The sequence below is a fragment of the Temnothorax nylanderi genome, unplaced genomic scaffold (assembly GCF_030848795.1).
Source record: "Temnothorax nylanderi isolate EJ_2023f unplaced genomic scaffold, tnyl_v1.0 TNYL_tig0002_pilon, whole genome shotgun sequence".
NCBI lineage: Eukaryota > Metazoa > Arthropoda > Insecta > Hymenoptera > Formicidae > Temnothorax > Temnothorax nylanderi.
The window spans coordinates 1,162,263-1,284,158 of NW_027249064.1; the positions used below are offsets into that span (position 1 = coordinate 1,162,263).

At 37.6% G+C, this 121,896-nt stretch overlaps 1 protein-coding gene across 1 annotated transcript; it reads left to right on the forward strand.

The window, feature by feature from the left end:
• Nucleotides 1-24,257: 24,257 nt before the first annotated feature.
• On the forward strand, nucleotides 24,258-121,030 carry LOC139767927 (uncharacterized). The gene is made up of 7 exons (XM_071697678.1): nucleotides 24,258-24,379; nucleotides 48,048-48,138; nucleotides 78,709-79,029; nucleotides 100,930-100,938; nucleotides 114,666-114,778; nucleotides 119,686-119,921; nucleotides 120,383-121,030. The coding sequence occupies exons 2-7, from the start codon at nucleotides 48,054-48,056 to the stop codon at nucleotides 120,498-120,500; spliced, it is 882 nt and encodes a 293-aa protein (XP_071553779.1). The 5' UTR covers nucleotides 24,258-24,379; nucleotides 48,048-48,053; the 3' UTR covers nucleotides 120,501-121,030.
• Nucleotides 121,031-121,896: the final 866 nt, after the last annotated feature.

The following is a 121,896-nucleotide window of genomic DNA, read 5'->3' on the forward strand; positions in this document are numbered from 1 at the left end:
TTTCAACATAATTCGCTAATGTGTTATTTAATAAAATTTAGACGGACTACTTAAGCAATTGGGCCTATTACATTTTCTCTATCGCATAATAATAATGTAATTTATAATGAATTTGTGTTGTCGAAATTTCTTTCGTGAAACTATCACATATGAAACTCTTTTCTCCAAATAATTATGTCTGTAGATATAAACCTTAGAAAGTGTTATATAATATTCACTCTATTTATATATATCCGCACACACATATATATGTATGTGTAAAACATTGGACTATTTAAATGGTTAAGCCTAGTATTTTTTAAATTTCGTAATAATAACGAAATTTCTAATAAATTTTGTTGTTGAAATTTTGTGAAACTTTTTCGTAACACATACTTATAGAATTCCTTTCTCCAAGTAATTATATCAATAAATATAAATCTTGGGAAGAATGATATAATATGTATATTGACTATTTCATATATACACTAAAAAGCTCTTGATAATCCTTTTGTCATTGGAAAAAATGTGACGTTAGCTTAAACCTAAGATTACATAACTAGGACAGTATATGCATATGAATTATTAAAAGTAAATAAACTCTTTTGTGTAACGTAACTAAATAATAAAAATCCTCAAAATTTCCAGCAAAATTTTCAAATCATACATACATTAAAAGATTTATGGATTTGAAAATTCCGCACTAAGATTTAATGAGGAAAAATGCTGGAAAATGTTTCGCATATATGAGATGTAAAAATCAATATTAAAAATTGTAAGCCAATTGGATTGTTTTTAGATTGTTCAAAGATTAGGCGTAGTGTCGTTTCTATCTTGATGTATCCACAGCAATATCACTGTAATTTGTCACACGCCGGCTACTGTATGACGGATCGCTGACCATAACCGGAACTACAAATTACAAAGGTACTGCAACAATTAACCCAACGAGGCGCCAACGGCTAGAATAGTTTAACTCCATGGGCCTGTTAGTAAGGCACTAGCATGCTGACTATTTGATTTAAGATCAACAGTACATCTGATATCATATCAACATAGTACATCAGAGATTTCAATATATCTAGCAACAATATTTCACAGTAAAAACATTACGATATTAATTGTTCATACACACTGATATCCACAATATAGTAAAGCTACAATGTGCAATAAAAAGAAAGGAGGCCATCGTATACATGTAACATCTGCGATATCACTTTGTAATTTAATTGGTAGGTGCTTGGATGTAAGAAGAAGACAGATAATTAATCGAATAGGAAACGATCGAATGTGCAAATTTTTTTTGCCCGCCGGTAATTTTGTGGTAGATTTCTAATTTCCAGTTTGGTGAGTTGGTTCACGATACATTACGTTAAAGAACAGATATAATGAAAGGTTTACAACTTCTAATCAACTGGCATTTCTAGGAAAAGGATGAGAATGAAAGAAACGTCATAATCAGCTTGATTTATAAAATTACTTTAGAAGATATCATTTAAGAGATTCTCATCAAACATATAGTAAATTTTACATTAATATATAAATGAAAACATATTTGTGAAAATAATTATAAAATATTTTATATGTGTCTTAAATTGTTGTCGATATAATAGTGCATAAAATTAATATCAGAAAAGGTTTTAGCAACATTATTTGGAAAGATATAATAGCAACGTTTGCAGAAATAAACTAAGAGGTCGTTTCAGGTCAGTGAAATCGACAGCGAGCGTATCATAGTTTTCGTATCGTGATGGCACCGATATTTTATGATGGTTGAAGGCAACGTCGGCTGCCGCGCTACAAAGCCTTAGTGAAGGTACAAAATTCTAGATCGTGATGAACCAGGAATGCGGTATCTCGAAGAAATCCGCTCTCTTTGCATCACGGTATTGCGCGAGTGAAAATATTGATAAAGGTCGTTCGTGATTATACGTTTTGTTAACCCGCGCCGACTCGATGATGAATGACTTATCGGCATAAGATGGAATTATGGAAGACGAGCTTGCGTTCCGCTTCGTATTCGCGGCAATCACGCAATGCTACCGTAACTAAAGATTTAAAGTCATAACTTTCCCGCTCTCTCTGAAGGCAAATGCATTATTTACATATAGCTAATCTTACACTTTATCACGCTTTTAATAAAAACCCTATAACCGATAATCAACTAACTGGGAAAAAACAGAAATATCCAACAATTAAACTAATCATGCTACTATCTGGTTAGAAATATTGATAACTTGAAACGCTCATGACATCTTTAATTAAAAAATATCGCTTTTATTATTTTTTTATTTAAAATAGGAGATATTATTTTTATATAATAGTTTCTTATAATGGAGGCTTCATATTGTGTCATAATAACTTCAAAGTTTCTTTTTTAACATCAAAGTTTCTGTTCGAATACCTTTATATCCTATAAGAAGAATATTTGACCCATTGGCAGCCAGATATATCTTGATTTAAAAAATAAACCAATTACTCAATCTGCCTGCACCGACGTCAACCATCAATTATTTTATCTAACCATCGTCAACAATATAGTACATTTTTCTCATGGGGAGAGAGACAACTTCTTCTATCGCTACCGTGACATATACGTGGCCATTCGAGCCAAGCCCCCGCGAAATCATTCACGGAGACCTCTCACTCTCCCCACGTGCTCGCCAGAGTACGAACCTCCGCGGCGGGGAGACAGGACAAATCATGAAAAGCACGAGTGCGAGCGAGTGAGAGCGAGCGCGGCCACCGTGCATGCGAGAGGAACAGAACGAGAAGAGACCGTTCTCTTCTCTTTCTTCTTTCTCTCTCTCTCTCTCTCTCTCTCTCTCTCTCTCTCTCTGGTTTCAACTTGTGAGAGACTTGGCGAATGTCCTGGTAACGAGAGAAGTCGCCAGTGTCTCGGTAGACCTCCATCTGGTACAGCGGGCTAAACTTCTTCGGGAATCGTCCGTCCGTCCGTCGGTCCGTTCGAGTTGTTCACGTGCCACCTGGCAAATCGCGCTGCCAGGTTTTCCGTCTCATTGTTTCCCTTTTCTTCTGCCCTCACCTTAGAACGGACGTACAACGCGCTCGATACTCGTGGGAACGGGAGCGTGCGAGTCGGAATAAAATAGTATCGAGTACGTAGACATTCTCTCGCGGCACGTTCGAGATCGGTCTTGGCGCGTGCCGATTTCAGCAAGATCGCAAACGGGAATTTCCGAGTTTTTAGTGCGACCAACTCATATCGGCTCCTCCATTCGCGCCCGCGGGCACTCGCACGCCGGCTTTGATACCTGCTCCGCGGGTCTGATCGATATCACATGGATTGAAATTGATGACAACTGCCTTAGATTGCTTTCGGTAACAGTGTTGGAAATGATATCTTACTAATGCATTCATCATTATATCTATAAAACTGGAAACATAAATGGGTATACAAGAAAAATTGTCTGAAAACTTGAATAAAATTCTTAAAGAATTTATTTGTCTCAAGATTCACGTCTATATGTTTCACGTAATGAGATTTTTTATATACGTAAAATTAATTATTTAAATGAATAAATTAAGATCTCGATAACTTTTCAATAATAATAAAAAAATAAAGAAAATAATGAAATTGAAATATTACTTTCTAATTTATTTTTGGACTTGTGAGTTAATTTAAGAATATTTATTATATAAATTCGAAATTTAGGACATCTTTATGATTTGCATTTCAACAGTAATTCCAATTATTTATTGTGCACTTTTATTATGACATGAATGTCTGTGAAATTCAGTGTAGTATTATTCTCAATGAGTGTGTATAATATAGTAAACATGGAAAAGAAATTATTGCTCCAGTAAGAATTCACTCTCTAATAAATACTCTCTCCGCGGTGAATATTGCGGTCAAGCGAAAAGTAAGTGTGAATGTGAATGCAAAGTACACAAAACGCCGATGCATCGCGTGATCGTGCAATTTAATTCGATGACCGACTGTATTAGGCTTGCCCGTGTTATGCTACCGCATCGTTGATCTAATCGGGAGGAAATAATTTGTTTGGCTGCATCCCGGTTCTACATAGGGTCTGATTGGCTGTAGATGATCGATCGCTGTATATTGAAACGTGTTACCGTACGTATGTGAAGCGGGAATTAGGGACTACCTATATGTTATCATTGTCGCTGAGCGATAGGGCGTGATCGTTACAAAGAAACTTTTTTGTGAACAGATTCGATAAAACATCGATTTACCGAAATAAAAGCGTCAAACGGAGCAAGCTACGAGAAATTAAATCAAATCTCTTGTAAAATAAACAAGCACGCAAAAATCTCGATGTTGATGCAATAAATTTCTTTGCTATTCTGATACTATATAATTAGAATAATCTGTTATTGGCTCAAAATTTTAATAGTTGTATGTAGATCATTATTGTTTTACAATACCAACATTTCTCAATGTATGTTTACATTTCATGTATTGTAATATTGAGTAAACGTATGTATAATATGCATTTCGCAGAATTGCTGCTTAGTGCATTTCTTGATATCTTGGCCAAATCTTTGCATGGCAGATATTGTTTTAGAAAGTTTGTTTTATTGTGCCTTTTGTTTTCTTAAAATAAAGAGGAAGGATATGGGCATATGTCATTATTAATAGGTATTATTCGTCTATATCATCAGCATTGCAATATAATTTTTTCTAAGAATCGTGACTTACACAATTTCTAATACAGTAAAAGCGATATTGTTTTTTAATACTATTTTTGGAGATAAATAACGGATTCAAAAATCTTCAAACTAAATTCAGTTTCTAGAGTGTATAGAATATTTTAGTATAATATATTTAGTTATATTTTTAATAAATTTTGATACTTAAAAATAAGGCAACACACATATATAAAACGAAGGATTAAAGAAGTTTATTCAGGCTGTTTAAGTTACATACATTTGTAGCATTTGTAGTATTGTAGTATTTGTTAGAGTTTTTAGATTGAGTTTTATAGATGTATTTATAAATGTATTTATGCTTTCTTGATTCCAAATTTTTTTAAGTTAGACGACACAAATAAAAAATAAGCTTCATAAGCTTTCGCTATTTTCCTCTATATCAAACATATAGATTTTGTTCTTATTCTTATTATTATTATAATTATATTATATCTTCTACTTTTCTCAAATGTGTTTATTGCACTATTGTTCATAAAAATCCGTACATGCACATATGCTCGTGAGTGTATATGATGTGTAAATGTATGCGAGTGTCCGCAGTATATTGAGCTCGGGTCCGTGGGTTTGCTAAGCCCAAATGACTGTGCGGATCAATCATCCCTGCGGGATTAGATTCTGAAAAAAGATTCTGACTTCTCAGTGCCATCTGAATTAATATCTCGAGCTATATGCTAAGATGTGCAAAAATTGTTCCAATTCGAATATTTATATATTTTACAGAATAGCAAGAAAGATTCTAAAAAATCATCAAGATTAAACACGATAAAAAGACATTTCTAATTACTAATTATTATATTATTTTACTGATATATTTTAAATTTTGTATGCATAAAAAATATAGAAATTTTTTAGTCAAGAAAAATTCAAAATTACTATGCGCAGTTTTAAACAAATTAATATAATCGTATGATTATGAATTTGGAGCATAAAATTAAAATGCAGTTTGATATAAAGTTTGTTTTGTGAATAAGGTCAATGAATCGAAACAGGAGAGGTTTTTGACCGATAAACCGACGGTTTCGTAACAACCCGCGTACTTGAAGCTGTTGCTATTCTAGGCATTCCGTTTCTAATTTGCGTTCCACTACCAGTTCTAACGTTCACCTTTAAGAACGTCGTTCGCGTAAAATGTCCATCAAGTGATAGTACCGTGGCGAAAGTTTCACGATAGGTGCGATATCTACTATTTAACTAACATTTAATAACTAGTATTTATCTGTCATTTGCATTTCAAATTTGCGTTTTCAAAGACGCGAATAAATTATGATAATACATTTTTTTGATATCATAAAGCTATAATTTTATAGTTATTAATAGCATAATTGTTAATATATTCTATAGGAATAAAGAGTCAACATTGTAAGTTTCAACGTTTTAAATATGTTTACGACTTTTTAATTTTCTAATATTTTGTCTCATCTCCACCGTTTTAATAGAGGTAACTATCAAATCTAATTAGCTGTATATGCGAGATTTGGAAATTCGACCATCTACTTTGCACTTCAGCATGAAACATGAATCAAACATTTCTGTTAGCATATTACAGTTGCTTGATATAACATATCTATATATATAAAAATGAATGTATGTATGTATGTATGTATGTATGTATGTATGTCCTTTATACACTCTTGAACTATTCGACCGAATTTTTACCAAAAGTATATGAAATAGGGGTAGAATTTCCCGGGGAGTGTTATAGAGTGTATAGTTTTTCGTTACCGATTTCCTGGAAACCGGTTTTTTTAATTTTTCTAATTTTTTGAGAAATAATTGACCGAATGTCAAAGAATTATAGATCAAATTTCTACCAAAAGTATATGAAATAGGGGTAGAATTTTCCGGGGAGTGCCACTATGTGTATAGTTTTTTGTTACCGATTTTCTGGAAACCGGTTTTTCCAATTCTTCTAATTTTTCGGGAAATAATTGACCGAATCTCAAAGAATTATAGATTAAACAGGGGTAGAATTTTCCGGGGAGTGCTATAAAGTGTATAATTTTTCGTTACCGATCTTTTGGAAGCCGGTACCAAAATTTTTTTCAATTTTTCGGGAATTAATTGACCGAATCTTAAAGAATTGTATATGAAGTAGGAGTAGAATTTCCCGGGAAGTGCTATAAAGTGTACTATTTTGTTATTGATCTTTTGGAAAACCGGTTTTTATAATTTTTCCAATTTTTTGGGAAATAATTGATTGAATTTCAAAGAATTATACATGAAGTAGGGGTAGAGGGAGAGAGAGAGGGAGAGAGAGAGAGGGAGAGAGAGAGAGGGGAGAGAAAGAGGAGGGAGAGAGAGAGGGAGAGAGAGAGAGAGGGAGAGAGAGAGAGAGAGAGGAGAGAGAGAGAGAGAGAGGAGAGAGAGAGGGAGAGGAGAGAGAGGAGAGAGAGAGAGGGAGAGAGGGAGAGAGGGAGAGAGAGGAAGAGAGAGAGAGGAGAGAGAGAGAGGGAGAGAGGGAGAGAGAGAGGGAGGGAGAGAGAGGAGAGAGAGAGAGAGAGAGAGAGAGAGAGAGAGAGGAGAGAGAGAGAGAGAGAGAGAGAGAGAGAGAGAGAGAGAGAGAGAGAGAGAGAGAGAGAGAGAGAGAGAGAGAGAGAGAGAGAGAGAGAGAGAGAGAGAGAGAGAGAGAGACTATTTGTGTGTCTTATTACATATGTTCTCCGGGTAATCAGCTAGTAATTAATAACTGGAAGCATGTCTTTTATATAAAAAAGCGAGATCAATAACTTATATAAAATGTTACGTGATATGTATACATATATGTATCGCTCCTTTGCACTAACTTATATAAAGTTTAATCTTGGATAAATATTTAATAGGATATAATAGGAAAGAGGTAGATGAGAAAAGGAATAATACAATATTACACTTTTATAATACAATATTTGTAATAAATATTTTTCAATATTATGATTACAATATTGTTTACTTTAATTATTTTTTATTTTATTATATTTTTTCATTTTTCTTATTGCATGTATGAAACAATATAAATATTTTATTCTTTCTATTTGTTGATCCCGAGATATGAATATCATGAGTAAACTTAAATAAGAGCATTAAATTAAAAAGATTTTAATTTTTAAATCTTTATTTGTATTCTACTTTACTTTCTTTATTTTTTATATTTGTTAAAAAAATTATGTTATGTACATATATATAGGGGATACCGGGGCTAGACCGTTAGTTTTTTTTCGGTGCCGATTTTTAACAACAAAATAAATAATTGTAGTTAAATGTGGTATACCACTGTAAAGAGTGAACCTTTAGCTACAAAATTTATACAGGAAATTTTTATCTACGTCGCTTTGTTTAACCGGTATAGAGCAAAAACGACAACGGTGCAAAAATTGAAATCTCAAAAATGCCGGGGTTTAACCGTTACACTGCATTTTCAATACATATACGTACATCTAATCCTGAAAAATGATAGGATACATCTTAATAATTGTTTTTTAAGAAAAAAATATAAAAATTTATTTAAAATTTTTATGCGAAACGTTATTAAAAAATAGTTACGAGGGTTCCTCTTTCCGCAGAAGTCACTCGCCCGACTTGTTTCACTCCTCGACGTCCGATGACTCTATTCAGTGTCTGAATGGTTGTAATTCCCGTCTCATCCATATTCCATATGCAGTGAGCCTGGAAATGCCCGGAAATGCTTTGGAAATGCACCCGGACTGCTTACTAACGGATTAACCCCAAACACAAGTTTCAGGTTTGATCGCCCACGAAATATTAGACATCAACGATAATGAAAAAACTACACTGGTTTCGTGTTCAGCATGCATTACTCTTTATAATCACGTACCTCGAGATTTGGAGAGCAAATATTATAGCAGATATTACAAAATTTCCACGCGCAGAAAATGTAACTTTCACCTTCCGAAAACACGTTTGCCCTCGTAAAAATCATAACACGGCAGGTAACCTGCCGAAACTCCGTTGGTCACATGGGTACCATAAGCAGCGTTTACAATGTTAATAGCGAGTTCGCACAAAATACAGGTTCCGAGATATTTGATTTGGCGGATTTACCCCGTTAGCGGTCTAGCCCCGGTCTCCCCTATAATTAAAAATTATATTATTTGATTCTAAATATTAACCAAATAACATTATTAATTAATATAATTATTAATAAATAATATTTGATCCTCATGGTATTCACAATTTTCCGAAAAATTCTGTCTTTATACACAGTGTATGCATACGAGTACATTCTCGTATACATCCTAAATTAATCAATAAATATAATAATAAAAAGACATCCAAGATTAAACTTATCCTAATCTGTTTTAACTGATTCATTTTAAGGCAACAGATGTATGGAATGCTATAAACTTATGTTATCATCAAATTGCATACGTTTATCTAGATATGTGGTATACATTTAAGGTATACCACATATACATTTATGTGGAATACATTTTTCGTGGTATATATTTCATAGGTTGCCACACATCCCCGTTACCTCAAAAAATATGTTAATTCATTACTCACCGACCCCGATGCGCAACAGCGGAATTACATCTGCCACGTAGCTACGTTGTATCTGTAATATACAAACATAAAATTCATATTAAAATGGTGTTCAAAAAACCTAATGTTTTAAAACATAATTCCTATGTGGATCAAACTTTTTATTATTCAATTAGATATTAATTTAAATAAGGAAACATTTTACGAAAAGGATCTTTACAAGGATAAATTTCTACAATATTAAATTACTTCTTTTCTTCTAATTATTATTTCTAAATCACGGGGAAATAAAACAACTCGAGAATAAACAGGAAAAATTTACTTTTACACGAAATAAAAAATAATATTTACCGCAAAGTTGTTCCGCTGGCGCCCGATGCCTCTCCCAGGCCTCCTCCTCCTCTCAGGCTGCTCGGGATGTCAGCTTCGCAGGATTCCCTCGCTGCCCCGATGTCACCTTCTACGTCGTTATTTTCTGAAATATTCAAATGAACGATTCGATTAAGTAAAGACAGAAGAGATAGAACATTTTTGGACATAAGTAACATAGTACGTAAAAATCAATTACACTCACCACTTTCTTTCCTGCTGTTCCGGCCGCAAAATCCACCTCCACCTCCGGGTCAGATAGGAGTCTCGAGCCACATTGAGACTTGTGGCAATGCAGTGTGACTTCATCCATTAAGCAAGAAAAATCAAGAAGCCATTTCGGCTATATTGCATTAATTTTACGACGTTGTTGCAATATAGTCGAAATGTTTCTTGACCTTTCTCACTTAATGGGAATGTAATTACTGAAAATAATTAAAAATTATTCCCTACCTACGTTTTAACTATGTCCCTACCTACGCTTATTTCTCCACACTTCCCTACGCTAAAACTCACCGACACCGATGCGCAGCAGCGGAGCTGTATCTGCAACGTCGCTACGATGATTCTGTAACAATCAAACATATAACCCAGATTAGAGCAGGGAAGAAAAGAGACAGTCTGTATTTCGAAAAATAATTACCGAAGGTAAAACACGGAATTCTATATTTCTTTTAATTAAATAAATTTAATAAAAAAACACGTTTAATTTCTTGAAAGTATAATCTATTTACTGAACACAAGAATTCAAAATAGAATTTAAAAAATTAAACTCTTTTTTAATTTCTACTCTCTGACTATCTTTACTATTCGATTGAAAAACCGATTGGTTAAACTTTCCGCGAAAGACACAATATGTATAAACCAATTATATTTACCGCATGTTGTTCCGCCGGCGCCTGATGCCTCTTCCAGGCCTCCACCTCCTCTCAGGCTGCTCGGGATGTCACTCGTGTTCCCTCGATGCAAAGATGATGCTCCTTCCCGCGCGGATATTTTCTGTAACATAAAAATAATCGAATCGATTAAATACGTGTCACGCGCATCGAACATCTTATTCGTTATTCAGATTAATATTATATTTTAAATTACTTCTTCGAAAAAGGTTTCTACGTTAGAATCAACTTGAATCAAATTTTTCAAAATATCTTTTTTTACTAATTTAAATTCCGAAACACGGTTTAATGTAGGAACTGAATAAGCACAAAGAGGGATTCTATAATATCTTTAAAAAAAATGAAAAGTAACACTTACCAGAAGTGTTGGTACGCCGATGCCCGATGCCTATCCTAGGCCTCCTCCTCCTCTCAGGCTGCTCGGGATGTCACTCGTGTTCCCTCGATGCAAAGATGATGCTCCTTCCCGCGCGGATATTTTCTGTAACATAAAAATAATCGAATCGATTAAATACGTGTCACGCGCATCGAACATCTTATTCGTTATTCAGATTAATATTATATTTTAAATTACTTCTTCGAAAAAGGTTTCTACGTTAGAATCAACTTGAATCAAATTTTTCAAAATATCTTTTTTTACTAATTTAAATTCCGAAACACGGTTTAATGTAGGAACTGAATAAGCACAAAGAGGGATTCTATAATATCTTTAAAAAAAATGAAAAGTAACACTTACCAGAAGTGTTGGTACGCCGATGCCCGATGCCTATCCTAGGCCTCCTCCTCCTCTCAGGCTGCTCGGGATGTCAGCTTCGCAGGATTCCCTCGCTGCCCCGATGTCATCTTCTGCGTCGTTATTTTCTGAAACATTCAAATGAAGGATTCGACGAACCGCATAAGCGAAGCGTCATTGTCTCCCGGCGCGGAGAGACGCGCGACGGACCGTATGAGCGAGCGAAGCGTACGATATAGTCTCGCGGCGCGGAGAGACCCGCGACGACGCGTATAAGGGAGGGGAGCCGACGATATAGTCTCGCGGCGCGGAGAGACCCGCGACGACGCGTATAAGGGAGGGGAGCCGACGATATAGTCTCGCGGCGCGGAGAGACCCGCGACGACGCGTATAAGGGAGGGGAGCCGACGATATAGTCTCGCGGCGCGGAGAGACCCGCGACGACGCGTATAAGGGAGGGGAGCCGACGATATAGTCTCGCGGCGCGGAGAGACCCGCGACGACGCGTATAAGGGAGGGGAGCCGACGATATAGTCTCGCGGCGCGGAGAGACCCGCGACGACGCGTATAAGGGAGGGGAGCCGACGATATAGTCTCGCGGCGCGGAGAGACCCGCGACGACGCGTATAAGGGAGGGGAGCCGACGATATAGTCTCGCGGCGCGGAGAGACCCGCGACGACGCGTATAAGGGAGGGGAGCCGACGATATAGTCTCGCGGCGCGGAGAGACCCGCGACGACGCGTATAAGGGAGGGGAGCCGACGATATAGTCTCGCGGCGCGGAGAGACCCGCGACGACGCGTATAAGGGAGGGGAGCCGACGATATAGTCTCGCGGCGCGGAGAGACCCGCGACGACGCGTATAAGGGAGGGGAGCCGACGATATAGTCTCGCGGCGCGGAGAGACCCGCGACGACGCGTATAAGGGAGGGGAGCCGACGATATAGTCTCGCGGCGCGGAGAGACCCGCGACGACGCGTATAAGGGAGGGGAGCCGACGATATAGTCTCGCGGCGCGGAGAGACCCGCGACGACGCGTATAAGGGAGGGGAGCCGACGATATAGTCTCGCGGCGCGGAGAGACCCGCGACGACGCGTATAAGGGAGGGGAGCCGACGATATAGTCTCGCGGCGCGGAGAGACCCGCGACGACGCGTATAAGGGAGGGGAGCCGACGATATAGTCTCGCGGCGCGGAGAGACCCGCGACGACGCGTATAAGGGAGGGGAGCCGACGATATAGTCTCGCGGCGCGGAGAGACCCGCGACGACGCGTATAAGGGAGGGGAGCCGACGATATAGTCTCGCGGCGCGGAGAGACCCGCGACGACGCGTATAAGGGAGGGGAGCCGACGATATAGTCTCGCGGCGCGGAGAGACCCGCGACGACGCGTATAAGGGAGGGGAGCCGACGATATAGTCTCGCGGCGCGGAGAGACCCGCGACGACGCGTATAAGGGAGGGGAGCCGACGATATAGTCTCGCGGCGCGGAGAGACCCGCGACGACGCGTATAAGGGAGGGGAGCCGACGATATAGTCTCGCGGCGCGGAGAGACCCGCGACGACGCGTATAAGGGAGGGGAGCCGACGATATAGTCTCGCGGCGCGGAGAGACCCGCGACGACGCGTATAAGGGAGGGGAGCCGACGATATAGTCTCGCGGCGCGGAGAGACCCGCGACGACGCGTATAAGGGAGGGGAGCCGACGATATAGTCTCGCGGCGCGGAGAGACCCGCGACGACGCGTATAAGGGAGGGGAGCCGACGATATAGTCTCGCGGCGCGGAGAGACCCGCGACGACGCGTATAAGGGAGGGGAGCCGACGATATAGTCTCGCGGCGCGGAGAGACCCGCGACGACGCGTATAAGGGAGGGGAGCCGACGATATAGTCTCGCGGCGCGGAGAGACCCGCGACGACGCGTATAAGGGAGGGGAGCCGACGATATAGTCTCGCGGCGCGGAGAGACCCGCGACGACGCGTATAAGGGAGGGGAGCCGACGACATAGTCTCGCGGCGCGGAGAGACCCGCGACGACGCGTATAAGGGAGGGGAGCCGACGATATAGTCTCGCGGCGCGGAGAGACCCGCGACGACGCGTATAAGGGAGGGGAGCCGACGACATAGTCTCGCGGCGCGGAGAGACCCGCGACGACGCGTATAAGGGAGGGGAGCCGACGACATAGTCTCGCGGCGCGGAGAGACCCGCGACGACGCGTATAAGGGAGGGGAGCCGACGACATAGTCTCGCGGCGCGGAGAGACCCGCGACGACGCGTATAAGGGAGGGGAGCCGACGACATAGTCTCGCGGCGCGGAGAGACCCGCGACGACGCGTATAAGGGAGGGGAAGCCGACGACATAGTCTCGCGGCGCGGAGAGACCCGCGACGACGCGTATAAGGGAGGGGAGCCGACGACATAGTCTCGCGGCGCGGAGAGACCCGCGACGACGCGTATAAGGGAGGGGAGCCGACGACATAGTCTCGCGGCGCGGAGAGACCCGCGACGACGCGTATAAGGGAGGGGAGCCGACGACATAGTCTCGCGGCGCGGAGAGACCCGCGACGACGCGTATAAGGGAGGGGAGCCGACGACATAGTCTCGCGGCGCGGAGAGACCCGCGACGACGCGTATAAGGGAGGGGAGCCGACGACATAGTCTCGCGGCGCGGAGAGACCCGCGACGACGCGTATAAGGGAGGGGAGCCGACGACATAGTCTCGCGGCGCGGAGAGACCCGCGACGACGCGTATAAGGGAGGGGAGCCGACGACATAGTCTCGCGGCGCGGAGAGACCCGCGACGACGCGTATAAGGGAGGGGAGCCGACGACATAGTCTCGCGGCGCGGAGAGACCCGCGACGACGCGTATAAGGGAGGGGAGCCGACGACATAGTCTCGCGGCGCGGAGAGACCCGCGACGACGCGTATAAGGGAGGGGAGCCGACGACATAGTCTCGCGGCGCGGAGAGACCCGCGACGACGCGTATAAGGGAGGGGAGCCGACGACATAGTCTCGCGGCGCGGAGAGACCCGCGACGACGCGTATAAGGGAGGGGAGCCGACGACATAGTCTCGCGGCGCGGAGAGACCCGCGACGACGCGTATAAGGGAGGGAAGCCGACGACATAGTCTCGCGGCGCGGAGAGACCCGCGACGACGCGTATAAGGGAGGGAAGCCGACGACATAGTCTCGCGGCGCGGAGAGACCCGCGACGACGCGTATAAGGGAGGGAAGCCGACGACATAGTCTCGCGGCGCGGAGAGACCCGCGACGACGCGTATAAGGGAGGGAAGCCGACGACATAGTCTCGCGGCGCGGAGAGACCCGCGACGACGCGTATAAGGGAGGGGAAGCCGACGACATAGTCTCGCGGCGCGGAGAGACCCGCGACGACGCGTATAAGGGAGGGAAGCCGACGACATAGTCTCGCGGCGCGGAGAGACCCGCGACGACGCGTATAAGGGAGGGAAGCCGACGACATAGTCTCGCGGCGCGGAGAGACCCGCGACGACGCGTATAAGGGAGGGAAGCCGACGACATAGTCTCGCGGCGCGGAGAGACCCGCGACGACGCGTATAAGGGAGGGAAGCCGACGACATAGTCTCGCGGCGCGGAGAGACCCGCGACGACGCGTATAAGGGAGGGAAGCCGACGACATAGTCTCGCGGCGCGGAGAGACCCGCGACGACGCGTATAAGGGAGGGAAGCCGACGACATAGTCTCGCGGCGCGGAGAGACCCGCGACGACGCGTATAAGGGAGGGAAGCCGACGACATAGTCTCGCGGCGCGGAGAGACCCGCGACGACGCGTATAAGGGAGGGAAGCCGACGACATAGTCTCGCGGCGCGGAGAGACCCGCGACGACGCGTATAAGGGAGGGAAGCCGACGACATAGTCTCGCGGCGCGGAGAGACCCGCGACGACGCGTATAAGGGAGGGAAGCCGACGACATAGTCTCGCGGCGCGGAGAGACCCGCGACGACGCGTATAAGGGAGGGAAGCCGACGACATAGTCTCGCGGCGCGGAGAGACCCGCGACGACGCGTATAAGGGAGGGAAGCCGACGACATAGTCTCGCGGCGCGGAGAGACCCGCGACGACGCGTATAAGGGAGGGAAGCCGACGACATAGTCTCGCGGCGGCGGAGAGACCCGCGACGACGCGTATAAGGGAGGGAAGCCGACGACATAGTCTCGCGGCGCGGAGAGACCCGCGACGACGCGTATAAGGGAGGGAAGCCGACGACATAGTCTCGCGGCGCGGAGAGACCCGCGACGACGCGTATAAGGGAGGGAAGCCGACGACATAGTCTCGCGGCGCGGAGAGACCCGCGACGACGCGTATAAGGGAGGGAAGCCGACGACATAGTCTCGCGGCGCGGAGAGACCCGCGACGACGCGTATAAGGGAGGGAAGCCGACGACATAGTCTCGCGGCGCGGAGAGACCCGCGACGACGCGTATAAGGGAGGGAAGCCGACGACATAGTCTCGCGGCGCGGAGAGACCCGCGACGACGCGTATAAGGGAGGGAAGCCGACGACATAGTCTCGCGGCGCGGAGAGACCCGCGACGACGCGTATAAGGGAGGGAAGCCGACGACATAGTCTCGCGGCGCGGAGAGACCCGCGACGACGCGTATAAGGGAGGGAAGCCGACGACATAGTCTCGCGGCGCGGAGAGACCCGCGACGACGCGTATAAGGGAGGGAAGCCGACGACATAGTCTCGCGGCGCGGAGAGACCCGCGACGACGCGTATAAGGGAGGGAAGCCGACGACATAGTCTCGCGGCGCGGAGAGACCCGCGACGACGCGTATAAGGGAGGGAAGCCGACGACATAGTCTCGCGGCGCGGAGAGACCCGCGACGACGCGTATAAGGGAGGGAAGCCGACGACATAGTCTCGCGGCGCGGAGAGACCCGCGACGACGCGTATAAGGGAGGGAAGCCGACGACATAGTCTCGCGGCGCGGAGAGACCCGCGACGACGCGTATAAGGGAGGGAAGCCGACGACATAGTCTCGCGGCGCGGAGAGACCCGCGACGACGCGTATAAGGGAGGGAAGCCGACGACATAGTCTCGCGGCGCGGAGAGACCCGCGACGACGCGTATAAGGGAGGGAAGCCGACGACATAGTCTCGCGGCGCGGAGAGACCCGCGACGACGCGTATAAGGGAGGGAAGCCGACGACATAGTCTCGCGGCGCGGAGAGACCCGCGACGACGCGTATAAGGGAGGGAAGCCGACGACATAGTCTCGCGGCGCGGAGAGACCCGCGACGACGCGTATAAGGGAGGGAAGCCGACGACATAGTCTCGCGGCGCGGAGAGACCCGCGACGACGCGTATAAGGGAGGGAAGCCGACGACATAGTCTCGCGGCGCGGAGAGACCCGCGACGACGCGTATAAGGGAGGGAAGCCGACGACATAGTCTCGCGGCGCGGAGAGACCCGCGACGACGCGTATAAGGGAGGGAAGCCGACGACATAGTCTCGCGGCGCGGAGAGACCCGCGACGACGCGTATAAGGGAGGGAAGCCGACGACATAGTCTCGCGGCGCGGAGAGACCCGCGACGACGCGTATAAGGGAGGGAAGCCGACGACATAGTCTCGCGGCGCGGAGAGACCCGCGACGACGCGTATAAGGGAGGGAAGCCGACGACATAGTCTCGCGGCGCGGAGAGACCCGCGACGACGCGTATAAGGGAGGGAAGCCGACGACATAGTCTCGCGGCGCGGAGAGACCCGCGACGACGCGTATAAGGGAGGGAAGCCGACGACATAGTCTCGCGGCGCGGAGAGACCCGCGACGACGCGTATAAGGGAGGGAAGCCGACGACATAGTCTCGCGGCGCGGAGAGACCCGCGACGACGCGTATAAGGGAGGGAAGCCGACGACATAGTCTCGCGGCGCGGAGAGACCCGCGACGACGCGTATAAGGGAGGGAAGCCGACGACATAGTCTCGCGGCGCGGAGAGACCCGCGACGACGCGTATAAGGGAGGGAAGCCGACGACATAGTCTCGCGGCGCGGAGAGACCCGCGACGACGCGTATAAGGGAGGGAAGCCGACGACATAGTCTCGCGGCGCGGAGAGACCCGCGACGACGCGTATAAGGGAGGGAAGCCGACGACATAGTCTCGCGGCGCGGAGAGACCCGCGACGACGCGTATAAGGGAGGGAAGCCGACGACATAGTCTCGCGGCGCGGAGAGACCCGCGACGACGCGTATAAGGGAGGGAAGCCGACGACATAGTCTCGCGGCGCGGAGAGACCCGCGACGACGCGTATAAGGGAGGGAAGCCGACGACATAGTCTCGCGGCGCGGAGAGACCCGCGACGACGCGTATAAGGGAGGGAAGCCGACGACATAGTCTCGCGGCGCGGAGAGACCCGCGACGACGCGTATAAGGGAGGGAAGCCGACGACATAGTCTCGCGGCGCGGAGAGACCCGCGACGACGCGTATAAGGGAGGGAAGCCGACGACATAGTCTCGCGGCGCGGAGAGACCCGCGACGACGCGTATAAGGGAGGGAAGCCGACGACATAGTCTCGCGGCGCGGAGAGACCCGCGACGACGCGTATAAGGGAGGGAAGCCGACGACATAGTCTCGCGGCGCGGAGAGACCCGCGACGACGCGTATAAGGGAGGGAAGCCGACGACATAGTCTCGCGGCGCGGAGAGACCCGCGACGACGCGTATAAGGGAGGGAAGCCGACGACATAGTCTCGCGGCGCGGAGAGACCCGCGACGACGCGTATAAGGGAGGGAAGCCGACGACATAGTCTCGCGGCGCGGAGAGACCCGCGACGACGCGTATAAGGGAGGGAAGCCGACGACATAGTCTCGCGGCGCGGAGAGACCCGCGACGACGCGTATAAGGGAGGGAAGCCGACGACATAGTCTCGCGGCGCGGAGAGACCCGCGACGACGCGTATAAGGGAGGGAAGCCGACGACATAGTCTCGCGGCGCGGAGAGACCCGCGACGACGCGTATAAGGGAGGGAAGCCGACGACATAGTCTCGCGGCGCGGAGAGACCCGCGACGACGCGTATAAGGGAGGGAAGCCGACGACATAGTCTCGCGGCGCGGAGAGACCCGCGACGACGCGTATAAGGGAGGGAAGCCGACGACATAGTCTCGCGGCGCGGAGAGACCCGCGACGACGCGTATAAGGGAGGGAAGCCGACGACATAGTCTCGCGGCGCGGAGAGACCCGCGACGACGCGTATAAGGGAGGGAAGCCGACGACATAGTCTCGCGGCGCGGAGAGACCCGCGACGACGCGTATAAGGGAGGGAAGCCGACGACATAGTCTCGCGGCGCGGAGAGACCCGCGACGACGCGTATAAGGGAGGGAAGCCGACGACATAGTCTCGCGGCGCGGAGAGACCCGCGACGACGCGTATAAGGGAGGGAAGCCGACGACATAGTCTCGCGGCGCGGAGAGACCCGCGACGACGCGTATAAGGGAGGGAAGCCGACGACATAGTCTCGCGGCGCGGAGAGACCCGCGACGACGCGTATAAGGGAGGGAAGCCGACGACATAGTCTCGCGGCGCGGAGAGACCCGCGACGACGCGTATAAGGGAGGGAAGCCGACGACATAGTCTCGCGGCGCGGAGAGACCCGCGACGACGCGTATAAGGGAGGGAAGCCGACGACATAGTCTCGCGGCGCGGAGAGACCCGCGACGACGCGTATAAGGGAGGGAAGCCGACGACATAGTCTCGCGGCGCGGAGAGACCCGCGACGACGCGTATAAGGGAGGGAAGCCGACGACATAGTCTCGCGGCGCGGAGAGACCCGCGACGACGCGTATAAGGGAGGGAAGCCGACGACATAGTCTCGCGGCGCGGAGAGACCCGCGACGACGCGTATAAGGGAGGGAAGCCGACGACATAGTCTCGCGGCGCGGAGAGACCCGCGACGACGCGTATAAGGGAGGGAAGCCGACGACATAGTCTCGCGGCGCGGAGAGACCCGCGACGACGCGTATAAGGGAGGGGAGCCGACGACATAGTCTCGCGGCGCGGAGAGACCCGCGACGACGCGTATAAGGGAGGGGAAGCCGACGACATAGTCTCGCGGCGCGGAGAGACCGCGACGACGCCTATAAGGCGGGAAGCCGACGACATAGTCTCGCGGCGCGGAGAGACCCGCGACGACGCGTATAAGGGAGGGAAGCCGACGACATAGTCTCGCGGCGCGGAGAGACCCGCGACGACGCGTATAAGGGAGGGAAGCCGACGACATAGTCTCGCGGCGCGGAGAGACCCGCGACGACGCGTATAAGGGAGGGAAGCCGACGACATAGTCTCGCGGCGCGGAGAGACCCGCGACGACGCGTATAAGGGAGGGAAGCCGACGACATAGTCTCGCGGCGCGGAGAGACCCGCGACGACGCGTATAAGGGAGGGGAGCCGACGACATAGTCTCGCGGCGCGGAGAGACCCGCGACGACGCGTATAAGGGAGGGAAGCCGACGACATAGTCTCGCGGCGCGGAGAGACCCGCGACCGACGCGTATAAGGGAGGGGAAGCCGACGACATAGTCTCGCGGCGCGGAGAGACCCGCGACGACGCGTATAAGGGAGGGAAGCCGACGACATAGTCTCGCGGCGCGGAGAGACCCGCGACGACGCGTATAAGGGAGGGAAGCCGACGACATAGTCTCGCCGGCGCGGAGAGACCCGCGACGACGCGTATAAGGGAGGGAAGCCGACGACAATAGTCTCGCGGCGCGGAGAGACCCGCGACGACGCGTATAAGGGAGGGAAGCCGACGACATAGTCTCGCGGCGCGGAGAGACCCGCGACGACGCGTATAAGGGAGGGAAGCCGACGACATAGTCTCGCGGCGCGGAGAGACCCGCGACGACGCGTATAAGGGAGGGAAGCCGACGACATAGTCTCCGCGGCGCGGAGAGACCCGCGACGACGCGTATAAGGGAGGGAAGCCGACGACATAGTCTCGCGGCGCGGAGAGACCCGCGACGACGCGTATAAGGGAGGGAAGCCGACGACATAGTCTCGCGGCGCGGAGAGACCCGCGACGACGCGTATAAGGGAGGGAAGCCGACGACATAGTCTCGCGGCGCGGAGAGACCCGCGACGACGCGTATAAGGGAGGGAAGCCGACGACATAGTCTCGCGGCGCGGAGAGACCCGCGACGACGCGTATAAGGGAGGGAAGCCGACGACATAGTCTCGCGGCGCGGAGAGACCCGCGACGACGCGTATAAGGGAGGGAAGCCGACGACATAGTCTCGCGGCGCGGAGAGACCCGCGACGACGCGTATAAGGGAGGGAAGCCGACGACATAGTCTCGCGGCGCGGAGAGACCCGCGACGACGCGTATAAGGGAGGGAAGCCGACGACATAGTCTCGCGGCGCGGAGAGACCCGCGACGACGCGTATAAGGGAGGGAAGCCGACGACATAGTCTCGCGGCGCGGAGAGACCCGCGACGACGCGTATAAGGGAGGGAAGCCGACGACATAGTCTCGCGGCGCGGAGAGACCCGCGACGACGCGTATAAGGGAGGGAAGCCGACGACATAGTCTCGCGGCGCGGAGAGACCCGCGACGACGCGTATAAGGGAGGGAAGCCGACGACATAGTCTCGCGGCGCGGAGAGACCCGCGACGACGCGTATAAGGGAGGGAAGCCGGACGACACAGTCTCGCGGCGCGGAGAGACCCGCGACGACGCGTATAAGGGAGGGAAGCCGACGACATAGTCTCGCGGCGCGGAGAGACCCGCGACGACGCGTATAAGGGAGGGAAGCCGACGACATAGTCTCGCGGCGCGGAGAGACCCGCGACGACGCGTATAAGGGAGGGAAGCCGACGACATAGTCTCGCGGCGCGGAGAGACCCGCGACGACGCGTATAAGGAGGGAAGCCGACGACATAGTCTCGCGGCGCGGAGAGACCCGCGACGACGCGTATAAGGGAGGGAAGCCGACGACATAGTCTCGCGGCGCGGAGAGACCCGCGACGACGCGTATAAGGGAGGGAAGCCGACGACATAGTCTCGCGGCGCGGAGAGACCCGCGACGACGCGTATAAGGGAGGGAAGCCGACGACATAGTCTCGCGGCGCGGAGAGACCCGCGACGACGCGTATAAGGGAGGGAAGCCGACGACATAGTCTCGCGGCGCGGAGAGACCCGCGACGACGCGTATAAGGGAGGGAAGCCGACGACATAGTCTCGCGGCGCGGAGAGACCCGCGACGACGCGTATAAGGGAGGGAAGCCGACGACATAGTCTCGCGGCGCGGAGAGACCCGCGACGACGCGTATAAGGGAGGGAAGCCGACGACATAGTCTCGCGGCGCGGAGAGACCCGCGACGACGCGTATAAGGGAGGGAAGCCGACGACATAGTCTCGCGGCGCGGAGAGACCCGCGACGACGCGTATAAGGGAGGGAAGCCGACGACATAGTCTCGCGGCGCGGAGAGACCCGCGACGACGCGTATAAGGGAGGGAAGCCGACGACATAGTCTCGCGGCGCGGAGAGACCCGCGACGACGCGTATAAGGGAGGGAAGCCGACGACATAGTCTCGCGGCGCGGAGAGACCCGCGACGACGCGTATAAGGGAGGGAAGCCGACGACATAGTCTCGCGGCGCGGAGAGACCCGCGACGACGCGTATAAGGGAGGGAAGCCGACGACATAGTCTCGCGGCGCGGAGAGACCCGCGACGACGCGTATAAGGGAGGGAAGCCGACGACATAGTCTCGCGGCGCGGAGAGACCCGCGACGACGCGTATAAGGGAGGGAAGCCGACGACATAGTCTCGCGGCGCGGAGAGACCCGCGACGACGCGTATAAGGGAGGGAAGCCGACGACATAGTCTCGCGGCGCGGAGAGACCCGCGACGACGCGTATAAGGGAGGGAAGCCGACGACATAGTCTCGCGGCGCGGAGAGACCCGCGACGACGCGTATAAGGGAGGGAAGCCGACGACATAGTCTCGCGGCGCGGAGAGACCCGCGGCGACGCGTATAAGCGAGCGGAGCGTACGATAGTCTCGCGGCGCGGAGAGACCCGCGACGGACCGTATAAGGGAGCGAAGCGTACGATAGTCTCGCGGCGCGGAGAGACCCGCGACGGACCGTATAAGCGAAACGTAATGTCTCGCGGCGGCAGACAACGCGACGGGAGCGCCGGACCCCATTGTACCCTTCACTCCCAGCGAACTGGGAGGAGGGTACGGTGTGCTCGTAGACCCTGTACCTCCCCACCGGGCCCTCCCTTCGGTAAAGCCGAAGGTACTGCCCCAGTGGATCGTTGATACAGGGAGCCCTCTCACCACGGCAAGGTGGCACACCACGAGAGGGACATTTTTTACACGCTTAACTTTATCCGTTGTCCTACCTACCCGTATTACAATTTAGTATTTGTTAATCCATACCTCAAAGTGATCACTTGAGATTTGGGAAACGTAGAATTGAGAGTTTTAACGTGCGCGATTGGAATTTAATTGGGGATGGGGATTTTCCAATCTCGCACATATGCGAGAAAATATAAAGAAAATAGTCCTACTTTGGGCAAATAAACAGATCAAATTATTTTGTATGTTAACTACTTTACAAACCTTCAATTCTGGTCATTAATATAGACCTTACCTTATGAGATGTTTCCGTCGTTTCTTCTGACCAAGATTGAACTCACCTATTGAGTTGTTACTGGCCAAATCCATTTTGGTTGTATTTTTATCCATTTTTGTTGTATTTTGTTTTTTTACATTATAGTTGTCTCTAAATGATTTCGATTAATCGTACCTGCCGATAGAATTTACACCACTATTAACCCTCTAAAGCTCTATCTTTCAAAACCTTATAAGTCTTAAAGAATTACGATCCCGTTATTACCATGTTCAAGAAAGGATAACTGACTCAATAATTTGGCCAGATTAAGGCCCCTCTGCCGAGTGATACGCTGGTTAGCAATCAACGCAGAAAAGAATTATCTTTATGGTAACGGGCGACCTGAGTCTTGCTTCTTACCACTCTCCTTGAGATCAATCTGCGAAGGAAAGTTAAACGATTCGTCAAATATCGGCGGCCCCGCTGCAGGAGGAAACGAATCCCTTATCTTCCGGGCTGCTTCCGATAGTAGTGATTTCGGCAGCGAGTCAATAACATTTACCGTTTCTTAACAATACAATTATACAATCAGTCAGGAAGAAAAGAGCAATTGAGCCGCAGCAGGATGTAAGTGTTGAAAACTATATTATAAATAATTGGCAAACGTTTCGGCCCTTCATGGGACCATCTTCAGTGTCGGTACATATTCTTAAAAACTAACGCGACAGAACTTAACGTAACTAATCCGCAACAGTGTTGATTGCAAAGAGGACCACTGCAAAGATAGTGATATATATGTGAAAAAAATTACAAAAGGTATTATAGAGAGAGTATCAAAGACGTACATTAGGAATATGTTTCCTTATATTGCGGAGTCATTTCGATGCTGATGTGTTACAATAGAGTTAAACCGACAAATTACTCAGCGACGAGAAATCGGGCTCGTATATATATACAAAAAGAAGGAGCGGGAGGGAAAAACGGAAAGGAAGGGGAAGTACGAAATTACCTGCTTGATATAACATATGTAACGATAATTTTAGCAAAACGGTAAACCTAGCTAGTGTACGAGTTAAATTTGTTTTTTATAATCGACGAAAATCAAACGAGGAAATATTTCTTTCCGGTCTTAAGATAATTTATTTAGAAATAGAACTATAAAATTAGAAAGCAAAGTAATTACTTCAAAACAACTTACTCTCGTTGGCATTTTTCAAATTCGCATCAAGAATCTATCAGTGCTCCTGTAACTTGCATTAAATGTCATAAACCTTCCTCTTTTCAAGGCAGTTGTAATTTCACTTCCACGTGCGTAATCCACTTTCACGAAACCGGTATTTTGGTGCGCGACGCTTGATCTACCGAGATCGCGGCGAGCCGCCGGGAAGGTCGAAATTATAAAACGAATCGGCCAATTAAAGTCGGCCGCGAATATCTAAAGCCGATTGTTTTATGGGATTATATTCTCTTTGTTCGGGCTCTCAAGGCTCATAGTGCGCTAGTGGACGTGCTGCAGGTGCGAAGCAGTCTCATGTGTTACGGTGCGCCGAGCTAGGGACGAAGAAGGCGGAAAAAAGGAAGTGGAGGGACCCTCGGTGGAATTTCTTTAGCCAACTTTGCGAAACGGTGAGTCAAGTAGCGAGATAAAGTTTAATGGATCTTCTCGGGGTCGAACTTTTGATGTACGGACGAACGAGAGAACGCATTCAAGCAGTACGTGAGCTTCATCGTAACTTTGAACAGTGCTCGCGTTAAAACGCTTCCGAGCCTGATCATTTCTTTACGTCTGCCTGTCGTGCCTGCGAGGAAAACGTGCTGGTTCGCGACGTTGTTTCACTTCATCTCAAGTAAATTTAAGCGAGATAAGTGTTATTCAAACGAGATAAGTAATTCCCGATCCCGTTTGTTTGAGATATAAATTACAAGCTACAAAATATGATGTTATTGATTGAGGTAAATGGAACTACGAATTTTTTCAATCTTAATATCTCTTATAACAAGTTTTTTTCTAAATTGCGATTTTATTAATAGATTATTAAGAAACATAATAAAAAAATAAATTAATAACGTAACAAATAAATTAATGTTAATTACAAAATTTAAAAATGTGTTATTAAAAAAGTTAAAAAATTATAAAACAGTTAAATACACCATAAATTATTTTACAGATTTTAGGATTTTTGACTTTTAATCGCATATTAAATTCTTTTATTATAGAGAATTATGATACTGTATTATTATTCATAGTATTGCAACCTTGTTCAATCGAGCATCTCGGTCGCTATTCGGACAATCGAATTTGCCGGATACCGATACCACGACATATCGATCGGCCAACAAACGAATTTACCGAACATTTGCCTGCTAATTCACCTATGCATGCCACATAATCCGGTTACGTCGCTGGCACCGCAGGAATGCGCGGATACTCAGCTGTGTAGCTAATAGTACTGTATTATGTCGGTTTTCGTATAAACGTAAATGTCTTCATAAGAAAATGCATATGAATGATAAACAATAGATTAAGAAGAAACGAGCCAAAATATATTATACTTATCACTTACAATTAGTAATTAATCGTAAATGTATATTTATAATGATAAAGTTACGGTGACTCACAAAACTGGCCAAATTATATCATTGTTACGAATTTCTCTTAAAAAAAATAAACAAAGATATCTATAGCACGATCACAGATATTTGTTTATATGTTATGTTATGATATTAAAAAGTCGTTTTCGTCAATTGCCTTTTTTCAAATTAATTTATTATAGGTAATTGTTATGTAGTAGATTTGATCAATTTCGTGAGTCACTGTATTTATGGTCATATACAATAATGCAATAAAACGTTTTCAAAAACGCAATGATAATTAGCTTCTTTTTATTATAGTAAAGCTATGAATTAAAGCATTTATTGGAGTTTTATATATATTTTTTGTAGAGTTTAATATTATGTAATTATTAAGTTTAAATTGTAAGCCATTTTTTATCAAGTTTGATAAAAAGTACTCGAAAATTTAATTACTAAAGAAATAAATACTAAAAAAATGAATAAAATGAAAGAAAAGAAAGTGTATATAAGTTTAGAAACAGAGAATTTGAATACACGTACAGATATATCTATGTGCATATTGAAAACTTGATTTATTTTATTCGTCCATCCTTTGATATACGCATTCTCTATTTTCTATTGTTCTTGACCATTTGTTTAATTTATCAGAGTTTAATGCTGTCGAGTATCTATTAGCTATTTGATGTTTAGTTAATTTAAACATTTGAAATCATTTATATGTTTAATTGAGACTTTTAATCGTTTTTGTTCATAATTAAATATTGTAATGCAATGTGTTTTGTAGCATTACGATATAATAGCACACACGTGCAATTCTATTGATCTGTGGTTACAGGAAATACGGTTGTCACGCCCTGTGTGCCCCTTTGTACAACAGTATAACCCTTTGACACATAAACCCTATTCAGTATGACCTTAGTTCTAGCAACCTGTGATCTCAGTTTCAGTCCTTGGTTTACAATCGGACTAGATCAATCATTTTCAGTTAGGGTAAATGTTCGCAACCCTCAAACATTTTCCTTTAATGAAACCTAGTTTGACTGACTAATACCGCAGTTTTATAAACAATTCAATTCTCTTGCTGTAACATTTCTACATTTTTGAGTTTTCGATCGATTGAATTGTCTAATATTATTTTCAAATTTTCTGGAGATTATTATGCACTCTTCACGTTCTTGTATCTTCATAATATCTTTAAATTTTCATTTGTTTGTTTCTGATATTTTTGTTATTTGAATCATAGAACTCAGTTATTAAGAAGTATTTGTCAGGAAAATTTTCCTTCGTACTATTAATAACATTAATATACATTAATTTGTGTGCAAAAACTTTTGCAAGTCTTCTGCTCACAATTAAAATGACAACAAAAAAATTTAAAATAAAAATATAATCCACTTGTTTATTAAATCATTGCCAGACAAAACTCATATCGAGCTGCTTGCAATTAGTCGCAGAGGCATTCAGTTTTCTGGAACTTCGAATTGGTTTGTACGTGTGCCGCAATTGAATCGGCCGATTTGTCGTCGGGTCTCGCCAAACGTTTACCCGCCAATTTGCTTAGACACAACGTGCGTGAATCTCGTTAGCGTTATTGGGTACACAGTAACGCGCGAATGCGTCACGATTACAGCGAGAGGCAAATTGTCCGGTGTAACGCCCGGAAACGGACTTTACAGCGTCGTCGTCTTAATGAACGACCGTTCTTCCGCCTCGACGAACGCGATCTTCACGCAAGTGGAAATTAAACCGAGTCTTCCTTGAGCTCTGAATATATCCATCACGCATCGTCTACGACAATAATGGCAGTTTTCTATTTCAAGCACTTATAGTATAGCTGGAAATGTATATGTACGCTAATTTAATAATCGATTTTATTAATATTCTTTTATTTCTATTATTATCAAATATTTATGAAAACTCCAATTTATAAGGATATATCCAGTTTCATTATTCTTTCATATTCTGAATGCGAAGAATGTAGGTCAACAAAAATAGACGACAGTAACGTCATAATCCAAGAGTTAGCTTTAATCTTACAATTAGCTTTTTGCAAATATACAACTAAGAATAAAAGTAATATTAATAAAAACGTTATTAAAGCATGTAACGTTATTAAAGCTACAAAAAAATTTGCATTTGAGTGGAAAATATGTTTCAAATTAATTTGTAACATCATTTTAATTAATATTATCTCACTTTAATTCCAAACAAAAATTTGTATTTATATGAACAAGTCGAAATTTTTAACTATTCTATAGAATTATTTTGTACTTGATATTTATCGTTGTAATTTAGCAACACAAAAGCATTTTTTAAATCTAATTATTTTTTTAATCTGCTATTTCCTCGATGCTACAAATTTACAGATCATTCACAGCTCAACGTACACAAAATGTACCAAATTGTCGGATCGTAATTTCAACTCTAAATTGTCCAAAGGATCTGTCAGTGAAATTAAAGGGTCGGAGGGATGGGCTTTGGGATAACCTCTATATATCGATTTTAACAAAACCGTTTTATTCCGTGCCAAACGGCCGATCGCGATCGAACTGTCCGCTGTCATACTTCGTCAAGTTGAATTTCCGCGAGTTGTAAAATATCATCGAATGCCGCGGGAGTAATTCGAAATCCGTTTTATCAATTAATATCGATGGACGACCGTATCACAACGGTTTCGTAGGCATTTTGCTGAATATCGGGCCCGCAAAGCCCGCCGGTATAATTGCCGCTGTGGTATCGTTTGTCAGTAACCCGTCATTACTTTGGCTTCTTTTTTTTTTCTCTGCGTTGTTTGTGGCTAGCGTTGGTTATGCCATTTTCTCGACACTATTCTTCTCCCTTTCTTCTTCGTCCTCGCGGGAATTAAACCGCGCCCACGATTATTGTTTTCTGCAAGGTATCACTAGTAATAAAGCGATAGTTAATTGGTAACGTAAATAAGCTTCCAATATAAAAAGCGATATATCAACCCTATTTTCATAAAACATGTCTTCTCGTCGTTTCGTATGTTGTGTGGGTTCGTGTAATTGCTGGTATCACATATAAATTCAAAAGAAGTTATTATGTTTCTATTAGGCTTTTAAAAAACAAAGAGTTAACATATGCATATACAGATTTTATTTTTATGTGTATTTCATAAATGACGTTTATGCAATTTATCTGAAGGCCAACTATGAGGAAGCAATTCAAATTAGTCGTGAACAATTGAATTATGTAAACTACATTTAATTCCGTTTAGTTTGTGAAGATATCTTTATCGACTTAGTTTCCCTCGCAGCAAAGAAAGATAGCTGATCTTTACTTTTAGTTTATTGTACATATGTAATAGAGAAATTTCTTTTTGTGCTTTTTTTTTGTGAGGACGGTCCATTTCCATTTGCATCGCGATACGCATTTGCATCGACGTACGTACAAGTAATTGCCTTTGCAACGCAACGTCTTATCGTTAATAGTATCGTCGTCGGTCGGAAGTTTCGACACGCGGCACGAATTTCGCACTCGTGCGGTAAGAGAGGAGAAACGGAACTGCTAGTGGAGGAAGCGTCGTGCCTGTTTGTCGAGCGTGTAACGAGTACCGTGGTAATTGCTCCGCAATCGAGGCGGTAACCGGTGCAATATCTGCATGCATTGCGCTCCACGGACGAGGCTTAATTGCGCCTGCGTCAGGAACACGTATCTACCGATGCTTTCTAATGCTCCACGACGACCCGGGACACGCGAATGCGCCGCTCTTTTGTCGCAGCGACCGCTGCGTTGAAATTGTCACGCTTTCGATGCTAAGCTATCCGTGATCTCGCAGCGTTCTATCATCATTCGTGAGTGACGGCAAACGTTTCATAAACGAAGCAGAGATTAAATTAACGCAGATCGTTTTGAAAGATAAGACCCGTATATCAGCGTTATCTTTTCGCTGGAAATTAGGATTATTTCACGATGAAAGATGGTTCTATTCAATCTTTTGTGACTTTACTGATAAATCTCATATTATTTTAATGTTATGCATTTATGTAATAATGCATTTACTTCAAAAATAACGAAAGGGCTGTTTTTATTTTCTCTTTAATTATTATGTAGAAAATTAAGTTGAAATATTTAATTGGTACAGATAACTCGAAGACGTTAAATATACGATACACAATAAAATCGATGATCTCTTTTTTTCTGATTCAATCTAGAATCTCCGAATATACATAGTTGACGATTGTAATAAATCACTGTTAACGTGAACCGCATGCCTTTCTATGTGCACAATATTTCGTTCCGATATTATCCTATGTGGCGCCGATGCTGTGCACGCTTATGTATAGCTTCGTTACGTACTATTACGAAACAATTACGTAAGGTCAACGTGTGGCAATGAGTGCAGCCGAGCGGCAGGTTAATTCTGCCGCTATTGGAACGAGGAAAAGGCGTTTTTCCCTGCATCCTACATGTTGCTGTAACGAGAATAGCACAGATCGATGTCGCTTCCATGCGGACAATAAAAGAATGAAAAAAAATAGATACATAGAAAAACAGATACACCAACCCAATGTTATTTAGATGTTTGAATATAAATGTTTGAAGTAACTTGACAATTTTCATTACTGTCTTTTTAATAACATAATGAAATTTATATATGTTTAATATGTTAAAGTTTCTATACAAAACTATTCACAACTTATAATTGTTTTCGATATGCAGGGAAATTATTACAATGAATTGACTAATATCTTCTTATTTTTCTTCTTATTTTTGTTCTTGATTTTTTCGGAAAGTAGTATTTTTTAAATTCGTGTTTCTATCGATTCTGCAAAAGTCTGGCTACGAAGTTAGGTAAATGCTAATAATTATTAAGATATTTTAATTTAAAATATTTTAATAAAAAGTTATTAAAGAAATTTCAAATATAAAATTCTCAATTTTATAATTTTACTATATCGCCATATACATAAATCTTTTGGAGAAACGGTGGAATTCGAACCTCACCTACTTTCGCTGAATTTCTATTTTGTAGTTAAAGAAAGTGATTTCTTCATCGTTCTACAAATTTTGCATAAACCACCATGCTGTCGGGGAAGTACTCTGTTTCCTGATGAACATATTTCCACTTCGCCTATTTTTTCCGACGCTGATTGCGAATCTGACTTTAAAATTTGTTCGTTGGACGAAAACATTGAGCAAATGAAAATTTATAAAATTTTTACGTTGAGAGCGCCTGTTTTTTAAATCACCGTTCGCCGCGTGGCGAATTATCATGCGTAAAAAAAGGGCACACGAATTTTTAATTTCACGATTTCGCGTACCGCTGCACGGGAGATAAAAGGATTGGGATAAATCTAATGGATTCGGGGAGAAAAACAAATAGATTCGCATGAATGATAAATAAATTCTGCGGTAGCTTCCCTGATGAAACCCGCGGTTTTTATAACTGAGGCGCTCGTTAATTGTTTTGTTTGCATCTACTTTGCATTCGGTGGCAGCGCGATTTATTGCGTTAATAACATCAGGGGGTGATCCGATTGCGCACTCTCTGGAGATCAAAATTGATGCAGCTAATTTGCAGTGAGGACATTAACGTAATAAATTTATGTTCCGTCGTCGGTTGAACGGAATGACAGGAAATTCGCTTGAACGACGTGCGCGACGAAGAGATTATCCAAGGAATTAAATTTCTGTAGGTCACCCACATTTTATGCATAATTAATTAATCAGCTTAATCTCCAACTTGTCCAATCCATGTCCGTCCTCTGTTACATTAAACAAGCAACATTTCGCCAAAGTACTCAAATATATAGATAGCTGTATCTGGAAATTATTAATAGCAGTAAATCTTGCTAACGAAAAGTTCAACTAACAGATTCACATTTCTCATCTCTTTTAGATTTAAAATAATTAAAAAAGCGCCATATGGTATGTGTGTGTCGGTATGTGTGATGTGTACACGCATGTGTAAGTGTGTGTTGTCTATATATGTACACGTTTTATTCTAAATACTCTATTACATATATTCTCAGATCGGTAAAGACAACAGTATTGCACACTACGCAAAAATTTTATGATTTTTCATACAACACGTCATTTTTATTAGATGCAGCTAATATTAATTAGTTGATTTTGCTCGATACATTTCAAACGTGGAACGATCGATTGTAAGAAAGTGGAAAGATCGAGCTGATAACTTTTAAACCAATTGGGTTTCCAGACACAATATAAAAGAATATGGCATTAGGCGATAACCATCTCGATGCGCATATTTTCGAAAACCCGTTTGTCCCTTATTTCTAATCGGCAGACGATCGGATTTCCCAAGCGGCGCGGTCGCGTTATGGCCTTCTAGAAAGGCAAGTCCTGACTTCAGGTGAGCAAACAGGTGCATTCGACCAGGGGATCAGGTTGCGCGAGAGATCGGATAGCTAGCATTGCCAACCGGTTTCACGCTCAGGGAACTCAGGTGGACAATGGCCGTTCATGTCCGATTGCTTCCATGAGCGTTTTACAAACGGGCTAGTTGCAGAACAGATTGAAGAAAAATGCACACGATATGTGATTTGTATATGTAATCTAATACAATTCTTTCGATTAAATCGGATTTACCGTACGCTACAAGTAAAATTAAGTATTTTTATATTATATTGGTATATAAATATAATAATAATAATGAATAAATCATATAAATTTTACGTTTAATTTAATGATTGATTAAGTTTTTTATTTAAGATTAACTTATTAACTCGAATCGTTTAACAATGCTTAAATAATCAAGTTATTATTAACTGTGGAAAAGTATTGGAAATGACTATATATAATCCTTCTTGTCACCTGAAACCCTGATAGTGAGTATCTGATCGCGCACCTGAATCTTAAATTTATCTACGCATGGAGACTGTGAGTCCTCCTTACGGTCTTTACCGCTCTGGTAGAAGGAGATTCGTTTTATTTTAACGCTTCCTAAACCTATGACTTCCCTTTCTAAACGCACGAGATCTGAGCGTGATGAATCGCATTGCTCTTTCGGCTTTAACTTCCTTATTCTGTTATAAACCAATATGCCCGAGTAATACTTTCTTATCGAAACATTGAGAAGCAGATGTTAGAGTTACGAAATAAGATTTAAAGATTTCGAAAAGAAAATTATTACTCATATATTATAAATTGCGTATTTTTAAAACGAGTTAAAAGTTCTGTTATAGCTTTTATGTTCATCCAATAAATTCAAACGGAATGACGTTGTCTGACTGAGTAAATCTGTTATACTAGAGACTATCAATTAATTTCTATCGTCATCGCGTTAACCTTTTAATGGCATTTCTTAAATCGCTACAGGATTCTATGTTTATAAGCCAAGTATTTGAAAAGGCGTGAATGTTTCATAAGTTTTAAGTTCTATCGCAAACTTGCTCAACGACCTCCCCTAATCGAGAAATCCTGCTCACAGATGAGTTTTATGGGAATTCCTACAGATTTTACGACTATCCCTTTGAAAGGTGGTCAAATTAATCCTACACGAAATACCACACATTCTCAACGGAGATCTTCGAGAACTCGTCTTCGAAATATTTTTTAATTCACGACGTAATTAAGAAAACCGCATTTTTTAGCAATCTAAATTTTAAGTAAATTATTCATTGACTTAGGTCAAAATTCACGTGGCTTGTTAGGAAATTCGTTATTAAGTTAATGTCAAGTTCGCCGTTATCTATTCACGAGAATCTTAGTCTTTTGAATAACCTACTAATAATATTTCTTCCATAGTTTTAGTCTGTATAAATTAATAAATGTCAGCTCAAAAATATAATAAGATCACAAAGAAAATTATCGAAATATTGGTATTCAAGAGTATTCGGTTCACTCAAATATTTCTCTCCTCTTCCTCTCTGTCTCTTTTTCTCTTTTTCTTCACTATTAATAACAATTTGTTATCTAATATTAAAACTTTCAACTATTCATATTGATATCAAGTTATATAATATCTTAAAGAGAACGATCAACGAAGTTCAAGCAAATCGAACATTTCCCCAGGTCAGGAGAACAGCACGAGCGTTAGCGCGATAGGTCAACTATAGTTCTAAGGTGAATGCACTGAGGAATATGTCGCTGTATTGCGTCTTCGTATAACTGATAACGTGAATAGTGTGGTTGTGAGAGCATGTAGTAGGGCAACATATGCGTCAACGATTCATCGTCCGATGTCGATCAAAACGCATCTATATAGTTAATCGATCTAGAAAAAACTGGTTTTATCGAATAAATACTTTAATTCTGCTGCATTTTGCTAAATTGTATTAATTCTATAAATACTGCTGGCATTCTCATCGGGATAATTAAATCCACATAATTTCAGATTTTAAATTTCTATAATTTAAAAATATTTGAAAACCTGATACCTGATAAAAGCACGGCTAGTTAGACAAAGATAAAATTAATTCTTCGATACATGGTAAACTAGTGATTTAAAATATTCAAATACAAAACTATTAATGTCGCAATTATCGCAGTTACTTTCAATCTTGACGCAATATTACCGGATATCTAGTTTCAATCAATTCAAGGATTCGTGTTTATGCATAAAATAGATTATGCAAGTTTCAGAACTTTTAATTTTAATTTAAAACCGAGATTAAACAATCTCTAGTTCGTCACAGAATTCGGAACATGATTCTATTTATAATTTTATAAATTGTGTAATACAGAAAATATTTAAAAAATTAAGATGCAATAACGATATATTATACTCATATACATATACATATATACGTACATCAGAATTGCACATGACATATAAACAAAAATCTGTCTCGAGTTCCGTTATAGATATTGCCGGTAATATTTCTTGTGTTTGGGATACTTCGTTTTCATAAACGGTAATATCTTTATGACATTTTATATATGCCAATAATCGATCAATCTTTCACACTCTCTATGTGGAAAATAATATCGACCGATTCGCCGGAAGTAGAACGCAAGTGAATCCAGCGGCAGTCGCTGGACACGTTTTGTTGTTCACCTGTTACCGTCGCGACTGGCTTATCCCTATACCGTGCATGGACATACGTGTTGCTCTAGCTGCAAAACGCGAGGCGCGAGTAAACGAAGAGGAACGTAATGGAAGAGGAAGGTAATGGTGAGGAAGGAGGACGCAGGTGGAAAGTGGGGGATAGACGGTAAACTGTGACCTTCCACCTTCGGGCAGGTGCAACATCCTGCCGTCTCTGCTATCCTGCTCGCCCACGCTCGCGGAATTCACCTGAAAAGGAAATCTCCCTCGGTCGCGAGCCGCCGCGCGTTTCACCTGTTTGCGATGCGCGCGAGACGAATCGTTATCGCCGTCTCGTCGCTGCCGACGACGACAATGTCAGCGCAATCGCGTGGCTTGTGCGTCACGTTGCCGCGATCTTCCCTCGGCAGCTACGGCCGCTTGCCTGCTTTCCTGATACCCGTTAGCCGTCGAAATCATTCAGACTATTTTGCGTGACGTGGTGTAGTATAGGTATACAAGTAATTTTCTACTTCAGCGCTAGTCGTCAGTTAGATAGTATGCGACGTGGTTCTTAGAAAATGAATTTATATTAATTACGATTGTTAATACAATTTCTATATATATAGAAAAATTCTACCATTATACATTACACAACATAATTACTGAATTAATATTATTTAAAGTAAATACATGAATAAGAGATTCAGTATTTTGATAAATTTTTGTAATTTTAAATTATTATTGTTGTTCTACTATTGCGATGTTTGTAGCTATAATGTAAGCAGATATAAACAAAAAGCATATTATGTACAATCATAAATATTATATATCAATAAAGATTATATACGATCGCATGAAAATAAAAAAATTGCTACGTATATTTCTTTTTATTAAATAATAATAATTTTATTAAATAATAAAATCGCGCGAATATCTAATATTGCCAGTGTATATATAATGGTCGACAATATTTCATTAAAATACTAATATTGTCTTATTTTATTTATGTAATTATGATAAATTCTTCTAATTTAATGTTTGCAACTTTTATAACTTATTAACGTAATGTAATATATTTATAGTAATTTAGAGATATTTAATTTTTTTAGAAAGAGAATCACTTTTATAATAATTTTTTTTATGTTATTCATTTATAAAACATTTCATGAGAAAACTATATGAAGCATATGTTTTTAATGTATTAATGTAACGATAATAAATCATAATTAAATAAATTTAATTAAGTTTCATTAAATTTCATTAAATTTCATTAAATTAAAATGTATTTATATAAAAATCTATTATAATATAAGAATATATATAACTTAATAAATCGAGGTTTTTGAATATTAAAATATTGATATTTCTTATTAATGTAAATCAATCAAGCCGCACAATTCTATGATCACGAATTATTAAAATTCCGCGATAACTTTTATCACGATACCTTCATACATCGACTAGCTGTCTGTGTTTAAACATAAATTTCCTGCGATATTTCGATCGAAGACAAACAACGATTCGTTCAGCAAATATATCTCAAGGCGGTCGCTAACTTTGTGCACTGCAAAATCAATTGACGCTTATTACGAAGCTTACTCAAACGCAAGATACCTGACTGTTCCCATCGGTGTTTGCGAATCTTAATTAAAACTTCCTCCGTGCCAGGAATTCCCTCAAAAGGGAAGGTAGAAATCGAACAGAAGAGAGAAATAAGAAAAGGAGAGAAACAATCTTTTTTTATATTTTTGAATAATAATGATAAGAGAGACACACGGAAACAGCTGGGGTAGATTGCAGGTATCTTAGAAGGTGGGAGGTGTGGGCGTTGAGCCAGGTAAAATGCTGCACCTCTAAGTCCCAGGCAAGCAGGCGATCGAGGAATCGGCTCGAAGGCAGGCGCAGGTTGTGCATCGTGCCGATGCCAACCTGAGTCGATGCCTTGGATCGCCGTAAAGGAACTCGAGACCGGCGTTTCCGGTGTCCCTCATTAGTCACTGTCCCGAGTAATTAGACGTTGTATCGCGTAATAACTTTCGTTCTCGTCGAGAGAACTGTACGAAATGTTGCAAACGTCTTGGTTGTTGTTGCGCGAAACTCGAGATATTGGATCTTCTGTATCTTCGTTTCGTGAACAATTATGCATGTAAGAATACTGCTTGCTCGAGGGAAACAAATCGTACTTTTGTCACTTAAAAGAAGAACGAAGAAATTCAACTGACAAAACCTATTTTTATTACAAACAGTTTATACTTTTTGTTAATAATTAAAGAAGACAAAACATTATTATCATGTTTTAGTATTAAATTAATTATCTAACTAGTTATGACACGGTTATAGTAAGGTTGCTTGAAATTAAACTATTTTACGCAATGACAGTTGTGTTTTGCGATGAAGTAATGTACTTCATCACCATTGCTTATGATTTTATAAACAGAAAAATTTTATGAAATGTTATGCGAGAATACGAAATTATTTGGAGAACACTTTAATCAGTCATACTTTTTATCAGAGTACTTTTTATCTTGAAATAAGAATGTATACGAAATATTCTTTTGCACAGTCTTAGAGCTTTTACAGATCCCTAATGTATTATCGCTATTTGTTATTTAGAATTCGTTATATCCTTGAAAGCCTGCGTCGACGCCTGCGAGTCGATCGTCGCTTTCGCGTCGGTCACGCGCATGGATGCAGGTGCAAGATGCAGCGCGTTATCCACGACCGACGTGCGCAGAGTCGCTGGTTATTGGTATCGATGTACCAGGAAACCAGGAAACGTTCGCAGGTATATTCGCGTGCCTCTCACTTGCCCGATGCGTTCTGCTTTCGCATTGTCGCGAGGACGATTGCTCGAGAAAGCCGTCTGTTATACATGAAAAAAGCCCTGCCCATTGCGATCGAACATGGCGCACTTCGCAATAATGCAATAAACGTGACAAATACGATAAAGAAATACTAAGGATATTCTTGAAGTATTGAGTAGAAATTCTTATATCTGACAGATAGTTAATTACATTGCCGTCATCATTTTAATTATGTATTTATTGGTGCGTTATGATAATATTATCCATATTAAAATCTATTATTATCATTGTGATTGTATCCAAATGACGCTATTTGACTTTCGAATGGATAAATAATGTGTAAATTGCAGGTAGCAAATATCAGTAATAATTGTGAAATCCACTACAAGTTAGTACAAAATTTTAATTATTCATCGAATCAATTATCAAGAAGAGCTATACTGGTTTTTATCAAATACATATAAAGTAACGTATTAAGTGATTAATATTCTTGATATTTTATTTAAAATTGGCTAATTGACGTTGTTTTATCAGTCTATAATGCGAAATATTTGTTTCCAAGGCTTTCAAGATTAAAAATAAATGAACAAAACAAGAAGAAGAAGTAAACGACATTGAACAAGTTTCTTTCTGAGTGTACCTACATTTTTAATAATGGAATAAGTATTTATAGTCATCTTTAAAAGCAAATTTTTTTATTTCTATGTGTCAAAAAATTTATATACTATACATGGATCTCTTGCATTATATTAAATAGTTATTACATAGACGATTAATTAACAGATTAACACATGTTTAGTGATGCAGATTTTTGTTATATTTAAAACATTTTAAACCTGCAAATTTTTCATGATTGTTTTATATAATATGATCGATTTCTACGAAATATTTGTGATGTTTATAATTTAAATAAAAATCTATTTCAAGCCTGGATCACAATTTTCTTATTAATATTACAATTGCGAAGATGAATAATGAAAGTGATGTAGAAAGGTGATTTCCGAGACTACGTCTGCTTGTATTTGCATCGCGTTTCAAAGTTACGACAGTCGGGTCTTTTTTGTACATCTCAGTGAAACTAAAGCAATGCTTTGTTCAGCAATCCAGCAAAACTTGACGATACAATAAAATAAGACCATGTTGAGTAACTTCGAAACTTTAGTGCGCTAAGCGAATACCTCTAAGAACGCTCGAATAGAACTTTATGGATTGAAAAATGAGAAGATAAAAAAGAAAGTTGCATGATGTAATTGTTCGGTTAATTGTGAATCGTTCATTGCTTGTCTGAAGTTCTTGGTATAATGTCATGTGTATGTATACATATGCATACATTCACAGATGGAATAAAAATGCATGTTTTTTAAACTATGCATGTTACATATATCTTAAATAAATTTTGGTCTTTGAGATGTCACATTTTGTTAAAAAAGTAATATTCTTTATTTGTACTAAATTTCCTCTCTTATTTTGTAATGTTTTACTAGTAATACTAATACAAAATTACACTCTCTAATACAACAATATTGTAGTTTTCTTTTAATTAAAATCGTTAATTAAAATTTTAAATTAGATGATTTGTTTTCCACAGAGATATATGTGATGTATTGTACGCGTAATTACAGTGTGGAAATTCCCTTGAATCTCCAAATTCATCAATAATCAAAGACCTTAATTTATTAAGGTATCATTCGAATATTCGCAAATTTTTAGGAAAGAATCTATTTACAATTATATCATGCACCCGCGCATATGTTTTTAACCTAAAGCTTTCTATATTCTTTTTATAATTATATGTATAAATATTTTCAAGAACATTGTAACAATGAGAATCAAACCCGACATCTTAATCAAGGCTTATTGCATGCAACTGGTAAGATATTAGATTATGTTTTCGTCTTTAAAGAAAGGAGGAAGTAAACACGTTAAATTATAAATCGTTATTTATATAGAAAAAAATATATGAAAGTTATCAGCTCTAGAAGGCCGCGATAGATAACGGATTAATTAAAGAAGTTTGAAAGATGACGTAAGCAATCTCGAGCAATTGCACTGTGACTCGCTCATAGGCACTATAAAGCTGTCCCTGGAGAAATCCAGGCTCAGGTGAGCTCCCGGGACAGGTGTATCGATCAGGTGGTTAATTAAACGCCGTACATCTCTAACCCATGCGGTCCCTCCAACCCCAGGTCCTGCGGTCCTGCTACTCCTGAAAACGCGCGGCTGCTCGCAGTTCTCAGAGCAAACTGAAACCCGTCACCGAGCGAAGTAGAGAATCGGTATTTCCGCCAATCAACAGGTGGTTTTTCATCGTACGTCCGCGGGTAGCAGGAGAGCGAGGGGGGGAGGAGGGACTGTAACGAAGTATCCTTCCGATTGTGAGCTCCTGAAAATTAAACCCGAACCTTCCACTCGATGCGACGCCGATCGATTATCGCAAGATCGGGCGCGGCACTCCTCGGCAGTTAATTTTACATCATGAGAGTATTCGATCGCCTACGGATTGCGAGCGATAATTGGAATGCGAGGTTCGTGCGTGATGCTGCGAAGTTATCTGTCTGACAATGAGAAAAAGGCGCCGTGAGAAAAAGGCCATGTTACGGGGATCTTTTTTATTAAACTCACCGGTAACAATTGTCCGAGTGTTAGAGACAACGCGATTTTCTTGTTATCAGAGTTAAGAAATAATTGCGATTTATGACGGATAATACTGTCACGATGGCGATTTTAAGTTGTTAAAATCTTATTAATCATTACATTGATTTTTTAAAATATACAAATTCCTGCCATGATCAATACACTAAAAAATAAGTTATTTTAATATATTTTTGTATGTTATACAAAAAATAAATTTAAAACCAATTTTAAAAGTACAGACAAAATAGACACGACAAATATAAAATTCTAAAAATAATAAATAAATTCTATAAAATAATAAATAAAATCTAAAAAAAATAAATTATATATACTTTTTTTTTAAATAAAGATGCAATTTGTAAATTAATCGTGGTTGCCCCTGACGAACTATATTATAAATATTTTTCCACATCATATAAATGCACGCTTTGAATTAATTTTATATCGAGCAAGAAGACTTTTCGCTTTACACGCGAAGTAAAGATTCATTCGTGGCGAGGTCGGTTAATTGTTTCTCGGTTTACTTTCTATGAGAACTGCGTGCCTGGCGTACAGTTAATTGTCTCCATGTGCACGTGTCGTGCGGGAGCACACGACACCCTCTTCTCTCCTCATTCCTGTTGCAGACTTGCGGTAAACTCATTAATTCACTTTCGAAGTAGTCGTCATTTATTTACGATTATAGCGTCTCTCCGCAACGTTTCCCCCATGCTTGCTTTAAACTGGTGGCAACCGAGCAACTCTTAAGTTACGTTAAATGTTATGTTGATCCTAAGTATTTTTTTTCTAAGCAATTTATTTCGCTAACAGTTTTATTTTCTATCGATCTATACATCCGTGTTTCTTGCAGTTAGTTTACTCGTTCTTTAATGAATTTTTCATGAGTATTAAGCTCCCTTAGTCGTATTATTATTAGACAACAATTGCATGTAAATTGCCATTTAACTTTGTTAATATGTCGGGAAATAGTTTCTAACAAGTAGGGCAGACTAAAGACAGACTAAATAGTTAAACTGTATTCAGCGCACTATCAGACGCTCGAGGGAAGGTGTGTTTTAATTGGATTAAAGTTGGATTTTCGCTCGCCATTCTGGCATAAACGATACCTTTGGGGCATTGTACGCTGAATCTACTTTTAGGCGCAAGATACTCTTAAACCGCCACGATAACCCGTGAGCAAAAGGGAAAAGAGAGAGAGAGAGAGAGGGGGGAGGGCTAAAGGCGTACACTTTGAAGTAGATCAAAGGAAAATGCGAACTCTTGGAAACGGCTCCCATGGGACCAAAGAGCAGCGCCTGTAAATGCATTTTCCGCTTTCTCGGTTATTCCGGATTATTACACGCGTCTCGGTGAACTCGTGCGAGAGAAACGAGCGCGTCGACACGCGTCGGAACGCTGCCGTGATGCGCGAAAAATTACTTGCAGCTCGCGCGTCTATACATCAAATTTATTATTCTATTATTAAGCTGTGCTAAATGTATCCTTCGCGGTAATGTCAAATCTAACGTTAAAATTTTCAACTGGTAACATTGTCAATAAATCAAGACGATTGTTGCGACTATAAAATTCTGTAAAATTCGTAACTGTTTCTTAGATTGTATTGAAGAATTTACGTTGTTATATAATAATATCTTCTCTGGTATATCTTGTTTGTTATGTATCTTCAAAATCTCATCCCCCTCCCAAACTCGTATCGACATGTATCTAGAATCAGTGCAGCGCGAGCGGTAGAGTGATGTAATGGAAAAAGGGCGGGTCCTGAGATGGGGTGCGGAACAAAATAACGTACAAAAAAAGGAGTAAGATAACGGCGAATCCTTCGATGTGTCTGACTAGGTGCACCATTTTATCACTCGTGCACTCCTCTGTGCACCGTGCGATCCACTATAATACGTTCTCCACTTCCACCGGAAATAAACTGGCGGTACGTAAGGGCGCGTCTCGAGATAGTCCATCGCGACCGCGACAAAAGGAAACAGAGGACGAAATACTTGTCGTATTTCTTTATTGCTTGCTTCGATCCTATCCGCCTTCGAAATAGATACTAAAAATATCTCTCATGTATTTCTTAATCTATATTCTACAATGCAATAAATAAATAACAGAAAATTAAAAATAGCACTCTAGCTTTTTAATAATTCATATAATGTAATATTATTACATAAAATTGTTGTATTTTTTAAATAAAAAATGTTGTTTTGCGTTTATGCAATTTTCTTTTACTAATATCATAAATCTTATCTATAGCAGCATATAACTTATATGTGACCGCCACCATTAAAGCGTCATCACTGATTAGAAAAAATATTATTTTAGTTTGCTTTAAATATATCGGCTCTCATTTTAAAATTTCTATATTTATTCTGCTTTTTTAAAACCAGAAAATGACATAGCTAGCATGTAACTATTATGCAAACACTGTTGCGCATAGCATTACTGACGACGTAGCTAACATCTCAACGATCACGTTCTTTATTATTCAAACCGCCATTTATTTTCCCTTTGACTTCATTTTTTTTTCAACCCCCTTCGACTACCTCGCTTCGCCAACCTTAAGTACACGTCGACGTGCGCGTGGCCAGGAGAATTTCGAAAGGCATTTGGTACAAATAAGGAATTGTCTGAAAAGACATGGTCTGAAGGACGAGCATATACGCGAGGGAGGCATAGAATCGATGCAGGGAGGAGGACTTGTTCGAGGGTGGTTATGGCACTCTTCTACTCGACGCCTCGCATTTTCTATTTCCTCCTGCCGCTCCCTTCTTTCCTACCGAGGAGAATCTTTCCCCTCCGCGCGAGTAAATAGGGAGAGGAGACGCGGCCGCAGATATCCGCGCGTATCGTCGCTAAAGCTTTTCCCCGGGAACATCGTGAAGAGAACGGCTCCGGTTTACTTCCCGATATCGGCCGGGCGTAAGACGGCTTTGTCGCTCGTGGATCGATTTTGCCGTCATTTGTGCCACGACGGATTATTCGCTTCCGTTCCCCTCCCATTTCTTAGAATTATTTCTGTTAGCTATCCGGCGAGGTCGGAATCGAAGGTTCGTTACGATTTGATCCCTAACCGGAATCCCAATGTCTGACCCGAGCCAATTTTTCACAATGACTCTCGGTCAGTGGTAAGAAAGCTGTGGATTGAGGTAACATTTGCGGTAAAATTGAAAATGAAACTCGCAACTTCGTTCAAATTCACTTTAAGATAGAGAAGTGACATAATTTTAAAATGTATTTATAATCTCTGACATTATTGAATTTTCAATATTTTATACCAATTATCATGAATAAAGATTTCATGTTGATACATATCAAAATCAGAATTTATTAAAATTAAACGAAGAATTTATTAAAATTTCAATATATTCGCTCGATCTAAATCGTATCATTGTAATTGCATTAATTAATATATGTGAGAAGCTGGTAAACGAGACTACATCACTACATAATAGAATCTATGTAAACTCGCTAGGATGTCCGTAACTGATACGCTTCCGTGCCGAGAGAGCTAATCTTAATGTTTCATCGCGTATCGATCCCTTGTGAATCTCTGTATGTTTGCCTTCATCTACCTTTCTCTATACGATTTTCCGTTAGAAATTGAAGGGTAGCGTTGCCATCGTACATAAACAGTTTCGCGTTCACCGTCGTCCTGTAAGCTTTCGAGCTCGCGCGACGATTACGGTGCAAAAATGTAGCGCGTTATTTTCACCTTTTTCTCTCTGGTTCCGACAATCGTTTATATTTATACCCTGTGCTTAATGTTGCTTCCGGCGCGCAATAACGACAAAGCAGACGGGCGATAGCAAAGCTTAAGAATGACGTTATGGCAACGGTGAGATAATAACGAGAACTGCGGTTCCTATAGAGTGTGGCGTAGCAAGTGCACGGATGTACGGAGGGGATGCTACCGCGAGAGAGAAGAAGCAAGAAACTTTTTATGAGAGAAGAAAACTGAACTTCCATCTTTCTCTGGTTTTATCCTTCCGTCCGTTCGCACCTTCCTTAATTCTCGCCTCTCCATGAGGATAAGGCGAAACGGAGGTTGCCGAGACCGTCATTAATAACTTTTAGTATCGTTCGCAGCTCTGGGAAAGTCATTCCCGGATATTTGTTCTACTACAATATCACTGGGTTAGATAGTGCTATTTATTATGGTTATTGCTGCCATACCATTGTTAATAATCCTCTAATCCCATGAGTGACGTGAAAATTGTTTACTTTAGAGTTTATTTTGCGGAACGCTGCATTTTGCTACATTGCGTAATTTTCAAGGTTGAATTTCAGAAAGTGTTAAAATAAAAATAAACGTGTGAATAATTGTATTAAAGTAATAAAAGTAAATTAAACCTGTTCGTTGTTATACTACTTGTGTGATAAGATATAAGATTGCCTTTATAATTATATAAAAAAATTGTAATTCCCATAATTTAATTTTATTTTTTTTGTGAAACATTGCCCAGTTTTAAAGTATACCAGGTATGTTTTGTCGTGCTTTGTTTCTTATCTCTCTGTTTATTGCGCGGTTGCTGTTTCATATACATTGCCATTTATTTAGCGTTATCCAAATTATCAAAAGTTGCTACTATAAGATTCTTGTTTCTATTGTGGCTTTACTTTAAGAATAATTAACACTAAGACATTAAATAAATTAACTATTATAGACTTTTTAATAATTTCATACATAAACCGATATTCACAATTGAATTAAAAGTTCAAATCAAGTTAATAATCGATTTATATTTTACGGTTATTATAAAGATTTTGTGACGAGTCGAAAGTATTAATACACTAATAATTTTAATCTTTATAATAAAAATTCTTCTATATTTTATATTTTGCATTATAATTATATTTTTTTAATGTTTTATAAATATCGTGTATTCACGCACTTATAAACAATGTAGTTTTTAACAGCCAAAGAATGAATATAAATATACGTATGTTTGTGTGTGTATATCGTCATTTCTCACTCTTCAAGAAAGTGCATTTCTCTGCAATAAATGAAGACTTAGTTTAATCTTTGGAGAGCTACTTAGCGAAAGGAAGTTTGTTCGATCGAAAGGCTTTCTTGTGGAAGGACCGGTTGGCCTACCACCTCAGTGACGAAGAGCCCTAATTATTACTCAGCCGGACACAGTAGGGTCGCTCGCGGAAATTCGTCTCGCAAATCTTTCTACTTTCTACTTTCGTCGAGTCTATTGGCAATGCTTCCCTTCCTTTTTCTTTTGTCGTCTGTTTTCATTCGAGATTTACGAGATTCGCAAGGCCTGAACTTTTATTCTCTTTCTGAAGATTATTGTTGTTTACAATCAAGTTTATTATTTCTTAATTAATACTTAAAATTTAAAACTATATTGGTTAGTTCAATTTTTAATGCTATAAATAAAAAACTGAATTGAAAATAATGCTGTTTAATTGTCTGTAAAGAGTTATTATTTAATGTCTTTCTTCTAGCAAAATACTTTTTTATTCTTAAACGAGATAACTGCTGTAACTACCTTAAATTTTTACATATATGCCTTATGGTATGCGTATATTATGTTTTCGCATTATTATGAATATATGTACAAAGTAGATCCGTGTGTTTCCAGCACTGATAACTGAACTTACCGAAATTATACTGCTTTCAAGCTTAGTAAGTACCAAGAACGTACTTACTAAGACACTTAGACGAAACATTAATTACAACAGGTAAAGTTACTTACTGCTTTTAACTTGAATATACTGCTTAAGTGGCCGTGCAGTTTCCAATTTGTGATGGTGTCGATTGAAATCTGTATATTAAATAAACAAAATAAAGAATCGCACTACCGTATACAGCGTTGAATGTGAATGATTCAAATGCGAATACACTTGAATAATCAGAATATTGTCATTTCGTTCTTAAGAAGCTATCTAAAATGATTCGCACGTACGTATTTTATTGATAGACGGTGAGAGAAAAATAATTCTGGGATCAGCGAATCCAGAGATTCAGAAACTCAATGATCCGACGACCCGAGAATACGTTTTATTTACCTCCGTAGAACGGGTTCTAAATTTCGCGTCCCGGCGACGGCACTAAAGTCGCCCTTTCCCACTGCGATGAAAAGGGATGGGGAATATTTTCGAGCCGGCTAACCATGAAACGAGATACGTGGAGAAGTTGAGGCAGGTATATAGTGATCGATGAAGGTTCGAAGGATCCTCGAAGGCGGGGGTTGCCACTTCGCGCCCGAGTATCATTTCGTCGTCGGGCGCGTGTGAACGTGTGTGTGCGTACGCGAGGTCACGTGTATTCGTGTACTCTTGGTCGAGATGATCCTGGGGTTGAGAGGAGGACCTGCACTTCGAGTACTAGACGATGTTTTCCTTTCGAGGGAGAATAGGAACTTTTACGCTGCTCGTCTGGGGGATTTCCCCGGAAAGGGCAGCTTCTTCGATAGATAAGCCTTCAGAAGGGATATATATCCACCGCCTCGAGGAAGGAGATGTCTATCCTTCGGACACACTCTGGCTCGCTCCTTCACGAAATGTATGTGAGTGGATGAAACGCGAGAACGGCTGCAACGTTTTCCAAAAACGCCGCTAACAATAACGTGCCTTTAATCTTCTTGTAATCTTAAGAATGCCGATTTGAGCTTATTCGGCATACGAGTTGCAAATATAATTAAATTTGAATAAAAAATAAATTCTTTGGTTAATCAAATTTAACTTAATTTAGAAATAAATTGTTTATCTAATTTGTTTATACGTTAGAGGGTATAAAAATACATATATAATTCTTCGATTTTTAAATATATGTATGAAAAAGTAATATAAAATTATACATGCTTTTTTCAGAAATTTGATAAAATATTCTGACAAATAGTTTGCTTAATAAAAATTGCGATTCAAAATGCGAAAACAGATTTTTAATAAATCTACCGTGAGCGTTAATGTCAGTCGATATTTTTTTATATCTTCGGATCTTTGCCTCAGCAATTTGCTGGGCGATTTCAGTCTAGAAACGATTGACGTTCTCGAGTTGACGTTCCAGTATATTACGTCGCGAAACGAGACGAGAACGATCGGCGCGTATTCTTTCGGAAGCAGCGATAAAATGCGCACGCAGAAGCACGCTGGTGTCATCATGACAACGAAATCCCGTTAATTTCACGGCTAAACCAATCGTGTCGTCATCTCACGCGGAGAAAACTTTTCCGCGCTCGGCTGCCGAATAATATTCGTGGAAACTGATATAGAGATCCGAATACGTGCCGCGCAGAAACGTTTGTCGAATGAAATATATATCTTCTGCACAGTCAAAATCCTCAAAGAAATATTTTATAACATCTCCGTGCATGTGCCCGCCGGAAACCCGGAAATATTCAGCCCCGTGTTCCATCGTCGCGAATCCTATACTCCGTATACTCTTTCTCCCAGTTTTCGATTATCCGCGCGATTGCCACAAAGGATTGTCTCCGTCTCGATGGTTGAGGAGCATTATCCCCTCAGCGATTACGGAGCTAGGTCGATGATCCGGCGTAGTTATAGAAACGTACAAATACAACCATCGATCTTTTTGCTCAAACTATAAAGCCGCGAGTGAATACATTTGTTCTAGCAGTGGCAAAATAAAAATTGAAGTTGCGCTATGAATTTCTCAAAGATTGACAATCTATTAAAAAAGTTGTGAAAGATATACAATTATCAAAGACTCGTTGTATTCAAAGTAGCAGAACAGTTGGGCGATATTATTGATGTCAAAGGCATCTCGTGTATTTCGAAGAGTTAAATCGTAAAACAGACAACATAAATTTAAAACTTTTATAAATTAAAACGCTTATCCTTTTGTGGGCGGCAACTTCGCCACAACAAGTACAATAATGGATCGGAAGAAACGCAACGGGAAACGATAAGTTTTCGTAAGGAAACGACGACGCTCCTTCCGAGCAAGCAAAAGCGACCAGAATTTATTGTGATAAACTTGCTTTATACATATCTGTATGTATAGTATATGTATATATAGATCCTGTTCTAACTATTTTATGCTACCTTAACCGAAATTTAAAGTAGACGTTTCCAAGATCTTAACAGAACTGAATTATCAAAATTTTGTAAACTTTTAAAAACTCTGTAATTGGGTAAGCTATTGCATGCATATTAAATCGAATAAATCAAGAAATGTTGATTTCATACGTAATTAAATTTCCTTATAATACTTATTTTATGTTTTACCTACTAAGAGTAAAAGATCATGCAAAAGCTGCAGTAACATTGCAATCGTAAAGAAACTGTAATGTGCTGTACGCCGCGCCATTGAATTCTTAATTAAACCTATTTAGGATATCGCTTCTTATTTCAGGTCGAAATGGGAACGTGCTGGTTCGCAGTGTGGGTGCTCTTCGTATGTTTCATCGGCGATGCGCGACCGCAATACAGAGATAAAAATATAAGTAAGTATTCACATCGAAATCTTTGTAATCTAGTTATCCGAGCGTTGCAATATCGTAAACGCTATTCTTAAAATATTTTAGAAAATTTTTAAATTTTTATTAAAGCTTATACTGTTTGTACATATAATGTTTGATATACGGAAGTTTTTTTACGTATTTAACATTCTCACAAAAAAATCTATCGAAATACTTGTAGAAAAAATATTCAACAATCCAGCTAATTGTCAAATCGTATCTTTTAAACGAATATATTGATCATGTGCTATAGACTGGCAATTCGTCTTACTTCAACCTCAATGAACTGTTTTAATCGTGAAAGCAAATCCTGATCCACGATTGTCTGGCTGCACAATGATAGATTATCTTTCACGCTCCGAGAAATGACGTCACTGTAGGGACTAAGTGCTCGATAAATTACCTTTACTCAGGCTCTAACATGTCCATCCGTTTTACGTAACTATCATCGGGATAGCCGTGCTCAAACGTTTCACTCGTCGTCGCGATAAATTAAACGGTTAATCGCGGAGAAGAGCGATGAGCATGCGAGCAATTATGCGGCTTGGTAAACGCATACCATCCGAAAATAACACGTCGCGTTTAAACTGGCATTGGACAAATCGGCGGATATTAAATTCGTGAAATCCACGCGTATCGCGTATGCATCGTAATTACTTTTTAGCCTCGATTCAACAACTTGTCAACGAGCAGTTAAGTGTCGCTTCATGATTCAGTCGCGTTCCGCAGTTACTGCCGCCGGAGTTAAAATAACGTACATGTTGAAAGGCTAATAACTCGCGAGACAATTTTGCTTTACTGTTTCAAACTAATCAAGTACCGGCTGTAATTCAATGTTATAAAAATAATCCGTTTTTCAATATTTTTGATATTCTATACTACGAAATAAAATGCGATATATAATAGAAAGTTTTAAACCTAGAAGGCTATTTGTTAATGTTTTAATCTTAACTATGTAAGAAAAAATGTCCAGATAATTACAATTGTTACATCATATGCCTATTATTCTTACAGTGATCATTTTCTTTTAAAAAATAAATACTAATAACATTTGATAAAACTGAAATAAGTAATAATTATAATTAATCACTGACGAAGAAATAATCAACTATGGCCTTATTGTAACGAAAATCACAAAATAAAAAATATCATTAAAGTAATAGTATTTTCGTTATACATATATTCTCGTTAATATAATTCCTTTTATTGTCGTGATTCTCGAGCTAAATTTTAGCCGGATCGTTAAAATATATAAAAATTCTGCAGTGCAGAGGGCCATCATGGATATACGTATATTTTGCAATACGTTTCTCTATTTTTTTCTAAAGCACTGCATTTATAAAAATTGTATGACATCACTAGCCGTATAGCAAAGTTATTTTTATCAATTTTGCATTAAAAGTAAGTATAGTGTGTAATCAGTGGAGCGTAATTAGTCTGTTCCTAATAAGGATTCGTTTCTTCATAATTAATTATGTTATAGTTCCTTCTTTTTAATTCTACAGAATAAGGTATCATCATTCACCCAATAATCGTTTGTTTAATTACCTTTAATCTTGTCATTAATCTTATTTCCTTGCGCAAGATAATCTGAGGATAATTGACAAAGTGCATCTTTGCTGAAAATCTCGATTGCGTTTCACGATATCTAATCTCATTTCCCGTCTAAAGAAATTTATACTGTTCACTGCAACGGAGCAACGGCGGAAAAATTAAATCTACATCTTCACTTCGCCTGCTCTTCGAAAATCTTCAATTTGTCCGGGAGCGATTTCACGGAATTGCGAAAGATGCAGAGTCTTAACATTTTCTCTTTTCGGTGCACCCAGTTTTCCACGGGATTAAATCCTTGGAACCGACGCGAAGTTAATTAGACCTACGTGTTCCCCCTCACCGATAAGGTTACAACATTCTCTGCCTTCCCTCTCTCTCTCTCTCTCTCTCTCTCTCTCTCTCTCTCTCTCTCTCTCTCTCTCTCTCTCTCTCTCTCTCTCTCTCTCTCTCTCTCTCTCTCTCTCTCTCTCTCTCTCTCTCTCTCTCTCTCTCTCTCTTTCTTTTTTTTCTCTTTGCCCCTTTTGCGGTTTATATTTGTGACCAAGACGCGATGAAAGGTAAGTCTCTAAGATTACGTTATAATTTTTTACAAATTTTTGCAATGTTTGTGACGACTATTTATGAAACATTTATAAAAGTGTTAAAAATAATAAAATGTAAAAGGTATTTTAAAAATATTTCAAGAAAAACAGAAAAAAATAAAAAAGTAATTAGGTACTTTATAGAAAAAATAATAACAATTAATATATAATTAGATAAGTAATGAAGGAAATTAAATAAATATCAAGGAATGACGTAAAAAAGTACGCTACAAGCCACGATTAAAATTTAAACTTTAATATTTTATTTTGATAAATTTCTTATATATGTCGTTTCCCACAGCTTAATCTTACTGATTATCTTACGAAAGTATTAATTTTAATTTTATATCGCGCAGCGAATAAAAAATATGTGTACGCTAAATATAATCATCAAGAACACAGGATGAGAAAATCGCTTGTGTTCGAATTGAGAAACGCAATCGATTCTCATATGTCCGCCTTCCACCTACGAGCTGCAAAGTTCATTTCCGAGATGGGCTATTATAGAGGCCAGAATACCATGTCTTGCGGATAGTTTCTACAGTTTCCACATAAAATTTTTGCAGCTCGAGCGACCGCAAAACAGATACGGCGCATACACAGACTTCTATCCGCTCGATAAACTCAAAGGCAACGAAATCGAGAAGGCTTGGAATTCGAGTGAACACCAACGAATGATGTTCCGCGAGATTGGGAGAGCAGATTGAGAACTGAGGAGACAGCTGCGATATAAGGAATTTCGCATCGTCACTAATCCCACAGGATCTGAAGAGGACGGTTAAAAGATCGAATTAAACGAGAATATTGCGCGCAAGAGATTTTGGAATGAATATCTTCGTGGTGAAAAATCCCCGGGAGATCCTTCGCGGGCATTATTTTATTCATTCACCGAATTATGGAAATCTCTTATAAGATACCTAACTTGCTTCTACATTAATGATTAAAAGTGAAACGTAGCCTTATCAAGCTTAGAACGCATAATTTATTTTATACTCGTAGATTAATTTCTATCAAAAAACTTTTTAATATTTATAATTAAAATAATCTTTTTTCTCTAACATATAATATACAAAGAAATTACTTTATTACACCTAATTATATAAACATTAATAGTATTATTTTGGAATAATCTTAAATTGCAAAGAATATTTCTCTATATTTGTCATATTAATAAATTTTAATTTAGTTTGCTAAGAAGTTGCATTGAATCAAATTATAATCGAATTATGTAACATTATATTGTAACATATTAAATTGTGCAAAATATCGTAAAAAATCGTAAAAAATGTGAGTGATGCTGAATACGAGCAGTGATTGGAGATCGAGACTGTTGCAGCTAAAAGCTTTCTTCGCGAAGAGAGCTTCGGAGCTTGTTAGATTCGTCTAGAAGCACATAATAGACAATCAGTGTAGGGCAGATGTAATTAAAGCGGAATCGAAATCAGGGTTTTCCCTTAGCGGAACGAGAGTAGGACGTTGTCGTTGGAAAATTGGTACCTAATTGATATTCCGTCAGGAAATTGAAAATCCTACTTTAATTGAACCAGTGACACTTAATGAAAAGCGGAATTTTCATTCTAATAGCACGCGACGGTGATATCATCGGACTATAGCTTCCGGCCTGTTAATAAGCTCGTTAACAATGTAGAAGTGATAAACTCTCATAATCGTAATGAGTATAATTCGCGACATGGCATCGCTGCGTGATTTATGTGCGCGCTCGAGTAAACGAATCCATTGTCAACATCTGCACGACCCAACTTCGTTTACAGCGTTTCAATAGGTAATTAAACCGACGTATTTAACGTGAGCAACATCGGACAATACTCGCGTCTGTCCTCTTTCCAAATTCGTTTAGCAAACGAATCGCGAGCGCAATGATTGCTGGTGCATTGCGCGTACTGATCACGATTTCATCGGACCGTTCCCGCTTGTCGTTTAAGCGTTTTGTTTAAACGAAGATCGTATCATCTGGAAAATCGCCATCGTTATTGGTCACCTTGCACGTGCAATAACAATAAAATAAAATAAAATAAAATAAAATCATTGCGTGTGATTTTATTCGATTTATATTTGCGGAAATCCAATGAAAAGTTTTCAGAGTACGCAATGACGTTAAAAATAATTAAATTAATAAATATATTTAGAATGCTTGATTCCTTAACAAAAACTAATATCAAATTTCTTTTTTTGTATAATATGTACATATATATGAGAGATTTTTTTATTATTTGTTATACGGAAAGCCGCAGATTATTATTGCATTTGTGAAGATTATTTGCAAAAATCGCTATATTGTCACCCCGTTAACAGCGCTGAAAGTATTAATCCGCGTATTAAAGCACGTAATCGTGATACGAAATGAGCCGGGCTTAGCACATAGCACTCGGCTTTAGATAAGATTTCAGAGTGAATCGGATTTGTGCTCGGGCGTTTATGGCACGCCGACATCGCAATCCACGATCGACCGTTCGAATCTATTTCGAGGTATGATTTACGTTACCATGTACCGCGTACACGCGCGCTGTCCGTCCTCCCTTTAACGCCGCACGCCACGTTGCTCTCCCTTCACCCTTGTTCCCATTTGAACGAAAAAAGGACCATTGTCCGTTCGATGCAGCGCCTGCTGTATTGTATGCGAATATCGCGTAGCCGCGATACCTCGGTGATTTTGCACTCCGCGCTTTCGTCCACTGAACTTCGTCCGCTGTATTCGTTTCGCATTGTCTGTCGGTCGGTTAGATTGTCACTATACTCGCATTTTCAAAGATCCCTGACTTTATAATTTAATGGAAATAAGTTGCAACTGTTAGTTGTTAAAATTGCAATTAAAATAGGAGAGAGAGAGAGAGACCCTCTTAAATTACGTAAATGTACAAAGTGATATAATAATTCTTTTAATCGATAATCTAGCTAGAGGACAATTTTAAGATAAATTATTGGAGATACTCGTTTTACTTTTAACACAAAATCGCGGTAAATATAAAATTTTAACATAAAATATGGCATATAAAATAGTTTAAATAACATAAATATATCAGAATAAAGCAACAAATATGCATAATTAATAATACATTTCCACTGCTGAAATTAATAACAAAGTTTTGTAGTATTTTTCTTACGTAATTTGGTAATATGGTAGTAATGTACGGGCGAACGAATGAAAGGCGAACCGAGCCAAGAGAAAACTCATTACTCTCATAATACGATATTGAAATTGCACGCTATTCAGATAACTAACAATTTCCAGCGGCGACTTGGAAATCGCAATCGAGCGACACGCAAACCTTCGCATCGAAGAAGGTGCATGGTAGTGATAGGTTTATTTGAGCGCGCTCGGTGATTTAAATGAAACTTTTGCATACGTATGCTTTTTCCGTATACCGCCAATTTGCAATGCGGGCAATAAAAGCGGAAGGAGGTCACCGAAGTCGGTCTACGTGGAAAAGTTTAACCTACGAAATATCCGGGAGCCAAATGAGCCAATCGGAAACCGGAACTTCGGATAATTGCGTCGGTAGAATTGAGGAAAAGTTTGCTGATTTTCCCGAAACGATCGGACGGACGTGCTCGCTTTCGCGATCTCCAACACGATCTATGGTGATTTGTATTATTCGTAACGCAAATGTAGCAATAGTTTGATACAGGATCAGTATAGAAAGCTACTTTAGTTTTTGTGGTGTGGTGTGGTGTGGTGTGGTATCCCCCCCCCCCTCTAACAGTTGATTTTATCCCAAAAAACTTTTGTCATTAATACAACACAAATATCAGGATGTAAAATTAAAATGTAAAAATAGTATAAAGTATAAAGTAATAGTAAAGTACGGAAATTTATATCAATTTGTAATGATTTATCTCTGGTAGTAGGGATACTGTTAAACGCTACTTGATTTAGAGTTATATAAAAGCTAAATTCTTGTGGTTTCTCTCTGCTTTCCAAAAATCTGAATAAAAGTATTTTTATGAAACAGTATTTATAATTCAACTACATTATTTGAGTTAGCAAAACATAACAACGCTGGTACGTATTAAACAATAGCGTATATTTTTGCATAGCAATCCGTGTCAACACATCGTGTGCATTAACGAAAAATTATTGCCACCCAAGCTACATCCACTATAATAGAACGTGGTTCGCAACGTGATACGATATGTAAAAAGGAAAAGCAGATAAATATAAAAACAGCAGCAGGATTTATGATCGGCACGCTGATTTATATTTACATCAAGCCGGATATAACGCGATTTTTCGAACCGGTCTCTATTCTTTTTCAGATTATTAACGAGTATTCTATTCTCCATTCCGTTTTCTCCTACCTAATATTTGTATATTGTCTATTGCATGTCAAACATTGATGAGAGCGTTCAATTTAATCGTGAATTGAAAAATAGGCTATTCTATAGAGGCCCTCCACCACCCCCGCCAATTCCAATCGGCGGTCCTCTTTTTTATGTGTTTTTTTTTATTTACAGTTCTAATTTTTTAATTTTATTATTTTATTATTATCCATATCTACATATATTCGCATCAAAATACAATTTAATATTATACCACAATTAAAAATTGTATATATGTATGTTGTTTACAATACAATATAATAAAAAATTATGTTGTTCAAAATACATAATAAAAAAACCATTATTAGTAACAATAAAAAATTTTAATAACGAGGAAAGTGTCTGAAATACATATGATAACACGAATTTTACTAGATATATAGCTGTTGCTACATATAATATTAATAAATGATGATAATTAAGCCGAATTCATTTTTAATTATCAACTTGCGACAGAATTTATTAAGTTTTATTTAACACGAGCAAACGCGACCAAAAAAGTCGTTAATAATTTTATCTATTATGTTTTTCAATCGTTCAAGTATAAACAAATTCAAAATTTTCTTACGTGTAAAAAAATATGCAAAGCTTTAAGCTAAGCCAATGATCAAATTAGAAGATAAACCGCGATAGAAAATGAGTACTGACCAAAGCAAGGAATGAACAAATCGATTGGCGATACTCGCAATACTACTTCCCGAAAAAGAGGATAAAATCTAAAGCGACAGTGTAACGCGAATTACTTATAATCACTGATGTTGTTCTTTAAAAAAATTAATATGCAGATTCTACATTTTGCGAAAGCGCGTACTTGATTTCAATAATATACGAACTAAACGATCTATTAATAAACGCATAGAAATGGCTGCTTTTAAGGCTTTATAAACCTTAAAAATTGGCGAAAAATGACCACGTTTTTCTCGCGTTCAGGGATGGATAACTGGTCCAACGATTTGACCACATCAAAAGCCCTCCGCCGAGTAATACGCTAGTAATCCGCACACAAAGAAGAACAATCTTCGTGGTGAAAAGCGAACTTAACGCACTCTGATTCTCCATCGAGTTCCGCAAGATCCATACGCGAAGAAAAGTTAAGTGGTTCATCAAACTCCAGCGGTTTCGCTACAAGAGGGAACGAATCCCGAATCTTCTAGACCGCTCCCGATAGTAAGAATTTTGACAGCGTGTCAATGAAAATGACCATTTTTATCACAAATTTGCAACAAAATAAAAATTCACATGTAAAAAAATATGTTCTCCCATTGTTAAAAAGCATCTCCTTTTATTAAAAATGCATGGATAGAATGATTCTTATGAAATTGCGGTTACAAAGGAATATATTTAATAATAATAAAATACATGCTTTATTGTAGCTTATACAGGTACAAGTGTTTCTACCAACTGTTCAAGATGAGTCGAACCCGATAACAGCGAGATTTCAAAGAATTTTATACTGTAAAGGCTATCAATTTAAAATTTAACAATTTCCTATTTTTCTGTAGAGTTTCAAAGATTTTAATTGTTGATGTCTCACTGATATAGGGGTACCCATTCGACTCATCTCGAATTTTTTGTAACCGTACATTTTTAATTAAATTGATGTATTCACGGTAAGATTCTTAAACCAAAAGAGTAGAAATCTTTTTCGTAAAATTATCTAAGTCAATACAAATCAAAATTTGTTAAATATGATCGCGTCGTATACGCATGCATTTTATCATAAACGAATATAAACTGTTACTACTAATTATAATAACGTAGAATGGCGGGATGTCCAGTACCTGAAAATAGTTTCTTAAAACAGATTAAAAGTTAGAGAATTAAATATATATATACATTCGTAACCATATTTTTGTTAAAGTAATCACCAAAAATCACCAAATTACTCGTACAAAATTTGAATTTATTTAAACTTATACAAATAATCACATTATATCCATGTTTGTTCTAATACTAAGTCTTATTATCATTAAGACAGCATTAATATTAATATTATTACTAAATAATGGGAGAACATTTAGTAAAAAAAAAGAAAGGAAAAAATCTTCTCAAAAATACTATTGAATTAATTTCACGATCCAATTTTAAAACATATAGCGGTCGTCATTCACACATTGCTAAAATCATTGCTTCCGAGAACTGCCAAAAAAATCCGGGATTAATTCCGACCCTATAACAAGAACCCTTAACTTTCAATAGAGTACCGAACTAGACTTTGCGAATGGATCTCACGGAAATCAAGGAGAAATAACTCTCCGCAACGATCATTTCGACTTCCCACCGGTACGAACCACGCATTTCGCTGGCGCCCACCTGACGCGAGGGACAGCAATGAAGCCCCATCGCTGAGACAGCGATCGCACCCAAGAACAAAAAAAAAACGTTTGCAATTGGCATTAATAAATATTTAAATATTCCTTAATTACACTTAGAAATATTCGTTAAGGAATATTTAACTCGTCGTGAAAATGACAATAACAAAAAACGTAATATAATTAAATCTTCAGATTTTTATTGATAAAACCGACGATAAACATAAATCTCGAATTTTGCAATAATCCTATTAATATACCAAAAATTAATTATTAAAATGTACTCGCGATAGTATTAAAAATGTGAACGTTAAATTTTGCGAACAAGAAGTTAATACCTGACCATTGGCTCAGCCAAAGTTTGAGTATTTACTATTTTATTTAATAAATATTTATTATTTAATGAACCAAGTAAAGCTATGAAAAATTGACGATAATTCTAAACACCAAATTTTAAATTGTAAATTATTAATGACTTTTAGGTACTCAAAATAAAATCTCAATTTTAAAACTAACAATAAGAATTTCAAAATTAAATATTTATCAAAGTTAATTTAATGAACTTCTTATTATCATACGTGTTTCGTAATTTACATCATTAACGCGATAATTCGGCTTACTAAGACCTGATAAATGGATCTCGAATAGATATTCAAAAAATATATATATTAAAATATAGATAATTCGGTAATCATTGTACAAAAGTAAATATGACGGCATTTATCTGGACATAGTATTACATAAACTTTACAATTTTACAATTTACAGTACCTATACAATTTTACAAGAAAAAATAATTCTGCAGAGACTAAAAATTTAAAATTAATTAATTTTAAAATTAAATAACTTAAAATTAGTCTTCGTAAAATTATATTTAAAATTAATTTTAAATTTTATTCAATTTTTAGCCCCCCTTTTTAGTCATCAAATATAGAATTATGCTGTCCATGTATTCTTAATTACATTAATATGTAACTAAGAATACATGGACAGCATACATAATTGTAATTTATTAAGTATTTCAATTATTTAAGTATTCAATTTTATCATTATTTAAGTATTCATTTCATATTTTAAGTATTTCAATTTATTAAGTATTTATATGTAAATTATTAAGTAGTTCAATAATATTCAATTTAAAAAAAATAAAGTTTAACTTCGCGATCGCGGAGTTTTATTTTTTATTAAGTGTCATTTAATTTGCGGGATTTTAATTTTTTAAATATTAAGTTATTATGTTTAGTCCCTACCTACCCGTATTTCTATTCGTATATTTTCCTACCTACCCGTATTTTTATTCATTTGTGCCTACCTATTTTCGCGGATTCCTACCTACCCGTATTTTTACTTACTAATACATAAATAAGAAGTAAAATCGCGGATACCATGGGTACTTAATCGTACCTAGGGCTGGTTGTTCCAACTTGTTCGTAAACTATAACTAATAGTTAAATCATATATATATCTTTGTCTTTCTTTCAAATTAGACAAAGATAGACATATTATTTAACTATTAGTTAGTTTACCAACAAGTTGGAACAACCGGCCCTTAATTGTGTTGGTTAAAGTAAAATCACCTAATCGCGATTTACATTTACATTATGGTCAATACAGATCTTACCTTACATATATGATGTGTAATGTTCATAGTTTTTTGTGGTCAGATTGGACCTACCTATTTACGTCGCTTCCATGCAGCCAAATCCATGCTGGCTGTACATTCAGCCAGAGAATGAGAAGGAGATATACTCCTTCGATACCGGCTGATTATATTATACGGTTACGAATTATCGATTACGATCGTTAACAAAAGCGCGTTAATTATGTAAGAAAAAGATAAATAATCACGTTCATTAATAAAATATTAATTGAATTTAAATTTAACTTAATTTTGCATTTAATTTATCAACAATACGCGTAAATAACTTTTTCGATCAAGAAATATATCGAAATAATACAAAGCAAGAAAGAGTTATATCAAAGAATGTAAAGAATATGTTAACCGCGTTTTAATCAAATCGTCGCGATTATATCTCGATCGCGAATATCTGAATTTGAATATCATAATGCAGAAACACGGAAGAACCAAAATTTAAAAATCAATCGATCAATAAATCAACGAAGAGGCAAACAATTTTTAGAGCATAATTTGAGTCGCGAACCGAACCGCGAACTGAACCGCGAAATAAATCGCGAACATTATTTGATCTCACCTCAAATATGAAGTGAGACATTCAGAATGAATGACGTAAGATCCAAAAGAAACGATAATTTTATAAGCAATATATTCACGCAATATAAGTATCGTAATCAATATAAAGAATTTGTCATATTCTCGCGTATGTTACATTTGTATTTCTGAATTTTCACATATATCATTTATATTTATATAAATATCTTGTTATTTTATTGCAAAATGTTTTTAAAATTATGGTTAATACAACATATGAAATATGTATTATCTTAATATAATAGATATAAAAACTATCAACTTTCAGATATTTCTACACAAAAAATTATTCTACTTCGCGATAAAATATTTACTGGATCTCACGTCATTTTATTTTGTTTTATTTATTGATACAAAGCCAAGAGCTAGTAGATGGATAGACTATAAAATATTAGGATAAAATCGGAATGTTGTATATATATGTTACGCGAAAGCAGTTTCCCGTAAATACAATAAATCAATAAATGATGGAACTCTAGGATTTATTATTCAGCCTAGTCTGATTTAGTCTATCCACTTTAGGGCAACGAATATGTGACAAGTCGCATTTATCTGCATTATTAGATAATAATGCATAAATATACAACTATTCACAGATTCATCACCCCATTATAAAAAAAAAAGTCACTCACCGACCGATGCGCAACGAGCGGAGTTATTCTGCCACGTAGCTGCGATGATTCTGTAATACAAAAATAAAAAATTCACATTAAATAGACGCTCAAAATAATCAATGTTTCAAAAAATAATTTTTACACGCGTCTAATTCGTCTTTTAATTAAATTTACTGTAATATAATTATCTATTTCCCGGGAAAAACCTTTATAAGAATAAATTTTTATAAAATTTCGCTTTCTCTAATTATTTCTAACTTATCGAAATCAAACAGCTCGAATAAAAATGGGAAAAAACTATTAATTTTAAGATAAAAGAAATAACACTCACCCCAAGGTTGCTCCGCTGGGGCCCGATGCCTTTGCCAGGCCTCCTCCTCCTCTCAGAACGTCTGGGTTGTCAAGCCTTCCCCTCCTTCTTTTTCCATTGCACAGGACACTCGCGGAATCGTTGTTCAATATTTCGCGATCGCGAACGAATAAACACTCCCGAGATGAAACGATCTGCGTACTACTGTAACACAAAAACGAAAGATTCAAATTAAAGAGATGCCCAAAATAATCAACGTTTCAAAAAATACTTTTTACGCACGTCTAATGTGTTTTTCACACAATTAGATATTTAATATAATTACCTATCTTCCGAAAAAGATTTTTACAAGAATTATCTTTACAAGAATCTCTTATAAAATTTTAGATTTTACGCTTTTTTCTAATTATTTCTAACTTATCGAGATGAAACGGCTCGAGTAAATGAGAAAGAACTATTAATTTTAAGATAAGAAATAATAGTCACCACAGGGTTGCTCCGTCAAAGTCCGATGCCTTTGCTAGGCCTCCTCCTCCTTTCAGAACTGGGTTAGGTTGTCAGGCCTCCTCCTCCTCCTCCCAGTCCTCCTTCCGTTGCACAGAAGCCGCTCACGGAACCGCTGTCCAATATTTCGCGATCGAGAACGAGGTAACTGTAATCATACGATCGCGACACTTTGTTAGACACTCCCCAGATGAAACGATGTGCGTTCTACGGCACACTTCTATTATTTAAATCCGACGATTCACCGCTGCTTCTCCCGCTGAGCGCGGCTAACTTCATACCGACGCCGCGCAGCTACGACGCGAGGCGAGTCAACGCCGTCAACGGCCGAATTGAAACGAGCAAACCGTTCGAAGATTTAGGGCCAAAGCACATAACATGGCGTAGCGATATACGACGGTCGTAGTCCTCGACCTGACAAATCAGGATACGCCAAAGCTTGTGCATTACTTACGTCCACGACTACGACTGTCATACGTGCTTTGGCCCATACGCTCGAACGCGCAATTTCCGCGAGAATTTCACAATTACCAATGCAATTAAACGGTCGACACCCCACACATCATCGCGCTTCATTATTCTAAATCACGCGATTCGCATATTCCGTCACATTAAATATCTCACGATGATCCGACGATTATCGCGTACCTACGCCGCGGCCGTTCTCAAAATGCGAAAGTGACGGCCAGATTATTCAATATATCAATGAATGATCGGGACGGAAATACGAGAAAACGGAATATTCGGCGTATATTAACTCTGTATTCATCTTTCTCGACTCGACTTTCTGTAAAACGCGTGAGGCGCGTGCCTGCTGCGCAACGACCAGCGGCTTCGGCCACATTCGTGAGTCGCGTCGCGAACGGCGAGAATTAGAGTCGATTGTGCAAACGGGATAATCCCGATGGTTAATAAAGAACGCTGCATCTCTTTGATATACCTGCGATATCATCGTGATCGCCTATCGCGATGTAACAGCGCTACGCACACGGAGCCCCTCGCTCGGCTGTCCGTCCGACTCGAGCATCGAAACGTGAATGATAGCGCGACCGTCGCGGGCCGCGGGGCGCGGCGGGCGGCGGCGCGGCGCGGCGTACGAAAAAACAAAGTCGAGCGCCCGCGCGCCAACGGTCTTGCCGCCGGCCGCCCGCGCCGGCAATACTTGCCTGATAGCGTTTAATATACCTAGCGGTACAGAATTAACATGGTGTACGCCGAATATATCCTATATTCCGTTTCTTGTATTTCGATGAATGGGCTGTTAATTAATTATCGCATATCTTCCGCGTTGTTTCGCGGATCCATATTAGCATATTGCACGAGACGATAATCCCTCTCTCAATAATAATATTTCGATCTGAGGAAGAGACGATTAAAATAATTTAAATGAAGAATAGTAACGCGAGCTTTCGCGGCGGTCGGCTTCTTTGCTCGCTTGTTTCTTTATAATATTTAATGATGTTTAATATATCTACCTACGGAATTAATGTACGCCGATTATTCCGATCGAATATTCGTTTCTTGTATTTCGATGCATGGGCTATTGTCGCATATTCTCCGCATTGTTTCATGGACCCGTATTAGCGCATTGCCTGAGACGATAATTCTTCTCTCAATAATATTTCGATCTGAGTAAGAAATGATTTTAAAATAATAAAGTAATTCAAAATGAAGAAGAGTATCGCGACCTTTCGCGCGGTCGGCTCTTTGCTCGCTTATTTCTTTATTTCGAGCGTGAATTATGGAACTTTTCGGAATGGATTCAGATCGGAATCGTTTAGTTATACCCAATTCTATTCTTACGCAGTAAATACGTTCCGTGTAAGAAGAAATCGTGTTATTTGGGAAAAAGCGTTATTTCGAAAACTGTGACTGAGTTTGGAGAGAATAAGAAAAAAACAATAAAAATAATTTTTAAGAAAGAATGCGACGGGAGTAAGAAAGCAGCGTCATTGTTTACGTGCACTGTACTATGTGTAATAGGTACCTATATATCGCGCGGAAACGAAACCAAAGTTTTATAATGTTCTCACATTTTCTATTGTACACTGCAAATAAAATGTTGGAAATGATATTTATTATTATTACTAGAGCGGTACGTATTTTACTTTCTTTCTTATATTGCCGTATATGCAATTAATAGACTTTAACAAATTATTTATTAACGTTATTATGTTGCGAAATGCTATACAAAAATACATTTCACAAAACAATTGTAGAAATTTATAAAATATTTGAAATCAAATATTAAAATAAAACAATTTTAGAAGAGTAATGGAATGATTTTGATGTGTGTGGATGTTTCGCAATGTAGCGTGATAACGTTTAAATTGCAATTTGACGATACCGACAGTCCTTTGAAGTGTTCCGCGATAGTAATAGCTGTCCCGTGTGATAACATATTTCGCGCATAATATGACGCTACATTACGTGAAGTGACATGGATTACAGAAACTTACATAGTCTTGGGAGGCGCTTCGTATTTTAGGTAGTTTGGAACCACGGAAGTTGCCCGTGAGGATCATCTCACCACGAACCTTTCAAACAAAATTATGCAACAACCTTCTACAACGCGACTGTCGATACTTTCGTCACGTTCTTTATTGTAGTATTGTTCAGTTTTAACATCACGTCACGTTAATTAATTAAACAATTTGCGTAAGTAATTGTTACAACTGTAACCCTCTATTTGTTATTCCGTTTTGTAAATACTTTATATAATAAATTAAAATATTAATTCCTGGCTAATAATTCTTTTTACATTTCTTTCAATTTAATTAATATGTGTTTTTACATCATAAAAATGAATGTAATAAATTTACTATTAGCAAAATAAATAAATTTAATTTGACGCTGTATTCTAAGTAACAGATTGCTATTTGATTTAATATTTTTGTGAATATATTATATAAAATTAAATATTAATGTAAATGTTACTTAATTTTTCCTTCTATTAATTTTGTTCAACTTGATTTATTAATTGACGCTGCAAGCTATGAAATAATTACAGATATTTATGAAGTTACCGATGATGGAGCTTTCGGCGACGCGAGCTTTATCTCATGAAACTTTTAACAGATCTCCGCCCCACAACTTTCTATGCAATTTCAGAGCCATTAGAACAACGTCTCACATCTCGCGAGTGCACACGCATCATGTGTACTCCAGCCGCAGTTCAAACATTTACATTGCGAACACTATCGTAATTCGCTGCGAGGTTTGCAGACTTTAAGAATGGCGACCGACGGCTGCAGGCAGCCATGCGGTATCGCGTTACCTCCTCGAAGATTGAAAATGGAATTTTTATTAGAAACTAAACATTTGATGTGTCCGGAACGCACCAACGTCTCGCATGAATAAATCACTTACCGGATCCGTGATCGCTATTTAATGTCTCATGGGGATTTTATGGACGCGAATATTTCCGAAATCATCAAACACGTCATCGAATGGGATGCATGTTTTATTTGATCTCGTACATTTGTATGTGATATTGCACCCCATCAAAAGATTTATTTAACAATACTAAAAATATCTCGGATTACAAGCTTACTGGTTAAAAACGTTACTTGTTAATAAAACATATTTTATTTTAAACTACAGGCAATGATTATAAAAATCTTGTTTTGTTTTCGTTCTTAGTACTTCTATTAAAATCGAAAATTTTGAAGTAATAGTTTAAGTTTAGATGACTTAGAAAAAAAATAATCTTTAACGCATAGACTAAAAAATCTTATATAAATATATTATTTAGCAATGTGTGAATAAAAGCATCAAATTATATAAATTAATTATTGGCTCTTAAATCGCTTAATATTTGTTTAGTTTCTGAAAGTTAAATTATTGATATTTTCTCTTATTAGTAATAATTAGAATTGTAAAATAGTGCGTATACTATCTTCGTTCCAATTGCATGATACACTCGATAAAACTTATTTTCCTAATTACCGGTGCGAAAAACAGCAGTTTTCGCTGAATTAATAGAGTTTCGAAGGAGCACAGTTCGCGTATCATCGCGCGTGTAACTCGGTTTTTGAAATTGAGCACTTTATGATGTACGGAATGAACTTTTCACGACTCGTCGAGCTCATTAAACTCGAGCGAAGCTCGGCATAAATACGAAGAAAGCATCGCTACGTCATTCCACGACATTTCAAAATCCTGAAACGGCTGGTCGTTAAACGAAAACGGCTGCCGTTGCGCACGCATTCTTACACACACGCACACATGCACGTATTTATAAATGCGGGAGCAGTTCTGCCGAAGCTGATACCCGGACTAAAAATTGTTTTTCTTTACCTCGCGCTTTACGAGTGAAGATAGCATCCAAGTGCACATAAAGGTATCTCTGGCGCGCTGTTGATATCTTCGTATTCATAATCATTGGCAGGTGCAACGCGGTATACTAATACGGTCTCTCTCTCAGTTTTTTATTTCTGAAAATCGTGAATTTTTATTCCTCATAAAAATACTGCTACGACTACGATTCTCTTGTTCCTTTTGCTTTTACTTTCATTTTTTTTTGCAAAAAAACATTTACAATAATATTAACCAAAAAATTCTTAAAAAGTTTTATTTAATTTGCCGTAAAAAAAATAATTTTTTAAAAACAATCAAAAAATGGATATTGAGATAATATATACTTTTGCCTAAGACAAAAATAACATTGTCTAGTTAAATATATCAACTGATAAAACTTTAGTTTGTTTAGTTGTATAAATATGTATATATATTGTATAATAATAATTGATAAAATAATGTTACAATAATTCAGAAAAATTTGTTTTTGTTGCAAAAAATTAACATCTATCTAACTATTATCAGTAACTTTCCATAATTATTAAAAATAAGTCCAACACGAAAAAAATAAATATAAAAAAGTATCGTTTCCTCGCTAATAATTGAAAGTGTATCGCTCTTTCAAAACTAGGAAAAACGAAAAAAAAGCTGTATGTGGTTGAAGAATATAATTCAGCAGAAAGCTAATTCTTTGTAGAAAACAAATTATTTTATATCTTTCCTTATCCATTGTATTTTTCCCTTGCATTTTACGTATTATTTTATACGAAAAGTTTACGTAGCTTTTCATCACATCACAACCATTGAAAGTTTCTACAATATCTGTTTATAATATCGTTACAATTTTTACTATATCCGCTTTGTTTATTGAAATGTATATGTGTATCACAAATAAGTACAAATTATTTATACAATTATATGCAATGTAAAATATGTTTATTTATATAATTACACGATTTCAGGATAAAAATGTGCTTTTCTAATCAAATCAGCAGATTAATAATTTATACCACGCATATATATACCTCGCAAGGTTCAATTTCTTCATTTCGATTCTCTAGCTATATGTATCTATAGAAATACTTTCCGTTTCGTTGCCGACGGTTTTCTTTCTATTCCCCATTCCATGTCTTTCCAATTCGAGATCTCTTCACGGAAAAGCTCTTCGACCGTTTCCAATTACAGTGGGAAAAGCTGCCAATTAGGAAACATGTTCGAATGGTTGCGTTTATCGAGAACCGCATTTTGCAACAATATTAGATGTTCAACAAATATTCAGCAAGAGAATCAATTTAATAGAATACTAATATATAATTTTTATCTCTACTTGGCAAAATTTTCCACTTTATAGTCACTTGGCAAAATTTTGTAAAGAAATAAAAATCGTATAGGTATACGATAAAATTTCAAAAGAGAATGAAGGAATTGAAAGAACAATAACAGTAAAGTTAATATCTTCTATTTAAAAGAATACGAAATTAAAACTTTAGGAATTAACATAAAGTTTGGCCCCTTTTGAAGCACCTATTTTTATAAAAAGGCTTTAGAGAATAAATTATTTTAAAACTTTGTAAAATAGATATCTATTTGCTTAATGTTTACTTCTCGAACATATAAGATAAATTGATAGACCATTGCTTATTGCAAAATTTTTTTATTAATTAATACGATTTAGATCTTTTAATACGATTGTACTTTGCATTTATTTTCTGCTCGAGTATTAAGTTTTTAAAAGATGAAGAAATGAGAGGTAATTTAGGAACGGGAAATCTGCCAGAAAAAGTCAATTTTATGAGCGCGGTTAGATGAAGCAAGGGGGAACATGCACACTTGCGCGAAAGCTCATTCTTATTTCCGGTAAGGTTCGCCACGGTTTATTTGCAAAATGAAAATGGAGCCGGGAGTAATTTGCGTTTGAATAACCGCCTTTACTATACCTTATTCATTTTCTCTATTCATGTCTGACATTTCGCTCCACCTTTTTACCAACTACTATATTTTTTCCACAAAGCCAATCGGTTGACAAAGTAATCCGGACTCGTATAAATTTCCTTGGGGCTCTTTCTCATTCTTTCGTTAGTTTCTTATTTAATAGAAACGTTTTATATCTTCTAAAGATAAATCATTAAAGTAGAATTGGGTATATGTATATATAAATAGATGTATTATTAAGTGGAATAATACTAATAAAAGAACTAATAAGTAAAAGAGTATCTTTCACAACTCTATAATCGTACAACAATTTTAATAACAAAATCAAATATGCGTTATTTGAACTTTTTACAATTTATCGACCGAAACTCGGCATAAATACGGGAAACACGAGGGAAGCTGCTATTCCAGAAACTAATTAGAGTCAAGAATCCTAATAACATCGAGTTATAAGCGATTAATGTTGACTAATGCTATTGTGTGGAGTTTACGCGCTTTGATGCAGCATTTACATTCGTACCAATCCTCTTACCGACTTTTACAACTACAGATAATATTGATTTTTATTATTTAACTAATTTAGTTTCTTATGTGCACTGCGTACACTATGGTAATCAACTGACATTACGACCAGTTGATTTAGAATAACAAATTTTAACTGTTGTATACAAATTCAAATAAATAAAGTTATTAATTTATTTATCAATAAATATAGATGGATAGGCTGTAAAAGATTAAAGTTGATATATTAATCGGAGTAAGCTATGTAAAATATTGTCTGTTCTTTTATTTATTACTTGATACATTCATACTAACAATAAGAAGATGTCTATAGATTGCTTCTTTGCACTAGTTTATAATAATAAGCCTAGAAGGTTGTAATTAAGCTCGACGCAAGACACAAGTCTCAAATTCCAAAGAAATATTAATTAATTTTGCAAATTTGGAAATAATTTTTTTTGCCAAAATTATTAATCCTTTTTATTACTTTTATCGGCGAGTTTACTTTACTTATCAAATCATTTTATGATTTTATGAACTTTTTGTTTGTGTGTGTGTATCTTCGCATGGCATGATTGCAGCAGATCCGTTCTAATCCGAGATTATGTATTAGCTTTAATCTGTTCCACAGCCCGTTCATTCTAAAATAATGGATCTGTGAGACGTTATATGTAATATTTTTATGCTATTAAAATTTAATATTACATGCAATTATAATAAATACACTGCATGTGCTTTATATGTGCGTGCGTATCACATATATCTTTGTATTACGTATATATTACAATTTTCACAGATCCATTATCTAAAATTAAAATAAAATATAATTTATCACTCACCGACAGGATGCGTGGAGGCGGAATTAAAGCACGTCAATCTTAAAATAGAAATATACTCAAATTGTAGCAATTTCTTCAAAGTAATTAATATTTAAAAAATAGTTGTTGCTCGCACGTAAAATAATTATAAACAATTAATTTTGCAAGCAATAAATAATGTAATAAATTAATTACTCACGATTGCTCCGTCGTACCTTGATGCCTCCCAGGTCTCCTCCTCCTCTCAGATTCCTTTGTTGCACACACGTACACATACAACCCTGGCAAGAACACGATTAATTATAATTACGTGCGATATTAATTATCACGATATAACGATCGCGCGACTTTTTACGATAGGTACTCCTGGCATAAATCGTAAGCGATAAAATAAGGTAACAAAAATTACGTTCGCGCGAAGCTGTATTTCGCTTCGACGCTTAAATATCTCGCAAATTAACGTAAATGGATAAAATTTTTAACAACAGAAAGTTTTAACAAGTCATAAAAATACTGATTTAACTCCATGCGCTTAACGACTATTAAAATACAAGATAAATATCATAATAATTTGTAATGTCATCTGTCGTTTTGGTTTCTCTGTTATATTATAGTTTTATCAATAAACTACTTGAAATAATAGATTTCGATAAATGCTCGCTTTATCGAATGCATCATTTCGTAAGATGTCTAAAAGATGTCTTTTAGACGACTTATATGTCTCGATTTTGGACAGGCGTGCTGTCTGGGTATACTTACACAAATCGCTTATCGCGGTAATTATTAATCAACTCGTGATAATCATAAAATTGGAAACGAATGTGTCTGTTGGACATCTTGTCTCTACATCTCCTACTGCGCGATCGTATTTCGAAAAGTAATATGACATACTTTTTTTCTTCTTACAATTTTAATGGCACCCGATCCTCAGCAAAGTTCGATATGGCCAAAATCAGAAACGAAAATGGTTGTGAATTCAGTAAGCAATGTTGGCATAAGTGAGCCAATAGTAAATCGATAAAAGTGCGTTCCGAATACGGGCCCTTCATGTGGCGGAGCAAATGCGGAATAGTTTAGTAACAGCGTCTACCCGCCGGCCGCCCGTTCCGTCCCTCCGAAGCCTCATCACCAGTCGTCGCTGGTCGTCGCACGAATGATTGAACGGTGACTCCCGCCTAAATAATAACGTACGCGGTACGCGTCGCAGGTCGCAGGTTAGGTTAGTAGGCGGTGCGGGGTGCGGGCACTGCGGGCCAGTGTCGGTAACGGTAAGCAAGTTGTTTACGAGCGTTCGTTTCTTGTCTTTCAAAGTAAGTAGTTATATTGATAAACGCTTTTGACCAAATCGAACCCGAGAGGGGATCGGGGCGATCGGGCGCCATCATAACGAAGAAGATCGATAAACGCTCGATACGTCACAAGGCTCAAGGCTCCGCGCGTTGACATAACAATTCCCTCCGGCGATCCGTGTAGGTACTATACTTCGCGTTCATTCACGAAAACGTCGAACGAATTATATTTATACCCGTGAAAGATTTATTTCGCGCACGAGATGTGAATATTTGTTAAGATTTGTTTATTATGATAATTTACAAGATCGACGAATTGTAGCGTCGTGTGATTATTCTTTCGTGTGTCATTTTATCATAATATAATAAAATCGACGCTTACCGTTAATAAGAGAGTCGTGCAAGACATTGTACAATTGTCATATTCTGCTAATTAGTATCGCGTGTAAATTAATTGAATTTTCGCTGTGCTATGTGTGTGTAATGAAGAAATCTAACAGGAGGAGAAAGCCTGAAGGGCCTGAAGGTATGGAGTACCATGGGTGAGTGACTTATTCGTCACATTATTTGTTGCTAAAGAAATAATTATTGTAAATTGTAAATACGAAAGAATAATAATTTTTATTCGCTATATTGCTTCTATTTTAATTTTATAAAGAGACATTGCAAAAAATTACTTAAAATACCTGTGTTAATAAATACTTGTCGCTTATAAATCGTTAATAGAATTTATATAAATTGATTAATTACACAGGATAATGGTTCCTAATTATTTATAAAGAATGATAATAGGATCGTGGAAGAGGATAATAACAAACGCAGCGATTCATGCCATTGAAATATATTTTTATGCTGTCTAAATGTCTTACATAATCTTAGCTAGATCATGCTTTTATGTATTTTGCTATAAATTCTTCAAACTTAATAACGTTCGAAACAAACATTTTTTTTTTAATTTTTTTGCAATATTATTGAAAAAATAAAATTGATAGATTTTTCCAACAGTAACGTTAACTTTATTGCGCAACGCGTAATATTCCTTGACAATTGATGATAAATGAATATTGATGCGCCATAAACGCGACATTTACGGCATCAATTATCGAGAAATTATTTATCGCACAGTGCAAAATCTCTGCATCTCGATGACGCGTTTTACATCCGCTACATCCGTTTCGGTTTTACGCTGAAAATCGGCTCCAAGCGCGAAGAAATAAAATGACTATCTGAAATAAAGCATCGTATCGTACGACGTAAAGGGCGATGACAAAAGCACAATGGGAGCAAAATGGTGCTCCGTATTTATAGTCAGAGTAACGACGCATAAAACGTTATCTACCGATTAATGGAAAAATATAAAATAGTAACGTTAAAAATTTATCTTCATTCAGGCGCATATGACAAAGAAAAATAGTTAGATCTTACAATGGGAGATCCTGTTTCAATATTACGATCTTATTTTCCGATATCGTAATTAACGTAATAGTACAATTAATGTCGATATCTAAATTTATGCATGTTTACTTTCATAATTAGATAGATTCGTACATATGAATGTAACTTGTTTATATTGTAGCTATCTCGCTAACAAAAATTTATCCTAAAAACGATTTAGTATATCCAATTAGAAAACTTTTTAATATAATTTATGAATTCGGGAAGTTTTTTAAATTTCTTATCTGGATTTTAATTACCCATTAGTTATCGTTGTATCTCATTAAGAAGAATTTCTTGCTAGAAAGCGTGGATATTTAAAACATTACAATAATAGAAAAAACTTATGTCTCTTTGCGAAAAAATTTATTTTTCAACCATGAAAATCATCGAGATGAGATTTTCTCTTGGATCTCGTTTTTTATCTCCTATGCGGTTTCAGCGGATCATCCGGGTCACTGACCGTCCTTCCGAGAACATGAATACATACAGAAAAGGATGAGAGGTAAGTCCTCGCGGTGACGTCTTCCGTTTGCGAGCCTCGTTTAAATTCTGCGTTAATTAAACTTAAATCCCGTTTCCTTCTTGAATAATCATCTGGTTGAATACAAAGTTGCGTCACAGTCCAGTATTAAATATTACGAATGTTACATTGTCACGTTGTATCTTCCAATTATTTAGAATAGAAACACGGCCTCATATGGAATTAGAATATGCGCGAACGACGGTCGTTTAATAACTGAAAATACGTGTAATAAAATTGATGAACATTGAACATTGCATTTCGAATAAATCCATTATATCATGACAAGAATATATAATTTTGTACATTATATAAATACTTTTGCTGATGAAAACAGGATAATACCTAAAGGCATACGGCAAATTTTGTGCGTAAGAATATTAGATATAATTCTGAATCGATAAACAGCGTTCGAAATTTTAACGTATTTACATGACATGTTAACACAATCTCTTTTTTTTATTAGTGAAATATTATCAGTATTTAAACTGATGTGACCATTCATGTACACACAGATTATTTTAAGATTAACGATAATAATGCGCATTCAATAAATTTTCAAAGAGCCTGTTACGATCGTGGCTCGTTGCCAGATGCATTTTGCGTTAAAAAAAAACGCCATGAAAACCTCTCGATATATCTTATGCGAATCCTTCGCGATGTTCTCTAAGTGGCGTGCAATTTTGCGAAACGGAAACGCTCCTCTAATGCACTCGCGCAATTATGAAATCTCAAGTCTCGCACGACGTGCAGAAACGCGACGGGCAAGAAACTCAGACGGGAAATCTCTGCTCTTTCAACGAAATTCTCTTTGTCCGAAGGAGCGATGTAAGAAGTCGTGAGTGGCCGACTTGACAAATTATTGTCAGTCGCATTCGAGCCACTCTGCCGCTTCTTTCCTGTCAAACTGCGAAATGGGGGCGTATATCAGAAGAACGGGCGTACCGGCAGACAGACACTTTCCCTCGGAAACGCCATCGTACTGAAATATTGGCGACTTGCCGTTTCAGCAGTTATGCTTACATCGGTCTTACGACGGAAGATCGCGGACATGCATTTTTCATTGCCAAATAATGCAGTATGTGATCTGTCAGCCCTAATTATTTCTGTAACAATCCTGTATGATTAAAGTATTTAGTACAATTGTTTACATGACCGCTTGCATAAGTTGTCAGGCAATGCAGTGAAGTAAAAGTAACAAACAAAACATATTTTACCTCGTTATTTATGCGTTAGCAATGTTAAATAATGCTGGAAAAAGTAAAATTTCAATTGCGAATATTTTATTATAAATATGTACGTAATGCAATCATTACACAGGATCGTATAAATTCATATTTATTTCTCTCTTTATATAATAAACCTCACCGATATAATAAACCTCACATTCTTCATTTGGCTTATGACATTTTGCACATTACATTTATATATTTTACGCATTCTCTCTCGCATTTTCTCTCACTTTTAATCTTCATCAAAGTAACATATCAGAAAAAATATTGTCAGCTTTTAGATATTTATCATTATTATGTGGTGACAACGTATCCACATAAAATCAATTAATCAAAAATGATTCAGTGACACAAATTGCCGAATACAGTGTAATTGCCGTGTAATTCTCATTACATCGGTTAACACGAACGGATTAACTTCCCGTTCTTTCGCGCGAAAGATTTAAAAAGACATTTATGAGCAGCATCGCTATTGATGGCGAAAACGTGCCTTGAAGCTGAACCCCGCATACAATACACCCGCCATCTCTGTTTACCATTACTTAAAGCACTTGTCACGTACGGGAAACTCGCGTATATACGAAACGCTGGCATTTACACAGGATCTTTCGCTATTTAAGCCGTATAAATCACGAAACATTGTGCTTTTCTTAGATGGAAACCGTTTCAAAAGTACGCATCCAAACACACCATCAGCGTTTGGATAACTTTGGCTTCTCCGCTCGTTCCGAAATCAAATGACCCGTTTCACTCGGTTCTGACGGGTGCATTTAAATCTGTTTTATCCGAGAAAATCCTCGAAGACATCTAGCAACTTAAATAATTCCCCATCAATCCCCAATCAATTTGCACAGAGGTGCAATATTAATAATTAATTTACAAGAAGAGAAAGAAATATCTTTTTAACACTTTATATTTTTATCTCAGATTTTATTTAAATGCAAATTAATTTATTTAATTGTACAATTCTTTTGCCAACTGGCATGCTTCGTAAATGAGTGTATAAAATATAGACTCTTATTTCATATTATGTAAAAAATTATAATACGAGTAATGATGAAATAATTATGATAATTTTAATAAAACTTAACAAAACATTAATTACCAAAATACTAAATACTTATACATATATATGTATATACACGTTATAAGTATTTCTATTGAATGTCTTTCACGTATTAAATTTCACGCTTTTTTAACGCCAAAGATTCAGCAGTCGATTTTCGCACTGGTGATCGAAATGAAATTCATACGAACATGTCTCGTTGAAATAGGTAATCGAACGGCTTGATTTCCTTCTTTGCAAGTCAAATAGTCGCCTTTGCTTTACGAATTATTCATATTACCTTTTTTAATTACGATCCAGTTAAATGTTCTACATTTAATGAATTGCGTCATTTTCGAAAGAGAGATCAATACCGATATGTTGAATATTCTTTCCATTTAACTGGGCCCCGTGATTTTCGTATTTCTATATTCTATTACATTTTCAAAAATAGATCTTTTTTATCTTTTTATATCGTTATCTTTTTATATTGTTACAATACCATCTCAGTGGATATTATCGCATCTTATAATATGATGTTATAAATTATTTTATATCACTGCTGGCGTTCCCTTCAATAGTACCTTTATAATTCGCTGTAATAGGATAACATTGACTCCAATACGATAACAACTCACGTTCGAGAAGTGAAGCTATTATTAAACTTCGTTCGTCCGTTCCAGAATTTAGATCCAATTACGGTAAAAGCGTATCGCGCGCTAACGCCGGCTGCCACCACCCTACCGCGGTAATCTTAAAATCACATAAAACATTCAGAAGACCCGTCGAGGAAATAGTCCAGGAAACGTAGTTCCGAAAGTCATTGAATTATGAAGTGGGGACAATGGATTACAGGAGGAGGTTGGTTTCCGCGCCGGCTGCGGGTCGGACGAGAGACGCGAAACTTGCAAATCAGTTCGGGCGGGACATTCCGTTTTAATGCGTACCTTCTCTCGTGCACTCTCGAGAACGCGCGAGCGAAACTTAAATAATCACTTCAAGGGACACTCACGTTTCTCCGGTCGGCCGTGACGATGTCTTCAGCCGAGACGTTGGGAGACGATGATAATAAGTTTGATCTCGCGCTCGAGCGGAATACTCAACACAGAAAGCGGAATGCTTTCTGTCGAATTTTTCGTCCAAATCGGGATTCTGATCAGAGGAGTCCTCGCCAGCAATTCTCCGTCCGACAATCTCGGAAAGTTCTACTCGGACTTTGTGATCTTTTCCCGGTCGACTAAACGTGTGGTAGATCCTGAATTTCGGCATGTCGCGTCGGTCATTTTGGAATGCGCATAGTTTCCGCAGTTTTCACGATTTTATTGGCACTCCAAAAGAAGCGCTTAAAAAGTTGTAGATATCTGTTTTGGAAAGAAATGATTGTAAAAAAATGTAAATGTTGTATAAATGAGCGAACACTATGCAGAGTTTTATATAACTAATTTATACAAACTCTTAAAAGAAATCAAGCGACTATACTTCCGCCTGGATGACTTCCAAATTTTTTGTTTTCTTTTGCGTTTTTGTTCGTGCGCGAAAAATAGTAAATTTTTCTCTCAAAACATTTCTGGCAATGCTACGTTCGAGCATTTGGCCGAAATAATTTTCCGTTTCCGAAGAAAATATTTCGGATTTCCTAGCGACATGTGTCTTGTATTGCTATTCTTCTTCGAAATTAATCTTACTTTTACCTCCTTTTGCCGAAAAAATTCCGTCTTCTATTGAAAATGTTTCATTTGTTATTCACAGATCGGCAGAAATTCCTTCTCAAAGGGAAAAGGCATTCGACTGCATTTTTGCAAATTCTTTGATGTCAATTCTTCGTAGTTTCGATCGATATAAAATTTGCCTTGTCCAAGAAGATACATTGAATTTTAGTTTAGAGAAATTCTCACATTGTCGGCGGCGGCGGTTTTCCGCGGATTTGCATCTTTCGGTCGAAAACGCTAAATTCCTCTTAGGGCAAATCTCACGTTGAATCCGTGAAGAAATCCGTTCAATCTGTTGCATGGCATGACCTATGACTTTCCACGATTTATTTCGTGCTCTTTCTCACAACCCAAATCGAGATTTTCTTCCCTCTCGTGCCTGTCTTATATAACTTGATGAAAGTTTAAGTCTTTCTTTAAATTATTTCACAATTCACTCGCTTTTCACCAGTTAAACTTATTGTTAAAAAAAATTATTGATTTTTAAACTGCAATAATTTTTAATAAATTTTTAACACGTAATTGTTTGATAAAAAAGTCGATAAAGCTCCAAATGAAGTAAAACTGCAGAATTTTTTTGTGTATAATAAAGAATAAACATTCGTTTGGCTGAACGTTTTTCCGACTATTCGTGCGATTACTCATGGATTTTTTTCCAACAAAAAATAGATAGGAATGTTTCGGGATGTGACGTTTTATTATTTTTCCGATATCGTGTGCAACGCTTTATGTGTTGTCTTGCGGAAACGTGTATGAGAATTTTTCTAATTGCCGTAACGTGCCAAATATTAGTTTTGGTTGTATTTACCCTTCACGTCAAACCGCGAGCACATGGAAAATTTGGACGATATATGTTATTATTGCTTGCGGTTACGTCCAATATTTTTCAAATATTCATTTCAGCGCTCAATCAGTGTTTTTAGCAATTTCCTCCACATTTATCAATAACATTTAAATTAACGTTACGGTTTTTTCTGCGTAAAAGCATACGCTTTTTATAAATAAAACTGCGTACGATATATTTTATGAATTCAGATCAATCCGAATCTGCCGTCAATCGGTTAAAATTGAACGTGTATAATATTCAGGTTAAGAAATAATGTTATTGATAGCTCAATGAATAAATACGAACAGCGTGGCACAAGTAAAATTGTCAATTACTTTAATGTACGCTCGTCAAATTAGCCTTGCGCGCGAAAGCAAGGGTAACAAGATTCGCGCCTGGCCAAAGGTTTCCGGAGGCGACTCTGAAAATCCTTGCCAGGGCATCACCTCCGTGCCGGAAGGTTGATCCTTTGCGGTCAACCCGAGCGTGCATTTTCCAGCTTGAAATATAACAAGAAAACAGAGTGCGCGCGCGCGACGGCGCGTTTTCCGCCGGTTTGCCAGATGCTTTTTCATAATGGGATCAACGTTTACCTGTAGGATTTAATTACGTGAATCTGCTGCCCGGAATAACGAGCGTCTTCGTTCAGCAAAAAGGATCGAGATAAAAAGTGGGAAGAGGATCGAGAGGAGAAATGATAGGATTCGCGCGATACAATTGATCCAATTCAATTACGAGACAGCCGTGCTGGCGCACAAGCTTACTAGTAAAAATCGATGTAATTGCACTCGTCCTCCGTGCTGGACTTGGCCGAAAATTGGATTTCTTGTCGCCGCAAATCCTCCAACAGCTCTCACGACATCGTCGTTTAGTCCACCGCATCTTTAATTATCCGTTTCTGCGTTACCTTTGAGCTCCTGCAACATTTAGTTAGTAACACGTACGCATAAAATTCCATCAGTAGAAACATTAACCATTTATAATTTTAATTGAAAAAAATTAAAATTTTACAGAACGCATACACATAATAATGAGCTGCAACTGCTGCAAGTATACTTGGAATTGTCAGATAATAATTAAACTATATAAAATGTCTTAAATTTTTCAAATTTAAATTTTATATTGTAATAAATCTGTATATAGTTTGTATAAATATAGTAACTGTGTGCCATAAGTTATTTTCAGTAGAATTTTTTATATTTTTATTTTTAATAGAAACATAATGAAAAAGTATTAGTATGTGTGTGTTTCAAACTAAAAAACTTAAAGAAGAAGGATAAACAAATAGTTGAACAAATTTTGCTACATTCTTCTTCGAGATTCGATAAATATTCTTTAAAAAGCTACTTTCATGAGTTTATGACAATGATTTGCGTGACTGAAGTGAGCAATAATGATTAATGAAGTTAGAGATTCCCTTGTTAGCAATAACGATTAATAAAGTTAGCGATTTCCTTGTGCGCAACAATCGATGGTACTTTGATGTTAACTAATCAGTGTTCGTATCTTCGATCGCAAAGCGATATCAAATGATTTATAATTCCTTTCATCTCGTTCCACCTCTTTGACGTAACTACGAATCGCATATACATTGATACCAAACAATGATTCGCGAAAGCTGTTCGAACATCAAACACAGACGAGGCAGGGCCTCTAATGAAGCATCCTGCGGACTCAAGTATTCTATCGTATATTGTCTTCGCATTATGAACACGTGATCGTTTGTGTTTACATTAGTTCATACGTTAGAATTGAAGACGAGCAGCGTCTTTAATCATTTCTCCCATACATCTTTAATCTCTATATTATTTACTGTCATTTGTCGTTATAATAATCGTATATTACTTACAATTAGTTTAACAGTTGATGACATTTGCTTCATCAGCTGAAGAAGCACTCTTGATATCGTAATTACTATTACTCGTAATAACATTTAAAATAATTTAAAGTTTACTGCAAAATCTTGTGTATTTATTTGTTATTTAGATAGTCTTTCATTTCTGATGACTGCGAATATCTCTTTCTCTCTTTCTTCCCGCATAATTATTTTTCTGAAACTAACGAATCCACACTTCTCTATTGATCCACCATCGTGCAGGAGGGATTACACCCATCGCCGAACCCGTCTCATCAGAGCGTGGATCGCGCATATCTTTATGCTTGCACGAGGATGCACACGCGACACATCTCGTACATGACACAAGAAGAAGGACCCCTCGACAGGCAAACAGCCCCGAATCAAGCCTCGAGCTCTTTTGTCTCCAACCTCGCGAAAGAGAAATGCGAGCACGGTTACGTCACAGAAAAATGAGAGGAAACTGACGATAAAAGAGAAAGAATAAAAAGAGAGGAGAAATAGATGGTGAAAAATCGAGAGACGAGAGAGATATGAGGAAAAAGACGAAATGTAAGAATGCGGATGTAAGGACTCAGCGGGATATCGGTAAAATCGGGAAGATATTGTCGACTGATCACGAGAGCGAGTCTCTCTTTCTGTCTTCCAGGCACGGCGGAGACAGACGCGGTACAAGCGCTCTTGGCCCGTTACCTTCAGCGTCGCCTTCAAGGCTCTCAGCTGTCGACGCCGCCGCCGCCGTCGGTCCTCTTCAGTAATGATCATCGAGCCCGCGTCCGACAGGCCACTCAGAGAGGTCCACCCAGCAACAGTCTTGTCTCGAGAAATGTCAGCGACAGTGATGGAGACCACCGTCCCGTCCCTGAGGATTACGACGATTACGAGGACGACCTCGAGGGCTACGAGGACAGCGAGAGGAGCAGAACCAGATTCGATCTCTTGGCGGGTAAATCGCGACTCACCTTGAACAGTAACTGCGACCGATAGGGAGAGAGGCTTATCGTTCCTTATGAGATACCTTTAATTGGAGATCGACGTTCTTCTGTTGCGTCCATTATCTCGTTTTCTTTCTTGAATGGCAAAAAAGATCTTGTTATATGTGATGGAATGCGGACCTAAAGAAAAAGAGAGAAAGAGAGAATGCTCTTGTGCTGATATGGGCATAGATCGTGATATCGGCGATAGGTTGTTTCTCAAAGATTTCGAGCAAGATAGAAAGATAGGAGAATACGCAATATTTTTACATTATTCTGGGATAAACGATAATAGTTTTAGAAGTACCTGATCAATTTTTGCTCTATATGCTTTCTGAACGTAGAATCAATCTAATTACATATATGTATATAGATGTCATATATCTATACATCTCAAAACAAGTCCAAACTATCTATGTTTTAAGATAAAATGAATGATCCTAATTTTTGAAAATGGCTTGAAGATTGGATAATGTTTTAAATTAAATTATCATATTACTATGTGTTAATGCTAACACGTATTAGCATCATCTCATTTTGATGCCATAAGCAATTACAGTTTTGAAAAAAAAGTCAATTATCATATCATCTACATACATATTCCACATAGCTTTATTATTAATACATTACAGCAATCGTAGTAAATTTTATTGCACATGCATCGAAAAAGAAATCTGAAATTTTGCTAGAGATACTTCTTTCTTTGTCTTGATTTGGTAATTTGTTCCTGTATATAATATATTTTTTATCGTTTAAAATTAACATAAATATATAAACATATACTTAATAATTTAATAATATTAATTTATAATAATTTATTTAAAAAATAAAACTTTTTTTCTTGCAAAAGACAAGGGTAGGCATCCTATAATATTTTATGCATACGGTGACGGTTGTAAAAAAGCACATCAAAAGTCATACTTGGGCAAGTTTTGTTTCCTCTACAGCAGTGCAACAAAATTACCGTCAATCGACTGTAATGCGATGACAAAGGTTTAGGGAAGCGTGCATTGACGTCACGATGCGCTGCTTCTGTTCCTAGCTTTGAGTCGCACTGAACCGTAGTGAATCGTTCAGGATCGGGCATACATAGAACTGCATCGACAGCACGCTCTAAATCGTACGTGGTGTCGTGACACGGTTTTACGACCACCGACACGAATTCGATCCCATCGATTTTGACTTTTTAACGAATTAGCATAATTTCTGTAGTCTAGCTGTAAGCTCTAATACCAACTATACTAGAATAATATGATAATAAAATCATAACACAATAATTTTTAGATTTAATTTTAAAGGTATAATGAATGAGATCGCATTCAAAATTAGATTGGTAGTTCAAAAACGGATAAAGAACAATGCAACTAAAATAATTGTATTTTAATATTGAAACTAATTTTATTATTATTTTGATGAAAAATAACGATATCAAATATATGCAAAATCTATCTTCCATGAATCTTTCATGTGCAATATGAAAATATATTTTTTAACGTAAAAGAAGATAACATTATTATGAAACATAATGGAACGTTTGAAAGCCCGAAACAACATTTTTCCTGATATATGTCGGGAATTGTTAGGTAAAGGAATATAGGTCTGAAAATCCGGATGGGATTCGACGAGAAATAAGCAATATAGTACAGAGAAAATAGTGATGAAAGTTGGGCAAGTACGTAAAATCGAACGGGATCGACATAGGATAGTTTTACGTTGTTCCTATCGGTTTTCTGTTTCAAAGCTTTGACGCGGCTTTCGCAGTCACGACGCGCGGATGGATTTTTCAATCTGAGTAATACCTGCTCTAGCGATTCGTTTTGCACCGAATTGGGCGATAATTTAATTTCTCTTTGTTTTCAGTAAAAGTCTGGGTATATCGCACACGTCAAATAATTCATGTACTTCCAAAATTTCTGTGACGCACTCGGTCATTCGGTATTATATAAAAGTCGGTGAAATATCGACAAGCAGTGTTTTTATATATTTTTAACGATACATAAATGTGGAACTAATCCATGTTTCGATAATTTCCACAAATTGTATTTCGAGTATTACAAAATTGAAGCATTGTACGATATTGTATGAAAATATAACGTTAAATAATGCAATATTAAGCTTCTCATTTAAGGTAAGGGATAGGTTTGTTATTTAAGGAAAATAGGTTTATACAAAGCTTCACATATTTCTACATTACGATAAATCTAATGAAAATGCAAATCATATTTATGAATGCAATTATCATATTCAGGAACAATATTTAATTCAATTCCGTCTTTATTCAGCGAGAAAAATAACTTTATTTGATTTAATGACCTGAAAAAAAATTTATCTTTTTTACCATTAAAACATTTTCTTCAGTTTAAAAGCGTACATTGAGTAAAGAAACTGTAAAAGAAACTTTGTTACACAGTCACAGAAACTTTAAAATTCAATGGAACGTACATGGTGGTAGAGAGGTTGTTTCAATAGAATCAACTTTCCCGAGAAATCCTATGTTATACGAATACATATAACTTTATCATGATTCCGATAAAAGTAATATATAATTGATAAGATCGATATGAATTTAATACTGCATTCTAATCAATATGTTTGATGTTATTTTTGTTCATGTATCGGAAAATGCTGACGGCATGACAGGCAAAATATAGTATTTGTTATAACGGGTGCTGACAAAGAACTGCCATTTGCGAATAGTTCGAGAGATGTGTGACATAATGGGGGCACCGTAGAGAAAAACCGAAATTATCGACACCCTCTGCATTGTGTCAATATTTTTCCTTCTTGCCCACTTGTTCTTCGTCCATATACTCTTTTTTTCGTAGCGAAATGATTTCGCGAACGCAATTCCTTTTTTACCGTCCGGCGATTTAACTCCACGAATTCGATATTCCATCGGCCGCGCTGTCGTGGATTTAATTGAGCACAAGGGGTTTCGATATTCGTCGAATGCAATATGCAATCGAGCGACCTATCCAATCAAATCCTCGTATGCTGTCGGCTGCACTCCGATGCGGCGACAGACTCTTGATAAGTTTTATACGCTGCTCCTTCATTCTTGCGTCGTGATTTCTTTTCGCATTGTCGTATACTCACCTCGAATTTAACGTCGCATGTGTATGTCTTGAATTTTATACGTATATGTAGGTTTTATTTCATATTCTAATTTTATTCGCGACAAATAGTTTCGCAATTATCTGCAAAACTTCTATTATACAAATTAAATAAATTTTAAAAAATGGATAACTATAATATTTATTATAACATTGTCATTATCAACTTTGAAATTGGCAGAAATTTAAAAAACGCGTATTGAACCGATTTTATCTTATCCATTTAAATTACGTTAAATACAGAGTTAAATTAGAAATAGTACAAACAAATAACAGTTATAAAAAAGGTTATAATATGAAAAATCATAGTCAATTGTAAGATTATCCAAGCGCATTATTGTATATTAATTATTAATTTAACATCATGCTATTCATTTTTCAATCATTACTTCGAAGATATGCTTATAAATGCACATATAAGTGATGCAAATATCGCAAGTTTGCTTCTCGATACGCGAAATGTCAGAAACATGGAAATCTGCTTTGCGCAAATTTCATTAATTTTCTTCTCACACGGTTATTCGCGCTATCCAACGATGCTTATGCGGAAAGGGAACGGGAACGGGAACGCGAGCAGAGACAGATCTGGGCGGGATGAAAAGAATTGTCGACGGTACTTAAGATATCACTGCGATGGACCGGTTGTCTCCTAAAGGGAAATGCATTTGCGCGCGGGCCACGCGCAAGCGAGTACTCCCGAAGTCGCCGTGGAACGGCTTGACAAAGACAAATAATGCGCGGTGCTCGCAGATGCATCCCATTCATGCAAATTTTTATGAAATTTTCATGAAGCGGATGCGATACTACGCGCGAAGTTCGAGCGATGTCAAGCATGGCTTGCCCTTGAAGTACCGATATGCTACGCTAATCCGATGCCGCTTAAGCGATTATACGTAGTTGCAAGCACCACCTGAAGCATTTTCGAAAACGCCATTTGTCCCTGTCATAAGTTTACCGATGTGCATATATACATATGCATGTTTGTTGCCACGGATATCCGCCCGCCTTCCGCAATAATCAAGATTGACGATTTGCTCGGTACATTTCGCGGTTAAATAAAGAATGGGAGTTTGGGATATATTGGCTGATTTGAAATATTGCATTTTCAATGGGAAGATGTCACAACTGCAAACTTCTCATTCTTTAATTAGATATATCACAAACACTCTCAAGTACTCGATCATTTGACTGGCAGAATGACCCAAATCTTTCCACTGAACCGTTTGATCATTTTCTCTTTCTTTTATTAAATTGCGCAGTTTTTGATAATTTTTTTGAAAAAAGAAAATTGCTAAATGTTTATCAGAAGAAGTACATGGTTGTAGTCGTATCCTTAATTTTCTATCAAGCATTATTATTTAAAAATAAATTTCTTTTTCTCTGATTAATTTTCTTTTCATAATTATTAAAAAAATTTTAAATATTGTATAATCCTTTTTCTTAACATAATATGTATTCTCTTGAATTCTTTACGGTTGAAAAATTACGTAAATGCATCCAAGCAGCATTCAAAATAAATTATATATCCGTCTTCAAATCTACAGAGAAAACATCTTCCAATTGCAGAAGTGAGCAATTCATCACTCTATTGTTGTGCGTACGAACAATCTCGTCAGCCGCACTGCCAGCGTGCGCGTTTTTCGCGTTGTCTGGATTTTTCCAGAAGTCCAGACAGGTCAATTCGTCGCCCATATAAAACGAGCGCGTAAGCGCTGTACTACATTTGCGCGCCACGAACAAACGCGTACAATCGCGAGAAATCGCGGTGAAATTGCGAACGCGCGCGTTCCGATATCTGTCCGACGATTGTCTACCCTTGCGTTATTGTTCACAATGTTCACCAGCAACGTCGACAGTTGACAGAAATTATCGAGTCTTTCGCGTAACGTATAGCGATCAATATCGCCATCGTGTGCGCGCTTTTGTCGCATTCGCGAGAACGATTGCTACGCATTAAATTAAAGCTGTATGTCATTGTACAGAGTGGTGGATTTTCAATATTTAGCTTGCAGAATACGTCTGAAACAATTATTGTATTATAATGGCGCAATTTGATTAATTAGTCCTTCACTTCTTCTTAGCCCTTAGTGAAAGATTTAACTTCTTAGTGAAAGGTAGATAAATTAAAAAAAGAGAATTATTAGAAGTACATATAATATGAAATTACAAATTGGAAATCTGTTAAATCAGGAATTGTTTTAATAACTTTTTACGCGTACATACGTTGAAATAATTTAATTAAATACTATATTTAATTACATTGCTATATATGTGCTAATATAAATTGGGTAAAATAAATTAAAATATATTTTAACCAAAATTTGATTTCAAAAATTACACATTCAATTTCATAACGATTAACATATTTTACATGCCCGATTAATTTTATTTTTCTTTTATAGAAATATTTCATAGATACCTATATTAATTATTGAGTGCAAATGCTTATTAAAACTATCTGCCAAATTAAACCGCAAAAGCGGATAAATATTAAAATTATTTCTCCATTATTTTGAAAGAAAATTTACTTTGTAAATATTTACCAAATATAATCACCGAGCAGTTTAAAAACAAATATCTGACAGTTCTATAAATCAAAAAGTAAAAATAATTTTCTCTTATTACAATAAAGATACCATCAGTTTTCTTCTATACGTGCTATAATATTAAAATTGTATAAGAAATCAATAAATTTCAATAGAGAGGAGAGGGAAATTAATTTAACCGTTAAAGCGCGACGGTGTTTTTTTCCGGTCGCACCGCAAATAACTGTTTGTGCAAAGTACGTCATTTCAATATTCATCCTACATACACGCACGCGTTCAGATTCAATATTTATTTCAAACGTTATAGAGAAAACGAGATGTATGTATAACGCTTCGCGACATTTCAAAGATAATTTGCAAAAAGAGGATATTTTAAATTTTTGTCGCTTAAGTCAAAGTTATTTGTCAAAGAGAAGAATAAAAAGACAGAGAAAGGATTAACTATCTTTCATCTTAACAGCAGTGTATAAGCTCTTACGATCCAATTATTATGCCACGCTTTAATCTTTCATATCTTTTACGTCACTCCTTACAAGTACTTTTGATCGTAAAAAGGGCGCATTATGTTACGTCATGCGTGAAAAACAACGCACCATACGTTAATGTTAGCATAAAGACGGTCCTTTAGATACTGCAACGAGAATATAGCGGAGTAGATATTCTTGAATTCAACATGCAATTTTCTCTGTATTTCACTACTACTTATATTATTAAACTGCATTATGTGTAAGGGCCGCAAGCCCTTTAATCTTGATTTTCATCACGTTCGCAAGATGGTTGAAACCAAATATCTCCTTTGCAACGTTATGTGTGTTGATGGTAATCAGAGAATAAATATGGATGGTCAACACATACTTTAATCATCTCTCAACGTTTTCAATACTTAACACTTAACATTTAGTACAATCTATAAAATTTTGCAATAGAAAGCATTTTTACCTTAATTCACGTTGTTCATTTTTATTACATAAAATTTATTAAATATTTCTGAAAAATGATTAAAAATTTTTTACACTTTTTAGATAGACATGGTGTTGCAAATCTGTACAGAAATTACATTTATGTAAAATTTATATTTATACAATTCTGTTGATGCTATTTATAAAAATTCTATGTATCACGTGGAAGTACATCTAGACGTTCCATCTCCTTTGTTAAATTACAATATTTTATTAAAAAGCATCATGTAAAGATTTTTATTTAGATTTAAAACTTTCTATTCTAATTCCTACAAAAGCAATATTTTTTCAAATTAAGAAAAAAATGTAATATACAGAACTTCTATATTAAAGATAGATTACGTAAAGCGTATCTGATGACAAATCTAAAAACAGATAAGTTTGGCACCACTCACTGCAGAATTCTATAACATAGTTTACAGAGCTATGACATAGTTTTCAAGCTCATCCGCAGCTTGTGCCAATGTTTAAACGAACTTTAAGTCTGTAAACGTCGCGCATTTCCGCCTGACAACTGTCTACTTTCCTTATTCAAGATTTATTTAACTTGACGAACCATGAAGGCATGTACACATCAATTTCTTACTTCTCACTGCAAAATGTCGTGTTCATACAGTTATTATCATATTAGAAATCACTCAACCATATGTCAAGAAGTTAATGTGAATCGACGAAGCACTTCGTGCAATTACTGTATTTCGTTTTACAACGGTGCAATTTGCATTCGATTTTGTGATTGCAAACATTTCGTACAAATTCGACGAGTAAATATTTAAAACGCAGCACAGCGTATAGCTTCCAAAACTGTTTTGCTAATACGGTTTATTTTTAGTTGATTATAGATCCATGCTGAAAACACGCAATACATGTATGTAGAGAGAGAAATGCTTCAAAATATTAGGAAACCGAAATGTATTAAATCTATAATGTTTAATGTGTAAAATGTGTAAAAAAAAAAAAATAATTGATATACCTACATTGATATACATATATATACATAATATATTGATTGAACAGGGGAATTATATTGTATTATATTCAAACATTTTATTATTCCAATCTCTGACTTGAAAATATATTAAAAATCTTTGAATCTAGTAATTTTTGCTGTAAGGAGTTTGCTTTTAGAAAAAACATTAATAGATATATTGTCACATACTTTAAAGTTTTATAAATTTAACATTTTCTAGTGTTTAATATTGTAAATTTTCTAAATTTGTGAATTTACAGATCTAGATATTTTCTTCATATTTAAGAACAAAAATTTTGAGAATCTTTGAATTCAGTAATTTGTGAATACTTAAAAATTAACACATTTTCTGCGCCATTTTATATAACAAAGTGTAAATTAATGTATATCTTGCTGTACATGTAGAGAAATTTATTTTATATAATGTTTTATTTTATATTCATAATTCACAGAAAGTAAAATTAAATAAGAGTAACATATATTTTTATATTGACAATAACATATTATGTCAGAGTTATGCAAGTAAATTATTATTGATATATGTATGTCAAGTGACGAAGAAGAGTCGAAGCAAAATTGAATTGCATGCATTTTCTTCCAGAAGTTTAGTGACGGTAAACACGATAGCGTTTTGCGTTATACGTTGCGTGCAGTAGGATAGATTTGTAATCAGACCATTTCATTTCGCAAATAGAATTTCGATTCTGCAAACATCTTCCACCACTCTACTTTACACTTCGACGAGCAGCCGAAGCTGCAATCAGATGGGTATCAAGTTAAATTGACTTTCACTTCCACCTTATTTCTCTTCCGTGAAGATCGAATCATCCTCGAATATTTTTGTAATACAAACTTGACAATTAAATTAGTATGAAAATGATCAATATTGACAAATTATAATAACGTGTACTGATTGATTTTAAAATATAAAAATTAGATGAGAAAAATAGATGATGATTCGTGTATTCGACAATTCAACGAGGCAGCCGTTTGTTTTCTAACTGTAACTATTTCAAACTTTTAATCAGTTTATACAATTTCCTGAAATAGAAGTTTGTTCGTATAAACACTAATTAATCAAGTTAGGCGGTTGTGTGGTTTTGTATGATGTGCAGTTTGTAACAGAATATGCATTTGCGTAATCGAGTAGCTGAAGACGCGAGTAACGGTACGAATGTTCGCGCGAATCTCGACATTTAAACACTCTCGTTTCTTACATCACATCAAAAAATAATATTTATAAAATAAATTTTTCTAAGTTTAGTACATGTGTTATTTCTCGAAATTTTCAAGACGAGTAACGTTATTTACAGTTAATCTTCCTTAAAACATTATATAATAAGTAAAATATTTATTCGAAAGGAAAACAAGAATATTACTTATGTTCGATATAAAAGAAACAACGACTTGTATATTTTACTAATTATTCTTTTAATAAGGTATCTTTCGATATGAATCTCAGACAAATAGAGGCATAGAAACTACTTTGCGTAGTCCGCTTCGGGACATCGGTAATAGATAATCGGAACATCCAATTTAATTAAGCAGGCGCAGACAGGATTTACGAGTAGATCCAACAGCGTATTAGACGATGTAACTTACAACTTGTCGCATTAACTAGCATGCCTTCAGCCACGAGTCCGATTTCGCCGTCGACAGACGGCAAAATGGAGACAGGAGAACTCGGGCCTGGTCTTAATTACGCTTCTTGCGCGAATACGCCAAGTATCTAGCGCATACACTCTCGCTGGCCGTCTCCTGCACAACATAATGCGACTGTTATACTAGTCTACTCGACGGAGGCGTCTCGTCAGAAGTGCTCGCAGACGATAATCTAGCGTGAATGTCGACATACGTAGGGACTCGCATTAGCATTCTGATCTCAGGCCGACCATCCTCGCCAGAAGTTCTCCCTGCATATTGTTTCGAGACATACGTTAAGGAAATAACTAATAGCAATGCGATTTCATTAAGTAATTAAAATTAACTTGTTCAGTTGATATACTGTTATAAAAATTATAGAAAAAAAACGTGCATTAAAAATTGATGAAAAGTGATCGTCATATAACACGAGATCGAGATTGCATCTTGATTACAGAGATGTACCTGACAAGACTGTTTTTGTACATACGTATGTTTTTGTCAGTCCTTTGTCGGCTCCTTTTTACGATTTTCTTTGGTTCTTTGGTCTTTATTCCGCGAAAAATATGCTTGTTTGCTTCCTCTTCCTTCCTCTTTCTCCTTACGAAGTTGGGAAAGCCGCTTATACATCGCAGTTAACGGCAGTTGAGTCGTTATTACATACTCGTCAAAGCAATGCACCGTGAGTGCTTTCAAGCGAGTTCCGAGTTGGAGATCTGGCCGAGGCTGATAAGCACTTGGAGACAAAACGGGGCATTATTACGCGATTGTTTCCGGCTGCGCGACTCGCAGGCCCGCCTAAGTGCGATCAAGTCTTCCCGACTCGTCGACCGAAGATCCAGTCGGCTCGCTTTCCCATTCAGCCTGTCCGCCTGTGTACGCGTTGGAAAGGTCAGAATTATCCTCGCTTTGTGCGAGGAAGACGCCTGCCGGGGATACTTCGCGCTTGTCCGCCCCCATGAACCAGCCGTGGTGCTGCGGCGAAGCGTGTAATCGATTTAATACTGCCACTGAAATTCGATCGATCCACCGATTTGCGAGGAATTTCGGAGTGTAAATCGGTTACGTGATTTATTGGGGGTGATTTCGCGCGCCGACGCGCTTGGTAATTTAAAATTGCCTCAAAAATAGATTGGATTGCCTTAAAATGCATAATCGAAAATCGATTACGGCTTTAAATTACATCAATGTATTGTGCAAAATTAAATGTTTCACTGAGGAATTATAAAACAATGTTGTAAACGCCATAACGTGGAAATATTGCAAATTCTGCAAAATGCTCTTAAAATTATTTATTACGAAATAATACATAATACTGGAAATCTTATTTGATTATTTCAACAATTACATAATATAATGTAATTTATAAAAACGCTATTAAGAAGTCCATGTTGTAAGCAACAATTGAGTAAACATTGCAAATCATATTTGTATGACAATTTTCTGAACAGCAACTCTTTTTTTATTTATAGATGTATCATGTTTGTCGCGACATTTTTTGTGCGGTTTGTAAATCAATTTTGACTAAACAAACAATCGATAGAGCGGCAAAGGATCGGAATTAAATTGTAGGAGCGGCGCTATGCGGTAAACCATGTAATCAATTTAATTTGAAAAAAATTTCTATCAACTATTCAACCAATTTATTCGTGGATAAATCCGTTAATTTGATTACACATTTTATCACAAAGTAACTTTTGCTTAATCAAACAGATTAATTTAATCTTGATAAATTTGCACTTTATAGTTAATTGAATAAGTCTCGTGCATAGATTTATTTAAGTCTTGCTCTTGAACATGTGTAACACTCGTTGAAGATATTGAAAATATTTTATTATCGGGAAAAATTAAGCTTTGCAAAAGTATTTTTCCGGCAGCAGATTTTATTATTCAAATAATATGCACGCAGACAATTAATATGCATGAATAATTAATACACTTGATTTCCGTTTTTATACGCTTAAATGGCGCATCGATATTACACGTAATAAATTAATTTAACGAACATTGTTAGAGCGTTTTAACATCAAACTTTTTATAGATACCAAATACGCGTGATCATATAATGTCGACAGTTTATATAAAGCGAGATTTAACTGTAACTGACTGACCATCGGCCGTGATGAATCCAGAATAAATCGCGAGAAATGTATCGTGAAACAAATCCAGTTTACTTTGCCAAGGCCGGCGCTCTGGAGAAAGTAGCATAATATCGACTTGTTAAATGAGAAACTGCTGTTGGTATTTCACGATTTTTTTGTTTGTGAATTAATAATTTGAAATACTGTAGAATAATTATGAGCTATTTATAAGAATATCTTTCATTCATGCCATACTGATAATTAGTTTCGTCCTGTTGATATATACGTAAAAATCTCTCTATTCTCAACATTTTATTTAGAATTATTATATTTTTCAATTATCTTAGGAATCGAATGTATTTCTGGATATCAGGGCAAAATGAAAGAAGAGAAAGAATAATTTTTTTACGAAATAAATTACAAGCTGCAGTTTCTGAAATAATTAGAACATATATTGATCTACATAATTTAATAATGCAACATGTATCAGTTTTTTATTTAATATTAAGTAAAATAAGACATGTGGAACCTCTCAAAGGCGATAGACGACAGGTAATTAGCGGGTCCAATAACGTGCGGTTTCTCTCTCGAAAATGCCGATAATGCTGAAAACACCATCGTTCTTATGCTGAAAACGGCACGGGGGATTGATCCCTGATTTTATATCATTCGAAGCGGTTGTTATATAGAAAGCCGGCGATGCTTTGAGCGCAAGAGGGCAGCTTGCAGATGACAGGTTGGCGTTCGGACTGACAGATTACTGCCTCCTCAAACTAATCCCGAATATTATTATGCGCTAATTAAGCAGATTTCTGCTGGAGAAATAATAAGAGCGATTAAAATTTTTCTATTTAGGTTATCGCTACAGAAGTAACGTTTCATAACAGTGTAGTAAAGTATAAGACTAACACACGTTTCAGTTAATTATAAAAGTGCAAGAATTAAATTTTAAATTAAAAACTGAAAAATATTGGAATAAAATATTTTGTTCTAACAAGAATATAGTATGTTTAGCTTATATATATATTTTTGATCAATCATATTTTTTAAAACAAATATTTTTTTAAGTGCAAATTCTGGAAAAATAACTCCATTAAATTAACTGCGATAAATATTTTTAATGCAAATGCTTTACACGAAATAAGAGGGTCTGATTGCCATTAGTTTCGTTTAATCTTTTAAAAAATTTTAACAAAATAATTGAGAAAAGATAATTTATTTATATATGCCAAATAACACAAGTTAAATGACATTATAGCACGACGTTGTCGTTCCGTCTATTTTCGATTGTTGTCACTTTGCATCTAGCATACTCGTATGCGTCAACCTTGAACCTTGAAATACTTTCAGTATTGATTTAAATGATAAAATTTCAACGATATCCAACAAAACTGTCCGATCGACTTGGCCAACCTTGAACGGATGAGCATATACCTAATATGTGGATTTTAAATTGGGAAACATTTCTTTCACTCTTCTCTCCAACCTTCAATCGATATCATTTATTCTAACGTCTAATTTCAAAATTCTCGAACGATATGATGCAATAATATCTTGCTTTACTTTATAAAAGATCAACTTTATTCTAAATTTTTTAATATTATTAATCATTTCTTTTATCATAATATTTACTTATGGTTTTCAATTGTTGTTTCCAACTTAGAAAAAAGACAATTCTATAATAACAGACTCTGCATTCTTCGTAGAATGGCACAAACTTTCAAGTAAATACTTTAAGACAATTTAAGATAAGGATTAATGAAGTGCAGGGATACATTAATTGAAGTCACGTAAATTCCCCGCTTCAACATTTAAAGATCGCTGGAAATGTCACGTTTTTAATCAATTACCTCAATATTATCGCTGCCGCTAAAAAGTGCTTCAATAATATATAATTTTCTCTCATCATAATTTTATCTCAATAATACTACTTAATCATGCACAAATAATACGATGAGTGTCTTCTACAAAATATTTGTCTTGATTTATAAGATGCTATAACAAGGAATTGTTCGCGCCCAATATAGATTCTTTTCCGAAGCCGCGATCAATATTAGGAGCTTAAATACTGAACGTCGCCTTTCTAAGCGTGACCCTGGTTACGAAACGACACGCCGTGGAATCTCAACTTTCATTTTCTACGGTCGTACCTCTTTGCCTCACGTACAGACGTGCCTGGCGCATGCTTCTGCACGTGACGCCGTATGTGCACGCAGCTGCACGTGTGTGCGCGCGTGGTCCAGCAAGTGCATAAAAGCCCGCGTTGCAATCGTTGCTGCTGGCGTGTAACCGAGAGCCTGTTTACGCGACAAGCTCGCGCATTTAAGGCCAACAATGCACCGGAGAAGTAATCTTGAATTCTTCAAGTGTAAGTTTCCTAATAAAATAAATAGCGTTTCTCGTTATACAAGTTTCTTCGCAGATTTTTTTATATGGATGCTGTTGACGCATACATATTTTAGTATAATTAAACTACCGCTTTTGTCTCTTGAGAGTTGCTTGAAATATTATAACATTTATATTTCGGGAAATTTTGTTGCAGTGTAGATAATGCTTTATTTGCTGTTATTGGTAAATAAAGAATTTTGTCAATTGATAAGTAAACTTTTGAATTAAATTATGTGGAAAAAGAAACGATAAGATCCTTTAACGATCTGATATATCTGAAATGCAAATTATTTAAAGGTGGGAAGCCTGAAGCCTGATGCCTGAACCTTCATGTATCAAATACATTTTAAAAATAACTTGGATATCTATACAAATTTATCACGATCTGGATGAAAAAAAAAATTGTGTCGCGCGTTTATTTTAGGTTTATTTTAAAAGAAAAATGGCATTCCTGCGGTTTTTACGTGTCACTCTCGAATTTTATTACAGACCTTGTCGACCTGATCCTGATAACGTGACCGAGGCCTACATTCCTACGACGTGTGTTCACTCGGCAAAACATGTTGCGAAAGAATCCCGCGGGCTCTCTTGCCTCGCACTTGATACAAAATACAAACGATCGATCACGTGGCATTAAAGTACTGAATATATAATGAAAATTCAGAAGCCAGATCGTTAAAGTATCCTATCGTTTCGCAAACTTTGTTCGAGGCTTTAAGAAAGTTTTTTAAATTTCTTTCGAAGATAATGATGCTATTAAAACCGACTTATAGAAAGGATGATGTAGAGAGTCATGTTACGAAAGGATATGGGAAATTAGTGTTAAATCTTGCTGATATATCTTTTCGATCAGCAACATCAGCAATATTGTAAAACATTTTTAAATTAAAATTAAAAATTATTAATATAAGATTAAACAATAAATTAGTCAAGTTTGGTTTTCCAACTGCTATGAATAAAGTAAGTTTTGAAAAATTACAAAATAATAATAATAAAGCACAGTAAATAAATAAATAAATGTATATATCTCAGAAGATAAAGATTCTAAACTTGCACATGATTAACGCATCTGATATAAACGATATTATTCGCAAATATATTATACGAGCGATGTATTACGTATTAATACGTCCGAATATAAACTTGATACCAAACGCTAGATTCACTCTGCAATTTAATCCAACTCAATCCCTGCAGTTGCAACATAGTAATTAGCAGGTCCGTCATACAGCTTCGTATTTCGATGGTTAACGCGTCAACGATTTGCAACTTCGACATTCGCGCATTCACGCCGTTCATCGCCACGGCATTTGCAATTGTTAGGTAGCTTCTTTCCGATTGATATATCCAATCAATGACTTCTTTTGCTAGTACAGCGTGCACTTCGTACGAACGATTCACCGTTATCCCCGCTGGCGTGATTTATTCTTCGACTGGTGCCCCTTTCGATCGAAAGTACAGAAATAGGATTCTCAATGGCAGGGTGTCGCGCAGATGTCGTGGAATAATCTCGGTGCAAATCTCTTCTCATGAATAATTCGTCGAGACATCGATCCCTGCGTATATTTCCTGTCAATCCATGTAGATTTCGATGATGTTATATCCGCTCGATACGAAACGTGATCGGCGCCGATCGCATATGTAAACGTTGCACGTTGCTCGGTGACACCGTTTTTTCGATCAGGAGCGATGCCCTGATTGCGGCGACGATGGGCTCCCGAAGGATGGTGAATTGCACTTCACGGATTAGAGATCGAAGCACTTGATTTTGCGCGGTAGATTTATTGCAACTTGGAGTTCGCCAATCTAGATCGTTACCGTATCATGTGTACGGTTTAATGCAACCTTATGTCTGATCATTATTGAAATTGATAGATGGTTATCCGGGTAATTAAATTTTCAGAAAGTAAAACAATCACTTTGGCATAGAGAAAAATACTTAATAAAATAATAAGAATATAATAGAAGAAATCATGATGTTTTGATTAAATGTGTAAATATTCTTTAATTTTTTTATCGAGCAAAATAATATCTAAAAGTTGGAAAGTTTAATTATTAAATTGACATCTTTTTTGTTTAGAGAACAGCAATGTCCACTGCTGTTAAACAAATGTAATCTTGCTTTTTAATTCGTAAGAATAAAAAACTTCATATATCGCGGAATGAACGAGAGGAATTGTGAGAGAAAGATAGAGAGGATCTGCGTCGAAGGAATATTTCCGTATTCCCGTGAGTTTTCCTTCGCAAGAAACTGCCTGCCATCTCTTTTATGACGAAGAAATTATGGCCCCGTTGTGACAAGAATTCAGTCCGGCAGAATCCCTCCACTTTCTGTCATTTCAGCCGGAAGAAATTCGCAGTGCCGCGTTGTCCAACATGGATGGTGATAATGTCGCCGTTGCAGTCTTTGCAATAATCGGGTTAAAAATATCGTTGACACACTCGCACACCGGATGATTCATGTGCAAAGCACACGTTTTACGATATTTTGCGTTGAAAGATAACACTGTATTTTAACAATTTTGCGTCTAACGTTTAATTAAGACTTAACTATGCTTGACAGGAAAGAAGAATCCACAGTAGAGATTATAATGATCTAAAAGAGTTTCTCTTAAGGAAAAATACTTAGTAAAGATATTTTCTTATAAATTACTCGTTCCTTAAAAAAATTATTCTTTTAAATTCTTATGTTTTCTTCAGAAAAATGCAAAATAAATTCCAATTTATCAAAGAAATTTGAAGTTCAAAGTTTTACACTGTGAATTTTTATACTGAAATTTTATTTAGAATAAGAGATAGGTCACGTATCATATTGGGGATTGAGATAAATTATATGGCAACGTATACGTGCTGCGATATATGCCATTTGATGCCGTCACGTTCGCTGAAAGAAAACCAAAGGGTATTATTTCTGAAACCATATTTAAACAAGAAAATATTTCTGATAGTTTTTCGTTTCAGAAGAAATTAGTTTTCCGTTAATCGTATTGGAATAAATTCATGATTAGTTATATGGCGTGAAACCTGTAAAATTCTCTCTCCCAAATGACCGAGAAAAATCCACTTTAGATCGGGATTCCATGGAATCTTTAAACGCGATATTTCGAGAGTTTTACCCGCATGAAATACCTTTCGAAGATCTAGAAAACAAGAGAGAGAAAGAGAGAGAAAGGAAGAAGCTCTTCTTATAGAGACCAAGAAATTGAATCGAAAGCGACGCCTACTTACGTCACGCATATTTTTTTGGGCGTGTCGGGCAGGCGGGTCGAGAAATTCGATTTACAATTCAGTGAAAGGACTCGTTCGCATCGAGAAAATGAAATTAAATCGACGAATCATCTCCCGAAAGAATCAACTGGCAATGCTCCTCAAATTCTAACCAGTTCGTATGACTGCATCTTTTTAATTATCTATGATTGATCACCTATGTAACATAATGGATGTAAAAAGTTGAAATGAGTTTCATAAATGAAGAACTGTTTCGCGAAATTCTATAAACTCATAAACAATTCATACAAAATGTACGCAGAGATTCGTCTGATATTCTTTTGTTAGAAATTTTTATAATAAATTTAAAATATATTTTTCAAATTTATAGCTTAACATTACATACCGTGATAATTAGACTTGTTACTAAATTTCTGTTGAGATAAAATTAAAATAACGTTAGATTAATTAAAAAGCAAAATTTTCTTATTCTTTCATATCTTCGAAACTTCATATTTTCGCTAAAACTTTTTAATTGTGTATATATTAGGTAAATAACTCTCGAATTATACTACTATAAATAACTCTCGAATTATACTATTGAAATAATTATCACTTTTTAACTATAATAAAGTAATTAAATACATATTTGTTTAAAGTATACATATATTTATTGTCAAGAATGCACAATATATGTCCCGGAATTATCGCGATACGTAATTGAAAATTCATAATGACAAATACGGCAAAACCATCGAATTATCTTAAATTACAGAAAATTGTACAGAAATTATCAGAATATTAGTATTGTCAAAATTTTTGTATAGTTATTGCATATCAATCACGAGGAAAACCTCGCGTATGTTCGGAACCCAATCGGCAAATTCTGGCGACCTTCGTTGGCGACATGTATCCTTTCTCGAACACGCGGACCAAAATACTGATCGAGGGTGTTCGAATGGAGTATAAGTAACCGGTGAAGGTCGGCCAGTATGGAATCCAATTGAAAAGCGAATGTTGGGGTCTGCCAGTACTCGCAATCAATTCATCGTTGTTTACCTCGGAAGATTGTCCAGAGAGATTCCGGTATCCTTCTAAGCTGATCAAGATAGCCGAAAAGTAGAACATAATTGAATTGTGATCTACTCTATGATAGTTAATCTCTTGATCTCGTAGCTTGATCTGTCTTTGAGGAAGGCAAAATTGAAGCAGGGGGTTTATACGAATCTGCACACGTGCAAATCTGTATGCAATATAACAATAGATATGAAAAAGAGAGAAAAGAATCATTAATAAAATGAATATTGAACGTAACAGGAAATGCAAGCAAGTTTTATTCTCTCTTCTTGCACAGTAAAATGTATTTTTATAAAAATACAATTACTGTTACTAATTGTTTTTACATTGACTGTTGTAATGACTTGGTTAAACAATATTTGGTTAAAACAATTATGTGAAACGTAATTAAAAGTTCAAAATTAATAAGATAAAACGTTAAGAAAAATTTTTACGTAGGTGCGTATAAATTTTACAAAATTTAGCTTTGCACAGCTTTTATTTTAGCACTTTACACGAAAGCATATTGATCTACATATTTGCGTATGTATGCTATTGTTTGCAACTCTCTAGCCGACATGCTCTATTAAGCATAGACACACCCGCGCGACGTGTGTATATGCGTGCATACGCGCGGGAAGAAGAATTAACGGCGCATCGGTGTTGATATGTGGAAAGTGGAGGAGTAGATACATTTTGCAGAATGCATAATTGACGATGCACTTGGGTGCCTTGCAGCGAACCCACGCTGTGTCATACAGCCCGTCGTCATATTCCGACAAAGCAAGTTAATAATTTGCGAGAGAATCTGCTTGTTGATCAAAAATGCAGAACAAATTTTGTTCTTCGCTCCTTGAATTGGCATAAATTTCCATCAATCTGCACAAATTCAATTAAATATTCGCGAAAAGTAATAGGAAAAATGTATTAAACATTTTATTTTGATAGAAACTTTAGAAGCACCTTGAATGTCTTCATTTCTTTCTTGGGTTATCGGTTTATAAAGTAGTAGAAGTATGCTCATGACAGAATACTTGTATTTGCAATTTTATGAACGTTCTTCCTTAATTTATTTTTCGAAAATAGTTTCAATAGTTAATTTTTAATTCTGCAGCGATATTGCATCTCTGGACTCTCTTCTTAAAGCATTTTGAATATTTATAATTACTCCAGTCGAACAACTCATTATTAATATGCAAATAAATACCTGAATAATGTAATTATTGAGGTTAATTATATTAAAATTCCAATTAAAAGCAATCAATCGCTCTCTCTCTCTCTCTCTCTCTCTCTCTCTCTCTCTCTCTCTCTCTCTCTCTCTCTCTCTCTCTCTCTCTCTCTCTCTCTCTCTCTCTCTTTTTCTCTCTTGCAAAGGAGTTACTGTTACGAACTTTACGTCCAAAATCTTTACCTTTCACCAACACAATGGACGTCCGGCGGTATCTGATCTCGACCCGAATTCACGATGGCGACCCTAGCGAGATTTCATCAAGCTCACACGCACACAATACCAACACGCGATCGCACTGTACACAGGGACAGGATTTACAGTAAAAGAGAACTTTTGGTCTTCTCGGTCGGGAGTCGATCTGCGTGACATTCTACCATATAGCCGGTGCGCCGTAACTCTTTCCCGCGATCCTCGAGAAATTCGCGGGTACACGTGGTCGGACGACATTCTCCAGCTGGCTGCTGGAGGCCCAGCATCGTCGATCTCTCGATTTCGTGCGCGCTCGCGCGCACGCCAAGGACGCCGATCGATCGAACCGGGATTACATGAGGTCTTGTCCTCAGACGAGAAGATTCGGCGGATCGAACACGACTGTTAGAACAATATCGCGGTGACAACCATCCAAGACGACATGGCCACGAGGATACGTTTACTCCTGTTGTCGGTCCTCTTCGTGGGATCGTTGCACGCCATTCCTGGCAGACTCAGCGGTATGTGGACTTGTTTTTCTCGATTGGCATCCGGTGTTGTTACGGCTTCGCCGAGTGGACGGTGGAGTGGTGTGTGGTGGACATGACGCGGGTGTGATCTGGTTTCGACGGCTTGTCGATGATTTCGGCGAGTGGTTCCGCGCCATAATTGTAATCCTGGGAATGAATCGATCTCTCCGCGACTCAACGATGAGAATTCATGTTTTGCATCGCGCTTTTTCAAATGTCTAAATGTGGGTATGGCAAAATGGATTTACGTCACGCATTCACCGTTACGAGCTGTTGCTGTCAAGATTCATTATGTTACTATTATGTTATACGCAAAAAAAAGAAGATTATATGCTACAAAGCTTTGCATAACTTTACATAAGTAATGTTATGTATAACATGTAATCTTCATTATTTTAAAAATTTATATTTAGAGTGGTTTAGAAACAGACACACGATTTTTGCCTATTTTATAAATAAGATAATAATATATTCAATATTCTTTTTTATCTTCTTAACTTAAACTATCTAATATAATCCCCTTAGAATTAAGTTCACATACTTAGATCTTCTTGAAACACTTGCTTGTTTATAATAACGGTGTTACTAAATTATGTAAATCGCTTGCAACGATGTTGTCGTTACTGTAATGACGTTATAGTCTTTATCGTGTAATTACCACCGAACTTTCAGCCTGTTTGATGAAACTGTTACACTGTCATTATGTCTACAATTCGTCAGACTAAACCATAATCATGTCCGGTTCCTCAATTAACCTTTTTTCAAAGTTTTTTTTACTTTTTCTTCGGTACTTTCACCGATTCCAGAACTCGTTCCTTCCGTCACTTTCGTAGCACTTTCGCTTAATCTGGAATAATTTATTTTTATTATTAAACTCGTATTTTTTTTTTCAAATATCGATTGTATTAAAATCGAACATGTTAATTATATTTATATATATTATATATTTTATGCAAAATGTGAAGTTATTCATGACTTTAAGCATAGCAATAAAACGTGAAATAAATAACACGTATAATACACATGCATAAATAACAGATAAATCATCCAACTTTAACGATCTGGATTAACTTTTATAACTTTTACTGCAAATAGAGACTGTTAAATATTCATTGTGCGGCTTCAGATAGTGCATAACATGAATAATATTAACATTCTTTAAAGTTGTAAAATAATTTTTAATACCTATTAATATTCGTATTTTTTTAATAATATATTTCTGTAGCCGCAATTTTAAAAAATTTTATACATCATTTTTGTTTGATATAAAAGATCGATATTATAATAAAATGAACAGAAGATTTAATACAGAGGTGATAAAATATCTTGGCTAAGAGATAGGATAAAATTTGGAAACGTGTATACCACAGTCACATATGACTCATGTCTACTGAATTTCCGCTTGAATTTGGAAAGTAACCTCTTTGCCTTCATAGAGATTTTAGATTCTATCAGAGATCAAATCTAAACTCTATCTTTATGCTGACAGTGATCACAATAAGTTCACTAACCTTGGAAACGTAGTTATTGATCAAGTATATAATATGCCCCAAGGAATATTCTTTTCCTTCAGCCTCATTTTCTTCCAGCACCTGTAAATGCTACGCGATAACAACACGCATACATGTGTATGTCATGACCTTTTATCTAGCAATTATTTGAGCAATGTCTTGATGTAGATCATATTCTTTTTTGCTCTCTTATCGATATTACTGTACAATATTGATTGTATTGTATTGTACCGTATTGATTGTATGGTACCGTACAATCTTTATTACCGCAAATTAATGAATTTCGTGAATCGTCGACGAGTTTCATTGAGGCTATTCGTGCTACAGGAGCGTGCGCCCGTTTCTCGTATGAACGTTCCCGCTGCGGAACGCAGCGGAATTTACGGTGCGGCAATTAAGGAGTTAGCACAATGACGTTATTCTATCGAATTTCATAATCTTACGTGCCGGTGGTTCGCCTCGCGTTACGCTCAGCCGCCGGTGGTCCGTTGCACTGCAATGCACACGATTTACTTCGCGGAGCGGAAGTGCAGCACGACACGAGATACTCTCTCCGCTCGCTCTATACGAGGCGTTGCACTTGTGCGCGGAGCGGTATGCCGTTCTTTCTGTCTCCCTCACCTCTATACCGCAATATTCTTCCCGCGAATGTTTCCTCCTCCACCGGCTCCCGGGCTAACGACGCATATCCTGGAGCCTTATCTCACACGAAAGGCTCGAGAGTTGCCACACGCCCGTCACGCTTGAAAAGACTAATTTCCCAATGAGTCTGACCAGAAGCCAGTAGTATAATGAGAATCTTATATTTTTTCATATGTTGTTTATAAGCTTGATTACAATACATACGTAATTTTTTTTTTTTTTTAGTTAAATGCAAATAATCACATTAGTAAGTGAAGCGAAAAAATAAGCGTATTACAAGGCACAAAAAGATATTTTTATAGCAGATACGATATTTTCTACGGCTGCAGATATAATACTGATGATGAATCTTTTTTTTATCAAGAGCGTTGTTTTGTTTGCAAGAAGTTTGAATAACATTTTAAAAGTATGAAATATGTACGGAAATTTTTTTAACAATCTATTGTAAAGAACATTGTGTATTTTGTTTCGTTCGTAAGTTATGAAAAAGACGTTATGCTTGTGTTTAAAATAAATTCCTTCATTCAGTTTTATTTTCATTATCAAGAATTTATATTTTATTTTGCGCTTTGCATCGTAATGCGAAAGAAACATTTCTAATTATTGTTATGGCTCATAAAAGAAGATTCACCCATAACTCTCTTGTTTGTCGGCGTTGTCTCTTATAGCAATATTTTCTTGCTGAAACTTAGGTCAATGACTTATATCCTGGCACATTATCTCACGAAAGGCTTGCGCACTTTACTCCAACATCGTCACGCTTAAAGGAGTTTAATTTTTTAACGCGCAAAGTTGTCGCGATTGAAAGCAACATTCTATTTTCATTAAAAAATTATTGAAATAGCGAGAAATCTTGAGATATCGATCTAATTACGTTTATTTCGCAGTTTACAATGTAATACATGGCATATATTGTTTCTATATGTACACGATTTACATTTTCTCTCTTATGCTTGAATAACTAAAATTCTTTACAGCTGATATTGTAGGTATTTATACACTTGGATTGTTTCTCAAAGTTTTAAAGTAATCGCGTATGCAAAATTATTCGTTTTAAAGAGAATTACAATAAAATTATTTGAATAAATAAAGAACGTTATTAAAATAAATGTTAAATTACAAAAATAATATTAAAGTAAACTATGTTACAGCTATTTTCTCAATAAGAAAAATAATAACAAAGCTGACTACATAATTTCTATAAAAATAAATTCCAACGTAGCTTTATCTGTCGTCAATTGCATTAACTCGCGACGCTGTTAGCAAAGCCAGTGCCGTTCAGCATCGTTTGGACATTCAAACGATGCTTTTTGTTTTATCGCACTGGCATTCCAGATGGTGAGAGTATTACGCGGCACTTGCACAAATGTACGTGCTCCTGATTGCGGTTTCAAGAGGAAAACCCGATCTTTGCTGCAACGCCGCCGAACGCATCGGCGTGCTCGGTCTGCGGTCCGCCGCGGTAAAACAAAACCAAAATTAGATAACGTTGTTTGACCATATTGAACAGACCAGTGCGAAATTGTCGCACCTTGCCGCTTGTGAAAATGCAAATTGTAGCGTGCATTAAAATACAGATGCAGATGAGGCGAAACTTCGGCAACGTTATGTACTTCGATGATGATCTTTTTTGATGTTTCAATAAATCAAGGTATCATTAATTAAACTTGATATGTTATTTGAATTAGTTTCTACGAATTTTTTAGATTATATATATTATTTCTTATTTACATTATTGTCAGGCGAATAATTTTTTAATTGTAAACGATTGAAAATAAAGTAAATATTCATTTAAGTTTTATAATCTATTAAAATTAAAGAATTTTTCTCAAATTTTAATTTTGTATTATTTTTGAAATATTAAATATTAAATTTTTTAAAATATTCATAAATACAAAAATTTTCGAAATTTTGCTCGTTTGAAATTTTTTCTTTTTAAAGAGGTCAATTCGAGAGAATTTTATTAAAGGTAAAACACACGATGTCACAGTTTCTCGAGTATTGCGTAGGTATTGTTTTCATGCTAATCAATATTGATAATGCATATGCAATTACCATTCTAGTTCTAGGTTTATTAACGATTGGCTATACTCTCGTTTTTCGTAATCGAGCGGCGCGTAGCGCGTATATCAAAGCAGGTACTTCGCGTCTATCAATGACTAGCAATCGTTTTGCAATAACATTGCTCCGGTAGATAATCTCGCGGTGGTGAATTCATCGTGGGAAAATTCACCGCGGAACGCGTTATTGCATTTACGGGATTAATTACGAAACGAACGGACCTAAACGGCACGCGTTACGTCCAGCTGGCGCACTCATTATCTAATGGCGTACCGTTGAATTTATTACAGTTTAATTACGCCGTCAACAGTCGGCGCGCTTTGCCACCGTGAAATATGATTATACGTCTGACAATAGGATAACATAATCTGCTTCCGACCGCTTACAACAACCGAAATATGCTCTTAATGGCACTGCTACGAGCGTCATCCTAGTCACGTGTTATTTTATGTGCCCCAAAATGTTGCTTGCCTAAAATATTGTTGATGTTACTACGCGTACATAAAAATACGCTGGAAAATTTTCATTTAAAAAAATAAGAACATAGCTTAAATTTTTTATTCCGACACATGTATTTCGTAATTGTTATTTATTATTATATTCGTATTATTAATTTGAAAAAAAGTCGAAAAAAAGTATTTTAGTTCGACGTTGTGTATTTAGTAAATGCTTATATAATTTATTACGGCAGAAGCTATTAAAAATTCATGAAATCATAAATTGTTTAATTATAAACTCTCTCCCATCTAAATGACAGATTTCTATTTAGTTTTTACACAGATACCAAGCAATTTAATTAACATATTTATGACTTGATTAATAATAATAATTTAATTATTTAACACATATCTATGTGACCACATTAATTTCATCTGATAATTATTATAATCACGCGAATATGGCAAGAAGAAAAAGTTACTTTGTTTTAATGAGCGTGATATACGAGCATAATGAGCTGGATTTTTTTAAATTGCTGAATGTTGCATCGGCGAATATCAATAAAATTGTCGTCGTGACCTTTTTACTTAAGATAAACGGTAAGAAGGAAAGGTTATCGCGTGGAACTGCGCGAGATAGAAGTTAAAATGGTAAGAGAATGCGGTGAAGAACGTCTGCTCACGTTTCGCCGCGCCTCTTTTCGATCTGCTTGCCGTCCTGCATCGATTTCACGTGGCTATCCACGTGTTCTCGTCAGGTTCGGTTACCATTTCGAACACATCTCGCGATCGTCACGGGCTATTCCAACGTAAATACACATGGATGTACGTTTCTGAAAGAAGTGCATGGCGAAATGCATCGCAACGAGGACAGGGCTGTCACAGCGGCTCTTCGTTTAGAAGAAGAAAAATTTTTTAACAGAAAGAATACGAGAAATAAATTGTTTTCAAACAATATGGAAATTATCTTATTCTAACAATAATTTGTAAAAAAATTTATTAAATTGGAAAATTGATAAAGTTGCGAAGAAAATTTACTTTATGCATGCAAATTGGTATTTAAATGCTATTGTATATAGTTAAATGAACAATTGTAACTTCTTCCAAACTCATCGCTTATCGTGATATTATAGTTGTAGATAATTTTTATTTTTTTAAATAATTATTTGTTTAATTATAATTTTTATCTCGAATCTATGAAGGCGAACGCTTGAACAGCCACACGTAAAGGCAGCCCTGAGCGAAATGAAACATTAAAGTCCCGTGGGACGTCGGCAACGACCGTAAAATGATATCGAATTTGTGACGCAACTGAGAGAAAGATGGAGGGCGAAGTAACTGCGCTGCCGCATCGTTATCGAGAGCTAGTCGGAAATAACTCGTCTTGCAAGAATAAATTTCTGATGGATTGGATTTATATATATATATATATATATAATCGTCTTATATATATGTGTGTATAATGCATATACATATATAACGAATTGTACTTGTGTTGAAAAACATATAGAGAAATACAGGATGTAATATTTCATCGCGCAATGTGATACGGAAAGTAACAATTCCCCTAATTCACATTTTTTATAGCTACATGTTAAAAAAACAGTTTGTAAAAATATACTTGCAAGAAATAAATCTTACAGAAGTAACCTGCACGAGAGGGAAATAAATTGCTTAAAAATAGATTGTAGAAATTTACTTTTAAATATATAAAAGTAAATTTATAAAATAAATATTGAAGGCCAATTTTAAACATAATGGTATTAATTATTAATGCCGTGTTAGGTATTAGCTACTTTCTTCTCTAACAAAAATGCTATCGCTAGTTTTGATATAATAGCTACTAGTTTTTAACATAAAAGTTATTAGCGCAAGGCAATTGTGAAATTTTTAATGCAAATTAGACACAATTACAAAAAGAACCTCCAAAGAAGTAATCTAAATATTTCGTCATTTCTCATCTTCAAAATATGTAATAAAATGACATGGCTTTGTCTTTTTTTTTTGCAACACCGGAGAACCGTGTTATTCTCGCCCGACGCTCGTGGGACATTGAGATCGTTAACCGGAGGTGTAACCGAACGATGCCAAGTTGGCGATGCAATTTCTCATTGCGCCACCCACGTCACCGAGGTTACGCCGGACGTGCGGCTCCTCTTCTCGCGTCATTTATTATCGCGCCCCCGTACAAAAAGGACTCGTCGACAAAGCTCGACGGCGACGACGAAGCTGGGTTCGAGCTTTTCCACCGTGCGCGTGCTTTTTCTCCGATGGAGTTTAATTAGCCCGGCGTGGCGTCCGCGAAAGGTCAGCGCGCGACGGACGAACGAACACGTAAGTGCCACTTCCACGCAAACATGCCGGAGAGAAAGTTTCGATGAAGCTGATTGGCTTCATTTCTCTGTTGGCGCGGTGGTTCTCCATCGGGCGAAGTAATAAAAGGAACCAAAGTTACTTCTTTCTCTCTCTCAGGTGGTTGCACCGTCGGCGACCTCCTCCCGGGACAATGTGCATTTCTTCCCCCCCCCTTTCCCCCTTTTCCCGCATTTTCCTTCCTCCCCGCGTTCACCCGGCTTCTCTCCCGTCTCGACCGTTGATGAAATTACGTAAACTCCATTTTCCGGGCGCGCGAGCGCCGCGCCGGGATTCCCGTCCTCTTGAGAGAGGAGCCTCGTAAGGAAATATGGCGATGGGCGGGAACGGTAATAACGGAGCTCGGTATTTGGGGTGAAGTACTCGGGGAGTATCTTTCCAATGGTGACGTTTTTAAGTCGTCATTACACCCTGATGATGCTTCTTCTTCCTCTTCTTTTTCTGTTTCTTATGGCTTTACGACCGACATTTGATACTCTAAGTTCCAAGATTTGATTTATAATCATTACGCATGAAAATTTTTGAATTCGTTAAAATAACGATAAAGAGTATCGTAACACAATTGTAATTTCGAGTTTAGAAAATGTTTTTTGATGCTATTCGTCTAGCCATAATACGATTTTTTGAAAATAAGTATATTGAGATTTTTTAAAATAATTTAGATGAGAGATTGTCTACAGATCGGAGACTTCTTAAATTATCTGTTATACAGGATACTTAGAATACTTCTTGAATATTAAGTGTACGATTTCCAGTCGTGTTAATAAAAAATTGTGTTATAAAAGTTAAAGTGAGAACATCTTTCTCAAATATAATTTGCGGAAGCTATTACGTTTTATGAAGATATTTTGTTCTTTCGTTATATTTGCATTTCTTCACCGGAAACTTTGCGGTCAGATTATTAGATTAAATTTTTTATTTCGTGATTTTTCAGGCGTACAACGCCTTACTTCAGATAAGAATTGAGATGAGCTGAATAAATACTGTCTACTTGAAGTTAAATTTTGATAACTGACAATGAGCTATTTAATAAGAGCTCTCTCAATTACCCGATATTAAAAATGAATTATATAGATATAGGACATTAAAATATTGTTGAGCAATATACGTACATTTGATAAAAAATTGTCAACAAGAGGAAATAATTTGTTTAATTACCAATTCTTAATGATTGTTTCTTATTTTTAAACTATTACATATAAATATTAATAATAAATAAAACATGGAAAATTTATATAAATTTCTGAACATAATCTAATAAAATATGTAATGTAATGTATAAAAAAATGTACAATTGAAAGATTCTTTTATATTATTATAAATAATAATATTACGTTATATAATTGAGTATATTTAATGTTAATATTACTTTATTTGTTAATTGTACGTACAAATCGCAGTTTATATTAATTATTGCAACGCTTCTAATTAACACTAACGTTATAAATGTGTTTAATTAACAAATATTTTATCAAACTACAATCTAATGGGAAATTGTTTGCAATAGGCAAACAATCGTAGAAAGATTCGAGAGAATACTGTGGATTTCAAAGCGAAATGCAAATTTCAAAACAAATCACGAATAAATTCGGAATTTATTCAGTGTTTTGCCAGAAACGCGTCTGCTGGAGGGTTTTCCGAAGGGAATTACACTAGTAAGACATAAAGAGAGAAACGCAGATTCCCTCGAATCCGAAACATTTCCGTCCATACCGATTGCACGCTCGACGAGGTCATGACGCACGTCTAGGCCGCATCCGCTTTTCCACGTCGCGATTCCGCGAGTCAATTTCAGTCGGTGGCAGCCGTTTTCCATTGCCGAATGTGGAAACCTGCCTCTTCCATTTGCCGAAAACGATATCCGAACCGTCGCTTTTTCTACCTGTCTTCTCCGTCGCTCCCAGCGCAGCGTGGCCACGAATTCAGGGGGATCGTACCGTATCGGGTATACCTATACGGCCATTTCGACGGCGTGCAGTGCCAGTATGCGATCCATAATAGAAGTGGGAGTCATGCGAGTGCACTAAAAGGACAACCCACTTCAATAGTCTCAAAGATATTTCTACTATCGAAACCGATACTTTGCGTAACGCTATCCTTGCCATGCATAGGATAAAGCGTCCGTTTTTCTTATGAAGGAGTAAACTCCACTTGCGTCAAAGAATTTCTCACTAAAATATATTATAGTGTGGAACATCTCTCCCTTTTTTTTATTCTATTCGGCATTACAGCATTTATAGCAAAAGATGTTCTCTAAAATTTAATAACGATATATGATAAGAATGTAACAGATATAATTCATTGTCGATATCGTATACGTGGGTGTTATGTGCTTAATATTTTGCGCGGAAAGAGTAGAGAGAGAGGATTGTCACCATACGCACTATTTTTCTGGACACTATATATGTCGCCATTTAGCTCGCGTTACTGTGTATTGCCAGCGCTGTGCATTGACAGCTCTAGGGTGCAGTTGCATGTCGGTGAGCTGTGACCGCTCGCTTTGATCACCCCATCAGTATGCATTGCCCTATAACGGACATTTACGTAACGTGGCCCCCGTGATTTTGCCCACATGCGGCATGTCCGTCATCCTCGGCAAAATCTTCCTCGGCGAATGCAAACGCCGAACGTGACTCGCGTCGGCGGCGGCGGCGCCGCGCGCTGGTTGTCTTTTCGAAAGCGTGTCAAGGATACGCTGAACGAAGGTCGGTCGCTCTCGTGAAGTTTAGTCGGTCATCCGACTGGCTGACTGTTAAGCCGCGCGTCTTCTTGACGTCCGATTAAAAGTGACAGTCCGATCAGAGACACCGTTATCCTTAATAGCTGACCGTATACGTCGTGGCGTCGGAATCGTTTTATTGTGGGCAATCATCTTTCGCTATAATCATGTCTCATTAACTGTTTTTCAGAAATACATATTTAGCAATACCCAATTTACAGCGAGAAATTATTTTACCATATGCTGCTTATCATCTCGTTTTATTTTTATTTTTATACTTTTAATTTTTATCGATCGCAATCGTTTTTTATTTTTTATTTTTAACTCTTCGAGTTTACGTTATGAGATAAGAACAAGCACACGGAATAGCTCTACTTTATAAATTTATAAACGTTTAAGATGTATATTTATATATACTTGAACCTTTTGTAATAGCTTCTATTCATGCTTAGAACTGTGAATGATGCTCATCTCTTTAAACGTTCCAAGATTTGAAGACGCTTGAAACGTATTCTAAGCATGATACTCGACGTCGAATAGACAGAAGACGAAAGACGTGATTAAACCACTCATGTACCGATGAGTAATTAATTTCGTTTCCTGAGGGAAAATTGATTTAACTTGATTTAGCCACGATATTCATCTAGAATGTACCTGAGATATCGTTTCCTTAATTAAAGTACTTATTCATTAGTCATATTAATGCGGTTCTGGATGACTGAGCATAGTAAAAGACTGCCGAGCGATGTTCGACAGAGCTCTGGTCGTCTCACATCAGTATGTGCGTATTGTTGCTTCAGGGTAGCACATTAATCATTAGCTGTTAAAAAATTGCACATGAACTCGGTCATTGCAATCGATTGAGCGTAATCGCACTTATTGCAGAGCGGAATTTTTCCGAGCAGAAATTTCGACACTTCTCCTGATCTATTATTATCAATAATAACTAATATTATCAACAAATCGCATTTATTACATTTTCTTGAAAATGAATATCAAATCTTATGCAATTTTCGTATCCTTAGTTATTGATGTTATAGATATACAAAAATAATATTTACGTTCATTATCTTAAATGATGCAAGGTACAGTTTGTATCAGTGAAATTTTTTCGTCGTTTTTGTCAGCAATTTTATTATTCGTACGTTTCAAGCGTTTGCTCTTTTGATTATAATTCAATGGACTATCGAACGATTTCGTGAGCTTGTGAACGATAATTAAATTTCTTCGTACTTGCAGATCGCGTCGTTTTAATTCACGCGATTTTCGGGATTGCACTCGTAAAATTCGACTTTACGATGTCGTTTCTTCTAAACGAGTGCGGGCTTCGCCCGTCGATAAAATCCGACATTTTAAGAGTCGATGGATCATTTACCTTCTTGACTGTGAGCTTAAAATAATCGTAGTCGGGTGTTACGTTTTCAGCAAGTTTCGAAAATGATTGATTGATCTGAACGCTATCAACGCGCTGTATCGCGCTAATGCGGCGTGCAAAATTACATTCAATGTATTCTCCAATATTATTCTTTATAAGATATATTCATTATTTGAGTAATATTTCCGCATTAATATTGATTAATGTAATTATTTAAAATGCTGACAAGGCATTTATCTAACTGACTAATTCTTAAAAAATTTTATTATGTAAAAATATTGAGAGTTTTTGTATAACTAATTATAGATTGCTTATTATAATATAAGTATTATAAATTCGTGTTTTCTATCCTTCCGTTAATTACTTAACGAAATACAAAAGCTTGACAAAATAAAACAATATATCTTTTTTTATTTACAATAACAATCCTTAAAGTTTGAATATGTTAGAATTTTCAAACGCAACTCTCTATTTCTCTAGTTACATAACAAGCATAACGACAAGCTCGACGTTGTATATCGCAATATGTATTAACTTTAATAACAGCCGCTGGCGGATTTGTAAATTCGAGCAACGGATTTAGCAGAATGTATGCATTGTGGAACAAACAGTGGCGTGTATAATGTCATCTAAATCTCTCGAATTCTGCCGGGTTTTTCATAGTACCGGAGGGCACATTTTATTATACTACGATTATGTTTCCTCTCACATTAATCAAAAAACGGCTCTTATCGTTGTTACAGTGGATTACCCATTATTGTACTTTTTGGAACAGATAACACTGCTTTTTAATGTTATTTAAATTTATGTGAATTTCATAAATTAATACTAATGTAATGTTTCTACTGAGAATCTTTTAGTGGGTTAAAAAATTAAAACTTAATTAGTTTTAAACGATAATTACCACAATTAAAAACAACTTTTTTCTGTTATTAATCCTACAGAACGTTCTAAAAAATTTATGCACTATTATCGGTATCGGAGAACTTGAGCCATAATTATATAAAAACTCGAATAATAAAAGTTGTGGTAGCTCGAGATCCGTTAATGGCTCCTCTAATGGAAGTAATTTATCTTTTTTCCATCTTGTATTCTGCGTGACGAGAAGCGATGTTGTGGAACCAAAAAGTGGAACAGGAAGCAAAAGTCGGAGGTGTCTATTAAGAAGTCCGCTGAATATTAACGCGACGAAATGTTTTCTGACGCCGCGGCGCGGAGATTAACGAGGCGATTATTAAAATATGCAGTACGCCAGCCTAATTAGCCCGCCGATGAAACCAAGAAGTCGTCTAGTCTGCTTGCCATCTTCTTCAGTTTTACAAAGGTCGCGAACTTTAGCACGATGCAATTTCGCCGTATTACCTCGCTCAATTTGCGCGACGAATCGAGTTGACTCGAGCACTATTATTTTATCACTATTTTTCATGGATTTCTTTTTGATGAGGAATCTTTAAATATCGGGAGACTTAGTGATAAAAACTCAAGAGACACTTTTTGAATAAAAACTGTAAAATTTTAGCGAAAATAAAACAAATATTTAAGGGAATTAAAAAAATTTTATGAGATGCCAAGATTTTATAAGTACCAAAAGAGAATCTCAAGACTTACCTATGCATTAGATATGTATTATAAAAAAAATTAATAAGCTAAGATTTTCCCCGCTATTATAATCAATGTATGTAATTTTTATGTATTTTATTATATTACTAATCAATATTACTTATTTGTAAATCAATCACTGATTTTCAGAAAATATTTTACACCATCTATCATACAGAAATAAAAAGCTATTTTTTTTACATCATCAGTCTGTCGATAACATAAACGATAAAAAATGTAGCTGCTAATCTATCTTGCCTCGTAACGTAGCGCTAATGTTACAATCTCGCGTTTCATGTACAACGCGTAAAAATGCGAAAGGAAGAATAACAACGAATATTGTTAACAGCAGCGAGATTAACATGACGGTAAAAGAGTGAATGAGGAAAAGTGACTCGCCCGCGGTGCATCGCGCGCGCGAAAGTGCGAAAAAAGCCACTCCCGGCTGCTTATGCGAAAGCGCGCTTCATTTACCGCGACAATTAACGGAACGACGATGTAGGCATCACGAACGCACGCACGCACGCATGACACGCGAGCTATGTAACGAACGAGCCTCGTCGGAGAAATCCTGTCGTCGCACCGTAAACAGAACAGACAGAATCGTCGCCGAAATTTCACGTCGCGCCGGCGAGACGTGCAGCGGAATTCGCGGTTTACGCAACTGCTCGTGTAACCGTTGTAACTCAGCCTTACTGCATAGAACACGGTAAAGCAAACGCAAACGCAAACGCACGCGAGGTATCACGTATCCTCCGGCGGCAGAGATTTCCGTGATTCTCACTACCGTGTAAAATGCGATATTGCCGTATTCGTATTACACACAGCTCCGACACAGTACAATGAGCCTGGTCTGCGACGACGGCTATTATGGCGACGTTATTAATCATTCTCGTTCATCGCCCGCTGTCGTTGTAAAAATATTTTGCATTTTACTTTGACCCGTCTCTCGACAATCGAGTTGCAAGACAACTTTCGAATGGAATCGCATCGGGACGAGAAGTGCGTGAGCCGGTGAAAGCGTTCGTCGTCATATGGGAGACACAAAGCATGCGTTTGTATCTCCATAATTCGCGTTTGTTTGATCAAGGTTACTAGAATGCTCGATACTCGGCTTCTTTACATAATACTACGAGCGTGGGATTTCGTTGTTCCATATAATTCATTCATTTGTTATTGAAGACAGCATCTTTTTTTATTTTTGTGTATTATTCGTTTATTTACGAATATGATGCGTTACAACATTAGCAAATTTGATAATATTAATTTACATATATTACATATATTACAGAAAAAAGCAGTATTTATACAATAACATTTATGTAAAATATTTAAAAAATTTTTTAAAGTTACACACAGACTTTATATGCTTCAATTATTGTTTTAAAGTACTTCTATATATGTATATAATATATATATTGTATTGATAATATACTTATAAATTACTAGAATGAAATATCTATTGATATAGAAAGCATATTAGGCTTTTTTAATACGATATTGCAATCATCCATGAAATCCACACATATATATCTACATAAGTGTCTATACTTTCTCAGAAAAGGTAGCGCGATAATTTCCGCATCGCAGCATAATTGTCATTTGATTGAAGATAAATCATACTTTGTCCTAATTAGCTTTCGTTTTTATACTTTTACAAATACACAATATTTTTGTTGCGGTTTTAACATTTGACGACTCTGCTTTGCGTAAAGGCACAAACGAGACAACTGCACAGTCATGTGCACACACACATAGATGTACATGTGATCTCTTCCGCGTTGCGTAATTGCAATTGCTGAAGTCCTCAGTCGCAATTGCTGTGTTCTCCTAATATAGTCGGAGAAACCGAATGCACTACTGATTAATAAGATACTAACGGAGAAAAGGCCGTCATGAAATTTCACTTTGTGTCTTCTATTCCTTTTGTAAATTGAACGCGAGTTAAATTGACGCGAATTAATTCAGTTTACATTATGGTGAAGCGTCTTAATATCATTTTTGAAATAAATATTGTTTCAATGATATGCAAATATTTAACTCTCTAATTGCGGAAGATTACAGAAAACTTACGGAAATTTATGTATTATTCGCAGAAGCGTTTTATGTTTTTATGAAATATATTTTTATAAGAATATATTAAAAATTAAGAATTTTTTAAATGAAATAATATTGATAAATAATATATTACTTTATTATTTAATTTCATAATTCAATTATTAGTAGTTATTTATTGAATATAGTAATATATTTGATTTGTATCTATAATTGATCCGGTAAATTTTATTGCATAATTTAAGAAGTTATATATATAGTTGACGCAACATTATACGAAAAATTTCTCTTTTGAGGAAAAAAAGGATATCGTGTCAATATGTTTTATTGGTAGATGAATATCTATGAGTAGAGACGAAATGTTTGGAGAAATTTTTGAAGTGGGCGTATTTTAAAAGAAGATGTTAATATTGAGTCAGGACTATAATTAATTTGCAAATGAATGCGAAAGGAATTCTAGAAAGCTGACGCGTTTTGAAATACCGTATCGAAGTCTTGCATTGCGACGACTTAGATTCATAGATCAATGCCAAAATTTATGTAAATATTAAAACAAAACGTCATTTGATTTGTAATAGTTGGGTGTTGAGAAATTTAATATATTACCTTCAAAATTTTTTAAAACTTAGAAATGTATACAAGAATATATGTGAAGATATATTATTAATTATTATTAGAGTTAAATTATTATTAGATATATTTTGATATTTTCCGCAACTAATTTCGAATTTGCAAATGTCTTTCTTATCGAGCCATTCGCCGCTAAATGAAACCATTATTTATTTGGCGCAAGAAGGTATCCTTAGAGATTAAATTTCTTCTACGTCAATGTGCGGACTAAATATATTGTCAGGTGCAAGAAAAAAATAAACGCGTATCGTACTTTTTTTTACCATTCATTCTGTTTAAAAACGTATCGATATTAATAGCCTTTCTATTTTCTTTGCAGACGACTGTCCAAACTGCGTGGACGAACACAGCAGCAGCTTGGCGGCTTCAAGATGGACGATGCCTTTACTGAAGCTGGGCGAGAAGAGATACTACCTGGGGATCTTCTTCAAGGTATCGCTCCTGCCAGTTACGCTGATTTATTTGACCGAACCGCCGACCCGACCCGGGTCTCGGACTTTATCAAATTATTTCCGAGCTCGTAACTTTCCGGCTTTGCTGTCACGGACGGTTTTACGGTGCATCGAATGCCAGGGACTAGGGTAGTAAGGATCTTTTCGGATAACAACGACTCTGTGTTAGTTATAGCAAGGAAGCTCGCGTGATGAAAGAAAGAAGATAAAACACACTTTGAAACGACATATTTGCCATGTGAAGGAAAATTGAAAGAGTTCCTAGTAAAAGTGATTTCAGATTGCAAATGCCAATCTTATTATTATAAATCAAAAGTAGAGAGAAATTTTCTAGTTAGGTACACATTGATAAGTTTAAACAATGCCACATTCTTACTAAAACATCTTATCCAGCATTTATAACGTAAGGGTTTTTTCTTTTTTAATTACAAGTATTAAATTATATTTACACAAGCTCAAAGAACAAAAAATAATTTATGTCTAATTTAATATTATATATATAATATTTAAGAATTATTTTCCATGAAATACTATCTTTTTATGACACGTGTGACAGTTTAAAGTTTAAAGCGTATCTTCTATCTCGACGATTTCGCAGGTAGTGCTGATCTCATGCGGGTTTTTCGAGAGCGACATTCCTGGTTCTGACGTGTGTAAACGCGTGTCCGTTCGCGCGCGAACACAATCGTATCGATTAGAGTCGCCCTTATTACGGCTTCCCGGATAGCCTAGGCGCTTTTATTGACTCACGCGGCTATTAACACGGATTTCGTAATTCCATCGCGCTGCTGCGGATCCGGCCGAGGTGACTATCGCTATGAGATGGATGGAAGTGACGTAAGGGCACTCGTTTAAGCGGGCTTTTCGCAACGAAAGCGCGAGGAGGGAAGAAGTGGAGATTTTCTCCTTCTCTCTTGACCTCTCCTTTAATCGGATCACGCTGAAGACGAGCGCCCCTCTTTGTTTCGCAAGCAAATAATGGTGTCGGCGCCCCATTAATCGAGACCTTGCAAAACAACCTCGTTCTTTGCGGGGCAATAACCGACTTTCGTGGTTCTTTTCTAACGACAGAAGATGTTTGCCTCTTTCCTCGATGGGGAACTTATTTGAGTTAGAAAAGGAGGCGATTTTCGGGGTAAAAGTCCCGATCAAGTTTCTAAATACCACTTGGTCCCTTGCTGCTTCAATTAATCCGTCTGTTTAATTTGTGACAAGATATGCACTCATGCGTGTCTTTGAAGGACCAAGATATATGTCGATCCTGCTATACATTACCTATATAGATCAATTAAAGGGATTTTGTATTTGTTTTTGAAGCTGATGTCTCAATGTGATTTATTAAGAATTGCATCCTAAACTAAAAGATATTAAAATGTTACATTTATTATTTTAATTTTTATTAAAATTTGAAATAAAGTTTATTGCGCAATGCTCACCATTAAAAGAAGAAAATATAATTAAGAACCTAGCAGAACAGAAGATTAGATTTGTTAAAAGGTAATTCAACTTTCTTTTGAAGTATATTAATGACTCTTATTGAATAAACGAGAATATTTAATAAACACCGTGGAATTTCCTGCTATTTCTGCTTCCAATATAATTACATAACTATATTACTTTTACAGTAGGATTATATCAGTCATAAATTTTACTTGCTTTTTTCTTATCAGAAAAGACACATGACTTTTTTCATCTATTAATTACTTTCTCTTTAATCTTCATTTTCTTCCGTGGCGCGGATGTGCCTGGAAACAGACGGAGCCGAATATTCGGAACCGAAAAGCCAATAGCTTGCCATTGATCGTCACGTACGATTGCTGTTTCGTTTAGGGAACATAGACAGAGCTTAAGCGAAGCCATCGTGCACGAGTAACGACGGGTTCGTGCCGACGTTTCGTGGCGACGCGGTGCAGGAGAGCGCACACTGCGAGATTCGAGCGGAAAGGGAATGCCAGCGCGGTAATGCAACGCCGTCGTGTCGGGCCGCTCCGGTGCAATCGCGACGGCGCTCTATTTATTGCGCTTTATTTGCATTCCCGGCGGGTTACACTCGATTTTTCGCGTCCTTCGCGTTCCACTTTGCCCCCCACCGTACACACCGGACGGATCGTCGAAAGAGCAACGAGAGAGCAGCGACGAAATTCGGTACCGTTGACGTTGACGGAACGAGAGACAATATTTACCATGCTCTTGAATAAATTCTTTCTGAACGGCTAAATGCGTGGATGAAAGATGTGTAATATACGATAAATGCCATACGCAGATATTGTAACAACTAATAATAATTATAATAATACTAATAAATATAATACAATAATAATAATAATAATAAATAAAATAAAATAAAAATAAAATGAATTGTTGGAAAAGAATTATCGCGGTAGTAATATTGCAAGGTTAAATATAATAAAAGATTTATAGCACAAAAGTATTTTATATAATTATGACGGTGAGATGAAACTTTTGTGACATATCTTGTAAAGATTGTCAGGATTCTTTTTTAAAAACGAATTTACGCAAACTCTTTTCTCACATAAATTGTTTTAGAATTTTTAATTTTTTAATTAGTAATTAAAAACTAATTAAAAACTAATTTACTTATTAAAATAAATTAATTAAAATTTGATTTATATGTACTTGTATATTAATTCCGAGTTTAGTTCCTGTTATGTTAACAGGGAGATCAGTTTGCAGTTAAGACAAATAATTTACATAAGCATTAGCTACCAACGGTGTTAATTACCGACGATGTTAATTCGGGCAAACTTTAATTAGCATAGCGTTTAAGATCCGAAAAGATTCATTAAGTTCCACAAAACAAGCAAAATATGCAAAATTCTGCTTGCTTTAATTTACGATAATCACTTTTCTTAAGCAGTCTGTGTATGAAAAAGCAATGTACATATGCTAAGGTTTTTATGTAACTTGTAATAAACTTTCTTTATTTGAATATATACTATAATATTCACGAAATATTGAAGCAAATGTTTTAATAGTAATAATAAAAAATATATTTGTATGTCGTATCTGACAAATTTGAATTGAGCTAACATTGCTATTGCGATATTTTGCCCGACATAATACAGCGACAACTCGCCGAATTATCAAAATATACAAAGTTTACCGAAAGTTGCACAATATATGTAGGTATACTTCGCAGAAGCGTAGTGTAGTTGTTGCATATACGTGTAACGGCCGCGTTGTCGTTCTCACAGAATTCCAAGCGGGTAATCCAGTTTCTTAGTGAACGTGTATTATGCGTGCTAATTATGTTGATAAGAGACTTTGAGGATCACGAATAGAGTTGCATAGCGGCACACACGAACTTCTGCGAAGTGCGACTTACCATTGCAGCCTGATTTTGCGATTATTTGTTATCGCGAAGAGGAATGCGTTGCACTATGCTGCGTAATGTGTTGCATTATCAAGGATGCTGTGAATAGATACTTGGAGACGGCACGTATGCGGTATGTGAGAGCTGAGAACCAACTTTGCACTTAAATGGTTGCTCGCAGTGGCTAAGCGTGAATGCGACGAAACGCCGCGAGGAAATTCGTAACGATCGTAAAGGACCACTGTCGATGATGTCAACGACGTTTATACGCTTCTGCAACGTACCGCGGTCATAAAAATTACATAATGCAGCGCGAATGACCGGAGTTACCCACACAACCGATCGTGTAATATTGAAATATCGAAATACAAATTTGCTGCATGTTGAACGTTCGTCAGATTTCTCTTAACCGCATAAAATATTGCGATACGCGGGTTACTAATAAACATTTCTGTGCTATCATAAACAGCCCGAGGCAAGTTAAACAGTGCTGAGTTGATAATTTCACTTGGTTAAATATGAGATACACTTATATACGTACTTGACTGTTTTGGAAAACGATAAAAGATCAATCTTAAATTTAAAACATTTAAAAAAGTCCAGAACCTATTGTTTAGAAAACTTAATTTGTCAAGGAAGAAAGATTTTTTCTTTTAATAATAATGTTTTTATTATAATTTAAAACAAAATTTATATTAAAAACATTGTTATTAGCATTTTTCCTTACATTTAATATTTTTAGTGTAACTTAGTTTTGTCTAAAAATAAATCTTAGCATTTAATGATTGAGTTACTCTCTATACTCTACATAATACTCTTATTACTTGATTATTTATAAAAAAATTTAATCTACTTTATTGGAACATTTGCTTCTACTTTTCGTGTGATGATTATAGTATTATTGACGCACTATTGACACATTAAATAACAGATTTCGTTCGTAACTTGTTAATAATATTCCAAACAGGTTCTCGAATATGATCTGCCGAAATCGATACCAGAATGGTGATTATGTAACTTTAGCGTGAATATTAATGTGCCCCTACAATCTGGGTGCTGTTAATTATTATTACCGACCAATCTGCTATGATCAACGACCACATATACTATATGTGATTATTAAGGACAACTTATCTCTACTATTATTTGTTTAAACATAATTTACCATTGAGTTCAAGCGTTTCTCTTTGCCATAATTATTGTAGCGTTTAACGTTTAACATAACGCTTTAGGTCATCGCATTTCTCTCTCATGGTATACTCTTTTACACAATCGCTATTTATGATGATTTAGTCCACCATTATAAACAATTTATATATTATTTGTACAGTACTAAATATTTTATATTAAATATAAATATTTTATCTTAAATATTTAATGTCGATCGATATTTAATTGAAATGTAATGATAATGAATTATTACGATAGCACATTAATTTTTAACATATTTTATTCCGCATATATTTTATGCAGAACATTTTGTACAATTGATGGCGTTTCGCCGAAAAGGAAACATTAGGATAAAATATAACCATCCCTTCTTTGCTTCGCAGGCAAACTGGTACAGAGCCTCGCAATACTGTCGTTATCACGGGATGCATCTGGCGAGTATAGCCTCGCAAGAGGAGAATGATAGACTTGAGAAGCATATCAAGGACTTCGGTCTCGGCCACGAGCATTTTTGGACCTCTGGCACCGACCAGGCCGAGGAGGGAACTTTTTTCTGGATGGCTAACGGTAGGCCGATCACGTTCGAGAACTGGAACGTCGGCGAACCAAATAATTTCCGGTAAGGCTGCTATACGATCGCAAACAATTTACATTCCTTCTGATATCGATCGCGCAAATTCCATTTACCCCTACCGTTGCGATATCATTACCATAAATCGGTTATCGAGGTACTAGAATTCGTTTCCGGTGAAAGTTGTTGAGTCTTCTTATGGGATCTTTAGTGAGGAACATGCTCTAATTTTAATGAAGAAAGAAACTAAATTTCGATGACTTTGGAGAAATATTAATCTTTTGTATTGCAATGTTTTCAATATTTACGTGATTATAATACATTTATATAATACGAAATTATATTACATGTCCTTCTTCTTTCTGAAAACATGTATAACTATAAATTAATTTAACCAAGATCGAATACGTTATTAAATAACATACTTTCTCACGAATTTTTATTGTTTAACAAAAATAGTGCGGATTTCAAATACCTACTGTTCTAATACCTTTATTTCCATTCCATAGATACGAAAATGGCGAGGAGGAGCATTGCCTGGAGCTCTGGAACAGGGACGGCAAAGGGCTCAAATGGAATGACAGTCCCTGTAGCTTCGAGACTTTCTTCGTCTGTGAGGTGCAGTGATCAATTTGCGAAAAAGGCCGGAGGGAGGGACTAAACGCCCGGGGAATATTTGTGCGCAAATCACCGGTTTGTGGCGTGTCCTCAAGGTGATCCTCGAGGAAACTGCGTGTGACGTTCTCATCGGCCGTCCGTTCGTTTCAGTGAACTTAGCAAGGTAGAGAGACTTGACGTGACATGTGCGCTCGGACTGAAAACGATGCGCGATTAGCCGGTCGCTACCGTTGTCACGTTTTGCACGTCCTGAATTCACGAATGTGTGCGCAAAACGACAACCGATTCAGTCAGTTCTTTTCGTAAAAGAATCACCAGGTGACAAACCGAGCGTTGGATAAATTCGCAGTGTCGGACGATAAAAACGATTCGTTCTCTCTCTCGTCCTTTGTGCAGAGGCAGCTCCAAGCAGAATGCTTGACATTAGATTATGCAATTATGTATTTAGATCCTGACATATTTAAAAAGTATCGCTTTAAATTTAAAGGCTATTAGATAGTTAACATTTCTACATTTCTACATAACATTTTGAAAAGAGAAAGCACAAGTTATAAAAATTTTTTACATGTTTATATTTTAAGTAAATATATATATCTATATATGTAAATCTTGAGATATGTGATTATTGGTGTATTTTACATATTTCTTATTGTTTATATCTGTTTTTTAAATTTAGTTTTACCTCTGCTTATTAAGATCTTACAGATCACTGCGTGAAATCTTACAAGTCGAAGCGCGATCGAAGGATCGATTGACTAATAATTTTGTCATGACTTTGCTATTGTTATTAATTCCAAGTAAAAAATTATGAGGAACATTAATACATACTGATATATCAGTAATTGTCATAAATTATTCTTATGTATTATATTTGTGTTAATTCATTACTATAACGTCAAATTATTATTAAATGGTTTGTCTATGCCATATAATTGTCGATCGATTCTTTGATTATGGCAAATTTGAGTTTTTGACGCGTGATATCATATCTTGACTAAGAAATTTTCTAATAAAACATAGATTAGTATACGTATTAGAAAAATTCAAGGATTCGTAATTATTAGATAGATTAGCTAATATATGTGCAAGAAATTATTTTCATTACGCATATATTCTCGCATGCAGATATATCTTTATTATTAAATCAAATTAGACGATTATTTAGCAATTAAAAGAACGATTGAATCAATTCGTCGATCTTACATACAAAATAATTAATTAAGTCGAATAATCTTTTTTCGACATTTACTAATTTCACGAGTGTGTGCTAAACTCCACAATACTTTAGTTTATTGTATCTTAACACATTATGCCAACACCGTACGTAACATACATGTGTATATGTATATATATACATACGTAAACTGTATTATATATTTACGTCGCACACTAGAATAGCTGGGTT

What these genes read in the sequence shown, in the direction of transcription:
- LOC139767927 (XM_071697678.1), top strand. Translation starts at nt 48,054, where the DNA reads ATGGGAACGTGCTGGTTCGCAGTGTGGGTGCTCTTCGTATGTTTCATC. An exon ending in ACCTGGGGATCTTCTTCAAG is followed by an intron (nt 114,779 to 119,685) that starts GTATCGCTCCTG and finishes TTTGCTTCGCAG; the next exon opens with GCAAACTGGTACAGAGCCTC. An exon ending in GGCGAACCAAATAATTTCCG is followed by an intron (nt 119,922 to 120,382) that starts GTAAGGCTGCTA and finishes TCCATTCCATAG; the next exon opens with ATACGAAAATGGCGAGGAGG.